The sequence below is a fragment of the Lagopus leucura genome, unplaced genomic scaffold, assembly GCF_019238085.1.
Source record: "Lagopus leucura isolate 7727_CA_CO unplaced genomic scaffold, USGS_WTPT01 Super-Scaffold_739, whole genome shotgun sequence".
NCBI lineage: Eukaryota > Metazoa > Chordata > Aves > Galliformes > Phasianidae > Lagopus > Lagopus leucura.
The window spans coordinates 13946169-14090347 of NW_024962255.1; the positions used below are offsets into that span (position 1 = coordinate 13946169).

Genomic DNA, 144179 nt, shown 5'->3' on the forward strand with positions numbered 1-144179 from the left:
ATAGAATTTTTACCTTTTCTTGTTAAACAAAATATTTTGTTACAAACCTGTTGAAGAGATAAGAGTATGTATATGTTCAAGAGATTCCTATGACATTTTCCCCAGGCTGTACTCCCCTAGACCAAGGGAAAAGTAGTTGTACAGAAGTATACTGTATACCCACCTCACCATCCAATAAAGATCAAGAGAACTTCAGTTTTGGAGAAGTTTCTTCAGCTGGCTACCTCAAAACACGTTGAGGCCACCTTGTGCTTGCTTAAGCACTAAAAAAGAAACTTCTCAAATGACATAGCTGTACAGTACCATATCATGTTGATTCTGGCAAACCTGTTGGTCTAATGCTACTAGATTTTTTTTTTTTTTTTCCAATTTCCTATGCTAGATTTAATATGAAAGTTGGAGAAAAAATTATCCTGCTTATCCTGTTTCTGAATTATTGAAAACTGTCACTGATTAAAAAAAATAAAACTGATATGTTTCCAGGTTCGTGTCCCAAATATATTAGTAATCACCACTGGGTAATTTTCCTATATGTTTTCAAGACTAAGACAATGAATTCAAAATTGGCTTGTTTAAATGTGCATTTTTATTTTTACCTTGAATTATAATCCTTTATTTCTGTGACTTCTTTAATTTGATTTAAAAAAATACGCACTACAGGATCCTTAGTTTTTAATCAGAATATATGTGTTTTTTTACATGTGAAAGAAAAATGCTCTGCTTTTGTTATGCTGTGCTTGGTTTCATACTGCCACTCCTCTCAGAGTGCTCAGTGACAAATTACTGTCCTTTGGCATTCTCTCTGTTGCAGACTTTGCACCAAATGAGACAGGGATCACACAGAGGTGATACTGTTTGATCTTGATCTTCTATCATCATCAAGACTGTCACCACGTCTGTGCACTAAACAGAGTGAATCAAGATTGCAGAGGCAACCTCTGTTCTGGCACTTCCTCATTTTTCCATGCCTGACTTAGCATGCTTAATGTTCTTTTCATTTACAGTCACTATAATTGTCATTGAGGTTCTGAGCCAGATACTTGGAGTACATCTATAACGCCCTTCTATCAGGGAGAAAACCCTAGCTCCAATCCTATGTGCATGTAGATGGGCTGATCTCTAAACTGTCTCCACAACCATCCTTTCCTATCTCCAGCCACAGGACACCCTAGTGCTCTGCATCTATATCATAATCAGTTAACCAATGCTTCATGCCTGGCAAGGCTTTCAGGTACACTGTAAAAGCAGTGTGTACCCAAGGTAATCAATTAATTGCTTAGTGGCAGATCCCCACGTTCCAGCAGCCTACTAGAGAACACCTAGAGGATGGTCATAACACCATGGTGGTGTCTGGTAATCCCAGCATCTTCAAGACGAAAAACTGGTTTGGCATAGAGGAGGTCTGCAGCATCAGATTTTTATCCCTGCGTTCTCTCTACCTGCTACAGGTTCCTAAGTTCATGCAGACCTTCATCTGCCCAAAACAAAGCTCCCACGCCAAGCTGCTTAACTTGAAGCACGCAAAAGAGTTAAACTGTTTTTATACACACTTCTGTAACGTAAGATACTTTCAGCATTTCAGGTAGAATAAAAGCGCTTAAGTTAGTTCACCAATTTGCATAAGTAAAGTAGCTTAAATTATATTAAAAAGGTATTATGACCAAAATGTTATTATTAGAAACCAACGCTTGGAAAACAATACCTACTGAAAAATGTTTTTGTCTACTTTTATAAATTATCCAAACGTTGCTCCTCATCCATTACTGACAGTAATACCTGAGTGATATGCATTATGCATTAAATATTTTTATAATCATTCAGAACTATTTGTACTAAACAGTGATAGCAGACATTCATTTAAGGTTTAGAAATGTTAAAGCTGATAGCATACCGTAGGTATCAGAATATCATACATTAGATTGTAGTAGATGTCTTCAGGCAATTTTATTTATGCGGAGTGGAAGGATGAAAACTAAACATTTTTAATACAAAAAAAAAAAAAAAAAATCTGCTCATGATTCGGCCTAAACTGATAAAAGTCAAGATGTTCATATCTGAACTTGTCACTAAAGGTGAACTAAAAAACCTTTAGTAGTAAAGGGCAAATCAAAAGCAGCAGGAAAAAAAAAAAAAAAAGCAGGCATAAAAATTTCCAATAACTTCACATTTAGGAAATGAAACATGCAGCCAGTAGCGACTATCTCCTTTGGCTGGAAGTCAAACAAACCTGTATTGACAATGTTACCACACGCTGGCTTTCAAGTAACCTGCATGAAGAATTAGTAGGCGTCTCTGTTATGGAAATCCAGTCACACAACTGGTATTTCTGCAGAATCAACAGAGATAATGTGAATGAACTGTTCTCTAATTATTCTGGCAAGGCAGGGAAGGACATTCTGCACTTCATTCTCTGGTGTCATCAGTCTGACGTCTTTATAACCATTAAATTAATTTTCTCTACCTCAGGAGTCTGTTTCGGTTCTTAATCTTGCAAGGATGAAATTCACCCTGCCTTACAAGGTCTGAGAAAGGTCCCAGTGCAACAGATCCACGTTGATACCCTAGTGTCTATGCTGAGGACAGGTAGTTGGATCAATCTGTGGAGACTGCATTATCCTTTTTTTTTTCCTCCCCCATTATATTCCACAAGAAAGAGTACCTAGGCCTTCTAGGAAGATATAGGAGTATTAGAGATAAACATTTGATCTGTCTGGAGATACATGCAGGCAAGATTGTGTAAAAGATACCAAACCACCTTTAAGCCAAACATTATTCCAAAGGGTAATACTTTTTTTACTTTTTTTTTTTTTTTTTTTTTTTTTTTTTCAATCTATATATTATAAACATAAATATAGCCAACCCAGGTTAGGATATCATGGCATCCCAAGTTACTGTTCACAGTAAAAATGTTATTGCTTTCATTACACCAGCATAAATATATAAATAAAACTACAATATTGCCACAGGAGAGAACCATATTTCCTTTCAGCACTCTTCTCCTTGGTTACACTAGATTGCACACCCAGAAGCCACCTGAACTAATCTTGTCCTTTACTACTGCAAGTAACTGGGATTTTTCACACCATCTGAATTACAAAAATTTAAAATATTGGCCCCCCCCAAAAAAATCAAGGTCAGCTAATTTTCATAACCACAGCTGAGCCTCAAGCCAACCATTTTTCATCATTCTTGTTCCACAAGCAATTTTAAGTGGTACCTTGAAAGAAGCAGATAGTTCTGGCCAATAATAGCTTCTACTTCCGCTGTAAAGAGCCTGTCAGAGATCCACAGTTGTTTATATGAATGCCGTAGTTATTAATATAGTCTTGAAAAAAATTCCGTCTACTCCTGCTAGCTTTCACAATGAAGGAAAAATGGCCTTGGATTCTTATTTTTTTCTCCTCTGGTTTAGTAATACAATTCATTATTAATGATAACAGACACGAATGGATGCTAATAGACCAGGGAAACTGAATCATCTCTGAGGTATTTTAAATTGGGTTATAATGTTTACTGTACTCCTTAGATGCCATAATTTGGGTCCAACCACTCTTCTTTCTCATTAACATACTTAGATATTAAAAACCTATACCATCTATAATAGCATCCTGCTTAAATTTTGTCTTCCCACTGAGATGGTGATAAAAATGTGGAAAAGAAACAATGGGAGATTACTGAACCAAAACAGCTGCTTACCACAGTCCAATTCTGTTCATGTAGTAGTTAATGAGGAAATGTTGCCTTTTAGTCCAAGGAGAGAAGAAGCAAGCCCTAACTGAAGTAGCCACAATGCTATTATATTATCTCTGTCTTAAAGCTAGCCAACCGAAGAATACTTTTACACAGTGTTAATAAATTACATTTCAAAAATGGTGTTTCACTAATTGATTTTACCCTTGTATATTAATAACATTCAAACAAGACCACCAAAGCTATATAATAATGCCATTTGTACCTCTGTCGTACTAACATGGGGATTGTTCGTGATTTCAAGGTCACAGGTTAAAAACAACAACACATTACATAAATCTAACAGAAAACCACAAGAACTCAAATATTACAGAAATGTGGGGCATTTAACACTCAAAGGACCAAAGACATGCCATCATCACACGCATATGTTGGTTATATTACATCATTCCATGAATTTGAAAAATCTAATGAAGGACTGACAAAACCTGGGAGGAGGTTTGTTTCTGGCCAGTGAGTAGCACAAAGCATGGCAGTGCTGCTGCAAGCCTCACATGAAATAACATTATTTAACTCTGACAAGAGAGCACAGCACTCTAAATGATCCCCTTGATTCGACCACTCTGTTACGCAGCTAGGCATGGCACATTACATTGCAGTATTTCTGTAGGGAATATGAAGTTAAGCTCTTAGCTTTGTTATGCCATGGTAATATGCTAAAGCATTTACTATTTTATCCTCATTAAAACTCCTAGTAATTGATAACTAAATAGCAGGAACTCCACTTTACAGATAAACAAAAAGCCACACAATAAAGCTGCACACTTAATGGTAAGCCTAGAATTGGAATGTAAGAGTTGCTAACTCTGTCTGGTCTCTGTTCTTCTGTGGCCACAATTTAATAAGTTTACTTGAACAGACCACTTATTTACTATAAGGACTTGTGACCTTGGCCAGGCTCCCATTGCCTTTAATCTCTGCTCCTGACACTAAAGGTACATTTATCAGAGCTGGGAGTACCTGAATGAAGCTGGTCAGGAAACAAACTCTTCACACTCCCATACTTCAACCGCGCTTTGTCATCCATCGAGCATTTGAACTTTCCACGAATGAAAAAGAAACAAGGAAAAGAGAAAAAAAATACATTTCAGACGGGAAATAAATGACTTGAAGGGTAACCCTCTGATCAGCAAAAGAAAACCAAAAATGACAATTAGATGAAGTGGGCTGTGGCCTTTGTGCTTTTTACTCCTAGTCTCCTTCAAATCCTTTAACTTTTGGGGGAACGAGCAGGTTTCACAAAGAGGGCTACTTCTAGTCCCCTTTTACAGCGCAAAGTTTGCTCACTCTCTCAGGCTTTGGCAATTTCTATAAAACTCATATTCCAAAAACCTGCCAGAGAAAATACAGTGTATGCAAAAACCACACAAATACACGGAACTTCAAAGAACAATTTGTCACAGCGCAGCCCTTCCTTGGGCAGTGAGAGCTCTGACCAAAAATAAAAGCTACAGACACTTGACTGCTGTCTCCTGACCTTTGCTTTTTCAAAATGTGGGAAACTTTGTAAGTGGATTTTGTAACATCATGGAAATCTTCATCCTTTAGACATTTTGCAGGCTTTTAAACTCATCTTTTGGCTAACTCATTTTGTCACATATTTCATAACATGCAGCATTGTTTTCTCCTTTTCCTTTTTTCTCCCTACCACCAGGTAAGCCACACAGCACAACAGCAAGCAAGGAGGTGAGATTCCAGTTGGAATGATGTAATGCTGAAAATTAAATTTACACACAACTGTTCAGAGTCTGGGTCACAGCTGGGTCACCTCTTCGAGTGGGAGGCAATCCAGCAAGGAGCACAGGATAATGATTTCTCTATGCCGAGGCCCATTTCATGAAATATAGCACAAGGCTCTACCTCGATATCTGAATCTAATCTGATTCAATGTGTGTAACTATCAGGACCAGTAAGGGGTTATATCATTTCGCTATATGCTGTGCTATGTCTCCTTTTCCTTCAAACCTACTCACATCCAGATACGAGCTTTCCAATATCTGAACTCTTACCCAGAGATAGTGGGCTAGATAAGGACTGGTTAGCTGGGGCTTTTTACTGAACATAGCACATTACTTAGAGATAAAGGAGGAAAGAAAGCCACACACGCCACCACCACCACCAACTCTAAAATACTTGCTTGTTTCTCAAACAAAGAGAGGGTTGTCCTGGGTCCTCCTGGGCAGCATCCTACAGCCAAGGCTATTCTTTCCCAGCCTTATTTGCCCAGAGCGCTTCCAAGTAAGGCTATCGCAGCCCTCCGCATCCCCAGAACGAGCTACCTATAACAGCCTCCAACTGGGCTCCTCCTGGAGGTGTTGAGAAGCACCTACACTTGGCCTTCAGCTCAGGCATGGGCTCATCAAAGCTTTTCAAGCTGCTGGGATAGGCTTTGCAGAACACCTGTAAGACAGAAGCGCAGACACGTCGGAAGGCGAATCACCCGAAGCCGCCCCCCCCCCCCCCCCCGCCCCTGCTCCGGCAGCACCCGTTCCTGGGCCCTCTCCCACCGCTCTGCAGCACGCGGGCTGACAGCCCCGACACCGGGAGAGCGGCTGTCAGGGCCGCTTTGCATGAGGCACACGCAGCTCCTGCCCTGCGAAGCCCTAATGTGTTGATTTACGGAGTCCTCTCGGCTGACATGGGAAAATGAGTCTGGTCATGGTTGATTTAACATTTTATGGGCAAAGAGTCAGCCTGCTATAGTAAGTTTGGACTGCCGCGAACATTTTACACGTTTACACGCGAGTCCACGGGAGAAAATATTCAAGCTACAAAGTGATGTTGATGCCGGCTTCGCTTGAGCTCCGTTGAAAACAACAGAGGTCCCAATGAAACACATGCAGAGGTGCTGCACGCCCCGGGACGACCGCTCAGGCTGAGCTGCGGGCTCCGGAGGGCGGACGCGGCTGAAGCCGGAGCAGCCCCGGCAGAGCGCAGCGGAGAGGCTGCGGCAGCACCCGCACGGAGACGGGGGGCCGCGGAGGCGCCTCCCGCTGCCAGGCGCTGCTCCCCCGTCCCCACGGCTCCCGGCCCGGCTGGGGGCGGGCGCAGGCGGCGGGCGGGGCGCGGGATTGAGGCCGGGGCTCCGCCCGCCCCGGCGGAAGTGGCGGCGGCCGCGGGGCTGCCCGGAGGCTCGGGGCGGCGGATCCACGCCGCGTCCCTTCCCCGTGCTGCCGGAGGAGGCTCCCCGGCCCCGCCATCAGGCACCTCTGGGGTCCCAGGCAGCATCGGCGGCCGCTCCCGCAAGACTGAGCGCTGTCAGCCGGGAAATGCGTCCTGCACATAACGCTCGGGGGGTGCACCCGTGGGTAGCTCCTCACCCGAAGTGGGGGGGAAGGGGGGAAGAAATGCGTGTGTCTGCGCGGGGTGCCAGTAGAAAGACGAGTGTTTCTTTCATTAACCTAGCAGTAATTGCCGAAAGACTCCCTCTTTGCCTGCCGCACCTAATCAAAAGCGAGAATCTGTATGTGGCACTGACAAAATCAGTAAAACTTCACCTTCGGCTTTATTGATCCGAGCAGACAGGCAGAGTTTTCTATGGTGTTCAATTTAGGGAATTAAAAAAAATCACTCTGCTAACAGCATTCGGTACATTTCTAACCCATATGTCACCTCGGTGCTTTAAATAATTATATTTGCATGCAGGGAGTGATTCATAAATATGTCAGGGTTGTGAAATATAGGCAGGCATTTCAAACTTTCTATTTAAAAAACATGAATTATGGCCACGAAAAATGTGTTCCCATTTAAGGGTGATACGAAGTATTTGGTGTCTAGTACGGAGGCCCATCCATCATATAGACAATAAAGAGAGTTTTTGCCTGACGTTGGAAATTTATGGTTGCCCTTCTCTGCCCTAATAACTCAAGCATTGTGTCAGCCCGTGACAGCCTTTGCAGAAAAACAGCAACCCTGTTATCAATCAAAAAGCCCTTTTACATTTTTAGCAAAACTCTGATCATCCAGACACCCTTTTAATGTATATATTACATCATTATAGATCATTCTGCACTTTTACTGCAACTCAACAAAATGATCCATCACTCCGGGACAGTCCTGATGAACGCTGATGTAAATTATTTGCACGTCGCTAGTACAGTACCAAATGAAAAATGTACTTTAGGTGGAATTAATTTTCAGGTGTAAAAAGCTAAAGATGAAAGCGGTTGGGATTAGAAGAGCCCTAAATGCATCATTAGGGATGACCGAAAACAAGCTAACAGTTATTAAAATTGAGATTATTTTAACCTTTTCGAATCGGGGATCTCGGCTGTTTTAAGAAGATGGCAAAGACGAACCCCTCGCTCTCTTCCCCCCGCCCCCGCCCGGCCGTGCCTATCTCGAGGATTTACTTCGAGGATTATCGTTCATTTGTCACTCGGGCTGTCGGATGAGGTTAATTATTGGGGTGCCCGTGCCTTTTCCAGCCACAGCCCTCCAACTTTGCGGCGCGCAGAAAAAGGCGCTGCTCCTAACGCCGCCGCATCTGGCCGATCTGCACAGTTTCCATAACAAAGTTGTCAATAAACACTCCGCACGTCTGGGAGCCTAGGGGAGGAAGCTCGGGATCGCCTCCACTGCGCGCTGCGCTCTGCGGCGCTGAGCCAACCGGCGCCGGGCGCTGCTCAGGTCAGCCTCTCCCGGAGCCCTGGCGTGGATGAGCACAAAGGCGTGCGGACGAGCTGTGGGACTCAAGGGTGAGCAAGAGCAAGGTGCCACAGAAGCTAAAGCTTCGTTCCCACAAGCCAGGCAGCGAGCGCCAGCTCAACTACACGTGCACGGATTAGGGAACGTGATCGCTCGCTTTCGGCTGCTGGTTTAAGTCGTAGCACATTGCACAACGTGAAATGCAACCGAGGATGTCGATGCGCCAGGCAGGAGCCGTGCCCTGCCCGTGCCGCGCCGCCGGAGCCGCCTGGCTGTGCTTTCACCCGCTCCCTCCAGAAAGTTCCCTCAGGGCGGGTTTGAAACGAGAGCTGTTCGCTCAGACAACACCTGGAACATAACAGAGGGCACTTCTGCAAAACACCCTTGGCGAAAGGGCTTCAGCACGGAGATTAAAACCTTCACACTCATACACGAAACTCCCAACATCAATAAAGGGATCTATCAAATGACTTAAAAGGAAAAGGGCTTTATTGGGTGTGTTCGTCGCTTCCTTCTCTCTTGACGTGACAAAGGGAAGAAAACCGGTCGAATTCCTTTGAAAGCATTTAAGAGAAGGTCCGCTTCCGGAAGGAAGAAGCAAACAAACAAACAGAAAAGCGATTTTCTGCTTGTTTTGCAAAAATATCATTGGGGGGGGGAGGGGGGGGGGGGAGAATCTTAGGCACTTAAACGTGACTGTTATTTTGAAGATGGCTCCAAATGTATCCCCGCTTATAAGACGATTACCTACGTGTCATGCAGAGCAAAACATATCTTCCTCATATGTATTAGGAAAGTAATTACAATCATAAGGGTAAATATTTTCAAGCGCTACGCAAACAGAGGAGAGGTTTGGAAATCCTCTTTTCTGTTGGCAGGCATTCAGGGCAGGGCTTTGACAACAAGAAATGCCCCGCGCCTCGGCTGGGTACCTGGGCTGATGTGTCAGCTGTTATCTGGGTGCCCCCATGCTCACCTGGGGGAAAAAAATAAAAATTGAAAGAAAAAATAAGAATAAAAACAGGCTGTCCTTCCCAAGTGTGTGAATTCGTGGTGCTGTGTTTCCAATACACCAGAATGTTCCTTATCAGAAGTATTATCAATTTTGAAAGGGGAAAAAAAATTATGGAAGGAGACGCATCATCCACAAAAAGCCATTGCAATGCACGGTACCTCTGTAGGAGCCGTGGGGCGGGTGGGGAAGCTCCAGCACTCCCAAAGCAAAGGAGACTGTCGCCCAGGACAGACAGGTAGCTGTGCTGTGCACAGAAATACAGCACAAGGACAACTCTGCAACCGAGTTTCTGTTAATTGAAAGCTGAACCTTGTTCACAAGCGATAGAAAGGAGAAGGGGGTGGAAAGGAAGACAAAAAAATTCTCAAGGGCCTGTAGGGCAGTGGCTGTTCAGTTTAGAAGACCGAACGCCCTTTCCCAGCGTGATGTGCAGAACCTGACGCTGAAATGGCAAGGGAGAGAGCCAGCAGGGCTGGTGTCGAGCTGCTGCAGTTCCCTCTCCCGGGGGAAGGCTCGCTCCGGGTTTTTGGGTGATCCCGACCAGGCTTTGCAGCTCGCCAGCCTGACCTGTCAAGCGGATTATTTTAGAGGGAGATTAATAGGGGAGGCGGGCTGCAATAATAATCGTTTTGTTTGATGTGACAACTTTGATAGGCGTTGATTTACTTACAAACTGATAGGCTTTTAATTGAGCGCCTCCATCCAGCTTGAGATGAAAGGAAAACCGCATTGAAAAGCTGCCCGAGTGCCCTCGAGCCTCAATACTGATTAGCCATCTCGACAGTGAATAGTTCAAGGCATTTTCAAACTTTTTTTCCTCTCTCGGTCTCGCTCTCTTCTCCTCAAATATCTGCCAGCCCACTCCTTTTTAAGAGAAAATAAATCATTTCCATTGTGTGCAAATAAAATCGACTTGACATGCTTGCCAATAGCTGGTAGGTAAAGGAAAGTGTGGACTGGCACTTGTTAATTAATTCCTCCTTTGCTCTCCTTTTTTTTTTTTTTTTTTTTTTTTTTTTTTTTTTTTTGTTACAATTTTCCTTTGTAAGAGCAGGAAGACGGGTTTCAACCCTCAGGTTTTTGTTGTTGTTGTTGTTTTATTATTATTTTTAAAGAAGAACAAAAGCTACAGCCACCCAAACTTCAACAAGACTACACAAGTAAGCACCAAGCAGCAACCCGGCTGCGCGGATTCATTAAACGAGGATCCCTCGCAAGGTAATGAGCAGGACGGAGCCCGAATTCCTCAGCCGGGAACGGAGAGAGCCGCCAAGCTCCGCAGTGCTCCGCAGCGCTCCGCGGGGCAGCCCGGCGGCGGGACTCCGCTTCTAGCCGCGCACTGCGCGCGTTTGGAGCAGGCAGAGCTGTCGCGGCTAAGAAAGGCTTTTAGGAGGCGAGGGGAGGGGATGGCTCGGCATTTGTTTGGTTTTTTATTATTATAAATATATATATTTTTTTACAACCTTCTACATAAAAAGTTTACAGTGCTGAGTGTGATTTAATCCTCATTTCAAAGGCTCGGCGGAAAAAAAAAAAAAAAAAAAAAAAAAAAAAAAAAGAAAAAAAGAAAAGCTGTTCTCTGAAGTTACTAATTAAAGTACCCTCCGACGCTTCTACCTCAGCCAGAGAGCTTCGGGTTCGCGCTGCTCCCCGCCCGTCCCTGCTCCCCTCGGTGCGCTGTGCCGTGCACACGGAGCGGGCATCGCCGTTGCCTCGAGTCCGAGGGCCCTCCCGAACTCCCCGCACCTCCGCCGGGCCGGTAGGGAAGGGAGAGGGAAGGGGGGCTGCCCGCAGCTGACTCTGCCTTAGGACAATTAATCTTTAAGCTTTCACCCTGGGAGGCAGGATAAATACAACGAGAAAACAGATAGGAGTCTCTCTGGTCCTGTAAGGAAAACAGCTGTTCCAAGCACTTTAATGCAAATGAACACAAATGAAGGTTTCAGCTTTTTTTTTTTTCCTTTTTTTTTTTTTTTTCTTTTTTTTTTTTTTTTTTTTTTTCCTTCCAGAGTTTTACTGCACTCCATTTATCAATTGGACTTGACAACAAAAGAAAGAACGGGGGGAAAACCTGGGGCAGATTCAAGTCACTTCCACTCTGTATGAAGGAAGGGGGAGTTCCTTACGGGCACGGTGCGGGCTGTCAGTCCCGCTGCAGCAGCAGCTTATGTGCGATGCTTCTCCCTCTGCCCCCCGATCCTTTAACTGTCACGGCCTCAGAAGAACACAGCGGGCACGGTGACATGGAAGCCCGGTTCTGCCTTGCACCGACATGTTCCGGCGACACGCTCCACGATTCCAGAGAACACACAGAAATTAAAAAGTTTGTTAAAATCATCTTTCTAGGAGGCGAGGGCAGTTCCGCGTATCGCCCCGTTCTATCCAACGTGCCAAAGAGCGCAGCGGTTCAATAAAAGCCACCCGAGATGCTGACCCGGCTGAGGGACCGACGGAGCACCACTCTGGGGGCGGGGAGGGCGTCGAAGAAAGGCGTCCCGTGGGGAGAGGGCCGCGGAGGGCTGCCCGGCACAGGGCCCGGCGTGGCGGTGAGGGGAAGGAGAAGGCGAAGGCGACGGACGGGGCTCGGCGGGGCCGAGAGCGAGCAGGGAAAGTGCTTCCCCACGCCCACTCCTCCACGAGCGGCGCCTGTTCTGGTCGGAGTCCAGGTCAGGAATTGGCCGCGACCCCTGAAGCACTTGCCTTGTTCTTCACTTGTCAAACGTGTTTTATCTCTAAGTGACCTTTTTGTTAATGTTGTAGATTGTGTGGGCCACCATGTCAGATCCGGAAACAAAAGTAAAAGATTGATTAACACGTTTTGCCTGTGGAAAAAAAAAAAAATGTTACGGGATGAGGAGGTGGGGAAGAGCGGGACGGGAAGTACAAAGGGGAGAGCAGCGGGCGGCGCGGAGAGCGTCAGAAGGGCCGCAAGCAAGGCTCACGCTGCGCACCCGGAACGGCGCAGGCGGCCCCCAGCGAGGCCGGGGCGCGGAGCCGCCCGCTCCCGGGTGCGTCGTCGGGGCCAAGACGGCCGCTGAGGAGTGGGAAGGGGAGAGCGGCCCCGCCGCCCGTTCCCGCAGAAAGACGAGTTCCGGCTCTACGCTGCGGAGCCGCTCGCTCTCTCTCTGTTTTCCTTCCTCCCTCTCTCTCCCCCTGGAGTCACACCAGGCTTGTAATCAGCAACAAAAGCTGACATAAATCAGGGCGGATTGGCAGGGCTGACAAGCCACTGACGGATGGCGGCGGGGAGCGCTGACAGCTGACGGCGGGGCGGGGACCCGCGCAGCGCGGCGCGGCGGGCGCTGCGTGACAGTGCGCGGCGACGCCGCCGCCGCCGCAGGCCGCGCCGCAGCGCCTCGGCTCCCGCGGGCAGGGCCGCCGCTCTGCAGGTTCTCGTCCGCGCCCGTCCCCGCGCAGTCGGCCGGGAGGGGCGGAAAGCGGCCCGCGCCCTTCCCCGGGGCCCGGCGGGGGCGGCGGAGCCGCGCCGGGGTGGGGAGTGGGGGCGAGGGCCGGGCCCGGGTGCGGCGCGGCGCGAACAGGCGGCGGAGGGCCGCGATCGGGCGGGCGCCGCGTCGAGGCCGTTCTCAGGGTCGGAGGGGCCCCGCGACAGCCTCCTTCCCGGCCGGCGACCGTCGGCCCGCGGCCGCCTTCGCCGCCGCCCGGGGAGCCGCGCTGGCCGCGGAGGAAGAAAAACGTTCGCGGCGCGTGATGTGAAACACAGAATTAACGCCCAGCCCGTCCTGGGAGCGCAAACAAGGAAGGAGGGGAGGGGAGAGGGGAGGCGGACGAGAAAGGGAAAAAAAAAAAAAAGAAAAAAGAGCGAGAGCCCATTAAAAACAGAGAAAAAAAGCCCCAGAAAAGGGAACGTCACATCCCCTTGACCCTCCAATCACCTCGGGGTCCCATTTGATTGGAAGGCGGCAAAGGCTTTAATCTCAGACTAATTCAGCTGCTTTTGAAGTGAGTTTCTCCGCCAGACCCCGGGCTGGATGGGCAGCGGCTCGCAGCACAACTGAGCGCGGAGCCGAGCGCTCCGCCCGCCCCGCGCCGCAGCCGGGAGCCGAGAGCGGCCGGGCACGGCGCAGCCGCCCGCGCCCCCCGCCCCTCGCAGCGCACGGATTACTCGGCTTTTTTTCCTCCTCTTTCTCTCCGGCCGGCTCCCCCTTCCCCCCCCCCCTCCCCACCCACGCCCTCCCCGCCAGCAAGAGCCGCGGGACATTTTATGTTTGTTTTCCTCCTCGGGGGGCGTGTGGATTTTTTCCCTTCTCGCCCGCAGAAAGCGAGCAAGCGTTTCCGAGTGCGAGCGGCGCGACTTGCCCCAGTTTTCATGCGAGGTTTTGGGTCATGATCACATCGCCCTCGCTTTCTGCTCTCAGAAGTAGTAAGCGCAGCAGCAGCCTGAGCGAGCCCGGAGGCAGCCCCCGCCGCAGCCGCAGCGCCGCCGACCTCAGTGCCGGGCCGACCGGGCACGCTGGGAGCCCCGGCAGCGCCGCCGTCAAGCCCTGCTTCCACGCCGTCCCCCCCTCGGACCCGCTGCGCCAAGCCAACCGCCTGCCCATCAAGGTGCTGAAAATGCTCACGGCGCGGACCGGCCACATCCTACACCCCGAGTACCTGCAGCCTCTCCCCTCCACGCCCGTCAGCCCCATCGAGGTAAGCAGCCCCGGCCCCTCCGTGCGCTGGTCGCCCCGCATGGCGGCTGCCCCGCGCCCGTTCCTCTCCGGGTCGCGGTCGCACCGGGAACGGGCGCCTTTGATCTTAGTGCGAGGAGCTGCGCGTGGTCTTCGTTTCCGTGTTTACTCGGCTGCCTGGCGATTCCTTTTTGAATAAACTTTCATTTTTGCTCTTTTTATCTTTTTTCTTTTACTCCTTTTGATTTTTTTTTTAACGTTTTATTATACATATGTGTATGTGTATACTTTTTTAATATTTATTTATTTATTTATTTATTTATTTTTGAGAGAGGAGCGGTGGGTGGAAGGAAGCGCCCCGCTCCGGGGTCACGATCCGGCCACGCTCGCAGCTGACGGGCGTTGCAGGGGGTGCTCAGGCACGGGCTCTGCGCGGCGCGGGGCGGTTATGGCGGCGCTCGGCCCTCCGCCTTCGCCGTCTTTTGGGGGCTTCGGGGCCCCGCTCTCCCTTTCTCCACGCTGTCGGGGCCCCTCGCTGTTTTAGGAAGCGAACCTCGAAATGGAGAGGGTGGTGAGAAGGGTGTGTCCGTGGGAATGAATGATTTCACTGAGGTCTCTGCGGAGCGAAAGCGCGGCTCTTCCCCGGAGCCCGGCTCGTCCGGGCTCTGATTATAAATAGCGGCCGTGGTCAGGGCGCAGAAATGCGGCAGCTGGCGCGGCCCAAGGGCTCCCTCACGCCGGAGGCGGGGGTCGGTGCGGGGTGGGCGCTGGGCAGCCGAGGGGGTGCTCGCACGGCTCCTGCGAGCCCAAGCCCTCTTTAAAGGCTTTGTGGAAAATGGTGCATGCAGGGGAGGGGGCTGTCAGGGTGATGAATGCGCACGAAATCGTTCATCGCTTCCAGGCTGGCCCCTGCAAAAACGTGCGGGACAAGAGACCTACTAGGTACGCTCCGGGCTTTTTGGTTTTTCTTTTTTTCTTTTTCTTTTTTTTTTTCTTTGATTGGACTCCCTCATTAAACCTCTGTTGTTGTGTGTCTAATTCCTGCAGCTGGATGCGAAGAAAAGCCCCCTGGCCCTTTTGGCACAAACTTGCTCGCAGATAGGAAAGCCGGACCCGTCCCCTTCCTCCAAACTCTCCTCGGTCACCTCCAATGGCTCCGGAGGCGACAAGGACTCCAAGTCGGGCCCCCTGAAGCTCAGCGACATCGGCGTGGAGGACAAGTCGAGCTTCAAGCCCTACTCCAAACCGGGCGCGGAGAAGAAGGAGCCGGGGGCGGCGGGCTGCGCGGGCACCCCCGCGGCGGGGGTCGCGGCCGGGGAGAAGTCGGGATTCCGGGTGCCGAGCGCCACCTGCCAGCCGTTCACCCCAAGGACAGGCAGCCCCAACTCCAGCGCCTCCGCCTGCTCGCCCGGGCTGCTGCCGACGGAGGGCAAAGGAGGGGAGGACAAGAAGGACTCGGAGAGCTGCGGCAAGAGCGGCGGCTCCGGCGCGGAGGGCGGCCCGGGCTCCGCTGGCATCGGCCACGGCCGGATTAGCGTGAGCTGTGCCGGGATTAACGTGGAGGTCAACCAGCACCAGGAGAGCGCGCCGGGCTCCAAGCCCATCGCCTCGGACTCCGCCTCCTCCTGCAGCAGCACCACCGCCACCTCCTCCGCCTCCGTGCTGGGCTCGGGCCTCGTGGCCCCCGTCTCCCCCTACAAGCCGGGCCAGACCGTCTTCCCGCTGCCTCCGGCGGGCATGAGCTACCCGGGGACGCTGGCCGGGGCGTACGCGGGCTACCCGCCGCAATTCCTGCCGCACGGCGTGGCCCTGGACCCCACCAAATCCTCCAGCCTGGTGGGGGCCCAGCTGGCGGCCGCGGGCAGCCTGGGCTGCAGCAAGCCGGCCGGCTCCAGCCCGCTGGCGGGCGCGTCGCCGCCGTCGGTGATGACGGCCAGCCTGTGCCGAGACCCGTACTGCCTGAGCTACCACTGCGCCAGCCACCTGGCCGGCGCAGCCGGCGCCTCCTGTGCCCACGACCAGGCCCTCAAGTCCGGATACCCCCTGGTGTACCCCACGCACCCCCTGCACGGCGTGCACTCCTCACTGACCGGCGCCACTCCTCCCTCGCTGGCCGGCCACCCCCTGTACCCCTACGGCTTCATGCTCCCCAACGACCCCCAGCCGCACATCTGCAACTGGGTGTCGGCCAACGGACCCTGCGACAAGCGCTTCGCCACCTCGGAGGAGCTGCTTAGCCACTTGCGGACCCATACTGCCTTCCCGGGCACCGATAAACTCCTCTCCAGCTACCCCAGCTCCTCGTCGCTGGCCAGCGCGGCGGCCGCGGCCATGGCGTGCCACATGCACATCCCCACCACGGGCGCCCCGGGCAGCCCGGGCACGCTGGCGCTGCGCAGCCCGCACCACGCTCTGGGACTCGGCAGCCGCTACCACCCGTACTCCAAGAGCCCGCTGCCCACCCCCGGCGCGCCCGTGCCCGTGCCCGCCGCCACGGGACCCTACTACTCCCCTTACGCACTGTACGGGCAGAGACTCACCACAGCCTCGGCGCTGGGCTACCAGTGAGCGGCGCGGGCGGGAGGGAGGGGGAGGGAGGGGGGGAGGGAGCCCTCCGAACTCGGTGGAAGTCGGCAAGGAAAAAAACAAAACAACAACAACCACAAAAAAAAAAAAAAAAAAAAAAAAAAAAAACCCACAAAACAGAAATGGGACTTTTTATACGATAGTGTTCATCTGAGGACTGGATCCGTGAGCACTGTATTTATTTATGTTAGCTTCAAGCGGGACAACGAATCATAAAGTGCATTACTTAACTGAGCTCAATAGGTAAAAGTGGAACACCCATTGTAGAATATAAATAAAAAGATAGAGGTCTTCTCTTTAATGTTACTTTAAAATTGCTATGATTGTATCGTACGTTCTTATTTAATGTCTCATTGAAACAACAAAAAAAATTTACATGCATGTTTGTTACTAAAAAAACAACTCGCAATTTGTCAGTTATAATTTCAAATTGCAATTATTTTTAAGGTGTATACCCTTGAAAGAGAATTGGTATTTTTTTGTATGTATTCTGGAAGAAAAACAAAAACAATTCTATTCCAAAAACCTCATTTGCCTTATTTTGTTCTTTAAAAGGAACACTTAACTATTTTTAATTTTTAAGTCCACCCTGTAACGAGGGTTAAGTAAGGTTTACGTCATGTACTAAAATAGACAATGTATCGCTTTAAAGATTAAAATTCCGTATATTTGATGTATTAAGAGGTTTTACCTTTTTTTTTTTTTTTTTTTTTTTTTTTCATACGCTTGGATTCTGTTATAAACCCGAGTAGGTCTTGGATAAAGGCGGTCGCTACTTTCTCCTTCAGCGTTTATTCAATTTTAATTAAAAATTATTAAAAAAAAAAAAAAAAGAAAGAAAGAAGGAAAAGTAAGTTTTTTTTTTTTTTTTTAATTATTATTATTATTGCAACCCCAGGGCTCTCTTTTAAAAAAAAAAAAAAAAAAAAAAAAAAAAAAAAAGACGAAAAGGTTTTGGTTTTTTTTTGTTTTTGTTTTTGTTTTTTTTTTTTTAAATCCTTCCCCCCCCTTCAGTAGAGCTGGTGGGCACGGATCGAGCAGGCTGAGGTTCGCTGCCATCTCTGCCCCTTTCCAGAGGAAAATGAACTTTTTTCTTTTCTTTTTTTTTTTTTTTTTCCCCCTCAAAAGAGCATTTTACTGTGAAAACCGTTTTCTTTTCGATGCGAGCTTCAATTAACAGGCGGCGTTCCTTCTTTAGGAAGAGACGCGGGGAAGGCAGCACTGTTGGTAAAAGAGTAAGAAGATTATCCGAAAGCTTTTTACAGTGTAACGCGTAACCATTCATCTCCTTTTCTAAGTGAGAAGTTCCAAAGTAATTGGGAAGCGCTATTTGATCTCACCCGGTTATTTTCAACTTCTTTCTTCAGTTTGTACCGCAGTGGAAAAAAAAAAAAAAAAAAAAAGAAGAAAAAAATAATAATAATAATAAAATTGGACTGCTCTGGGAGCTGCTTTTCTTTTAAGAAGAAGGGCCGGGGAGGAAGGATCCCAGCAAACCGCCCGCAGCCGGGAGCGATGCCGAGGGCCGCCCCGGCCGCGTTGCTGCCCGCCCGGCACAGCCCCGCCGCGGCCAGGAGCAGCCGCCGACACCGCGCCGCACGCGTTGCACCGCGCCGGTGGGAAGAGCGGCTCCGCGCCCGCGGACAGCCGGGTTCCGCGCCCTGCCCGCGGCCGGCCCGACGCATGGCGAGCGGCGGCCGGGCTCGGCGAGGAGTCGGCCTGCCTCCCTTCTCCCGCATCCCCGCGATACAATTACTGTTCAAAGTTTCCCGCGGTGCCCAGATGCTAATTAGTCTAATACATTTACTCCAGATAATTAGTACGAGTTAGCGTTAACGTGCAGAGCGGAGAGGAGCGGGCGGCTAACGAAGGGCCGTCGTTCTCCCGGCCCGGCTCGGGTCGGCCCGGCTCGGAGCGGGGCCACACAGGGCTCGGCGGGTGCTGAGCGGCTCTTTGGGAACGCTGCTCCGCCATCGGCACGGAGCGGCTCGGCGCTTTCACCAAGTGGTGGTTCCCTTCCCCCCACCCCCTTAAATGGGAAAAGGAGTAGCGCGTAGCGCCGGTTTGGGGAATGTAAAACGAGCTCTCGTTGTGAACTGATGAGTTCGGGGAAAGGAGAGAAGGGCAGCGCCGTTAGCCGCACCGAGCAAACTTCACTGATAAAACGCATCGGCCGCGAGTGGGGCCGAGAGGCGGCAGGAATCGGCGGGCAGCCGAGCGGCGCGGCACCAACCCAGCCCCAGCCCTGCCACAGCCCGGCTTCGGGCCCTCCGCCACCCGCGAGTCGGGGAAAGGGCCACTGCGGCTCTAGCGGGGCGTGCGAGCCCGGTGCCGTTACGGCGATCAAAAAGCACCGCCGCTTCTCCGCACGTACTCCACAATTAGAGATTTCTAACAGCTGCACCTCCGACTCCGCTCACTGCAATCCGTCAGCAGCCAGGTGTTGGGGTCTGTCGGAGGGAGAGCGGGGGAGTTCCGTGCGCCGGAGCCTTAATTGCAGCGCTGCGGCTCCCAGCTATGAAAGTTGTGCGCGAGGGGTTCTGATGCGAGTGATAAAATGAGCGCTTAACGTTATTATTGCCGTTCTGCTCAGATACTGTCAGCGACATTAATGACAAATGGAAACGGCTTATTTTATATGGAGAGCGGTGCTAAGGAGGGCTCTTTCCCCGGCTTGTTAAATATTTGACCTGGCAAGTGTCACGGAGGATTTTGATATTAATCTAGGAAATTCGCTATTTTTTCTAATGGAGATTGACTTATGGACATTAATGTTTTTAGGTAAAAGGGCCGCGTTTGTTATTTCGTTCTCCCGTTCCGACTAGCTGGATGGCTCGAGGAGCTGACAGCAGCCGCTGGTCCATGCCACCGAACTAAAGTAATTTCACAGTGAAAAACCAGCTCGGGAGGACAAGCAACAGAAGGGCAAAACCCATCACAACCCCAAACTCAGATCGATCTGACCGGAGTCAGGCATACATTAGTTTGAATTAAACAGTTTCATCTTCCTCACAAATCTTTTTTGAACACTAAAGATAAACTCATGTAATATTTAAATCAACTCCTGTCAGACGCTAAGTGCAACCGAAGAACCAAAATAAAAATTAATGACTTTCCCGGCGCTGTGCGAGGCTCGCTCTGGGTGCCGCTTCGACAAAATACTTCTGATAAGCGACGCTTAGAAAAGAAGGGTTCTGTTTATCTTATCTATGGGGAAATGTAATTAAGCTGGTTTTATGAAACAATAAAACACAGACTCCACAGACAGCAAAGGAGTTCCTGCAGTATATCTCGGCCTATATGGGCATATGTATCTTGGCTTGTGTGCGCAGGTCGATACCGAACACACACATACATGTTTGCCTTCCTCATTTCCAAGCAGTAAGCAGACGGTGGAGATGAGCACGGGGATGCCTCTGCGACGGGGGGGATTTACTCGGCGATAGGAGGCCCCGTTTTGTGGGATGGGGAAGTCGCTCCCCGCCACCTCCAAACCCGCCCTGAGTGCTGCGGCCCCGCTTCCCAGCGCCGGGACTTTGCTGAGCCGTGCAGGGTGTGAACGAGATGGCCCAGGCGAGCGCAGCCCGGAAAGGCCCAGGCTGGCCCGAACAGGAGCACACGTGCATTCCTGTTCTCGGAAATACAGACCAAATTCTACTCTTTTACATTTAGAAAAGACGGAGGGAAATACTGCCTTTCTTTTATACTATTGGCTTTCACTGCAGGCTTTCGGTAGGGCGCCTTTTGGTGTTGTTGTTTTGTTTTATTTTGTTTTTTCTTCCTAAAAAGAGCGAATCTGAAGTTGGAAAAGATCTGGAGACGGCATCACCAGCTCTCCGTTCCATCCGGGCCACAAGAATTGCCCCGTTCACTTCCAGCCCCGAGCTCACATGCTGCCCGACGGTCCCTCAGCCCCGGGAGGAGGTGGCGAATCCCCACTGGGGCTCTCCCACAACTCGCTTCTTGGCAGCTGGGGGCAGATTCCCTTTTCACATTAAAAAAATAAAAATAAAAATAAAATGTTGCGAAGAAGTATAAAGGCGTCAAAAGAAAAAAAGACAGATCCTAGCACCGAAAGCTCTCACCTCCGTGGAGGTACGCTGCTTAGGCAGCAGCGACGGGGCTGAAATTTGAGCGCGTTGCGCATTCGGGTTGTGCATAAACACGGAGAGGCCGTCCCGGTGCCGGCACTCCCAGCCGGGCCCGCCAGGTGCTGCAATACGGACCCCTCTGGCCGCGGACCGGGGAGAGACCGCTCGGCGCTGCGCGGGGTCCCTCCTGCCCTCATGTCTGAAATCCGTCCCCGCTCCCCCTCGCAGCTACCCCGCCTGTCCCCTGCGTGGAACAAAGCGAAGCCGTTCAGGCTTTGGATATTGCAAGAAGCCTTGTGTGTGTTTTATTATTATTATTATTTTTAAGTCTTCAGATGAATTAAAGACAACCTGACAATGCTGTCATCTGTCTTCAACGTCACATCAAGGCAAGCAGTAATGATAACAGAGCAGCAGAAGGACGCCTACTGAAACCTGGAGGATATATATACGCATACATACACACGCATATATATATATTCCTCAGAACAGTTCGAAAGAACAAAATTAGATCGCTGTTCTTAGGCCATCGCGGTGAGAACGTCCAACAACGATTTATATTTAAGCAACAGCCTCACATTTCCCTCTCTGCTCTGCGAGGTGCGTGCTTTTCGGTCCTCACCACCTCTGCGGGAGGAGGACGGGCGGCCGCACCTTCTGTTCCTCAACTACTACGACCAAATGGGAAACCGAACGCGCCGCCTTCCCCCTCCTTGCCCTCGGGCTCTCGCTTCGCCCAGCGGCCGCTCCCCCGAGATGAGGGGCCCCAAGCCCCCCGGGGCGGCGGCGTGCAGGAGGCGGCTCCCTTTGTCTGCGGCCCGGCGGGGCCGTGCCGGTAGCGGGACGGCCGTGGGGTCCCGCCCGCCAGGCGGCGCTGCCGGGCCCGCCCCCGCGGGGCGCTGCGGAGGAGCGCGCCCGCTCCGCTCAGGGCGCCGGGCGCGGCTCTCCCCCCGGCCAGGCCGAGCCCCGCGGCCCCGGGCAGAGCGGAGGAACCGGGAGGAGGCGGCCCGGCCATAGCGAGATTGCGGGGGCGGCAGGGATCGCGGGGCTCATCCGAAGGGAAGTATCGCGGCGTAAATGGATTTAGCGAGATGGAAGCAGATAGGCCGCACTAAGAGGTGCTCCCCCCCCCACAAGCGGCGGAAATGTGGCATTGGTGATTTTTTTTTTTTAAATCACTCTTGTAATCTCATTCAGTCTGAAGGGTAAATAAATTGCAGTTGTATGAAAAACAATTGGCGCTACATGTGTTCATAACAGATGGGATCTTATCACAGTTTAACTGTAATAAATTCTGACTTCTGGAAATTGTAATCTTTGCTCCACGGTAGATGTTGTCTCTTTTCTGCTGTAATAACAGCGCTGCAAACTTCTGCGAGCGAGCAGAAAAGTTTCGGCGCTGGCACAGCTCAGCAGCCCCGCATCCTGCGGCCGCCGCGCCGCCAGCGCTCTCCCAAAGTTTTGCTGAGAACGCCCTCGGAAATCAAAGGGAGAGAAAATGCTGGCGCCCAGGGAGGCGAACAGCTGATCCTGCCCCCGTCGGCGACGTTATTTACCAAGGCCAATGATCAAGGCCTTTAAAAGACACGCAGAGCGACGAAGAATGAGCTCTCTGTGTGGAGCAGCCCTGGCAAGTGACAGATCACGCTTCGCTTCGCGAGCGCAGAAAATGTCAGAGGAACGCAGCTCCCGAGGAAGCCGAGACCAAAGTTCAGATTAATCCCCCCGCGCTTCACATCACAAAATTAAAATATAAATTTGAATAACCGCCGAAAGAATAAAATTATAACAATAAATTGCCAAAATTCACCGAGGCTGGGGACTAATTATTCTCCCCATCTCAGCTTCCCACTGCTGTTTATCAAGTCGCAGGATAAATGCTTGTAAATCCATTCCATTTCCATAAATTCTCTCACCGCCTTCTTTTTGGCCAATGCTTTTGCAACATTAATTGATTTTATTGCACTTTCTGAAGTCACTGTATATTACGCTCAAGCAAGTTTGCTCTGAAAGCGTTGCTCTTTCCATCGTCGCATGAAAGCGAGGAAGGGGAATTACTGAAGCCACCACAGCCTCGAGTCTCCTTTTTTTCCCTGCTGTGATCTTGATGGCAAATGCGAACTGCAAATTACGAGTTTCTAATAATCCGCGCTGTTACAGAACACAGCCCCTGTATCGCCGGTGAGAAATTAGCACGAATCCCAGCAACGCGTTTCCCCATTGTTTCTAAACCGGGGGTGGGGTGGAGGGGTGAAACGCTACTGAGCGACCGAGATCAAACAGACCGAGGAACACTTATGGAGTGAGTCATTACCGCTACTGGACGGACAGCAGTTATTTTTAGGAAAGGATTTTCGATGTATAACTGCAAGTTTAATTCTCCTTAGAAGTACACAGGCTCCAGGTTGCACAAACCCTTCTCCCATTCCCTCTTAGTTTCTTTAGGAGTACTGCGCCCAACCAGCCTTCACCTGGGTCCACCAGGTGAAGGTCCACTTGCTCAATACCAGAGATCGCCCTGTGCTCCCCGGCTGCACCCCGCCCCGAGCCGAAGCCGCCCCGCAGCCCACACCGGGCAGCTCCAGCCCCGCGGCTCCGGCGCTGCCCACGGGCCGGACCCAGCTGGGCTGTGTCCGCCCTGCACAGATGCACTTGGAGGCATGGGGGTGATGAGAGAGCCTTGTTAAATGGATGGAGATAACTACTGGAGGTGACAGAAGACATATGCAGGTTTCAGGTAGGACAGCAGAACTGCCGGTAAATACGAACCTACCCTTCCCATTGCAGGTTCAGCGTTTGTGCCCCACCCTTGATTGTCCAGCCTTTCTTCCCTCTCACACTCGCTGCTACCCACTGACCGAGACGCTGAGCTGAAGTAGCAATCGGTTACCCGCCTGCAGCCCGGCCCCGAGGTTCCCAGCCCTGCCAGCCCCGGCCCAGCCCACTCCTTTTGCCGGGGCACTTGTCCACTCCCCCCTTCCCAGGGAGGAAGCCACTGGGGTGGCCCGGCCTTGAGGAAGTCACCTGGTGACCGTGTCATTACCAAAAGGCCTTGCCGTTTTTGGCAAGCCCAGCAGAACCAGGGATTCCCAACCGCTCAGTTCTTTCCAAGGCAAAGCCCCGTGGCTGAGAAAGCCTCTGGCACAGTGTATCCCACTGTCACAGCTTTAGAGGGATCCATTGAGCTGGGATTGGAACACACTGTGGAAGTGATTCCACTCCTGACACCCTGTCAGCCATCACAAGACACACATTTGCAGCTGCAATACAATGTGGTTTCACTCAGGTCAGTAATCTTAGGACCAAATTCTGAAACCGACATCCAGCTGACATTTGCAGGAAACCTATCTCCCGTCTTGTGCAGCTCAAAGTGCCTAATCCTTTCTGGAGGAGATGTTCTCTCCTACCAGCAAGGATGAACTGCCAACATCACCTGCTGCTTTTTCTCCATGCCTTAAGCACTCAATGCAGAACACATCAATTCTCAGATTTGGAAGTCTTAAGCCCACAGTTCTCGCTTATTAGGGCTCCTAATCACTGGGCTATTCTCATGCGGGAAAAATCCCCACCCCTCCTTTGAAGGCATTTCACTTTGCATAAAAATGCACTAGGCCGGGGGAAGGAGAAGGAAGGAACGAGACTATTAAATCTGCTGGTTGCGGAGCTTGCCAAAACCTGGAGCTCCGGTTTCCCAGTCAGCGCTCAGAAGGAGATTTAATCAGGTTCCCACCAAGTCTTCCTTCACCCAAGAGATAAACGTTCTACACGAAAAAGAGATAACACTTTCAACTTACCCTTTGCATCCTAGATGGTAATTACAGAATTGGATATTCGCCTATTCAGGTAAAACAGCGATGCAACACTGATCTGTACCCACTAACTTGTTAGATAAATAACAGAAACCTTCGAGTAATCCCTTCTTAAAGCAAGTCCGAGGCACCACTACATGTTAGGGGACAGCAACCTTTGCCTAGCAAGGCCTTATTAAAATTTTCACACCGCCTGCATTGATTACACAGCAAATAAAAGGGGTAATGAGGTTCTTGTAGAAGAATTGGCATTGCATGGTAATGCAGTTCTCCTTTTTGGTATTTGTCAATTTGCTTCATTCCATATAGAAGCACGAGAGATCATCCATCCCATCCTATTGCTGCTCACCCACACCAATGTTGCGCTCCACAAGGAGCCACCAACAGACAGGCAAAAGCAGTCAAAAATGTTAGTTATCCCAACTGGCATTTTTCTGATTTTTTTTTTTCTTTTTTCTGAGACTCCATTAAAAACAAAAAACAAAACAAAACAAACAACAAAAAACCCATAATAGTACAGCCATTTGCCACAACAAAATACTTCAGCCTATGACTCAAAAATGTTAAGATAAAATGTTAAGATTTTTTTTTTTTTTTTTTTTTTTTTTTTTTTTTTTTTTTGACATCCTTCTCCCTACCCTCCTAACTCCCCTGCCTTTGCAAGATTACAATTTCCTTAAATATATATTGCACCAGCAGGCTGGGGGAATATGTTCCAGATAAAACAGATGAGCAGAAATAAGTTCTTTTTCAGAAGGATCAGCTGCTAAATGCATTCCAATAGAGGTGTCAAAGAGATTTTATGAAGAGAACTAATCACATTTTTAATTATGGTCTTCATGCTGACTTTACAGAGTTAGGGTAAAAAGCTATTCTTGATCAAAAGCAGATATCCTACTTACATCAATGGGTTTATAAAAAAACTGAGAATGGAATTTAGACCAGATGGAGAAAATGAAAGAAAAGTTTATTAACTGTATCATTAGGTGGAGCAACAAATAGTTGTTGATGTATCTACAAATCAGGCACTGACAAATTTTGAACAAACTGACTACCAGGAGTGTCACCATCTTGTTCTAGAGTTAAATGAGTTGTGGATGTGTTAAAGCACGTCTTACCTCCTCAATTGACAGCACATTTTTTACACTATTTCCAAGCTGTTTGAGTTAGAAGGGTACAATTCCCCCTACATGTAGATATTCTCAAAGTATACATAATGCTGAATACCATTAGTGATAAATGTTACCAGTATAGCTTATCCCTATTAGAGAAGATACCTGTGTATCATTATAGCTGCCTATGTACCATATCACAGATAAAGGAATAAAAAAATAAAACTCTACAGAAGAAAATATTTACTCTTCTAACAAAAACAGTTAGGCTTGTATAAACACCATGTTCCACATGGTTAATTGTGCTTGCTGTTTAATGGGATCGTGTCACTTCACATTTATCCTTTTAAGCTGTTAAACATACACTTATGCTAAACTCAAAACCTGGTGTGAAACTCTCGTCAATCTGACATCAGAAAAAGTTTTCTAACAATTCTCCTGGGACAAAAAGATGATGATGATAATAATAATAACAAAAGAAAGTCCTAAACCTTATAAATTCAAGTTCTGTATTAATGAGAATTAAGTATGTTCTACACAGTTTTATTTTTCATGACAATTTGTGAAGGAACTTGGGATTTCCACGGAGGAAACTGTGGGAATTTTGCTTTTCCAGTTGTGACAAGAAGGTTCCAAAAATCTGAAGAGATCACCCAAGGTGGATCAGAAGTAAACAGGTAAAAAAAAATGACCTCAAACACACACACACACACGCTTTTAGATGGAAAGGAGAACACACAAGTGGGTTTTGGCCATTGTAACACATGTGCAGTCAACTTTGAGCTGATATCTCCCAAGGTAGTAAGAACACAGGGAATTTAATGGTCACAGCTGCCCCATCAGGCCTCTTTCAAAGTTTTTAGCTAAAAGATTGCTGCATTTCAGCAATGGTGAAATGTGTGCATTTTTAGCTTGTATGTATTATTTATACTAAGAAGACTTGACCAGGCACTCTTCCAAGAAAATAATGGAATAATAATTCTAAAAATAAACCACAACAAGAAGAATTAAAAATCCTTTAAATTAGGGAGCAAGTAATAAAGGGGGAAAAAAAAGAGAGACTTTATATGTAAAGAACAGCATAATAATAATTATTATTTTTTTAGTACAGAGCACCTTGAAAAATACCTACATCTGTTCTGATAGCTAATCAAACTGGCTGAAACAAATAACACTTTTAGGTTAGTATTTAGCCCAGTTTGTGTGTGGATGGATACAGTGACTCGTTTACACAGTGACTCATTTACACACTGACTTGAGAAGTAGCAGAACCAAGTGGTGAGTTTTATATATTCATCTTGAAAACAATCATTGCATAACCATGTTATTTCATCATCTATTAAATGTTAAACTCATTTGTGCAACATTACCCCAGTCTTTTTGTTGCAAACACTAAAGTGAGGACAGACGTATTTCTGTGAAGTCTCTTTTGATGTATTTTGTAATAGTTCAATTCTGGAAAGAAATGAATTGTGTGCTTTAGAACAGATAAAAAGAAACTACGCTCTCTACACCCCCATCACAAGCTCTCCTTAGGAATGTGAGTACATACAATTCTGGAAGTGTAATAATAATCATCTTGCTCATTACCTGGGACCTCCAGGGCTAAATCACAAACCTTTACACCTCAAGTTAAATACTGTATAGCTAGCAGCTGTAACATACTCATATCCGCTGTTGGCCAGATGCAGACATGGAATGGGAGGCAGAGCAGAGTGAACAGTGGGCTATATATGCATACCTACTCAAAAGCAAGTTAAAGATTGGCTAGAGACTAATCCATTTTATAGTCCAAGAAAATGATTTTCAGAGGAGCTGAAGTGCAGGTGCTATTTCTTTCTTTCTTTCTTTCTTTCTTTCTTTCTTTCTTTCTTTCTTTCTTTCTTTCTTTCTTTCTTTCTTTCTTTCTTTCTTTCTCTCTCTCTCTCTCTCTCTCTCTCTCTTTCTCTCTTGCTTGCTTTCTTGCTTGCTTTCTTGCTTGCTTTCTTGCTTGCTTTCTTTCTCTTGCTTTCTTTCTCTTCCTTTCTTCCTTTCTTCCTTTCTTCCTTTCTTCCTTTCTTTCAAGCTCAGCTTAACTCTAGTGGTAGTATTATCAGAGCTTCCTACAGTATAAGAAACCATGGAAAATATCTTAGATTCTGACATTCTTTGTGGCAGGACCCATTGTGTGCAACACGACATGGCTATTTTTTCCCCCTGGAGTAGTGGTGAAGGGCATTTGCTTATAGCTGCAAATCTAGACATAGATTGGACTACAGATCTTCCCACAACAGCAACATCCCATTATTTTTGGATGCAATGTTGAATGCACTTCATCAAACCCTCACTGAAACAAAAAGAGACAATAAGATGTTTAATATTCTATTACTAATATGTAATGAGAATATTAGAAGTAAGCCATTTGTAGAAGTTAGCTCTGGATCAAGTCAGACAAAACTGATTTACATTAAACAAAAGTAAGTCTTCAACTAAAAGTTTAAATTTCAGAAGGGCAAACTGATATGGTCAGGTCAGCTGGACTGAGGACCTAATGTACTGAGCATGGAGACTTGTTACTTAAAGCCAAGCATGTTAAGATGGCTAAGAGTCTTTATTGCAAGCACAGAGAAGAAATGAAAAGAAAAAGAAACCTGAAATATAACACAGACATAACTGGATGTACTATCACCGCAATAAACAGATTACATAAAAACAAAAATAATGTGTGAAAAATCCCTTTTCTTTGCTAATCAGTCCTTATCAAAGAAGCACGGAGGTAAAACAAGAACTGCCAGAAGAGAAGCTGTGTTAGGCTCTGCAAAAGATATTAAAATGGATAAAAATATTTTTCAGTTACATACATAAAATCAAAGAAAGAAAGGAATGTAGCAAAGATTAAGGATAATGCAGGCATGTTCCCAACCTCAAACTGATATGTTGCATTAATTTAAATACAGAGTATGAGGTGAAAGGTACGTAGCTAACAGGAATGATGTTAGAAAATGAAAATCAAGTGAAGTAGAAAGAAAATTACATCTGTTACAGCTCTGAATTCCAGGAGCCTGGTTAATCTTCACCACAGCTCAGAATTCTGGAATACGAGAGATCATATCAGTATCAGTATCAAGGACTATCTACCAAATTTAACCAGAACAAGACTGCCACAAAAAGAATGAACAAACTACTCTAAGGCGGGGGGAACAAAGCCTGAGATTTTTACGCTCATCGTTCTGATCCCAGTAATAGAAGGGGCAGTAAAGCAAATTGGTTTAAAATTCAGGAAGGAGTTATTCAAGGTGAATCCAAAGGACATTTTTAAGACACGGCCTGGGATTATACAAGGTGGATCACACTACACTAAAAAACCTTGATAAAAACAAAGCAAGTATTCTAAGCTAACATGGCTTACAGAAGTATCATTTCTCAGTATTAATAAGGCTCTTCTGAAATGCGGTATGATTATAGATCGCAGGTGTCAGGCAAGTGGAGTAACCTCCAACAGAGACATGGAAAATTAACAGCACTATGGAAAGCGCAGGGGAGAGCTCACCTGAAATACCACACACAGTCTACTTACCTGCATTCAGGAGAGATTAACTGGAAGTAGAGTAAGTAGAGCATTAGGACTACTAGGAAGATCAGTGCAATGGAAAGCTTATTTTATGAAATGAGATTAAACAAGCTTGATTTGTCTACTATAACAAAAGCTTAGAGGATAGGATTGCTGTCTAACGGTGTTACTTAAAATGCTAGGAGAAGAAAAGGAAGGACTATTTAAATTAAAAGAATTTTGGCACAAGACTAAGTGGATTTTAGCTGGCCATGAATAAAATAAGAGCAAAATCAGAAGAAGGTTTGTAACCAATGGAGCACTGCTGATGAGCTAGCACCATCCCATTGAAAAGTCTTGAAATGGGGGAGTTGGTAGACAGGGCCAAAATGCAGCATAAGTAACAGCGCTGTAAGAGAAGGAATGTGATTGGCATTAATGGTTAGACAAACATTAGACTTAAAAAGGATGTATTTTTCCTTCCAACTCTTTAAAATCCCAAACTTGTTTTTTTTAAACTAGAGGTAAATCACAAAACAACCAGTATAAGCCAACCACATCACAAGTAAAAACTTCCTTCTGATGAGAAAGGCGATCCCAACAAACCATTACTTTTTTTCCTTTGGAAAATGAATTATTAGCAAAACCCACAGAATCTTAAGTAGAACAAATCAACTTTTATATTTCTGAAGAGAAGAAGCCTGCCAAAGATAATTCCTCCTTAAAATGAAACACCATGTTGCAATGTACACAGACAGTGAACAACCAAAAAGGGTATTTTGATATCAGACATAAAATCTTCTGATTTAAAGGGAAACAGCTCTTTGTAAAGAAAATTCAAAAGAAAAGGGAATAACATTTGAACCAGAGAAGACTCAGGTAGATGGCAATTTGTGAAATAATTTTCTTTAGCATATACTTTAAAAAGGGACACTAGAGGAACAAAGAAATGGGTATTTTGTAATCTGAGTCAAGGTGCTGTCAGCATGACAGCCCTGAGGAAATCTCTAGATCTAAGCGTATCATTTACTGTCTTGTCCCCTTGCTACAGTCTGCTGAGAGATGGTGTGCTTACTAGGGTGAGGTGCTTTGGATTGTGCTGGTTCTGATCCCACATCTGCAAAGGAGAGACAATCAGGCCTTAGGAATGATCTTTTCCTAGGCAGCTTCTGCCTTGAATGCCTTGGAGCTGACACACTGCAAAATTTATACTGAGCTTGGGCAGGCAGTGACACAATTACAGACTGTTTCACTCCTAATTATATCTTTATTTTTATCATGTCATAGATCAGAACAACCAATGATTGCTAAGGCTGATAATACATGCTTAAAGAAAGAGCACATATCTGAAATGTACGAATTACCTTATTCATTAATGCTCTTTTGTAAATCTGGCATGACTTCCCAGGCAAGAAAACCAATTGGTCTGGTGCTTGCACATTTTTAAAAACTTTATCACTGAATACTTGCATAATGCCTGATACCTATAGTCTGTTGCGACTTCGAGCAGTGATGTGGGCTCATACCCACAGCATGACAACAGTCAGTGTGATAATATTACTGACCTCTTTGTTCAACCTGTTTGGGAAAGCACTGGGGCTAAAGGTGCAGGCAGATCAGTCTTCACGCACTCTTTGAGAATTGCTCTCTGACAACTTGCCAGGGCAAGTTCGTGTTAAACATGCCAGCACCACCAGCACTGCACAATTTCCTACAACAAGAAAGTAGCCATTTGGTAGTGGCAACTTTTAGGCTCAATTGGATTAACTGAATAAAAAAATACACTTGTTTGCTCAGAGAAAGATGCTAATCAGACCACCCGGTCTGTTCTTGAAGTGCCAAACTCTATATTGGAGAAGAATATTAAAGTGGGGGGTACAAAAACTACACAAAGTAGAAAAGGAATAGATTTAACTACATATGAACTACTACTGATATTTTAAATGACAGGCAGCAAGTCTTAGTTACATACATTCATTAGTTTTGTGTCTCACTTTAAATGCAAAAATTGCTATTTACTTTTTAAAAAATAACCACAGCTAAATTGGTAACAGAGATAAATGATAGAAATTAACAGTGGAAGTTCTGAAGCTTGGACATTATTTTTTTAAAGGCAGCAGTCATGAAAGGAAAAATACAAGTGACAAATGAAAATACTTAGACCACGTGAAGAAATGAAAAGCTTTATATTTAGAAGGGCTAACACTCTTTTAAATGAGGAAAAATGAACTAGTGCAAAGATTTATTTATTTCTTTTCCAAAAGAAAAACAGGTTTGTTTTTCTCTCATGAACTTTTATTTCAAGTTGGTGGAACATTGTCAGACAAACTCTCCCTCTTGGCTATTCAGCAAACAAGGAAAGAAAAAGGTCTTCCATTTCTGCTTCATACTTATTAATTTACTAACAACATTGAACACAAAATATGAAGGATATGCAGTTCATAAGGTCTTCAAAGGAAACAAAAAATAATAGGTTCACATGGTGGGGGAATTGTAAGACCCATGCTTATTCTACAAACAAAGGCGACCTTTTCATATCTATCAGCTGCGTTTGGGAACTTATAGACTTCCTGTAAATGTAAGCAGGGATAGACTGATGATTTATCTACACACAGAGTTGCGCTGATTTGACTGAAGGCTTGACTGAGCAGGGAATTTTTGAAGAATAAAGCAGCATTCTTACCGAATAACTTCTTGTGCAGACGTGCTTGTTCTAGAATACAAACTCGAGTAAGGTAATCATGTTCTGTGATAAGCTTGTATATGTAGAATATTTATGTAGTGCTGTTACCACTAAATTCCCACCCTGTCTCAAACAGAAATAATTTTCCAGTACAGTGGTATCTTAAATAGGGATTTTAAAAAACATTCAAAACTGTGGGAATTCCTTCAAGGAATTATATATGTATGTATATATATATGTATGTATATATACATATATGCATCTCTATTGAAATTAATTGGTCTTTGACTGAGAACAGATTTTAAATATATGAAATTACAGTAGCTTTCATGGAATTTTCTTACCAGATTTAATGCAATCAAAACTCTTACCTGATCTCAATCTGTATTTACGTGTGGCTTGAGCCCACGTCCTTTCATTCTGAGGATGTACAAACTCAACAGTCTCGCAGTGCCAGTTCCACAGTTCCCCAGGGTGAGGATTTTTGGCCCTTCGGTTTATTTATTCCCACATTCCTATACTGTGTAAGATATTACTTCTTCCAGCTGGCTGTTTATCAAGTCTCTGGTCATATGTCCCTATAAACTGATTGTCAGATGTAAGATCACATGTGAGTTCTGACCATCCTCTGGTATAAATTTTAAAAAAGTGCAATTTTGGCAAGAACATCCAAAACTGGGCTCTGTGAAAAAGCTTGTCCAAAAAGCTGCACAGAGGTGACAGAGCAAATGATCAGCCTTTAACTTGAGAAAACCAAAAATTTCAGTATCAAATACTGCATAATAAAGAGGCTAAAAGCGGTTCTAAAAATGATCTACTTCCTTCCTCTCTTGAAAGGACTAAGAATGTCCTACCTTCTGTTTCTTCATCCATAACTCAGCACACAGATTACAGTCTCACAAGGAAAGTCTTTAAAACATCACAATGTGAGTTTTGAGATGTAAGAAGAATGGTAAGAGGAAGAACTAGGGTATATTATGTTGCAAAGCGAAAAACAAAAACAAGATGACATCATAGGACTCTAAGATGGTATGACAGAACTCAATATTAAGAAAATGGTCTTAGACTCGATACCAAGGGTCTGCTCAAGCAAGAGGTAGAGAAGCCAATAAAGGCTTATAGTTGGTGAGAAGCTGTCATATTTACTATTATCCTAGGCCAAGTGCACTATACATGGGTTTTCCAGTGCATGACTCACAGAATCATTGTTTATGGATGATGTATCACACCATGAAATATCTTAAACTCTCTGAGGGGAAAAGGCACAGTACCTCCTCAGCACTACTCTTCTTCTATCATAATCTCTAACTCAACAAGTTAAAGTGAGCCAGGATGGCTTTAAAGTGAGGTAAATGTTTTTAAAGTTAGCTAATGATTTCTAGCTATACTAGAATTGATTACTAAATAAAGGAAAAAAAAAATCAAAGTGGATATTCTAGGAGACCTCTTGATGCTCTTTCACTGTATAGCATCTCCTATATTACTGCTATACTTCTAAATATAGTTTTACTATTACTAGTTTTATGTCATTATCATTCTGCATCACAGTAGATTAAACTAAGGGTTACATTAAGAAGCTCCCTTGCCATAACTGTATTGGGCCACTGGAATCTCCCTTTTCAGAAGGGAAAAATGAACATGTGGTTAGTAAAATACAGGCATGGCTTTAATTTTTCTCCGCTGCTAGTCATTAATGTTTGAGAAATTTCTTTACTGGAAAAACTCAAGACAGCTGAAGATTCTGTGGAGGTCAAGCATGGACTGTTTTACAGAGTACTCTCCTATAACTAATCTGCTAAGCAGATAGCAGGAATGGAAAATCCGTTTAGTACAGATGCTGTCCTGCAACAGAATTGCAAACCTTAGGCCTGTACAAAATAGGGATTAGCATCACTGTAGGAATGATGGAAGGAAACCTGTATCCAGGCTTCCCTAATCTGAAAAAATAGCAATGTGTCAGCCTTTTAGTCTGATCCCCTTGCGCCACAGTCAAGTCTGGCAATTTTTGGTTATAGGTGTATTAAATTTATAATTACTAGCCTGTTCATAAGTTAGTAAAATGGTCTTAAACGGCTTATAAATGAGTAAGATAAAATAAAGGCATATTAATTATATACAATATTCAACTTCTCGCATTGCAAGGTGCTTGGTGTGGAAGGAAAGCATTTTTTATTTTTGTCTTTCTAGGAGATAAAAAATATTAGTTCTTTCCTTGCTGTGGTAGGACCTTCTCCCTTAGATATGTCTGAGACAAATATCCGGATTGCTGTAGAGCTGATCCAACGCAGAACATTTTTCTTGGATGACCTGAGATGCATAAAGACCTGTATTGTAGATTAAACCAGCACCTCTTATTCTTGGAGGAAATGGAAAGGGTAAAAGAGAGGGAAGCAGTGAGAAAACAGGGATAGAAATATAGTCCTTTTTTCAGCCAGAAATGAAGGATCAGATATTAATATTCTTTTAACATGGACCTTTTCAATATTGTTATTTACTATTGGCAGCAGGAATTTCTGTAACATCTTTCATTAGTGTATTTGGTATTTGAGTGCTTTTAAAATTTGTTAAAAAATAGGTTTAATTGTAAAATACATTAAAATTCTTGGGTAAAAAGGAGGGGTTATACCAGAAACCTTTCATACTGTTCAAACCATTTAATAATATTAGGAAAAAAGCATCACTAAATAAACAGTACACAAAACCATCACACTCTGTTCTGACATTATAGCCAGCACAGCCCTAAAAAGATTGTATATCTCTTTTCTCAGTGACGGCAGATGCTTTCTTCCTGTTGGTACTAAGCGTTGAGCCTTTTCTCAGTGCTAATTTTCCCTCTGCTTCTAATTTTTATTTATACAGATGAAGCACATCAAAAGAACATGAAAATCACCAGGTACTTCAGCATCCTAACAGCATCACTGGCAGCACCATTTTTCCTTCATAGAAGCTTTCTCTGACTTCTCTTTGCCACAACCTCTCCATAGTTTTGATTCTGTAGCACAATGGAATGACAAGACACACTCTTAGTCGGCATCCTATCCAAAAAAGTAAAAATGTAGCCTAAGTATACTGCACATTCCCACTGTGTGTCAAATAAGTGCATCATAATAATGAAATAATACTTTTTAGGTACCATCTGCATAAGTGCTACTGATGAAGACAATGGAAAAGCAGATCCTCTGGGTCTGTGGGCAAGGACTGGGGGGAGGGAGAGGGGCAGGTGAAGCAGGTCAGGGTCATAAAAGCCTGTCAGAACCTCAAGGGCCTTCTGCTTCAAACTGACACCTCAACAGAGGTACTATCACTAACTCATGTCCTGTGGGCCATTCAAAACTCATTAGGTGTTAAGAACTTTTTTACCATCTGATGTACAAAGACTTCCTAGAGATGAAACTGTCATTCCAGAGTTGTCATATTCATTGGAAAAAGTGCTAGAGAACAGTTTTGAACTTTCATATATGCATTTTTTAATTTGACACACTACATCCACTCAAAACCAAGACTGTTTACCATTAAAGAGAAACAGAAAATGCAAATTGTTATTCTGTAGATGTGTAAATTTGAGCATGCCCAGAATTATCATTTTAAGAAAATTATCTGCAGTGTAGTTTCACTACAACAAAAAAACCCATCAAGTTCCAATCTAAAACTTTTTTATTCTTTTTGTATGGAACAAGTTTACTGACTGACATGCATGGGTAATTACCTCAAGATAATGATTACTCTTACTGCAGAAGTGTGTGGATTTTGTGCTACTCAGAGAGTCTTTGTTTGGACCTATTCTAAAGGTTCTTCACTAAAGGAAAATGGGAGCATATAACAGGTTTTCTGCTTACGGTGATTTTTAATACAGTTAATATTGGCTTATTTTGTGTAAATAAACAAGAGTTGAGAATTCTAAGGCTGAGTAGAGGTCAGACTTTACCATTTAGGGTCTGTTCCTAAAAGGCCTCTTCTCCCAAATAAGTACCACATACAGAATATAGAAAAATGCGTTTTAGTCAATTAAGTTTGTTTAAATGACATTATGGAGGATAAGGCCAAATTGTTTCAGAAAGTGTTATCCTAGTTTTTGGAGACCTTTTACTTAGGCAGCCAGCCAGAATCTATCACGAGGGCTTCACAACAATCAAGGCCTTGACAAGTTTTATGTCAAAAGAAAACCAGTTTGTCAATTAATGGTTAAAGGCTTCAAAACATCTTTTTGTTAGTATGACACTGATTCAAAAGATAAAAGGCAAATCTTTTCAATAGTTTTCTGTTCTTTTCTCCAGATCTTCTCAGGAGAAGGAATGACCAAAAAAAAAAAAAAATCCAACCACAAATCCTACTAGAATACATAATAGTTAACTAGAATACATAATAGTTAACTAGTAGCCAGCTGTTTAGAGTAACTCTTCCATCAGCAATTGGTACATTTCCTCTAAAACAGAAAGTTTCAATAGATTTTATGGTTTCAGACTTGAGTCTTTTCTTTAATTGAAAGTCTCCATTTAATTTTGAATGAAATAGTTTTTCTTTTATTGCATCCTGATACATGCCAACTTTGACAGAAAAAGCAAGCAACATAATGCTCATATGCCACATTAAGAGCCACACTCTGTTGTGGCTTTGCACTTCAGACACCCTAAATTCTACAAAAATCGTTCATTAAAAGGCTTTTCTACAGCAGTCTCTGTGCTAGAGGTAATGCAGTAATTGAAGGAGGCACAATTGCTTTTTGCAAATCCTATTTTGAACTCTGTGGAGGCAGAAAATAACAAATTGTCTGCCCCAATTTCTCTTCATGTTCTTTAGCTAGCTCAATCAAACATAGCTGCACTTAATGCAGAAGTTCTTCGATGAAATTCTGCGGCCATGGTAATACAGAAAATTGGACTGTAACATCATAGAGATTTTTCTTATCCCAAAACCCAACAAGACGTCTTTTGGGAATTTTTCTTTCTTCCAAAGACATATGGATGTGATTCCTAAAGCTGCACAGATTTCACTGCTGTAAGTGCCATCAAGCAGCCTTTATATATTGTAACAAGGTTCCCATTGGACATAATTTCAACATATGCACACGATATCTTACAGATTTTCTTTGCTTACAATTTTCACCCTTCTCAACAGCCATGTGGATTCACTTCTAGAACAGTCAAAGACTTAGAATGGACTGACTACTTGAGAATCTCTTAAAGAAATCTTGCTCCAGTACATGCTTACCCAACTCTGCTGACATCCACAAGCTTTGGGAAGAACGTAAAATTGGTTGCTGGAGGCAAATCTAGTGCTTTCTCCTGTGGCCTAGATTTTCAGAACACTCCTATTTGGGATAAGTTTTCAAATAGAAAACTGTGTTACTACGTTGCTGAACTCAGCTTTCTGTCAGGAAATCTGCAATCCAGCTTTTCATCAGTAGGCATGAACAGTGCTGTCTTCCACAATACCACAGCTTTGCATACAACTGCATGTAAGAAATACACCTAGGACATAGAACTCAGATCTTCAAGTGCATGCAGTGGTTGTAACATCTGCAGATCTTGCCTCAGATTTAAACAATATCTATTTAGATGCAGAAAAATCAAAAGCCGTGCAAGAAACATATTCTCCTGCCTCTTAAAACCAGACTGGAAAATTCTTTGGTCTAAAGCTGCCCAGAATGCTTCCACTCTAGACCACAACTTCTTCCTTTTTTCATTTTTCTTTTTCAGACTAGCTTTCTTCCTTCACCAGTGAACAGACCTACAGCTATGTCAACTCTCCTGTTGCAAAAACTTGGGTATATTTTCCCATATTCTGCTCAGTTTCAAATTCTGTCCATTAATTACAACTATCCAGATAATTTTAAACCTGTCTTTGTTACTTCGGTCTTTCCATCCTGTTTCTGCCAGAAGGCACCTGCACAGAAGATTGATGAAGCATCTCCCAGCAATTGTCAACCTCTTGAATGCATAAATCGTTCACTTAGGGCTTAATAATCAATTCACTTATATACTGATAGTAGCTGTATCAGTAAGGTAGACATGGGCATCACACACTGCCACCGTTTTCAAAAAAACAACCTCAAAACATCAGCCAAAGTTCATCAGCTGTATTCACATAGATTCCCTAAACCTCATCGTGTCTTAGGAAGGGTAAAGAATAGAGAGGTGATTGCTTGTAAGAGAACTAAAAAATTATATATTGTTAGTTGTCTTCTTTGTGTTAATGAGAATAGGGGTTAATCAAGTTTGTGGAGGTGGCTTCAGCTATTCAGGTTAAAGGTCTCTCCACAAAACTACCATTTCTCTATGAACCTGGCTAATAGCCTCTCCACCTCATAGTTCTAGGAAGGGATTTTCTTCTATGCATAAATTGCATTAAATTAACCATTACTGGCAGGTGGGTGATGAAAATATATATTTATAGGGAAGCCAGCAGTTGGGATTTTCAAGGACATTCTTATTTAGTTTCAATAGGAACATCACTGAAAGAATGTGCACTCTGATAAATCCGCATTTTCTTTTTGGCTAAAAACCAAATTGCTGTCAAAAGGTGCTGCTCATCAAGAAAGGAAGCCTTTGTTTTGTTAAATTTCTAAGTTATAAAACATCAAACTGTGGTAATAGCATTTCATCCAACTTAAGCAGAGTTGCAATATATTACTAAATGTTTCCCAAAGTAATGAAGACTCAAAGTGTGGTTTCTTCTTATTGCCTTTTGTTTCTGCCCCAGCTGTTTTTTATATATATATAGAGAGAGACAGATGGAGAGAGCTTTTCCCTTTATATGTGTGTGTGTGTATATATATATATATATATATATATATATGTATATATATACAAAAAAAAGAAAAGGAAATAAGAAGAAACCTACTCGTTCTGTTACTTTCAAGGATATTTTTTCCTTAATTTAAGTCTAGAACTGTTTGGAAAGCCAGAGAAAATGTTTATCACTGTTTTCTTTTAGTCAGTTGAAATGTTGCTAGAAATATCAATATTTCAACATGTAAATATTTTCATTAGCTTCATTAAAGTTAACAGGGACTGGCTCTGCAAAAAGTCAAAGGTGGGAGATCTATGCCCAGGAGCCACAATGCATTGGAAAACTAAATCATTTCAGTAAATCTGTCCCCAAAGCACCAGATAGAGCTGAATTGCAAGCATTACAGTTATTCTCTTTTTCCAAATCCTCAGCAAGAACATTTATGAAAGAATCTGCTTTCCAGAATGCATAATGCAATCAGCCATTAAAAATAAACAAGCAAGCAAGCAAAAAAACAGGCTTTTCAAAATGTCTCAGATTGGATGCCCAGAACAGCCAACTCATGAATCATCCATAAAAATCATAACTGTGGTCACTGCTGCAAAACATTTGGAAAAGCTGGAAAATTCTAGGATTGTCCTGAAATATTACAGTGCATGTATACAATTATGCACATGTGTGGTTCCTCTTGGGATTACCAGTTTCATCAGCTGAAAAAGTTCTGGGGTGGAGAGTTGAGTTTCAATAGGTAAAAGCTAAGGACTGAAAAAAAAATAAAATAAAAAATCATGAATCCAATATTAACTAATGAACTTTTGAACATATTCTAATCCAGCTGAACTCACACATACAGTAAGTTGAGATTTTTCCTCTAAATCCATTGGGAACTAGCTTGGGGATATTAGAAGTAAAAGTAGTAATAGAAATTCCACCCTGTAATATTTGCATCTTAAGCTAATTATTTAAGCATGCTCTTCGAATTTATAAATATTTTCATTAAAATTAAGTATGTGAACCAAGACTTAATCAACTCTAGTTATCAGATTCAGACAGTGGCAAGCCACAAGCTCTAAAAAGCCCCATTTAACTGATAAACGCAATTTATTTATTTTTTTGTTTAATTTCTACAATAGAACAGTAATATCAATTTATGCAAAACGTTAAGAAAACCACCGAACAGAAACAAAAAGTCACCCTTCCTCCTAGGCCGAGAGCTTGGCCCCAGTCCTCTCACTGAGTCTGCAAGTATGGTTTCACAGCTACTTCTAATTTGCACGGTGAGAGAGCTCAGTGTGCCCTTTTGTACACAAAATTTTAGCAGACAGCAATCTCGGATGGCTGATTACAACCCTCCTTCTCTCCTTCCTTTTTAACTGGGTCTATAATGAAAACGTTGACATGGCCTTAACTATGACAACATTAGCATTTGCCATTATAATTAACAGATTCTTTTTTTTTTTCCTTTGTGATTTACATTCATATACTCTTCCCAGCGCAGCCGTTACAGATGGTATGTCGTGTAACACGTACTATCCCGAAAGAACAAATGCATTCTTTTTAGAGTATGCCCCTGATAAATTTTATTTAAATGTGAAAAGTAATAAGCAGAAAATGTAGTTTGCTTACAAGTTTCCTTTATGGTTGTTTGACTGTCACTTTTCTGCAGATTTATGATAATCATTTTTGCAACAAAAACGTTTACTTCACTGTCTAAATAATAAGGTAATTTGTTACAGCTAATTACTCAAGTGCTGATCTTCTACATTTCTGCAGCAGTATGTTCTAGAATATCTTGCTAATGTATTCCCAATCACATATTTGTTAAGGAATGCATGGTCCATGCAAAACTGAAATGCTAAAATACATAGCTGCAATCTTAAACAATGATTTATTGTGACATGGGATGTGGGACATTTCCACAGCTTTTGTGATTGCAGTAATGAAGCTGTAAACCAAATAGCATGAAATGAAGCAAGGCCTTACAATTTAATCAGCTCGTAAACAGATCTACTGCATCAAGCAAATGACATTATTATCCATCTGAAGTAAATCATGCTAATCTCAGGAGATAAAATCAATATCATTAATGGTCACATGTCATATTCATCAACACTAAACCATCCCTTTTGACAGATTAATCCTAACTACAGCTCCCACGATGTATGGTAATAGGGCTTGTAGCATACATTTCATTCAGCAGTAAGGCTAACCAGCACTCTTAGTCTGCTATTACAAATAATTTTTTTAATGGATTTACATATTTTAAAAGGCATTTAAGGTGAGGTACTATTAAAAATCTTGTCACTATCACATATTTCTTCCTCCTGTTCTCAGCCTGTATTAATAGAAACTAGAAACTACATGCTGTATGCCATATAAATGCTTTCTTTAGCATGCTGTTAGTGGTAATTAAAGATTTCTGCCTGTGTTTTTCATTCAGCAATGAAAGTACACGTCCTTTTTTTTTTTTTTGTAAGGTTTAAAGAACTATTGATAGTATTATTCTAGTATCTCATTTGTAGTGTAGTAGTGCATTGTGCCCCTGGTCATGGATCAGGGCTCCACTGAGCCAAGCAGGATCTCAAAGACTTCATTATCCATTATCTCGTAATTAATACAACATGAAAAACAAGGTGCACTTATGATTTTCACTCTTCATTGCAGTTTATTGTATCCGGCAGAATGGTTGTGTTTTTCTGCTCAGACTCCAGCTCCTGTGTATTGCCTATTCGTTCCAAACACAATATATATTTATTTATCATGAGGCTGACCCTGTATGAATGCTTTTGAAAAGTGTCCACTATTCAAAGTGTCACTTTCCTTGAACAGGCACTGAATTATATTGACAGGCACATTATCAAGGGCTGCTGACTGACAGAATGAATGACTGCGGCTACATGCAGCATTGCCAGTCATTGACTGAGTGGGTGCAAAAATTATCTACAACCTTTGTAGATCTAAAGGAGCCTGAACTAAGGCTAGAAAAGAAGATATATGCAAGTGATTTACTAGCGCAGCATTTATCAACTTAGTACAAACATCTCAACTATTATCCAAACTACTTCACTAATGTAGTAATTCATTAATGGTTTATTCTCTCTTCTGAAACTGTTTTTTTAACATTCCTTTTATGCAATTATTAGTGTCATGTTATTTAATATGTGTTTATATTTCACCAGGGAAATGTTTGGGGTAATAATTTTAAAAGTAACCACCGCCTCTTGCATTTTTTTTAAGTCAGCATCGGTTAAGATGCATCTCAGTAAGATAATAAGGGCAAGGAAAAAAGAGTATTAGAGTGCCTGTGTCTGACACATGGCAGTCAGTAAGTCTGGAAAGAGAAGGCAGAAGTGCTTCCTGGCCTGAGCTAGGACTTTAGAAAAACACTAAACTAACCACAAAAACATTTCATTTATTTGCCAAAATAATTTATCAGCTAGACTTATTTTTGATTGACATAATGGCAACTCGAAGAAGTAGACCACAAAGATCGACTTTTTGTAAAATCACATCTATTGACTAGAGTAAAAAATGTTAATGAAATGTTTCAGTAAGTGCATTAAATTCAAAACCTCAAAGTACTAATGTCAAATTTACTGGAATCCACTGACCTTTTGAAGAGCTTTTAAAGATTTTATGACTTGGATTGCCACATTACTTAACAAGAAACTTTAAGAATCTGCTGTTTTTATCTACACTGTGTTTGTGACCTTGGAGTTGTGTAGACTTTGCCTGTTCTGTCCATATCCTTTTTACTCTCAATACTACAATACTTGAAGCTCTCTATAACAGGCTTCTTAACCTGTTGGTTAAGAACCCGTTGGTTCAACCTGAAGGTTGAAGACTTCTATAGAGCTAATCAGGGATGGTCATTAGAGGGCTATAAGAGTCACTGATGAGGAACAATAACAACAAAAAATCTTCTTTCTCTTAGAATTTTGGGCTGTTGCATGTCTTAGTGAGGTCATGGTGTCATTGAGTGACACCTTCTCCAAATCCAAGTCCTACTGCCTCCTAAAAGTATCTGCTTTTACAGAGGCTTACTGACAAAGAAAGCAATATGTCCATGAAAGGGTATGCTTTAAGAAGACAAAAGGAACAAACCTGGTTCTCAAACTCAACAAGCAGAACTGGCAAAAACAATATATGTATCAGTACTGTTAGCATAGCTATGATGGAACTGGGTAGAGGAAAGTAACGATCTCTCATACAGTTGAGATACCAAAATTTCTCTGTGTAGGCTGAGTAAGAAATGGGCAAAAATAATTAAAAAATAATTAAAATAAAATTAACAAAAAGGTAAAAAAGGTAAAGATTGGTTTGTCTCACCTTTTATCTGCAAAGAAACAAGTAAACAAAATCATACTATTATCTGTCCAGACACACATGAGAAATCTGAGGAAAGACAATGTATCACTTTACTACAACACAATTTAAAAATTTGATAATAGTTAACACCTGATACCTTTTTAACATCTAAATATTACTTTTTGTATGAATTGTTAGAGAAAATTTCATGGAAATCACAACCTCACTGAGGATATGGTCACATATCAAGATAGATGCTTATCCATGGGCTTACAGACCATTAAGTGCTATTTTACTGCTCACCTAAGTCACCTTTTGGACGTTATATGGCTTAAATACTTCAGAACAGTCCCTAGGTCTTACCAGGCAGCACACCCAGGCTGTTGGTCAGTGTCTCAGTGCTTTGCTCCAGTAGCACATAGTACTACAAATGTTGTTATCCACATGTACATTTCAAAGGGAAATTACACAGAAATATATTTTTCCTCTCATTGAAATGACTAAAAATATCAAAAGTGGTAGATTAGATATAATATAGCAGGAAAAAAAACACAGAAGGAATAACTCTAATAACTCACTTTGTCTCTTATGCCTGCTGTATGTAAATGGGTTAGGAGAAGAAGAGCCTAAAAAGGATCAAGATCCTCCCAGGGGACTAACTGATATTTAAGAGTAAAATGACACATTATTATTATTATTATTTGTTCCTTCCAGAGTGCAGGTTCTAATCAATAGCTGGTAAAAAATCTCTCAGTTTTTGCATACGGTCTGTGGCAGCAGGACTCACACAGAAGCCATTATGTACTAAAATACCACATCATCTGTAATTTATTTTAGCTGAAGACTTATTATAAATACAATTAACTAATGATAACATGACAGAGAACTAGTTATTCTATTTGTTCTCCTTTTGACATACAGCTGTAATAGGAAGCCCTGTTTGTTTTTAATAAGGCATGATAATATTCTATCAGTTGAACTCATACAGATAACTGGTTTGATCTCAAAATGATAAAATGTGTCAAGATATAAAGATCATTTCATTCGTTAAAAATAAAAAGACGACATGACTTAAAATACTGCATTCTACTTCCACGCAGACGATTCCTACAATCAATCATCCAAAATAAACTATATTATTTAGAAGCTACTTGAAAAGAGAAAAGCTGAAAACCTCTTTTGAAAACCTGTAAAAATGTTTAATAATAGAAAGTATCTTAATTTTTATATGCTTTTTGCTATTTTATATTCACTGCAACTTTATATATCAATGTACTAAGAAAGATACTGCAAAACAAAGTTTTAATGCTAGTAACATCGCTAGTTACATGTTCGTAATTTATCTGAAGAAATGTACAAGTGATTACTGAGGAAATGACTGTTACATAACTGAGAACAATAAAGGCAACTTGCAGATGCAGGGCATCCAACACTGATGTCATAGAATCAGCACACCTCAGGCTGCTAAGAATAACAATATGGCCTGGGTTGGAAAGGACCACAATGATCATCGAGTTTCAACCCCCCTGCTACGTGCAGTCACCAACCAGCAGACCAGGCTGCCCAGAGCCACATCCAGCCTGGCCTTGAATGCCTCCAGGGATGGGGCATCCACAACCTCCTTGGGCAACCTGTTCCAGTGTGTCACCATCTTTTGTGTGAAAATCTTCCTTCTAATATCTAACCTAAACTTCTCCTGTTTCAGTTTAAAACCATTCCCCCTTGTCCCATCACCATCTGCCCTTGTAAACAGTCGTTCTCCCTCCTGTTTATATGCTCCCTTCAAGTATTGGAGGGTCACAGTGAGGCTCCCCAGAACCTTCTCTTTTCCAAGCTAAACAAGCCCAGTTCCCTCAACTTTTCTTCATACTTACAAGGCTGGGTCCTCCTGCGTGTAAATTTATACCAAATGATATTCAAAACAACATACAGTAGAGTCATTTTATTATTTTGCCACCACTGTACACTGGTGAAATACTGGTAGAATATGCAGTGCTGGAAATTCAGGCCCTGTGTTTCTCACCTGTATGTTGTCAGACTGAATTCGGCTCAAGTTTGTAATGACTATTGAAAAGAATTGTTATATTTGCTAGTGTGGAAGAAGTCGTTGGCTATTGCATCGTAGCTGTAAGGTTATATTTGAAATCCAGAATGCCTTTACAAGTCAACCTAAAAGATATAGGGCGAAGCAATAATTGGACTACACAAAGAGTTCATGTTCATTACCAAAAAGCACTCAGAAGCGATGGGAATTAATATAAGATATGTGGAGTTCATTCTGTAACACTGAAAAGGAAGCAGTGAAATGTGCCTCAAACTTATACATGGAGTGAGTTCAGTAAAGGCACCAATGCAGCAGAGGCCTTCTTAACATAGCTAAAAACTAGTAGCTGACTTTACTTTTTGCCATTTGGCATGTAAAGCATAGTAGGTTTTTGAACCTGTGCAGGAAAAACTGGTGCTTGCTTTGTGATTTACATCACTTCTTCACATCAGCCTTACCCGGGGAATATTTTACAATGCCACTGTTTGAATCACCTAGAAGAAAAACTTAATGTTGCAGCCTCTTTAACCTTTGTTTGTATTTCAGCTGACTACAAAGCCTCTAATTTAGAGAAACAAAAATTATTATGCACAGTAGCAAAGGGAGGAGTAACAGATCTGCAAACACACATCTAAGAAAACGAGAAAACACAGAGGATCTCCTAAACACATAAAATATACATAGCTTGTCAGTGAGCAAAATTAGCCTCTCCCATTTTCTCATCTACAAACTTAACAGCAACATAAACACGAATTTCCATATATAGTCTTCCAGCTTTTTTTTTATTTTAAATGTTGCAAAAAGAGAGAAATCCAGTCTGAACAGAAAATACACCTCTGATAAACATATGTTATAACAATATGTACAACCACACAAAAGTTTGTTATTGCACTCTTGGCTTGAAAGAGTTTCCATTGTCCCACAAAGTAGCAGGAGATTCACCATGCAAGCACAGGGAATTTTGATTTTTTTGAAATTTTGTTCTAGAAAAAGAATTACAGGCCTACCTATGCTCTTTTTTTTTTCTTCTTTTTTTTCCCCCTTCCTTCCAAATATCATTTATGAAGACTGAGTAGAAAAATCAGCTTACAGTTACAGCTGCAAATACACAGAAGACCAAAGCACATGCATGATAGACCATTTCTTAGCTGTTGAGGGTGGAGTTGGAAACACTAGAAACACTTTTAACACAGTTTGGATTATAAAGGAACACATTTAACTTAGAAGGACTGATTGGCTTCAATGGATGAGCCACAGCTGTCTTAAAAACATTTCAGCGTTCAGATAGGAAATTCCCAAGGTCTTCATTTTATTGTGAAGTTCTACTCTGAAAAGCAATCATCAAAGCAACAGCTTTGTCCTCAAATACACTGTATTTATGTGTGTAATGCACGCTCCTTTTAGTAGCTCAGTTCACTTTCAGTTACATATAATACTCAGAGGGAGCTTGAGTATTCAGCCTCTGAGATTGTGACTGCATTCTTAAGTGAATTCCAGTGGTAAGATCAGATAGCATCTGCCCTTTATGAATCAACACAGTGTGGGTGCTGGGAAGGGAAGGGTAGTGCTTTATTCCCATTTACTTTTGCATGGGAATAATCATAAGCTACCTAGAGACCAAAATCACTTCCTTCTAACTTCGCCTGCAGCAGTTAACACAGTAGTGAGGGCTTGTCAATCTTTCAACCAATCTAGCAAGTAGGCAAACACAAAAGTGTTAATTCAGTCAGCAACAACTGAGCTCTTAGGAATCCTTGGGAATCAGTGCCTAAGCCACTGGGCTTTACTTTTCACGGGCTTTACTTTTCATGAAGTTCCTGCAATAGCACAAGGCCTCTGCTTCTCTTCCCATCCCCACCAAGAAGGCACAGCATGTGGGATCATCCAGCCTACGGCCCAACCAGAAGTCTGGTTTGACTTGCAGATGCAAGTACGTTTATCTTGGGCTGTCATACAGAGAAGTCTTTCTCTCATAAAAGGAAAATATGTTGTCTAAAACATGTAGTGAAGTCCACAAGGCTGTTTTCAGTGTCATTTGGTTGAAAGAAAGAAAAAAGCCTTCAAGGATAGCATATGAGTCATGGGATTGGGTTTCCAGAGGGCTCTTTGGGATTCTTTTAGACCAAGAGTTTTCTAACACTGTCAGAGCAGGGGCTGTGTGAAACTCAGCAATTTTGACTGTCATGCTATTTTTCAGTTCCAGCTTTCATCACTTTGTGCCTTTTGGGTCTAACTCTGCCTCTACTTAAGTGGTTGTCAATGTAGAATAAATCACATGAAGAACACTTAGGCCTTGCTCTTTGCCCAGCCCACATAATAGAGGAAGGAGCTAAATCTTTAAAATAAAGGGGTATGCTCTACTTTTCAGTGTGGCTATTGAAATCTTGGAGACTAATTGATAAGCTGAAGTTGAGAAATAGTTGCTTTCTTTAGCATGTACTCCATTAATATGTCTGAGGGCTTGCAGTTCTCTGCTGCTTTTTAGAAAGGCAAGAAAAAAATCAGCTGTGACTTTTGAGCACAATGCATGAGTAGAAGAGAGCAGAAATGAATGTATTGCACAATGCATGAGTAGCTTCAGAACAAATTAATATATTGTGATGGGTTTAGAGGACAGAGGGGTCCAGAGCTGGACCTGGAACAGTCAAATCAGTGATTTCCAGCTTTCAGTAGTGCAGCCAATGATTCTTGAATTCCAGCCTCTGCAGCCGTGTATTGTCATTCGATTTTTTGTCAGACGCAAACTACTGCAGACATTCCTTCTATAAGTGACACATGCTAAAAGACACTGCGAATAGCTAACAAACGGGAAATTTAACTACTGCTTCTTTACATTTTAGGGCAGGAGATGAAGTGGGCTCTTGAGGTATGGTTTTAAAGAAGAATAAAGTAGGGGCCTGATACAGACAGACTTTTGCACAGGAAGCTCATGCAAGTCTGAGGACTTTACAGAGGAGGCTGCTTCACAGTAGGAAAAGCTTATTTTGTTATTGTTAGCAGCCTGAGGTGTGCTGATTATTTTACTCCTGGTGTTTTGCCATCTCTTTTAGCATGCATTGCCACAAAATGACTCACGAGAAGGGGTTTTTGAATGGAGCTCAGTCATTTTGGCACAGATTCCAACTCTGATCATAGGGAAACCATTTACTTTTCCAATTACGTGGTCAAGGCACAACCCCAAGTACTGCAGAGCCTTCTCTTCCCATATTAACCTAGCAGGAATGGCCAACTAATAAACAGAAGAAAGTAAGTGTTTGGTGAATATTATAGTCAGAAACTGTACACAAAAGTCTTCAGGCAGTCAATTTCCCCTCATTATTTGCGTGCTATTCTTGAAGGATCTTCACAGAGTCAGCTTTCAGAAACGTATTTCAATAGCAATACTACAGATATAAGAATTAGAATTTCTTTCTTCAATAGTTAAAGTTAGAAGTGCCATGTGACTGACTTGTCAGCTTCAGTCCTTCATCTGGTGAGGGTTCTCTAGTGGAAAGCAATCTGGTGTAAAGTTAAGCTAGACTGTAGCTAGACAAATCTCATCAAAGCACAAACCTTGAGCAAATGTAAGGCTTCACTGTCACCTACACACTTGTTCTGTCTATCTTATCCACACAATGGACTGTTGACCGTGATCTCTTCTCCCCTGCGAGAACTAAGACCAATCCCTTTGCACTGAACTTCAAAACACATTTTCCCCTCTTTTTTTTCTTAATTCCGTGCTCTCTCTGATCATAAGAATTCTCTCAGTAACTCTTATTCAACACTGGAGTGTTTAACAGATCCTCACATCAGTTACTGTTTACAGTACTGTAGTCCTCAGTTGGACAGCACTGGGCTGATGCCCCAGTCATTGAAGTCAGAAAAGATTTCATCACAGACTCTAATGAGCACAGGATGAGGCCCACACAACAGATTTTGTATTATATCCAGGTGCATTTATATGTAAAAGGTTTTTTTTGGTTAATATAAATGACAGTATCCAATGGGCGTATTCTAACTCTGCTCTGTGCAAAAAGCTTTTTCATTTGCTAAACTTTTGGTTCAAGTACACAAAATGAAGTAGGATAGTTAAAAACACACACGTTCTATACCTGATGATTTACCATATTTTATTTACGTTACTCTATAATGATTAGATGTAATATTGTCTGCTCCTGTCACTCTCTGCAACGTGTTTGATGATTCAGGGAATAAATAAAAGCCAGGGTTAGCAAATAAATGAGAGCAGAATTGGCAGAACACCAAGTCTGCTTTATTTGACTGAGAGAGAGATGTGTTACATGGCCTGTTTGTTTAAATTAAGCCAAGAGCTGAGATACACCAGGTGTTGTAGACCATGGAGTAGAGCCCTTAAAGTGTTTGCAAAAACCAGATTTCTGTTTACTAGTTTGCTAGAATACAAAGCCAGAGAATTTAAACTGAAAAGTTTAAGCAATGGAACTCTGTGCTATTATTTTCCTATCATTTTTATTAATTAAAGTAACAGCACTACACACAACAGCGTCTATCCAGTCTCTGTGTTTCTGCTTCTGTGGGAGAGCCTACAGTATACATAATTATGTCAAATTACTTAAATGACTATACTAGTGATTGTGAAACACCATACAACAGCTCTTTACTACAAATGAAACAATGCTATCTTCATTTAATTGAACTTCTCTTAAGTTCAGTAAACAGGTCTGAGAGATCTACTCTGTCAATGCTCCCCCAACAACCTCTTCCATCAGAGGTGGCAAAGATGGTGGGTTAAAACATGAAAATCCTGAGCTATTTTTTTTTTTTAATGGGTGTGAAAGTACACAGCTTCAGTGCCACAGAAAAACCTTAGTTAAAAAGGACCTAGCACAAATGATATGTAAAGATGTGAACTGGTACTTATAGACCATACTGAGATTGTGTTTGCACATTCATTGCAGTGGTGGCTGTGTCACCAGCTGTTTGTGCTGCTTTCTATAGCGCCCTGCAGAGCCAGCAGAACGGGTCAGATGAGTGATCCTCACCCACTTCATTGCAAAGTCAGCCAAGGCTGCATAACCTAGCATAGAAGACCGTTTGAAGTAATCCACTTAACTTTGCACTGCTGTGGGGGCAATAACCTTTGGCAGTGGAAGAGGTGAAAACAGCAGGAGTTTTGTCTTAAACTAGTAAAGCAATTTCTGCAGCGAATGTCAGACTGCAGCCTGCATCAGGTTCAAAACTGGCAGAGAGGTGGGGGTGGAAAGAGATAAAGAAGGTGTGTGGAGGGAAGGAAGGATGGGGTGGGCGAGGGAGAGGAGAGAGAAAAGGGAGAGGGGGAGAAACAAACAGAGAGAGGGAGACTACTATTTTCCTCTATGATCTGCTACCAGCCCTCTGAGCAAAACATATCTGTCCAACAATATAAAGGCTAATGCATGTGAGGCTACTTTAAGTTTCACCCAGTCATTTATTTGTTTTAGTGATTTTCTTCTCTGCCTTGAATAGAAAAAATTACTTTTTAAAAACCAACTGCGGCAGCGCTGACATGAGTTATCTTCCAACCAAAGTACATTGCCTAGGATTCAGTTATCTCTGAGGCTGTCTTTTTCTCTGTATCTTCTAGTGGTTATAACTTACAACTGCCTGGAGTGCTTTTATTGTCTGGTTCAAACATCTTGATGGACAAAACATTCCTACTGACTTTCTCTGGAAATCTCTCTCTCCCTCTTGAACCCTGCCAAAGCCTGAATTTCTGCATGCACAGAACACACTGGAAGTAAAGTCTGCTTAATCTCACTTTGCGTTTAGCAAAAGGATATTGGGATAGTCCTAGAAAAATGCTGAGAAATGTGTGTTGAGCTAATGCAGAATATGATAATGCCATACATATGTGGAAGCATATACTTGTGTGCATTGCTTAGGGTGGCTGAGTTGGGGTAAATAAAGAAGGAGATCCCTACAATAAATTCCTAATGCCAGCAAAGTCAGAGGTGAAACTGCAAATGGCTTCAGTGAAAGTAGCATTTTGTCTGTCTCCTTTTTTTTTTTTTTTTTTGTATCTCTATAATTTGCTAATGGTAGCATTTCTGTATGTGATCAGTTCTCTGTCCATGTAAGAGACATGGAGATTAGTGCTATACAAAGTAATAAACACATTTCTTAATCTAACTTTCACCAAAAGTTTCCTGACAAGACAGTAAAAAATCCACTCATTCTCCATTAATACAAGCACAAGCATTAAAATACAGGATGAATTATATGTACAAAAGTATGGCTTATGTCACTGCCAAAGTTCTTTAAAACCATTATTAATGGTCTTATGAGCAAAATAGACTCGATGGGTCTGATCTGGCAATGTGTTTCTCCATTTGTATGTCAGTGCAACTTCATTGATTTTCATGCTATTACAGCAGTGTAAAAATGAAATAACACAGCGTTGAAACAAACCTATTCAAAGACAGACTGATGGTCCTGTTCAGAAATCAGATGAATTAAGGAAAGCAAAATACTGAGAGGAGGTGATGTTCCAGCTGTGCTGTAGTGGGAGGAAGGATCACACAGTATAACAAATAAGCTGGTTCCAATGATAAAACACACGTTTCACAGTGGAGAAATGATGTGAAATGTCAGGACTATATACGATTTGTTTAAAAGCCTCACCACTGTCTAAAAATAGCCTCAAGATTGTGTTTATCTTCTTTGAGAAATATGCTGATCTTCAATTCTACATCTCTATTTCTTTATAGAATAAAGTTTGCTAAGTATGGGTTGCACAGCAAGTAAGATTTGTTGCTTTGGGACTTGGGACAAAATCTAATTTTAGTAGGCTCTATGTTCCTGCTTATAGTGGTGAGGCAGAATATCAAATGAGCTGTTTAGTTGTGTTAGCCACATGTTTGCACTGGTTACAAGGTTCATTTTCATAACTCTTTAAATGACTGGCCTTCACCCTAACATGAAAGCAAACCTTATTCCATTAAGCCCTCAGTTCATCCAAGTTACAAAAAAAATGCGCCCTCTGTATATTCTGAAGTTTAGTTCACATTAGCCAGCTGCTTGGTTAGGGTAATTTAAAACAAAAAGAGCCAATTGCTTCTCTCTAAATAGGTGTGATGGGCAACAATATGTTGTGGGCTCTAACTACGTTAGATCACTTTAAGACATAAGTCTCAAACATGAGAAAAACGTATGTGATAAAATAAGACCAATGTTGTTTTTGACCTAGTTTGAACAAAGGTGCAGAAAATCAATGAGCTGCAGAGCAGGAGCAGCCTAAATGCTTTGTTAGCCTTTTACTACAACGTTACATATTACATGCAAATAATGGCACAAATTTAATGCTACTGTTCATGTCAGGTGATTTCTTTGAATCTATATTTTATATTTTACAGATCTCGAACAGTAACATTTTTCTTTTTAGTGCAAAGTTGCTCAAGGTTCAGTGGAGACTCTTTTAAATTGCTGCTTTCAGAAAAACAACAATGTAAAATGACATTATGATGTATAGCACCCTTCTGAAGATTTGAACCAGTGCAGCAGGAAGCCACTAAAACCTCTGGGAATGAAGCAATCTCCAAAGCTCTATTGTCCAATTGTCCTAACTGGATCATTTTTAATTAGTTGCAATTAATTTCAAGTGACAGCACACTGAAATATCAAATCAGAAATCACAGAAAAACACACTGGAATTTAGAAATTATCATTGTTAGATAGCTTCTCTCATACAGAAGAGAAACAGATCTGAATATTACCTGTCTTAATCTCCGTAATTTTTTTTAAATTTCTTTTTATCATAAAGATAAGACACGCAGTGATGCTTCCAAGGCAGTGACAGAGCTTCAGCACTCAGCCAGCTGACACACATCAGGCTAAAATTAGTCCATAGCCTTTTTCTGTTGGAGAGATTAATATCTATCAGTTCTAATGGTTGTTCTGTTATGGCTAAAATGGTTTAGGGTTCTGGAGACAATGTAACAGGCTACAAATTATCTACATTTTTGTCCTGTCCCAATGGGATGGTTATTCCTGCAGGAGGCTCAAATGTTGAAAGACAGTCCTTATCAGCAGATTTCAAAAGAACCCAAGATTTACCCTCCTGTGAAGGCATGTTGGAAATCCTGCCTTTGTTGGTGCTAAATGCATCCAAATGGAGAGATTTTGCTACCAAGACATGAAACTACCTACTACCACTCAAGCCTCCAGGCAATGCTAGCCTTGCAGCAGTTGCCCTATCACTGCCTGCCCTTAGGTGGGTAACCTTTACCTATTTAGCAAAACTTGAGGTGAGGAACTTCTGGATCTTTCTGATCCGTGCAGACTGCACTCGAGAGTTCACACAGAGGTTTGCCGTATCCTAAGGCTAGAAGAAATACATACCAGAGAATGGCTGCCTTTCCTTCAGTGTGTCCTTTGCTAGGATCAATTGGCAGCAGCGTGCCTTACAGATACAGACAGAAGTGCTATAGATCAAATGTATCATACCAGCAATAGGTCACTGAATTTAGAATACTGAATTATGCTGTTAAGTGTTTCGATTTTGTAGATATTGTCAGGCCATATCTATGACAAATTAAAATGCTACATCATCTAATCTTGACACCACTAGAGACAAAATATGTCTATGAGGTTAAATGGGGCCAAATTTTCAATAAAGTTATTTTTATGACAAGATACACCTCTTGCAATTCATAGTGCAAACAAATGTTCTCAAATGAACTTAATGAGAATGAAAGAAGCTAAATCACCATCTGCAGAAACTCAAATCCTTGACTGACAACACAATAGACTGAAGAAGACAGAACACTAAGTATTCTGTGTGCCACTGTGCTTTCATTGTAGCCAGATGGGAAAAAATATTCTGAGGAGATGGTGTGTGTCCATTTAGTTTTTACTAATTGAACTGAATTTGCCTGAAGAAAATCAGGTGGTATTGAGAGGTACTCTCGTCCCCTTCTCTGTCAGCTCCTCTGCACACAAACCAAGACAAGTAACTTGCTTCACAAAACATTTTTCAGATGATACCTACTGATACATTCAAACCAGTTACATATAGCAGAGAGGTTGTGCAATTTGGTCCTTAGGTATCCTCTCTTACAAACACCAAGTTATTCCATCTCTATGATTAGCAATTTCACGTATTTTTACTTGCCAGATTTTTACTGTTTGAGAATTTAATAATGAAGATGACGGAGTTAGATGGACTAGGAAATACCTGAAATAGAAACAATACTTTTCTGAGCACCAACATAGGCGGGTCAGTCAAGACATATTTTTCAGGAAAATGCATCAGGACGAGGTATACTTCCATTAATCAAACAATACAAAATAGGAACCTGTGTAATTCTCAAAAAGAAACTTGCCCTCCCTCAAACAAAGACTCTGTTACTCAATCGTGTTTTTATAGTGGGAATGTTTAATTAGTCTTAGAAATTCAAGAAATCTAATTATTTTACTATTTTATACTGGCAAAATGATAACTAAAAATATAACGACTTCCATAAAGATCAACTAATCTATTTAAAACACTTTACCATCTTAATTGAAAATGTCCATATTTGTTCATGTAACAAAGGCAAAGTGTTTGGAATGATTGAATAAAGTTAGCTCATACATTTATAAAATATGATTTACTCAAAGAAGCTCAATGTTTCTGCCTTATGTCAGGGCCCCCGAAGATCAAGTTTATTTTATTACAGCATCTTGCTCCTCCACCTGCAATCAGAACTTCCACCAGGACAGCTGCAGTCTCCTGGGATCTTACGTTTGGATTGGGCAAGACTAGCAAACAATATAGTGAAAAATAAAAGCACAGCAAAGAGAAGCCGCAGTACAGAAAGCCCAAGAAAAGTCAGGGTTTGAATTCAAATAAAATTCTGACATCTTGATACCCTAATCCAGGCTCCTCATTACCAGACAAGTTGATGTTTAATGAGAAATTAGAGAGATTTGGACGAGGTTCTTTCTTACAGCACAACCTATCTACTTTCTGCCTCATCAAAACATGAAAAATGATTTATTTTCTTTCTTTTAATACATTCAAGGTCCTTTTTTTCCCTTAGAGGGATAGAATCTATCCATAGCTGAGAACGAACACAAACTGCAATAAGACTGAGATCTATCTGCTGATAGAACATAACATACACATTCATAGCAAGACATGGAGGGGGAAAAAACCCGCTGAACTATTTCTTTTTTGTAATGTACATGCTTTTCTTATTACACAGTAGATTGACCAAAAATAACAGATGTGTTAGTAGCAAAGATAAGATAACCTGCCCATATTTCTAAGTGCAGGCTAGTGCAAGGTGTGTTTTGTGTGTGTTTTTCCTGCTATTTAGTTACTTGACTTAATTACCAACATTCAAAATAATAACATGACCTTTGATGCTGTTCACTATATTCAGGAGCATCTATTTTTGTTTGTAAAATATCACACCATAAATGGCACTGTCTTTTAGCAGAGTGTGACAGGAGCTTAATTCCTGGTGCCTATGAATCAGGTCAGGAGTTCTGTCGATGACAGTGGGTAAGAGATTTACAGTAGACCAGACAAACTATAAAAACCTATGGTAGGTATTATGAGTTATCAAGATGTGCTGAGCTGGCACACACTGCTGAGTCTGTGGTCAGCATTATCCAGAGGGAAGCTATAGCACCACAGCTGCACGGCTTTCTATTACTACCAGTTAGCATCAGAGCACATATCAGTAATGGAAAGACCTTAAAAAGGTTTGAAGGCAGGAGGATAAAGAAGGGAAATCAGGAGGAAAATGCATGACAAACAGTAATGTCTCCAGGACTGGCAACTCGTAAATCCAAAGGTAGCTAGCAAACAAACTGTACGTTCAGCACTTTAACAAAACCATTCAAGGAAATAATGTCAACTTCAAATTGAAAGCCTTCTATTCCCTTGTTCTAGGAGGAAGCGTGAGGAAAGCAATAACAGCGGGAGGCTGCAGTTTTTCATGCAGTGATTCTTTCTTCATTGCACATATTATCAACTGTTTACCTGCAATGAAGGAATGGGCCAGAAAGATCTGCTCTATCATCCTTTTCTTTGAACTCTGTTTATTCCTTTCTGGATCATTAATATATATATAAATGTATTGCTTATTGATTGTTGGTATGTTTGCATCTGTAAAAGCAGAGAGGTACATTACCTCTTCTAAATCACCGACCCTTCACAGACTAAAGTGGAGTTATTCTGATTCATACAGCTGAAGATTAAGTCAAAGTTTTTCTTTCTCCAGATTGATTAGATATCCCAAATGAGAGTCAGTTTGAGAACTGAGGTATGTTTAACAATGATTTGCCATGCTTCCTGCAGTTTTCAGTCTTTTTCATTGCAATACAAATGCCATTTACTAACATCTTTTATATTCAGTTACTTCACTTTTCCCTTAGTTGCTGGCACTTTAGGACAGATTAAGAAAGTCATGGCTACTGTGACAACTTCTGCATTTCTCTGGATGCTCTCCTCTGCACATAATTTAGAATAGAAATGAGAATCTGAGGATATGGCATTTATTCCAGTTGTCTGTTGGTCACTGCAGCTGTCAGTCTGAGGCAGCAGTATTCTGTTTTTCTTTCAGTAGATAGGACAGGGAAGTTGGTAGTTCTGAAAAAGGTACAGAAAGTCACAGCACCATACGGGTTTTGCCAGAGGAAAATAAAAATGTAGTCATACTTCTTTAGAACACAGAGAACATCCACCCATTCAGCAACTATCTCCAGGAACTTCTCCCCAACCCGTCCAAATTCCATTTTATCTGAATTGATGTTGGTCCAACTTGCCTATTAGTCTCCCATGTGATCTAATTCTACAAAAGCAAAGAGATTAAACCTTTTGGAATGACAGGAGAGAGACAGCTGAGTGCCATCTGCACATTAAGAAGTCCACTTATTGTCTCAAATGTCCTTACATACATATCAAATAAAAGGCTTGGCCAGAATGGCATCCTGTAGAGTTTCCCATAACAAAGAGTCTACTAAAAGAATCATCCTGTAACATTCTTTAAGATTTATTGAAAGGAAAATAACTGATTCAGCAAAGATCAACCATATCATTTTTACCAGAAACCCAGACCAGCCAAAAACATCTTGTAATTAGTTGCACAAAAATTAATTGAAAGATACAACCCATATGCATTTAGGTCTGAACTGAACAAAGTATACATAACTTTCTGAAATAAATAAATGAACTGTATGCACTTAAGTCTTGCAGCCAAAGCCCTTCTTCCCCAGTTTCCAAGTTTGATCTCTTTTGGGGTTAGGACAAGATGTTACTCATTGCAAGAGATGGATTTTTGAAACCAGTTCTGATGAGATACTAGCGGTAACCAATGCCTTACCTGTCTACAGAAAAGTGCTGGAAACTCAGACAGTGAACCACTGAGGAAGCAACTATCTTTTTGTCTACAGAACAAAGTAATTGAGAGGTATCTCCAAATTTCATGTATAGGAAGAAAATTATATAAAAAAAACCACCACTAGCGATAAATGTCTCCTCTATAAACACTCCTACTTTCACAGAATCTGCCTGTTAAAACTGAAAATCTGTGAAGTACATTGAAAATTATGTACCACATGGAAAAGTGGACTGTCTACATGTCTGCAAGCAAGCTGCTCACTGACCTACCAGCAGTGATTCCAGTATCCAGGAACTTATTAGTAGAAGCCAGCCATGTAGCAAGTGGTTTTATTTACCACTTCCCAAATTTTTCAACATGCAGGAGCTCCATGAACTCAATGGTTACTAAACCAAAGACTGTCTCAAACACAGACGTTCCACGAACATTTTTTTCCCCCAGGTTAACAGTGATGCTACAGTGATTAACGTACTGGGCTGTGGCCAAGTCAGCACTCACTGTACTGAAAAGCAAGGTTGATCATCTGTGCTCACAGATGATCTTTACTGGCTATGAATAGATAATAGGTTACTATTCTTAGAATGAGCTATGCCGTAAGAACTGAAGTACTTTTTGTGGATAGTGTAAGCAGAAAAGTTCAGTAAGCCATCCTTCTTTTAGAATTTCCTGTTTTCAAGCTATGAATGTGTGTTAGACAGATGTTTTCTCACATGAAGAAAGACTCTGTTTTAGGATACAATAAATCCTATAACAGGAATATGATTTCTTTAAGTTTGAATAACTCATTTATATTGTTAACCTGAAAGGCATTATAGTACATGGCAGAAAAGGAAGGTAACACAATATCAACAGCACAACAATTGTTTTAGACTACTAGTCATGGCAGTAAGTGAAGCAAAATGCGTTTTCATTTAATGCAGGATTTTAAAAATCATTACTTACCAAAGTCATTACAGTTAGTAAGGCTGAAAGAAGAGACTTAAAACACTAAAGTTTGGTGACAGCACACGAGTGAGGAAGCAGGAGAGACGTGAATTTTAACACTAGGAAATTCCAAGCTGGCTGGGAAATAGAAGTAGGCTCTATACACAAGTCATTGGTAATAGTTTAAATCTGAAAAATTTACTATGCCATTTTGCACATCTTATTAGATTCTACAGTGGTCTAACAGAGGCCCCCTTACAAGAAACATATATTTTTTTCCCCACTGGGATGTCCCTTTCATGCCTTCTGTGCCAGAAAACCTGACCAGTTTTCTCTGCTCAGAAGGGCAGGTGGAAGATAAGATCCAGAAGATGGGACTGTGGGAGGAATACAGGTCAGAGAAGGTTATAGCTGTGGTTCATGTCTTGGAAATTGAGCCTAGTACTGGATTTCATGTCTTTTCCTGTGAAACACTGTTTGTGTCTAACTTGTTTCTGAAGACTAATATATGCAGAGAATAACAGCTCTTCTTCACCAGCTACTTACTCATTAATTTAAGTGCTAGAAGTCTGTGCTTTGATCTAATAGTCTAAAATGCGTTGAGGACAATCTAGCAGTTATGCTATAAGCAATGTTTGTTTTAAATGTGGAACAACACAAAGAGTCATCTTTTTAGTCTTTCCAAGTCTGCCAATCAAGACTTAAGTGATGAGAATGAAACTGACCACATAACTTTATTTTGGTTCCTTTGCACATACAGCCCCAAAGCATTCTATTTGTTCCATAAAACTACTGCCTTATTCAGACTACACTTTGGGTGCTGCTCGGCATGTGCCCAGGACAGCACAGTCAATGAAGCTGGTACATGGATTGCATATCTGCTCCACTAACTAAAACGCATGGAAGAAGCAGATATAGTTAAAACTACTGAATGCAAATGAAAAGAATTTGTGCTTATCTCTCTTCATTCTTCCCAAGAATTTTATATGATGCTGAACAAACCACTTCAAGGATTTAGAAGGGGTCTCTAGCTATATATTCCTTAAGCAAGCATCAAGCAATCTACATGAAACACTGAGGCCAGCTGCAACGGCCAATTGACACCGTACTTGGTATTGACTGGAACCTCACTTTGAACTTAATAAAATTTTTATAAGAAGCTAAATACTGAGGGAAATCAAACCTGTAGATGTCTCAACATAGACACCTCATACAATTCTGGCTTTCTTTTTATTTGTGCAAGAACCGTGTGTGAAAATGGTGATTTAGTGAAATTTTTGAAACCAAGTATGTCACCATATGCTGAACACAAAGTTAGAGAAGTAAACGAATGTCTTTCTTACTGGGTGAGGCAGGAACCTGATGGAAATAACATGGGATTACATTAAGGACTTAGGACTTATAGTTTTAGGTTGTTGAGGAAGTGAAGAGGAGCATTTTAGATTGCTCAGGTTGCCCGATAAGCAGTAGAGTTAGGAAAACAATGCCTAGGGAGAACACCTCTAGAGAGAAGTGCACAAAAGTGCTCAGGAGGTCAGAGCTCCCAACCAATCGGTGTGATTAAGGTGTGTAACCACTAAACTCTGGAACAGAAACAATAATCAGCTTTTTGTGGGATAGATATTTTGTGACTCTCAAGGGGTTATAGCAAACACACAGGCAGTGGCTGCAACTGGCTGCCATGCTAGGAAGGGTTTGTGGTGAGGAGTAGAACAGGTCTGGGCTCTCCTCAGAGCTCTGCTATCAGGTATTGCTGATATAACTGCAAACCAGCAGAAAGGAAAACAGGAACACAGGCAGAAGCCAGCATGAATACTCTTGCCAATAGAGAAGTGTTACTCATATGGCAGGAGAAACAGCAAGAAATTGGCCTACTTTATAGATGGAAACTGAAGATCTTTATTCTTCCCTACAACAGCTGTCTGGCAGACAGAGACACTTCAGCAGCTCCCAAGCACAAAGACACCACGCTGTGCATTCACCAAAACTCAAGCTGTGGAGAGGCAGGCTTAGCTACAGCTTGTATGAGACCTAAGTCACAAATCTGACCAGGCAGAAGAAGGGGTATTTACAATTCATTTGAAATAGGTTTTTATACAAAATGCCATAAAGCACTGTGCAGATTCACACTGCTCAATGTACCAGAGTTAGTAGAGGTTTGTAAGGTTGCAGTCCCATTGTGATCATTAGAGATAACCTGGCATTTTGAAAAAGACTAACAAACGTGATTCTATACCACCCATCAAAAAGCTTTGGCATTTAGATGGTTAATATCCCTTCTGATTAATTAAACATTGTAGTAATTTCCATACCACGTCCCCAAATATGCATGCCTGGTCCTATTACATTTTACTTCAGGTTTTAGAGTTTTCAATAAAAATACTATTTTTGTAATGTAGGACACGTATGTTAATAATGTTCTTATGGTAGGGTAAAGATTAACATTTTACACAGGCTTTTGGAAGTTTGTAAAGACTTCCCTTTAAAACTGCTAATCTAAATAAATCTACTGGTATCTATCCTTACTGTTAACGTTGGTGTTCCCCACATCAGATGTCTGATACGTGTAATGTGTGCAAACAGCAACATAAGAACTGCTATGTTGTTAGAGAAGTGTTAAAAACATTTGCATCAAAGGAAATACTGGAAAAAAGAACACGGTCTGGATTATCTCTTTGTCATCTCATTTTCAGGTCAGTGTTAGGTGCACTGTATTTGCTACTTTTTGAGGGCCTATGCCTTTACTTACAAAAAGACAATGTAAGTCTGCTATTCAACATTCATTTCTCACTCATTTTTATAATCTCTTTATCAAAAGATATCAGAAAATCGTGGTTTCCCTTCTGTGTTTCCATATTCTCCATCACTGGGACTTTTAAACAAACTGCACTTTCTCTTGTGATATGGTAGAAAAAAAGGAAAAAAAAAATATATTTTCACTTTGGCCCATCTGCTGTGTTAATTACAGCTGTTTGCAAAGCATTGTCTTATGACCAGCATTTTAGTATCTTTGAAACTTTATGAATTTCTATATAAGTGAGCTTTTGGATAGTCTGTCAGTAAATGCACTGGCACTTTGAAAGTATTTTAATCTTGAATGTGCTGATTATATATCTGGTGCTTTCCATTACGTAATTACAAACAGCTTCTCTTCAAATAGATACAGAATTCCTTCATCCCAGAAGAGCCACCCCTAGCTGGAAATACCAGCAGCTGGTTTTCAATTTGAAAGGACATTGCAAAACCATTTTGGTCAAAATATGAAATTGCAGCAGTCTTTTGAAACTACTTGGTAAATTCAAATGGGCTTAATGCCATATCGCCAAACTGGAACTCAGCACAGTGTGACAAATAGCACAGTCTTGTCAAAATACTCAGCTGGTGTAAGTCACCGTCACTCCACTATTTTCAAAATAGCAATGCTGATTTACATCACACGATGAACTGGACGTTCTGCCTCAATTTAGGATCATTAGAAAGTTGGCACATCCAACAGTACAGACATCCCCTTTTACATTTCTGGGACACTGGCTCCAGGAGATGCCATCCTCCTGCACCACAAGGCTCCTCCTCAGATTTCTTCCCTGATGTCTGTCATCCAAATATTGATCCACTGCTCAGGCCATAAAGTCTGACAGGATTGCAACTTTTGCTGGTATGACAGGATGGTTTAATCACATTACATTTTATAAGCTCCAGCAACATTAACTATACATTTTCCAGACAAGTTTACAAAATTCAAAGTTGTCTCTTAAGAATAAAGGGACAACTTATTCCTTCCAACTTCCTTCTCTTTCTCAAAAAAAAAAAAAAAAAAAAAAAAAGGTAGATAAGAAAAATTCAATAGCTTTATCAGAGGCAAGTGAAATCTATTATATGAGAAGGACCTGAGAGGCTTGGGATTGTAGACTCTATTGATATATGTCTTCCAGTAGCTTAAGTAAAATGTTATTTTGTATCTGCCATAAAGCATAAGAAAATATTGATGGCTTTTTTTAAGCTTGATGTCAGTGGGCTATAATCAGAAAAGGAGAGAAGAGAATAAAGCGTGGAGAATCTTTCTTCCCTCACTGAAGGGAACTTACATACCTCTATTTTTAGAGATGAAAATCTAATGTAATGCTTATTTGGTTAACCAGGCTTCAGCTTGTGGTTTGGTTTAAATATTTTTCATTCACTTTATTCTTTCAGGGGTTGTCTGTGTGACTGTAATTTCTTTTGAAGGGACAAATTGGTGAGCACAACTATTAGCTGGGTGACATCAAAGAGCATTAATCTTTTGTTCTATAGCAAGGCCAAGACCACATTAGTGCATTTCACCCAGTCATTATTAAGACTGTAGCCCAAGGGTGTAATAAATGTTTTATGGCATGCAAACCAAGGTAATGGAATGCAAATTCCATAATACATCCATACATTTATTTTCTAATAGAGTAAATGATGATGTATTTTATCTAAGAAGAGCTGCTGAACAACAGCACAAGTTCAGAGATTCAGAATTGAAGATAAGTATAGCCCTGACTTGATTTGGGACAGCCATGTGAAACAAGAGTAATAAGAAGTCTATTCTCTTAGAAATTAACCAGTAAAATAGTTTTAAGAGCAAACACTTTCATCTTATCCTTTAATGTAAATCTCTTTTTGGGAAGGTGGATGTGGTTATCTTACATTTTTATTTCTAATTACATTTCCCTCTTTGAATACTAATGGATTATTTTGCTTATATTTGCCTTTGAAATACATAAGAATATTAATATGTGAGATTTTAATAGGTATCAGGAAAGGCGTTTTCCCAGCAGAATTTAAGTTATGCTTTATTACACTGTATTCAGAATCTGATAGATCAGGAATTATTCCTCAGGTACTGCAGTTTAAGTAACCTAAATAATTATATAAATACATGTCAGTGTTCTTGCTACTTTAACCTGTCAAACTCCACTGTAAAGGCTCTGGTAATCATAGTGCTGGCTGACTGGATTAGTGTGTGAAACGTCTGTAAGCCATTTTATCTGCCCCTAAGAAATGTTTTCATTTCATTCTTACCTTATTTCCTGATAACGCACAGTGCTTTTGATCCCACCTAATAGACAGTTTAATGTTCATTCATTGCTGTGTTTCCCAGAAAGAAATACAGTAACCGAGAGTAAATTGTATTACAGAGTATAACACAAGTACACACTCAGGACTGATAAGTAAGTTCAAGGATGATAGAAACGCTCATAACTAACTAAGGAGAATGGACAGAGAAAGTTTCTTAGTGACTGCTGGACACCATGGTTTGTCTGCATCATATGCAGCCACAACAATGCAGTAACCTACCGCAGGAAAGCAAAACCACTCAAATTCTCCTCTCTCAAACTTTATTCCCCAAGGCCACATCTTTCTCATTCCATTCATAAGGCGAAAGCTTTGTCTACGCAGCATAAAAGTTAACGACAAGGACATCAAAGTATTCTAGCCCATCACATCATTTTTCACTGGAGCAAGCTGTCTCACTGACCTTGGGCACACTACTTGCAGGACCTGGTTCTGAGTCGCATTCCTAACTGAAAACATTTATAGTCCGATCTAAAGCATACAGAAAAGATTGGAGAGATTCCCACCGATCCTGCTGGTCTTTGTATTAGGTCTTTTATGGAAACATAGAATTTAATGTGTCTCTGGTCATGTTTTCTATCCTTGAGAATAAGTTTAGAAGAGAATAACTCATTAGGACAAGTTCATCCCCAAATTCACTGGAGCTACCTATAGCTAAACCTGGCATCTGGGAGTCTCAGTGTCTGGAAGCAGTCACTTTACATGTCAGTACTCCTAATGGCCAGGGCATGCAAGAGCTGCTTTTGTGGTGACTGAGTATTTCCAGGTGAGGGGAAAGGTATTCTGCCAAAGGGGAAGAAAGAGAACATCAGTTTAAAGGGATCCTTGAGTAACACTAGTTCTGATTGAGAAAGCACAATTAGCTGCTGCACTGTGGTTCCTGCTGTGGGTGACAGGATCTCACAGAGGTGGTAGCACTCTTATTTAGGCTTTATGGCCCAGAAGTTCGAGTGTGGGGTGATGAAAACAAAGACAGGCAAAACCAGACAGAAAATATTCTGAACAAAGCAAACCATTGCACTTAATTTCAATAGAACAACAGGGGAAAAACCTGCTGTTCAGACACACAGCCTGGGGTGTTGCTGAAATATGACTCTTTTAGCACACTAGGCATTCAGACTTATTACTTTCCAGTAGAGAAGAAAGCCAAAATGAGGAAGAAAAGGCATGCACTATAGTACATATCTCTTACCTAATTGTGATAAATACACCCCAGAAAGAAGACATGCAGTTGTACTTAACTCTGGGAAGTGCAGGAAGGAAAGAATATATTTCTTCTCACAAAGATAAAATATACCATACCCACTAGTTGCCAACCATGATAGCAGCCACTGAACCAACCCAGTACTACTTTAATGTTTCTTTATGAGTTTAGTAAACAAAAAAACCCTCTTAAATTATGCTTGGGTCTTATCTCTGAGGCCAAATCTCAAGGCTGGTAAGCTAGGAGATTACCTGGAGTACCTGACTGCTAGGAACTGCTGCCTGCTCACTGCTCCTACAGCGCTTGTGCAGGCTGGGGTTCTAAGCAATGCGGTGGTTCTTACAGGATTACTTCACATAGCTTTCACTGAGCATCAGGGGCTACCAAACATTTCTGACTGCAATGACACCTACGACTTGGCACAATTTTTATTCTACTTGACACTTCAGTTAAAAGGCCTATCTGTGATATGAATCACAAAATTATGCAGAGTAATTGCTCAATATTCCAAAACTACAAATGCTAATATAGATGCTCTACTTTATGTAACTGAGCAGCAACTTTGGCTTTACTTTTCCTGAGAACAGGACAAAAACACAACACTTAGACATATTTCATGAGCATTAGTAGGCTGAATTTTGGCTAGAAAATTCCATAATTTCAGTAGCGAGAAGGATAAAAGCTATAATAGAAAATAACGTAAAATAAATATTCAAATTGAACAATTAAAATAGTCTTTGGCACAATGTAAGCACTCTTTATTGCAACAGAGGATTTACTGAACATCTGATGCAGGATGCCTTTGAAGACAGATGCTAAAAATTGCTTAAATTTACTGTTGATCTTTGTAAGACTTTTAAAAATAATTGTTGTAAAACACAATGCTAACCTAGCTGCTATGTACTTGTTTACCATATAAATTAACCGAATGGTAGAATCTCACTGGTCTATCAATGAAAAAAGTCCATTTTTATTTCTTTTGAATAGAGTGTTTTACTTAAAAACATGAAGCAGATTGAAACAATCTCTATTGCCTTAGGGTTTTTTACTTGTAACAAAGGGGAAAAAAAAGTGAAAGTTCGGGCAATACTAAAAAAAAAAATTGAGAACTCTCCTCCCAACTTTTCCTGGGTTTTACTAACTAAGAAATTCAAATGCAATCACCTCAAGAAGTCCTTTAGTTTATTTGTATTTTACCAGGGTATTTCGCTAGCAGACATTGACTACATTAATCATTACTTCATCAGCTTGTTCTAATGACAGCTAGCATTAACCTCTGCTAAGTGACATGCTAAACGTGCATTTTTCTAAGTGTTAAGACTGAAATGTAGTTCACTTGTTGGATCATCCTCCCCCTTTTATTCTAGGGATGAGAGCTCTTTCATTTTCTATTTCCTTATGAATAATTAAAGTGAACTTTTTTAAAGTTAATATTTAATTCTTAAGCAGATATTAAAGAGCTTAAGAGGTAAAATGAAAATGTACAGAAGTTTATGCATTTCTCCAGATGACAGGAAGTTTATTCCATTTTACACTTGAAACCTATAAAGGTTAATTAACTTCAGTACGCCATTATTGCAAACATTTCCAGTTTACTTTAGATCATTTTTACTGGTAGTACGGATCCTGGAAAAAAGCAAGGTACTTATGAATAACCTACAACACACATCTTACACACTCACAGCAATAGTTTATAAAGAAGTCTACATGCACACATTTGTGCTACCCCAAGATGTAGGTTAAGATCTGAAAAATCAGCTATAAGCTTGGGAGAAAGAAAAACAGTTCAGCGGTTTCTGTTCCAAGATGTCTCCAGTTAGCCAACCAGAATCATTAATTAATTATTAAAATCAGAGCAACTCCCTAAAATTTTGAACCGGTTTCCAGTGAAATAAATAATAACATCCTCTTGCTGTTGTAGTTCGAAATAAGGCTCCCTGGAACTAGCCTTCCTCCCCCAGTTCATTCAGAAACAGAGATGTAAGCTTAGCCAAATCCTTCTCTCATTTGCCACCACAAACAATCCACAGTTTATTAGGATAGTAGCATTTACTCGTATTGCATATAGCTGTGAAACTAGAGGCAATAACAATCAACAGTGTTTTTCCATATGCTGTACCACTTCCATTTCCCCCACACTCCTCCCAGCACAGGATAGCCAGCACAGTTGTTGAGGTGGTAATGTTAAGCCAGAACAGTGAAATGACACCACACTAAGGAAGGACACTGTTACTAATGGAAAATCAGTAGGGTGGAGCTGTTATTTTTACTGGTTTATTGAAGAAAGTGAATTAATTTGTATTCACAGTGAAATGACATGGCAGAATTTATTGGTGTTAGGATCTTAGAAGAAAAAACATTATGGCAAAGAACTATATAAAAAAAAGAACTATACTGTTTAGAATTACTTTATGCATTGATTTATTCATTTGTTAACAGTATGAATATGCTTAAAATACTAATGAATTGTTCTGAGTCAGGTTCTTTCTATCAGCTTGAATATATAGAAACATACAAAGGTGGAATGGGAATGACATCTTTTACAGTTTCCCTTTCAGCTAATTGCTTGCCTGTAAAATGAAGACACCAATGAGTCTACGCAAAGGCCTTTTATACAGTGGTGTATTAAAAGACAGGAAGTGATACAGAACATTCTGTGATTCAGTATATATGACAGAGAAATTCAAGTGGTTCCAAACATTTTAAATGCTTTCATTTTGCCAGATTTCTCTCGTGGCTGGTTAGGAATTTTTTTTTTTTTTTTTTTTTTTTTTTACAGACTTGCTTACAGCCTTGGGATTTTTTCTTAAAAATTTTGTTTTATCTTCATAGTCATCTATTCATGAAAAGACTAAACCAGAAATTACAGTTACAATTTAAAATCTGTCTGGTAGAATAGCCTGTTGTGGACAGTCGTAGCTCACCTTTCAATTGTATCACTGAAAGTAAGAAGGTTAAGATCTATTTTTCAAGCCAATTAATTTCTCTGTACCGAAAGAGCTGCCCTTCCACATTTAAGCAACAATTGAATGATCAGACTTAGATATTTAGCAGAGATACAAAAAAGAAACAAGGGGAAAGGGAATGCAGGAGAGCATAGAGTGATTTTGTTATCTGTAGCATCAGTTTCCTGGTGCACTGTACAAGTCCGTGATTACAGTAAATCATCAATGAAGTCGTCAACAATATGATAAGGATGGGCAAAAAAAAAAGAGAAAGTTCTTGGATTGGCAGGTCACCATTTGTTACAAATGCTATCTGAGATGTTCTAGCAGTGATAGTAAACCTATATTTTACTCATTTACTTGACTGAGAGCGTAAGTCACCAGATCACAAGGTGTGAATCCCATTAGCTTGACAACTTTGTGATGTTTCTGAATATATTCTGGATTACCAGTCCCAAGCACTTGAATCTCAAAGATCCTCATGTAATATTGGTGGGTGGGAAAAACAAAAAACAAGCCAGGACAACAACATAAAAACAAAGAACCAAATCAAATTAGGCAAACCCTCATTCCTGATGCCATTACCTCCAGAAGAATTGTGTGCTTTCAGCTGGTAGTTTTCAAAGTTTTCAATACTTTCTATAATTGGAAGGCTGTGGCTTGACCACAGACAAGAGAAAAATTCTATCAATCATTCTATGATTCTATCACCCTGTACACATCTCCTTGTTATATACGTATCTTCAAATAACCAGCATCATAGGCAAGCTTCTTTGGGGTACCAAAATATTTGTACTCATTCATTTCTAGCTACAGTGCACTAAGGCACTGCCCTGACAAATACAGGTCAAACCTCAATCATTAGCCAAATCTCAAACAATAATGCTCTCTGAGGTGTTTCCCTGGGAACTGAGAAGTTATGCCTAATGGGAATTGAGTTAGAGTGTTTGACTAGGGAGTTTCTAAGGAAAGTGCATGCTATAGCAAGAAGAGATTAAAGCGATTAATTCAGCATGATTTTTCCCTTCTGAACCACGAATAAAAAAGCAATAAATGTGCCTATTAAATTAACTACTACCTCTTAGAGAGATGCTGTCTTGTATGGCTGACATTCTGATAAATGTGAGCACTGCAAATTCCACTGTGCTTCTCCAAGAAGTTCGGAGCAAATTCCAGTCTGAGGAACTACACTGCATGTACCCTAAACTCCACTTCAAATTTCAGATGAAAAAAAAATGACACTTAATACAGTGAGCATTTAAAGGCTAACTGGCTCACTAGGGACTGCATTTTGTCATTACTGCAAGAAATGATTCACTCATACTCTTATCCTGGAAACAACTGTTCATGGCAGGACTTTAATCTGTCCTACTGTCCTATGATGTGCATACATCACAAAATTAAGGAGTATTATCTCAGTGAAGTCAGCTGATGGCTCAGGTCCTACCTTGCAAATGATTTTCCAGTATTTCCACATGCTGGGTATACAACAGATGAAATAGGCCTTTAAAACTTGCTTCATTTTCCCTGAATCCATTGAGATTGCGCGGTGGCTTTACAGGAACAGGGTATTTAAGCACTCAGAGGACAACAATGAGAAGAGAGTCCTCATGGTTCGAAAATGCTGTCAGTACATCTTTGTTTCACATACTGATTCCAGCATCTGCTTTCCATTAATAACCATAGGGGGTAAAAAAAGACCCAGGATTTTTACTAGCACAAAAACTGCTTAATACTAAGCATGCAATTGCCATGGAAATTGGTGCATCAGCATCCTCTAGGAGAATCTGGAAACGAACCTAACAAGCTGTAACACCAATGCAATTGCTTTGCAAAGAAAGGCTGTGTGGTTAGATAAATGTGGGTAGCACTGCCTTCTCTCATTTTTTCCACTCTCCAGTGTATATTTGTTGCCATTCTTTATTTGCAGCAAGTTTCTGTTTGGAGTGGCTGATCAAATTAACTATATCTGCTCATTTTAAAGGCAACATTTGAAAGGTTTCTTAAACCTGAATCTTCATTTGGGTGAAGGTCACTATCCTTCTTTATAGCCATTTCTTGGTAAGACTAAACCTATAGAATTGATTTGTTTCTGAGCATATTTGCTCTGAAAATATTTTGTAGTCCATATAAAAGTATTTTCTCCTACAGAGAAAACAGGAATTGCCAAGATGGAAATAGTCTACTGCAGCATGTATAGGAAACACTGCTTGCAAACAATGAGAGGAAAGGTTAATTTAAAAATGTGTCCCCAGTCATAAGCATGAACTTGTTTCTTCAGATGTGTAGTAGGTCTCAGAAACTTTATTATTTTGGCTTTACATTACACGTTCTTATAAATTTACACTTCAGATTTAGCATTTCTAAATTTTGCAGTATCAGTGACCCACAGTCACCAACTGTCCTCCAATCTCACATCTCAGATGTCTTTATGTCATGACTGTTCTCAAGTGATAAATATTTATAGTTAGCTGCAGATGTTGTTTCATTTGCAAAAGAAAGATTTACAAGTAAGGAGAAACTGGAAAAAAAAATGAATATTAATAAACTGCACATGAAGAGAAAATGAGAAATACTATATGGCTCAAATCCACGAGAAGAGCAGGGCATCAATTTGTAATGGGCAAATAATTCATAACAAGCAACACATTCAATATATTTCCTCTCTTTTTTATTCTAGCAAATTGCACATCAGCAGATAGTGATTTTCTTTAATTTACTCGTAATTCACATTTTCCAACTAAGTACTTTCTGCAAAAAGTTATTGGTCTTAGATAGTTTGTTGCAAAGTATTCCATGGTAAAAGCCAAAACTTGGGTTTGGGCAATTTTGATTGGGCATTAATTAAGTTTTTGTCCCCTTATTCAAAAGTAACTCTTAAGATTCAATTTTCTGATCTAAATTTTCACATGTACTGATTTCTTCTTCACTTTCAAGGAACACTTTCAATGTCAGATTAAAATACTCTGCTCCTAAAAACTCTCACTAGAAAGTGCACTGCCTTGAGCAAGTCTAGAAGATAACTAGAAAAGTAGCAATAAAAAACCACAAGCAAACTGAACTGTCTAAAAAAAAAAAATGAAATTGATACTCAGCTGTGAATCACAGTAGCCTTTAAGTACGCAGTGAAGTAGCATTTATCAGAGCTTCAAGACAGGTTTGAGTCAATGCATTCAATAGCTTACTACATTAGCTAGTAACAAAGTAAGGACAGAAAAAAGTCTAGTCCATTCCTCTATATTTGAGTGAAAAAACGTATTACCAGTGGATATAATGTTTGCTTTTGTATTTTTCTTTCCACTATTATGGATCATTCTGGCTTTTTTTGCACTGATATGGCCCACCTGGGGTAATCCAATAAATACACAAAACATCAGAGCCACACTGGAAATACAGAACTAAGAGAAAGACTAGAACTTCTACAGATACAGGAAAGTAAAAGGCAGTATCTTAATGTGAAGGAGATCCAGCTTTTTGAGGACTAATATAAACTTAATTTTGATGAAATCCACCCTAAGCCATTCCATGATTCTGTGAAAAGCTCTGTCATATTCACTTTCCCTATTCACTAAGAGAACTATGAGGCAGGATGACTGCAATGACAATTTCAGATACGCACTTTGCACTAGGCTCATCTTTGGAACGCTAACTCTGAAGATTCTGCAAGAAACAGGATACCATAACTCTATATTCTCAACCTGTGGCATCCTGAGTAAAGCCTCTGAGATGAGAACAATAGTCTTTCGCAAAATTGAAAAGCTGTTTGACAGCCCAAAGCTGAACATAATACTCAGCTCATGACCTTGTAAGAGCTGAGCACAAGGGGACCATCACTTCCCTTCTCCTGCTGGCAACAGTGTTTCTTATACAAGCCAGGATGCCATTGGCCTTCTTGGCCACTTGGGCACACTGCTGGCTCATGTTCAGCTGACCATGGACCCAGGTCCTTTTCCTCTGCACAGCTTTCCAGTCACTCTACCATCAGCCTGTAGTGCTGCCTGGGGTTGTTGAGACCAGGCACTTGGTCTTGTTGAACTTCATCCCACTGGCCTCAGCCCAACAATGTAATCTCTCCAGATCCTTCTAAAGGGCCCTCCTACCTCATGCAAATCAACACCTCCTCCCACCTTGGTGTCATCTGCTAATTTACTGATTGTGCACTCAATTCCCTCATCCAGATCATCAATAAAGATATTAAACAGGACAGGTGCCAATATAGATCTCTGGGGAACATCATTTCTGCAGTTATACATATACATATCTATACACATACACACACACACACACACACGTAGATATGTATTCTAACTGCAGAACACTTTAACTGATGCAGCATTCACGTATTCCTAAGTGTTGGAGAACTGTTTAATTTTACAAAGTAAAGAGGAGGCAATTTTTAGCTCTTGAAGGGAAGTTTTTCTTGATGAAGTGGGCTAAAGAGAAAGAGCCTGGAGTTTTCCAGGCAGTGCTAGAGGAACTAATGTGCAATGACATCAGCCTGGCTCCAGCTATAAGCATCACGCATACATCTCTACACTCATGTGCAATACTGCTGAGAGGGCACTCTACAGCATGACACAATTGTCTACCAAATGCATTTATCTATAGAGTTGCAGTTTCATTTTTAAATTAAGAGTTATTGTTTAGATGGGCAACAAGAGATGTGCATGCCTTCAATATATACATATCACAGAGGTCTGCATTAAAGATCATGCAAGCTCTGACATGCTCGGGTGGAGGCTCATGAATACATTGGATACAAAACCTCAGTCTTAATTACAGCGTGTGTGAAAGATTGGTATCAAAATTCAACAGCTGTGTCATTTATTAATATGTTCTTAGTAAAGGCTCGGTGACTCAGATCTATTTTGTTATCTGCAGTTCTTTACTTTTGGTTAACGTGCATTCTGTTGAACTCATGAGTATGTTTCCAGTATGCTCTCAAGGACTGCGAAAGTACTCTCAGCCAGAGAAATCAATGTTGCTACCTCCAGACCCCGATATGAGGTATTTTCTTTGTGTACTGAAAGATTCTTATCTCAGGGATGTTCTGTTCAGAATTCTGGTTTAGACCTCACAGGACCTCATCAAGTACGTTCAAACTGTCACTAACCTCACTGGCAGGCATCCTAACATCTCTCACCCATAGCCTGCAGGTGTTATGAATCATATGAACTTATTCAAAAAGTTAAAAGTCTGTGGGAATTTCCCCAGGAATGCAGAATGTACGCAGATTCACTATGAACACTGCAATGCTATCAAAACCACTTGGAAATCTTTGGAAAGAGAAAGTAAAAATGAATAGTTGTGTGTTGTTGTTTTTTGTTTGTTTTTAAATACACCTACAGCAATGTCATTTGTCCAACACTCCACATACTTTTATATGTATGCTCAGCACAATACATTATTGTTTTGTCCTTCATTTCTTTTCCAGACTGACCACGTGGTGACAAAACAGAAGGATAAGAGGATGGCCACTTGGAAAAGAGTGAGTAAATTCAAAAATACTTTAACTCAAATTTTATGAAAATACTAAATATAATATTGAAGAATGAAATTTTTCCTACAGTTCTGTTGGCAAAAATGATTATTCTGCCCACAGACAAGGAACAACATTTTTCCCTTGGATCTCATGGCTGGGAGTAACATACTCCATGCTGCAGCAAAAGAGCAGTGGGTTTTGGAGGGAGACTGTGAAATGCAAATAGAAAACTAGGATGAAGGAAGATCTAAGGATCTTAGCAGAAAAAACTACGTTGCTCCCTTCCCTTTCCCTTCCACCACTTCCCTAAACTGCCTTTTACCCTCATCCCCTAAATTATTTTGCTAGGATTTGATTTTGTAGGGCTTTATGATACAATACAAGTGCATGTAGGGATAACCTGGGCTCTGATCTCTCTGATGAAGGGGATCTTCCAGCCTACAGCACTCAACATCAACTCTTCACTAAGATTTCCCTTCATTTTAGGATACTGGCTAAAGTTAGCTCTTGGTTCCAAAAACTATGCAGCATTAATAGGGTACAATCAACACAAATACATAAATAAATAAATAAATAAATAAATAAATAAATAAAATTAAGAGACTACCTTGTACTCATCATGTCAATGATACTTTGGCTAAACTCCCACGCCATTTACAGAGGAAACACTTGAATCACGTGAAAGTCTGGACTGATTCTTCTTTCATGTTTTGTTTCTGCTCCACGGCTTGATTTTTGCAACATGCCTTTCAAGGTAAGGTAAACTATTCAGATTCAGTCTTCTTGAGTTATCGTCAACACCTTTACTACTTGTAGTTTGTCGTTCACTCCAGCACACTTTCTTACAGGTGAGTTAGTATAACATGATGTTATATTTCAAAGACAGTTTCAAGGAACAGTGGAAAGAGAGCAAAAATGTCAAACAAGATTTTATATTATGTTTTTGACCTATCATGGAGTATGTAGTCAGGTTGCTAGTTTACATCTAGAGCTAAACTAATGCAGTTCACTCAGTCTGGTGGACTATTTGGATTACCATTTTTAACAACTTTTTTTGTTTTGTTTATTGAAATCACCTCCAAAATGATCGATGTAATTTTTCCATGTTTAAGTGTTTAATGAATAAATTAAATTCCCCACACATCAAGTCCTATTGCTTAAGAAATCTCAGAGTACTGCTGGAAAAAATCCTTCTTGGATGGGAGGATGAAACTCTCCCAGTTCTTTACCCTGTGGGCACAATGCTTTGAACTGGACAACTTTAGATGTTTAATGGAATTTCTCCTATTTATCAAGGCTAAATCTAGCTCTACAAAAAAAGAAAGTAGGCAGTTGCTTACGAGCAATGCTCTTCACCTTTAAAGCCTAGTCAAGACGTCATGATGTCGTTCAAACAAGACTTCACACACACTGCAAGTTACACAAAAGGACAGAAGCCAGGAGTAAATAAAAGAAAAGCAATGTTCAAAAAGACACAAAATTGGAGCCCAAGGATATTGTTTTCTATATTCTAATATTTAAAATAGCAAACTTAACTTTTATATAAATGTGAGTTTTTTCTGGTGAGAAACAAGCTGAATGTGGCCTATGTATAGAGTTGAACAATCAACAATCTGAATATTTAAAGGTGCCTTTTCACCAAAAAAAATACAACTTTAAAGGGCAAGTTTATAATTTTACATATAAAAAAGATGGTTTTATGGTCAATTCTGTAAGAACAAACACTAATTATTGAGTTATTTAGTAAATAATAAGTATAACATCAGACTGGTGATTGCTGTCAATGAATAATGAGCTGCTGCTCCTTGCGTATTTATTATTAGATTTCTGTGCTCATCAGAAGTTGAGAGTAGCTTTGTTCACCACATATATCTTCATATTGCAATCAATATAATGGTACACTTTTCATAGACATCATGCTTTAATATTAATTTGTTCTTATTTATACACCACGGAAAGACAGAGAACATCTTCATTTCTATGATAAAGCCTTCATTCAAAATAAAGTATGGTTATATCATCACTGGGGTTAAGAAGACTTTATGTTTACTACTCAAAAGATTAATGGGTCACTCAAGCATTTACATTCTCATACATTTTTATGACAGTACTATGAAGTAAATTTGATGTATGTTCAGAAGAGAATGATAGGTTTAAATGTCTAACAGCTGCTCTTTTGAATTTCAGCAATGTTTTAAGTGTTGCTACCATTTAGCACTTCCACTGTTCACTGCAATTTACTGTTCGCCTGCATTAGTTATTTGTATTTGCACAGGAAGACAAAAGGGAAAGAATTAGGTGCAGAGTAGGAACAGTTTTACTTCCTTTAAGTCACCTGAATCTAATCAATCTTATGGTAGGCAATGCTGAGAAAGAAAACAAACCCCCCTCACACAACTCCCTCTCCCCTCCCCCCACTTTTCAGAGCATGTATTGAAAGATTTTTACAAAAATGCATCTTATGTACAAAAACTGTGTGTGTAAATACACACCCTTTGCTGGATCTGGTTTGAAAATTATTCCATGTTTTGTAAGGCATTGGATATCTTATCTATTGCAAAACCAGTTTTGATGAGTAAACAACCTGGAGGGGGGCTGATTTCAGCAAAACAGGCCATTGAAATGGCATGGGGTTGGGAGTGGCAGCAGCAGCAGGAAGTTCTGGTCTTTTAGCTCCAATCAACTGTAACAACTTCAAATGCTGTTGCACTCTTTTCCTATGTGAAGTACACAACACTAAATGTAATGCACTTGGTACACTTCACTTAAGACATGACTATTTAACACAGCAGGGGAACACGGTTCTGTAATCACCCCCTACCACGAGCCAGAGCCAACACAGAGGCAATTAAATGAGAAAGATCAGAATGTCACTATAGGCAAGAACAAGCTGTGTTAGGAGACAGGGTAGTCACCAGGGACCACACAGATCTGCTTTCACATGCCTTTGCAGCTCCTCATAGCATCAGTTGTTTCAAGAATACCGGTGGACTACAGCAGCCCTCACAGTGTATCTAGCAGGAGAGGGTACAGCAGGGAGCTATGGTGCTTTGTGAAGCCCTTCTCTAGCACAGTCTGTGCTGCATACAGAGCCTCAGTTCTATGATGAAGGAGCATGTGTGTGACCACACATTCCCATTTGTCCCCATTTTGAAGAGGGCTTAGTTCACCCCTGAGTCAGGGTTTCACAACTGCCTCATTATGTGAATGAGCAAAAAGACGACTACACTGAATTCCAAAAGCAGCCAATAAATCTTTCAGAAGCTTAATTTTATTTTAGGAACGGTGCCTCAGGCAAGACTTGTGTGGCTTAGAAAGGAAAATGTTTAAAACATTTGCAAAAGTTCTGTAAACCTGGTTTGCCCAGTTTCTGCTGTGTTACGCTGCTCTGAAGAAACTCAAAGCTTAATGGCTCCATCAAATTGGGAAATAGAAAGCATACCTTGTCACTTGCAAGAGACACAGGCTGTTGTTAACTCTAGGGTTATCATTGCAATATATTTATTTCATAGTCAACTTCATGACTGTCTGGAGAAACATAATGTGGAATTCAGTAAAAGAGGCACTCTGTTACAGCTCTAAAGTTACAAGGCAGAGCTTTATCACCCATCCTACCATTGCTTTCTGGCCATGCAGAACAGACAACATAATCCCAGTAAATATCAGCTGTGCATTTTACTGGGTTGGTTTTAAACTTTATAAAAAAATATCTTCACGATTCCTAGCCACATTACTCACTGACATCCTGTAGTCTTTGAAAAGCCTCAAGAAACCCAGCTGTAACAATTAGCCTCAGTCTCTGGCACCACTCAGTCCCCCCTTCCACCCAGTTCCTTCCCTTCCTCCGGACACCTACAAACCAAAAGTCCACAACTTCAGGAATCTTATGCCTTCTGCAGAGGAAATCTGTGACTAAATATTGCATCCCAGTCTAAGGCAATTTCCTGTATGGGAAATAAGGTTGCTAGCTCCACAGCACATCTTGCTACCTGAGAGATGCTAGAATTAAAGGGGGAAGGGTACAATCAGCGATTATTTTTCATAATATGGAAACTGAAGGGTGTATGTGTTGATGGAGAACAGTTATATTTATCATTCTTTCAATGATGTGCATCTGAGAAGACTCTCGGCCCTCCTACATTTAGCAGCCATCCAAAATCTATGAAGTTTGAAGAAAAGAACAAAAGATGAAAACGTCTTGTGAACTTTTTGACGCCTTAGAGAAGTGAGGCCAGCTGACTCAGGCATGCAGAGAGAAGTAACTCAGAACTACAAAACAGAAGTAACACAATAGAGCCGCCCATCCTTAATCTGGATGCTAGCTAAGCAATGCTTTGAAATCATCCACAGACTGTAGAAAGACAAAAGAAGCAGTTTATACACATCCAGTATAGATAAGCTACTTCTTAATACATTTTATGTAAAGCATATAAAAAATTGATCATTCAAGTTATCAGTCAATTTATTTAAACTCATTGTACCTTGTTTTTCCTATGCCTGAGATTTTTCTGTATACTTAGCAAGGCTCATAATAGAATTCTACTTTTCTTGTATATCAATGAATGATTTTAAGTCATCTGGATTGAAGGAGATGTGTCAGCAGAATCACAAATTCTACAATTAATTAGTGTGCGGCAACATGTCTAAGAAATAATCCAACAGAAAACTGGGGTATTTGAACTTAGAGAAGTTGGTAAAAATGCTCAAATCAAACGTTTTTTCTACAAGTATTTTTCAGAAGAGAGAGTTTTCATAATTAACTATTAAATATTTGTAAATGAAGTTGGCACAAAGTTACAATACTGGGTGACTTTTGAACAAAAAAATATTCTCAAGTTCATGGTTGAACAACTTCATTTCCATTCTCCAATACCATTTTTTAATTTTTTTTTCCTATTTAAGTCCTTGTTACACAGATAGCTTTTTCCTCAATGAATATTTTCAATATTTTAAGAAATCTCTTTGTCAATTTATGGTATTTTTATTCCTATTCAGTAAATCAGAAACACTCTCTTATTATTATAATGATATTGCTTAGCATTATTTTCTTCTACACATAGATTAGTTGCCTGATTTCTCCAAACATACTTAATTATGACTAATAAAAAACAGATAAATAAGTGCAGATACACAAATTAGGACAAATATAATGTTATTAATGCTGCTTTAATTTATACTCAAAGGAAAACTTACAGCAAGGTATAAATTTACTTGCTGAAGAAAATAAATGAAAAGATAATTAAACTCTAATTAAAATAGCCCTCTGATGTACAGCTGCAAGGATGAGCAATTCTGGCTAAAGCGTCATTAACTATGTACGTTAGCATTTGTTTGTGCTTACAGCTAGGCATGAATTTATTTGGGGAAAGAAAAAAATGATTTTATTTCAGCATCCAAGCACATACTTAGTCCCCCTAAAGACGGTGTATTTAAGTTGCTCAATAGCAATGGGTAATCCATATGCTTAAGATTAAGCCTGAATGAGCACTTCATTGAATTCAAGTTGAAACGGCACTTATAGTCACAGGCTTCATTGTGTGTCTGTTCTAACAGGAAAAAAGGGTACTGAACCAAAGCACATCATCTTTCGTGACTATGCATCAGGAATACACTTTGTGTCAGTCCTTTAATTCCTAGACAAAGCACAGGAGGATTCAGTCCTGAGGAGCAAGCATACGGAGTAAGATTCTGACAGGATCAACAGGCAGGTAGTTAGAAGCAGATGTGTGCTCACGTTGCACCGAGAAAGATAGTCTCAACACTGCATGCAGGCATACAGGTAGTGCCTGAAACTGATATCATACAATGCACACCTGCAGAAATTCTCTGTCTGCGAGTGCATACAACAGCTAAAATAGCTTGCCAATTGCCTAGGTAAAACAGATTTACAAATGGAATGCACATTTGCATATATGCAAGATAAAAAATAGTGTAATACAATTTTTGAGTCACGTAATGAGTCATGGAAGAATCATGAGTGAAAAGTAGGAGTCCTCTACAAGTGCATCCAAATAAGCACACACACAAATCTCTCTCATCTACTTGATACGAAGCTGAACAAATAGGATTGCATATCTGTGTTCACTTTGATGTCCTCAGAAGCCAAAGACAGTCCTTATATTCTACAGCACCTAGGCTAGACTAAGAGCTTAGCTGCAGATCTCCATTAACCCGCAAACATGTAACTGCAGTACTGTGTTTCACAGCACCCTAAATTTGCAAAGACAACTGATAAATTAAGAAACAGCCTCTATAAGCATAGGAGGAATCAGTGAGTAAACATACCATTTTTGAACCCCACAAAGTGGGGAAGAGTATATTTCCAAAATAAACAAACAAAAAAAAATCATTAGTTTATACATCCAAAGCAATCTATTGCTAACTTCTAGTCGCTGGACTGTGATCTTGGTTCTAAGGGAGCTGTAACTATTTTCTGACTTGCTCTGAAGCTTCTGCCACTTTTTGCAACAGCAAATTGAAGACAAAATGGAACTAAATTCCAGTAAGTCAAAATGATTTGGTTTTACACTCACTTTCCCTAGGCTGAGATGATGCAAAGATACTGAGCATTCAAGAATTGTTCTCTAATTTCTGCATTAGTCTGAACGGTCACTATAGAAATAGAAAAGAAAGCAGTTTGAGTTCCAAAGAACTCCACAGCATCAACAGCTATTTATATGCATGTTTACCCCACTAGCTACGTAAAATGTTTTCAGTCAAAATAAGAAAAGATGGCATTCCTTTTGGTTTTCTTCTTCTCTCACCTTATTGATTGTTTGACCTGCCTTTGGACTAGCAAGACCCCACTTGAAGTTTTTCACCTTGGGAAAAGCCTTTCCTCTGTAGTTTATGGAAGAAACATTATGGGGCAAAATACAAAGCACTCTAGACTTGAGACCAGCTCTCACGCTGTGGTCAGCATTAAAGGCTGGGTTATACAGCTACAAAACTTACAAACAAAGAGGCATCTCTGACTGTCTTGAATTAATTCTTATGAAACAAGAAAAATCTATGTTATAGTCCTTTTCTGAAAGGGCCTCACAGGAAAGGAATAATTATGGAGGTCTCTAGACAAAGTACTTTTAAAAGTCCTATTGTACTTGCATTGAAGTGAATGGTAAAAACTCTGCTGACTTCAGGAGCATAACACTTCACATTTGTAACCAACATATAACTGAAGGAAGTTATACAATATAATTGATGCAATTTTTCCTTTTGAATTAATCTCATGGAATTAAATCTGTCCACACTGTATTTTCAGGAAAGTTTTCTGCAGTTAGCTCTTCCTGCTGTAGTATATATTGTTCAATTTCTATTCTAATTAGCATCCAAAAGGTCTAGGCTCCACCCAAACATTTAATTGTTTCAAGCAGTGAAGATTTCAGCACCCGCCAACACTGCTTTATACTCTTCTCCCTGTTGTTAAGGGTATTCCAACTTACACAGCTAGTGCTTTAAGATCATAGCTTAAGAAAGCTGTTCTGAACACACATGCTGTGAAATAGCAAAAGGCACAGGCAGAGCTAAGACACAGAATGGGGAGCAGATGCATCAAGTACTTGATGAGATGCACTTGATGAGAAAGGGCCAGCTGAGTGGTGCCACAGCTCTCTGGCCCCTGCCATTTATGTCTTACACAGCTATTTTGCTGAGCTGACTCCAGCAGTACACCTGGCCATAAAAGAAATGAACCTGAGCAGCCTCCATGCAGAATTTCATGCCAGGAGAGGGAAAGGCCATGGCAGGCAGCACTATGCAACACTGTGCTTCCAGGGAGGGCTAGGCTGCACCACATCTGTCATGGCTCCTCTCACAACCCTGCCTCTACAAGGGGAGCATGGCTCAGCATGCTTGGCAAGCCATGCCTTTCTTGACCTGTCCCGGGAAGCAGGGGGAATCTGGGGCTTACATTTTGATTTTAAGTTTTATACATCTCATTCCCAACAGACAAAAGCTTTTTCTGCTAGTTTCCTTAAGGAAAAAATATAAAGAAAGGAGAGAGCAGACAAATATTTCTAGAATTATTTGTTAATATTATTTTGGCAGTTGTACACGTACTACTCTCTTGCTGTGACCATAATCGAAGCCTAATGTTGCTCCCAAGGAATTCTGTGGCACTATTCCCACCGACTGTAGTGCAAGCAGATTGGGGGCCTTTGTTTGGTCAAAGCTGTTCCAGATGGAGTCCAGAGGATTCCCACCCGACATTCAAGTTCTAAAGAATGACTCTGCCCTTCTCTTCCAGAAGTAATTTTCTGTCTCTAACTACAACTGAACTGTTGGGACCAATAGTGGAAGTGACCCACTGCGCAGCCTGATCCGCTGGGAGAAAGGAGCATTAGGTGCGTACCTGCCTGATCAGTGCTAAGATTCCGTGTTTGTCTAATGTCTGAAGTTATGTTTATCTAAAGAGTGTCAGATAGTTACAGGAATGCAATTGCTCCTGGGGCAGAAATGCACAAATGGTACAGATTTTGAAGAACGACAGCTACCTAGACAGCTTCTCACAGAATGCTGAAATCCCAGCACTGGTTTGTCTACACACACACAACCACACCAGAAACATAAAGCAGAAAAAAGGTGAGCTGTCCTAACAGGGAGTCTGAAATTCACAGAAGGGAAAAGTTGTTAGCTTTCTAGTGAGGTTCCCTTGGGATCTTAGTGATGGAAAAAGGAGTTAGAAACTTAAATTTGCATTTTACTCTATAAAGTACAAAAAGTAGCCCAGCAGTAGTTTTGTTCCAATGAAAGTGGACCTAGTTCATAGAGAACAGACATGGAGAAACTCCAAGTTTTTTGGTATTTTTAAGAAAGCATAAAAATATCACTGTTCTCCTGTGAAAACTTAGGCTGCTATCATGATTATATATAACCTTTGAAGCAAAACTTTCCCTCCCTTGACTTTGCTAATCACTCACTGCTGACCTATTGCTCTAATCCTGTAAGCAAACTAATGCTTGTTCATGCAAGTAGGACTGCAGCTTTAGGCCAGCAGAAAAGGAAAGTGCTGTCTACCAAGTTACCAAAGTACTCAGCTTGATTTTTTTACCCTCCATTCTTGTTTTGATAATACCACAAAAAGTTGACAAGCTCTCCATTCAGATGAGAAGAGTCACCAAATCATACGCCAAGTCCCCACATACCTCCTGACATCCCTGTGACTGGTGAGGCCACTTAACAGTTTTTCCAGTGCACTCTCACTCAATAAGTTCAACTATAGGAAATTAAACTTCGTGCTCCCTTATATTACGTGGCTGAACCTATGCAGGCTAAAAGCCAGGCACCCTGCTTAGCACTGTAGGTTGAAACACAACACCAGCAAGAGCACAGGGACAAAAGGCACCTGCATGCTTAGATGGAAGTTGTTTGTGTTCTCAAGTGGGATGGGTGCCATTACAGCACACAGATACCTTTGGTACACACTGTAATAGCCAGCTTAAGAATTTGCTTCATAAATCAAGGTTTCCTTGTCTTTCTGGTCAATTTAGCTACAGAAACCAGATAGACTTCCAACACAAAAGGACATACAAACACTCAGTAAACATTTTCTGAGACCTATTATGCTGAAACACAACTTTTGTCAAGTTTCATGAAGGCATGGATTGCAAAACAAGGGGGCTTACAAAGAAAATTATTTAGGCACCTCTGTAACAGATCTAACATTCTTGTATGTTGAATCAACAGAGAAAAACAGGACTTCTGACAAATTGTCTTGCTTTTCCCTCTGCACAATTATTATATGGTTTTACCTTTTTAAAACAATTGTAGATTGTACCTATTTGCCAGAGGTATTTCACTGGCTTTGTCACATTACACCAGAGAATAAATGCAAGTTTACAAAAGTTATCAGAAAACAGGAATGGGAGGGTGGGGAACAACATTTTATTTATTTTAACATTTCCCTTCACTGAAACAAGCTCATTTCTTATTGGCCTGAGAAACGCTGATTTAAGCAAACAGACAAAACCAAGCAACGCTATTTTTCTGTAATGTTTTTCAGCAAATAGCTTTCTTTTGACTTTTACCAGGCACTGAACTGGGCTTTGAGGTTCTGTTAATACAAGTGAAATCAGTGATTGTCTCCAGGATGACATACTAATGAAACAGACTTTGTAACCAAGAGGCAGAAATAACTAGAATGCTTTATAGGCTTCTGAAACCTGTCCAACAGTTTTTTCTCTGCTACATTTCAATCTGATGAAGGAAAGTCAAGGAGCAGAAAAGGCACACATGATAAGATATGGGATGCTTTGCGTTCAGCAGACAAATTTGTATGACATTTTCTCCCTTTCGTTTTCTCAGCGAGTGAATGAAAGCTTGCACATGTTTGTCAGACTGGCCCTCCACTAAATGTCTCTTCATGGAAATAAGGGGATATTTATGCACAGTGACTAATGAATGGATGCATTCCAGCATCTGCTATTGTGTATTTCCTGTAAAGTCATTTATTATTCTATCTAACAAACACAGTGTTCTTGGGTTGATGCTTAAGATTAATGAGGCATTTTCTCCTATTCAAGAAACAAATTCAGAAGACACATTTTCTCCCATTCAGCTGTGCTGATAGTTTAATTAATGCCATTAATACATATAAGCCACCAAAAACTGTTTTATGTAACACTGAGAAAAATTGGCAAAGCAGGGAAATTTCAGAGATGAAGCTACAGCATAACATTTTCCTTTGTTTCAAGGTAGTAAAGGATTGTCCAGACAGAAGGGTGATCTTAAGGGCTGTACAAGTTATTAATAAGAAAAGATGCAATGAGCTGAGGTAATGACAGAATATTAGTCTTAACTATCTGTTTGTGTGGGCTTAGTCAAACTCTTAATATCATTTCATTACAAGTGGGTTTTTTTGTTTGTTTTTGGTTGTTGTTGCTGTTGTTTTTGTATGGATGCATGTCATACTTTTCCACCTTATAATGCAAAGAGAGGAAAAGAAAGAAAATACTTCCTCATTGGAATGTATGAGTTAATACAATAGATCATTACCAGTACTGTGGTTTAAAGATATACTGGAGGAACTTTATAAAATATGTACCATTGCATTTATAAGACAGGAGACTGTAATGGCACTTTCAGTGCTCCTAAGGATGTTTTGCTGAAGTTTCTGCATGGGGAGATTTTTTGTTAAGGATATACGAGCACTTTTTGCCTAATTGCCAGCCTCATCCAGGCCAGTACAGAAAGCTCATACAGGAGGGTTGCTGGATGCACATTCCAAGAACTAAGAACTCAAAAGCAAGGAGTGACTATAAGTGTGTTTAAGGTGGGGATGCACCATAAAGGTGTTTAGCACTGTTTCCCAGCTTTCCTCAAGCAGCAAAAAATGCACCAGAACAAAGGCATACCATTTGGGCACCAAACTCCAGGCTTTCTCACCCTGAAGTCATATCTATAATTATCATTTCAACCATACTTTTATGATAAGGATAATCTCCACCCTGCAGTGATCCAAAGCGATTATCTCATGATCCCTGCTCTCTCCTAAATCCTAGAATAAGTGGAAGATGTTAAACAGCTTTTAGACAGTATTCTTAATTAATTAGAACAATGATCCAAAGACAAAATCCATCAGTGATGCAGACCTACACATACAACATACATACACATTACAGATATAGATGGCTGCCTGCTGAGCTTCTAGAGACAGAGCGCTGTCTTCATTTGTTTTAGCTTCCTAATTAAAATCGTTCTTTCTTCACTTTCACCATCTTTATCTCAAAGACTGATTACAGGAGGAGGGAAAATTAATTAATTAATCCCCTCCCTCTCACTCCAGGCCAAACAGGCTTTCAACATGAGTTGTCTCTCCAAAGGAGAAATAGGCAAACTGGAGCTCTGTACGGAGGAGCAATAGATCACTGTGTGTCCAGGCTGCTAGTAGTGCTGTGCAGAGCTCTCTCACCACATAGCTCTGCTGCTCTAGCTAACACCTGCTAAAAGCAATCACTTGTGTGCAGTGGGTGACTCCAGGCATAGGGATGGGTGCAAAGTTTGGTACTGTACTTGCTGGAACAAGTTGCTCTTGGACTTTGACTGAGTAGAGAAAGACCATTAAGGTGTTCTGCGTGTTGCTGTAATATATAATAAGGTCCATATAGGCCAATATGTATCCAGGGAGATACACTTATGCCTTCAAGACATCTTAAACCTGTGCTAAAAAGAAATACTTCTGCTTACACTGAAAATTCATTGATTAATAAAAGGAGTCTGTGTAAGCATCTTATAAAATTACTTTCTCACTCTCCCAGCCAGCAGCTCTAAATGGCTGTAAAGCTAATAATTTTCTCAGCCTAAAACAATAATGCTATCCACTGGTGTAGGGACATGCTGTGGACAATGGACCTGCCATAGATGTGCTTCAAGCATATGGATATCAGTCACACCACACACACACAAAAAGACAGAGTAAGAAAGACACAAGAAACAGCATTTCCTTCATAGAAAATGAAAGTATAGAATACTTTCATATAGAAATATGCATATTTTTCATATAGAAATATGCATATTTTTCATATAGAAATATAGAATAGAAAATAGAAAATTCCCAGTGCTTAGCCTGTGGCTGTTAGCATTAGATTTCAAGACACAGTGTACTAAACTGTATTAGGCATGTGAAAGGACTTTCATTCCTCATTAGCTGTGCATAAGAAAGGATTGTAACTTTTAAAAAGAACTAAGCAGCTTTGTAAAAAAACTCAAACTTCCCCTTAACAAAAATCATACTTGTTAAACTTTTTTTTTTTTTTTATTCCCAGCTGAACTATGCTTCAACTCAAAGCAAATAAAGTCATCACTTGACTTCATTCTGTTAGAGGACAGCATTCAAAAAAAAAAAAAAAAAAAGTCCAATGGGTCCTTGAACAGTGGTCCCTTGTCTGTCACATCAAGACACGGCTTATACTTCACACACTATTGACCACAAAAGGCAGTCTTGCGACTTCTGAATACCTAATACATACACACACACACACGCAAAAAAAAAAAAGCAAAAAAAAATTAAGTAAACTTTTCTTGAAATGTCGAGGATGGGGGTTGACTGCTCTCATCTGCTATGATTAATGACTTGCGGCCTTATTGTGTAGAGGCTGCTAATTAGCTTCAGGCCGATTAAGGCTGCAGAATACAAAATTCAACTTGATAAACCTGGATGGCACCAGTCCCCACCCCAAGCAATCCTGATGCAGAAACTCTAGCATCTTGTTTCTTGAGAAACACACCAAACACTGTTAGTAGGATCTAACCAAATCTCAAGCAACTCTGGATTTCAGCTTCACCAAACTACAAGCTTGAGCTGTACAGTGTAATAATTATTTTTCAGACCTATCCAAGTTTCCCAGTTTTTGTCTAAAACTGACTTGACACACTAACAATTCTTTTTCAAGCTCCATCCCAGGTTTAGTCTAAAAGCAAAACAAAATAGCTTGTGGGTACTTTTAATCTTCTGTTATCTGTATGTTAATAAGAGGCAGTTAATTATAGTGTTTGTAAGTAATTGTTCAGTCTTCTTAGGTGCACTTCAGAATGCTTCAAAAAGAACAAATACACACACACACACAAAAAAAAAACCTAACAACAAAAAAGCAAAAAAGTAGTAATTTCTCCATTGTTACAGCCTTTCGACCACCTGCTTTACTGAAACTTTTGTTTGGTAAAAGCTTCTTGCTGTAGCTATTCAGAACCAGAGGTGAGCATGAAAAGTTTCATTCCCTTCTGCCCTCCTTCTCGACCACCCCCCACCCAGCATCAGATTAAATCTCCTTGTTAAACTGACCCTCTCATGGAAAAGTGTTACCTTCTGCTAGCACATGAAGGCTGCAAAAATACTTACACCAGATTTTTAACACTAATTTTATCAAACTGATGCACTACAGCATAAGGCTGATTAGCTTAATAACAGATTACTTGTCCTCTGGGCACCAGCAACCAAAATTAAAAACTTTAGCAGCTCTTATAACAATGTAATGCACTAATATGAGTCTTCTTTTTCAGAGACCTATGGCTGCAAGGGAGAGGAAAACAACCTACGTTTTGCAGAACATGTCTGAAGAGGGAATGGATGAACTGAAACACTTTTCCCCCTACTGATTAGTATCTACACAGATAAAGAGATCATATAAAAATCAGCATACAAAGGATAAACTAGCAGGATTACTTTGGTGGCATTGTTTTTAATTTCTATTACATATACATGTCTGAACAACTCCAAAGTGTTAGCTATCACAATTTAAGAGGCTTCCTGTCATGCTCTGCATTTCCCAGAAAGCCATTCCTTTGTGTCCCTCAGTCAGCAGTGGCACAAATTACTCACTCATGCTCCTTTAAACCCACAGAGCACCTGGGCATCCATTGCACCAAATACTGTGTGTCATGTAATGAAAAGATGGCCACACTTCAAAGGAGCAAGTTCCAGTATTTGTTAAAACATTTCTATACAGATTAATACTCAAATATTTGAAGCGAGCCTTGCCAGGGGAAGTTTCCAGGAACGGTGCTAAATTTATGATGAATGGCAACAGATGGTCATTGGAAATAGTAACTTAAGGAAACATGAGATGACTATGATAGGCAATGCAAGCAGAAGGACATCATTCACAGCCTCTGTCAAGTCCCCAACAAGAAGCCTAACTATATGCCTATCTTGAAGCATTCGAGCAATCCCTTTGATGTCAGTAGTAATCAGGTTTTTAAGTTCCTTCTGTGTCTATAGGTTTATTTTCGCTTTAACTGTAAAGCTTATACACTATGTGGTATAAACACTAATAGTACAAATTCAGCACTGCTGTAAAGCGGCACAGTTCCTCTGACATCAATTGATCAATGTCTTACTCTAGACCTGGTATTTAACTTTATGTTCATAAGCATTTTCTAGGCCGTACACTGTTTCTCTTGCCTTGTTTTGCTTTCAGCAAAGCTCTTTTTTAGTACAACAATTCACCATCTTTCTAGTCAGACTTTGTTTATAAAACCTTTATTGTTCAGGAACAATACAGTTGTGACCTGTCAGAATGAAGGGCTGCAATTGGGGCTCTCTCCATACTTTCTCAGGACATGCTTTGGATTAGAGTGAATGCAACACACAGCCCTATTGATGTCAGCCAGGAGGGAAAAAAATAGATCCCCCAATAAATCTAAACATAAATCTTTTTGCTCTATCTCACCATCTGTATGAAGTAACCTAAAGCACAAAATTAATAAGTAGAGCAAGTATCCCCAGCTCTACAAGGCTGAAATACTGCTTGCCATTGTATTTGGTTTATACTTAGTTGGTTTGAAGGAATTTATAGGCATAAAATGCAGCAGGTGGAAACATAGCATGGACTGACTCTAATGTCATGAATATGGTCAGTCTTGTGTGTCAGTTCCCTCTGACCTCTTCTGAATTTCTTCAGGAGGATTTTGTGGCTTCTTCTTGTTTCTTAATTTAAGATCTCTTAGGGCAAGCGTTTCAATGAACTTTCATGGGGGAAGCGATTTTTGAAACTTCTTCTGTACTCTGAATAATAACTCATGCACTCAGACTTAATTAAAGGACACATCAAAAACATTGTCCTAATACTTGAGTGGCATGTGGGGCCTTAACTGGTAGCAAGCAACTCAGTTTTTCTGAAATCAACAAGCTGTGCTAGCTTACACTAGCTATGGAACTGCCCTTCTGCCTTAGTTTGGCCCTTTAGTATTAGACAATGTTCTATAAAGGGCAGTATTAATTTTTTATGCAAGTGTAAGTCACAGCTGTTGCATTTTCTTCCTAGTCTGTAGGCACCTTTAAACCCCTGTTAATTTTCAGTATTTTTCAAAGCTGCTCTCACAGATGCATATGTAATTAAGAGAGAGGAGTAGATCATAAGCAGCATTATCTCCTTTTCCTTTCCTTACTGTCAGTGTTGTAGTGCAAGTTCCTCAGGGCACAGCACACACAGTTTTGTGTCTATGATTCCACACACAGATGTGATCCTGATTGTATCAGATGTTCTACCAACTAAAATGAACTATATGTAGTAATGTAATACAACTGACACTACTAATATTAATTTTCGTTGCCTTTCTTCTTTAATTCATTAGATTATTGAATTCCCCCTATAACCCCAGTGCTTCATTTTCTATGCCTTCTTCGCATGCTTAGGATTGCTACAGCTACTTTCAAGACACTAAGCCGAAAACATTTTAATTACAAAAGACCAGAAGCTTTCACGACTGTCTAGATGTACCCTAGTTACTAACAGAGTAGATAAAATCTTTATTGTGTTAATGTGGGGGAAGAAACAAGTAGATAAGCCAGTAAAAAAAAAATACTAGGAGAATGAAACATCAACTAACCCTGGGACATACAGCATCACATGATGAAATGTAAACCTTTTACCAATAGAAATTTGTTCAATGAAAATAATTTCCTGAATTCACTGAACTACAGCACAGAATAATTAGTGCTGAGTATATACTTAAATACAATAATTCGTTCAGTTATTTTGACAGTATTTAGAGTTGTAATGAGATAAACAAAAGCACACAGCTTTAATGCCTTCGGAATCTGAATAGCAAGGGTCAAAGAAATAGAAAAAAACAATTTCTGAAGTTCTAAATAGTTTAATTTTAACTTTTTTACTGCATAAAATATGTCTGCAAACAAGCTTTTCTCTCCTCTGTGCATTATGGAAAAATCCTGTGGAGTTGTTTATATTAGCATCGATACATTGATAAAAAATTAATTGCAATAGCAGTCCATATCACAAGTTTTACCAGCATCTGTACACATTCCCACACCATACATGTATGTAGTGACACACACTCACACATTCCCCTTTCCCACAGGCCTTGACTAAAGTAATGTTGCTATGAAAAACTAATGAAACTTTTTATAATTTATTAGCTGGCTACAGAGTTAAAATATAATCCACACCAAGTATTTGGGCAAGGAACTAAGGCCCCATAATGCAGAAAGGAAGGCCTTAGATCGTTTAAAACCCAGTTCTGCCTCAAGGCAGATAAAAAAACTTCTATTGGACCCAGAACTTAGATGACCTTCAGAGCTCGTCTAACAGATGAATCCTGGGAATAAAGTATTTTAGTGAAGCTGAATAGTACAACAGTACAACCACTAATATGACAGAGCAATTACATGAACAAACTAAGCATTTTGCAGTGAAACAGCCACAATTTACTTTTTTTTAATGCTCTTTTGAGAAGGCACATTCTGCCATTCTGTTTTGGAGGTAAAGCTACATCTCTTAAATACAACTTCCTCTAGTCTTTGGTCGATGGTGCTAGCCCTCACTCAATTTACCATGGTTCTTCAACATACTTAAGAACAGGAAGGAAGATGGCCAAAGAACAGAGAACTTGCTTCATAACAGTGCACAGAAAGGGTTTTCCATAGCTTCAGTGTTGCTCAAATAGCAACATCTTAGTGTATTCTAGATGATTAATACAGTATGTGCTTTCAACATAAGTTTAAATTACCGCTCAAGAAAGAAGAAAAAAAAAAAAAACAACAAGGAAAGCACTAAAGCAAGCAAACAAATGGAACCTCCAACCTGGTTGCTTAAACACACACTTCCATGCAGCAGCTACCTTTCTGTCCAGTGTCAGTACAGCTTCAACAGCACGACAGATTTCCAACTTGTGAGACTTTCAAACACTACTGCAGTGAGCAACAACAGCAGAAATCCAGCTTCAGTGAAATCATTTCTAAATTTGAATCACCACTTACGTTTTCATAGTTTTCGCTCCACTCTGACAGCAGGATTTTTCTGTCTTCCATTTGAGCAGAGCATATTCAAGTGCTTTGCAGCAAGTAGATACTGTTCAAGATGTGGAAAAAAAATATCAAAATTAATATTTAATTATTGCTAAAGACTCCATCTTAATCACTTTCTGCTAGAGGGAAAACATCACTGTAACTGCATCAAAATAGAAGGCATGACAATAGCTGATTTTGTAAAATAACTGTTCTGCTGAATTAAGGCATATTCATCACATAACCTCCTATAGTAAAATTAAGTTACTACTTTGAAAATATTTCGATGCAAAATAATTAGGTAATATTATTAAAGTTGCACAGTTATTGGTAATATGACTTATTAACATCTGATCAGTGTTCTCAAATCTCTATCAACCAGCTACAGATACCTGTTCAATGGCTAACCACTCCTCATGATGTAGAATTTCAACATAAAAAGATGGTAGCAATAAAACAGAGCTGCTTCTAATACATATGATAGACATAACAGACCAGACTAGGAGATGAAGTAAGTCTGGGAATCCACTGCTGGGATTCTTTCCTTCCTCCAGGACTTGTGAAGATAAAAAGGAATATCCATCCAGCAACTTCAACAAAATACTCGTTGTTTTCCATTAGGAAAATAAGGAAATTAATTGAAAAAGTTAAAAAAAAAATCTAAAAAGAACTCTTAATAATGCTCCTCTTCCCATCCCAAGTAGCCAAACCTACTCACAACAGGCACAGCCTACTCATTCATTAGTACAAAGGTTATTCAGGAATTCAAAGAAGAAGGTGTAAAATTTTGTTTACATATATTTTTAAATCCCACTTCTAGTAGAAGTAGAATAACTATGCTTTGTTCTGGCACAAAACACTTTTTGAGAAACCATAAAGCAATCCTACCATCCATAGACAATGTCTTTGGCTTCTCAATGTTAAGAAAAATGCTTTGCTAATCCACTTCATAGCATTCACAGTTTGTGACTGGCCTGCCTGTGACAGCTGACAGTCATCACCAAATGAATGCAGATGTTCTCTTTAGCTCCATCATCTATTTTGGCCATGAACTGGATGCTGATTGTTAGGGCATGGGAATGGTAGCAACAGCTTACAGCTGTCGTTACTCCCATCAGCAAGTACCTACAGGGTACTTTAAGGACAGCTGTGGTTCCATAGGAGACGATAAGAAGTGCTTAGAGGTACAGTTTGGTTCAGTACTCCCATTTCTACTAATGTATTGGATGCAAAGTTAATTTTGGCAAAGGAAAAGTGAAAATGCTTATCTCTGCACAAGAAACTCTGTGTCTTAAGCACAGCAATCAGGTGCTAAGATGTCAGAAACAGTAACCCAAGAGATCCCAGGGCTCAGAGGTGCTACAGGAGGCAAATGAAGGAGGGGAAGTAGAGTACAGACTTGGGAAACTGAAGATGTATGGCAACAGGCCAAAAAAGTACATTTGGGTTATGCACCTGTTTGACAAATGAAAATACCCAAGAACAGATTGTCTGGGTATTGTGTAGTAGTTGTCATCACTGGATGTCCACAAGGTAGTAGTAGGGATGAACAGGTTAGCATCAGATTAGCAACAGTGAGACCATCATAACCTATAGACAACTGTGAGGCAATATTGGTTTTTAGACCAATTTAATACAGTAGGTGTAAGGGGACAGGAAAGGAAAGGAGGGTTTAGAGCATACAAACTCTTGTTTGATGACAAAAATAACATAAACAACAGTAGCAGGGTAAAACCTGCCTTCTTGGCTTTTTAGTTGTGATGCAGAAAAACATTGTAGAAATACATTTTTATTACACAATACAAACCACCTGTCCCAAGCTAGGTCATAACGGATCAAAGGACAACCAGAGCTTTTCTTTCCACTTAGCAATTAGGAAATTAAGTTGACTTCAATTGCTTGTTTTGTACTACAAACCTGCCCAGAACAAAAACATTTAGTGTATTTTAGATGCTTTATAAAAATTAGTGCCCTGGGATGTGAGGGGAAATCACCAGTACTTAAAGTTGATAATTGAATTTATTAATTATAGTGAAAATAATATACCATTCTGCAAGCAAGTCATCGTAATGTTTAATAATTAATTGTAATTTCCCATAATAAATACTAATTAATTCATTTACAAAGTAGTGTAGCTTTATGTTTATTCACTTTTCTATGAAATATTTGTATTTGTGTTATGTCAACAATTTAATATGCTAAAGTCATTTAAAAATATTTATATTAGTTTCAACACTTCTTAATAAAAAGCAGTTGTTTCACATAAATACCAAAGCAATCTTCACAGAACATCTGTGTCCACAGCAAGCATTCAGGCCTGGCTTGTGAGTCCTTTTACCATCTGCGAGTCTGCCTGCTGACAGTGCACTCGCCAGATTAATATCCCAAAGAGCAGACTGAGCAGGCAAGTGGGACCTTACCCCCCACCTGGGGTTTACTGGCATTCAGCCTGTCTCTCTCCAGAGCCCAACATGTCTATGAGGAAGAGATTCAGTCACTCCTCAGAGAGTAGAGCCTCTCCCTAGCCCTGAAATACCAAGTTAAGCAGCTCCGAATAACTTCTCCACCCCCATACGGTTTCCTACCTTTCTTGAAGTCTTTGTCCATATATTATTTCTACTGCATCATCTTCTATGCATTCCTCTTCCCACACAAACTCTGCTAGGACTGCAAATATTTATGTCAGCTTTTTCTGCTCAGCTGTTTGATTCTTGCATGAAGGTTTGAAGCCTACATTAACCTCCATCATGCCACACAGGAAGTGTAACTCCCAGTCATGCTTTGGAGAGTCTTTGCAAGAGTAGAGACAATAACTGTGGCAGTGCCCTCAACAGAGAAGGGGAAAGCCATGGCAAGTAGCTCCTGCAGGGTGAGGTAACAATTGGCCCAAGGCTAATGACAAGAACAGATGTTTGCCGCTCCACTTACTATGTTGTGTGGAAGACCGCCCCGTATAAGAAACACGAACTTGCAACCTCTGGCTGTAGGTTCAGTGTGCTAATGTGATTACCACCATTCCACCTAGTGCTTGGGACTGAATCAGAATTGAACTTGGTGTTGTAGTCATGGGAAATCACATCTTTTACAGAACTAGCATAGGTGATGGTGAGACATGTGGTAAACAGACCATATTGATGTTTTCTCCTTATAAACCCGCTCCACCTGCACCCCAATCACTGCTCCTATGGTCTCCTCAGAAGGCCCAGACCACACCTGTACTGCACAGTGGACTGGATCCCCTTGGTTTCACCATGATTATGACCAGTTCACACTTCCTGGATGGTACTTTCACCTGTTTCATCTCCCAGCTGCTAATCCTCCTGACTTACATCATCAGCACTAAAGCCTTAAAGCAAACAGGAGGGGGATTCACACTGTCCTTCTAAGGTTTATGAATGCTGATATGTTCTTTCTGTTCCTCTGAACATGAAATCCTAGTATACCCAGTATCTGCCTTCTCAGGCGCTTCCATATCTTTTGTTTGTAGTGGTATCTAGTCACAGCCTTATACAAAAACTTCTAGAACCACTTTTACTCTTTTGTCAGTGTTTGGTGTTAGGCAGTCAAGAACCGCCCTATTGGCACTCTTGCTCTGATCTCCTTGGCTTGTCTCCAGATAGAGCCTGGATCTCAGAACACAGCTGTCTCACTGGGACAGAACATCACAAGATGATCATCCTCCAAAAAGGAAAAATCAAAAACTAAAATGGAGGACCAAAGTCCTGCCTTGTATCCTTGAATGATCTGTTATAGCCTATTGTGTGCCTCAAGCTTTTAAGATCTTAACTTGTAGGACTAGGCTCTAGGGAAGTTATGCTCAGAAATACTATCAGAGGTCTTTCTCAGCCATATGTCTGCAAGCTCTAGATTCCATGAACTCAGCAGTTTCCAAGCAAAAAAAAATCAACCCTGAACCCTTAGCAGTGTCCATGGCTTCCTCTTAGTCCTTGAAACTACCACTTTTTAAAGCAGGAGGAACGTGGGCGCTGGTAAACCCACAATAAAGATCTTTCCAAGTAGAAAGTCTCATTCTTTATTTCCTCGTCTTACTGAGAAGTATCCTTCCTTCAGGCAGGCTGTAGTGTCCCTTGCGTGGCAGCAGCATTCCTACGTATGTGAAGAAGCCTTGAACAGTCTTGCTGTGTGGTATGTAGTAGTCCAGTGGTATTATGGTAGTCCAGGCACTGCTACCCTGACTTGTGGGATAGCATGGAGACACAAGGAGTTGGCAAGAGCTGGAACTATTCACCTCAAGTGTGACAGGAACTGGATGCTATCCTAGTGCTTTGCCCACTGTTTTAAAAAGGCAGGTCTTGACACCTTCACCCAGGCAGCATCAGCAGTTGCAAACTCTGCCTCTCAAGGTACTTCTCAAGGTTCTGCAATTCAGCTGTCACAAAAGGGAGGAAGCTGTTCCCAAGCAGCTCAGACTGGGGGCAAATTTTTAGAGATGTAAATCTGCCGTTCTGCTCACACCTTTGCTGCAAATGTGAATCTGCAGTATGAGGCTAAGATCTGGATTTTGGCTGACTCTACTAGACACAGAGCTCCTGTGGTCTGTGCTGAGAGAGAAACACATAAGGAGTAAAAGGATTAGATTGTATTGTAGGTTCAGAGCCAGGCTTGGTAGAGTGTTAATCTCCGACAGTATGGTTGCCAAAGTCACTTCTTAATCCAGCAGTGCAAGAGAGACAGCCTCTGTCTTAGGACCTGGGGCTAACTTATTTGATGTTACACTACAAGTAGAGCAGGTGCTGGGTTTGCAATGTATATTTGATGTCTAGTGTTGAAAAGTGAATTGATTGAAATGCTGTCAGGCTGCATTTTGAATGATTGCACTACTAATGTCACCTACAGGCATCTTGATGGACATTTTGTCTTACACAGAATACAGTAGGCTGGAAATCATCATTTGCAAATCATCACCTTTGAAAGTACAACTACGAATTCAACTGAAAAACAGAATTGGAAACATGTTGGAGAAACATTAACCTGAGGAAGTGAGCAAATCAGAAACACCAAATATTTAGGCTCATGGATTTCTCATTATGGGAATTTTCAGCCTACTGTATTTCTTTTGGGGTGTTGCATTTCAAAAAACATATTTTGCTTGATAATATACTTCTGCTACAGGAATTCTAATCAGGTTGTCTTCTAACTTTTTGCTGGCATTCACCAACATGACACGACTGGGTTTTGTTCATTTATGAAAAAAATTCTACAAAATCTGTTACAGTGAATGAACATGAAAAAATTAGTAAAATTAGTAGTAAAACACTAGCATTTTTTTGAAAGGATACGGGGACTTAGCTAAATAATTGTCATTGAGATTAACAGGAAGTTGGTGTTTAAATCCAATAGCTGATCATATAAATCACAGTTCTGACCTATTTTTCCTTGCCCTTGACACCATTCTGAGTTAGTCTTTTATTAACGTTCATGTCACAGGATAGAGGCATATATGGTTTCCCTATTTCCGGTGGCTATTATTTTTGTTAAAAGTAGAATTCTGTGATTAATTTGACATCAATATGGAGATTAAATTTAGCAACATGGTAAAATCATTTGCTATTAGGTGTTCTCAAACCCAACACCCCAGAAAGAGGAAGAGGCAGGACTAACGAAATGCCAATATTTCACCACTGTCATCTCCTATTGTCAGCTTATATTAGCTAGTTACTAGTAGTACTGAACCCTTTCTTCAAGTCTCCATCTGTCAAATTTTAGGAGATTTTGGATATTTTTACCATGAATATATGCTTCTGAAAATCAATAACAACAACAGAATCTGAGATACAAGCTAAATGTCTAACTGTTTCATTTAGAAGTACTGTTTTCTCACATGTCAGGGTATTTATATATATCCCCAAAGTAATTAGGCTTTCCTTGAGAATTACAGAACACAGTGTCTCATACTGAAGGAAATTTCAAGTTCTGTATAAATTTGGCAGTGCACCAGGGAAACTCTAGCCCTTCCACTAACAAACGGGGACAGGGAGGCCATTTTGATCTGCACAAATCCACAGAGCAGGTGAAATGAGTTCTGTACCTAAATAAAATTAAAAAAAAAAAAAATTCCATGTTGAAGCAGCCACTGCTTACACAGGTGCAAAAAACAAACAGAATCATCATGGGACTTATCCCCAGTCACTTGCCAGCCCACGCTCACAGGCCTGAGAGGAAATTATCAACTTTGCTGCAAGAGCCCTGAGCAGAGTTGTATAGCACTTGTGGTAGTGCTGACTACAAACAGTGAGAAGTTCAAGCAGATCCCGTTTCTCTTGAGCAGGGAACTTGTAAGGGGGCTGCAAGAGGCCAGATTCTGAAAAAAGAAAGGCTGGCTGGAAGCTCTTCAGCTGCACAGCGTGCTCAGTGATGTTGAATCCTGAAAAAGGGCCCCTGCCAGGGGTGCAGCAAGAGCAAGGCTTCTCCAAAGGAAGAAGAAGCCAGGAAATGAGAGTAACCCATGTGCAGCCCTACATCATCTGAATGGATCTGGACTGGTTGTTGTGAGGGTTCCATTGATAAGTCTCAGACAAGGGTACATGTAGTCAAGCATAGGATCCACCCAAGAACCCTAACCAGAGGAAAGGGTAGAAGATGTCACACAAGCCCAAGGTCCATTTAGGACACAGGGCAGAAGGCAAAGTTATCTTGAAGGTGAGATATGCAATCCACCCAAAAAAGCAGTCAGCAAGACAGGACAGCGAGAAGATGGCACAGGAACACCAGTAACCTGGTTTAGAGACCAGTTGGATTCCTGAGACTTAGCTGAAATGAGACTCCTGGACATGCGGGCAAGGTGATGGTCCCAAGTGAGCCTCTTCAAGGTCATTTAGGCCAGTCAGGGTCCTGACACAACTTAACCCATACCTTGGAAGAAAATTAGAGTCTGAAGCCCTATTTATGCAAGAGATGGTGGCGATTACTGAAGACCTGTGTTTTACCTTTCAATAAAAATATTCACCCACTCTTACACTGGTTAGCTTCCTGCCTAAAGGAGATTAGATATTCTTCAGTATCTGGCATCCCTTCCCACACAGGCACATGTTGGGGCAAAAGTAGTTTTGCTCAGGGGGTGTGGGGTAGTTTCTCCTCTTACTTGTCTACTGGTTAAACTGAAAAAAAAATAAAGCAGTCTTAGGAAGTAAGGTTTAAATATGTAAATATATATACAAAATGAACAACAACAAAAAATATCTAAGTTTTACTTTTTTTTTTTTTTTTTGTCACTTGCACCAAATGAAGGCTTAAACTGTTAGCTTCTATTAAAAATTAGGTAAAAGCTTTTCATGAGTAAATGGTAGGCTTTTTAGCTTTTGTGTCAGTGTAAATGTAAACAAAATTAATGGCTCCTAAAGGAATCTTTCAATATTGAGAAATTAGCTGGCTGCCTGATTACTGAGCATTTGTATGCACATTCTTTTCTTTCACTGGTCTGCTCTTTCAACATCAGGAATGGTAACACTCTGGGAACTGTTTACCTAAGATCAGCGTGGTTCAAGTGTTACTTAGGATCTCAGTCAGGATTTCTTGGTTTTTAAATGTTTAGTCCTTGGGGGGAAGTGAAAATGACAGCAGGAAGAACCTGGAGGTATTAAGCACTGCTGAAGCTGGCACTTGATGACAGGAGGGGAATGAACACACCAGGCACTACATTTTATGATATAGCAAACAGGGAAGTTTGTATTAGATTGTATCAACTCTTGCTGCGCCTTGAGCACATCTGAGAGGAAAGACACAAACTGATGAAAGTTATGAGGTACAAAAGCGAGAAAAGCATATGGAGAATGGGAAGTTGGGAGTATGTGTAAAATATAAATAAACATTTTGAAAAAAGAAACTTGTCATCCCTCTCATGAAAACTATTTAAGAGGTGGTTCTGTTGTGCTCCTTCCTTCCTCTCTTGCTCCCAGCCCCACCAAGGGCAGTTACTTTGCCCAGGTAGGAATGGCTTTGGTGTCCAAAGAAAAGAGCCCCAAGTTGAGGTAGTCAACCAAGAAGGGTGCATGAAGCTAGTTTGCAAGAGCCTTCTACTGAGGGCCTAGGACTTTAAAGGGAATTCATCACGTAGGTAAGGCAATCTTCTCATTAAAAATGCTGGAAACTACAGATTCTTGTTTTCAGAAAGTAAACATCAGACTGATGCAAAACCTGGGAATAGTGATTTGAAACATGAGCGTAAGTACCCCAGTTCTGAGCACTCATGTGGCACTTTGATGTGTGCAAACTGATAAACATCTTGCTGAATCTGCCGTAGGTCACCATTTTCCAAACCTGAGTGGAGGTTCCCTGTGGTCAATGTCCTGCCCTCCTGGATAGTGTTACTGAGTGCAGACAGCAGGCTTTAATTTCCCAGTCACATCACTTGCCATCGGTCAAAGTTACAGCAGAGTAGCTGTTCCATCACAGAACAGAAAGGCTGTAACACACTCTTCCAGGAGGACAAGTGCTTTACGAGGGTTGAGGATAGCTACAGCAGTCATCCATCCATCCCTGTGTTTGGAAACAAGTTGGAATAGTAAAGATTCAACAACAAAAGGCAGTTTGCTCTCCCTTTCAGATGTTTGACCCTCTTCCCCACTGGGTCAAAGTCCTCTCTCAATGCAGCAGTCATCCTCAGGAAATCCTACCAGAGAAAGAGCAAAGTCTATCTTTCCCATGTTACTTTCATGATAAAAGTGTAAAGTTGTGACACTCTGAGAGCAGACCATGAATTCCATAGGCCAAACTAAACTTAAACACTGCAGGAATTCAAGGTCCTTGACATTTTCACAGAAAGCAAAACTGTGAGACTGAGGAAAACAAGCTAACGGCTAAGTTATGTCTACCAGCTCCTAAGAAGGATCAGTTCAAATAAGGAACTGCAGTCACAATTTCCTGCTTGATTGTCACTTTCTTCCAGTGAAGAAATAGTCTGCTACTGGCTCTTGTCAGGAACAAATTATTTTCCCTTCAATGCCAGCTCAGCTCCACATACCCTGTATAGTGGAGAAGCAACACTGCAAGAAGCCAGTTTTCCCCAGAGGATATGAACCACATAGACTGGTAATCTGCACAGATGATATAAAAGGGCAACAGTACTCTACACTGCTCGAAGTAAATAAAGAGAAAGAGGGAGTTTATTCCTAAATGAACTGGAAAAATTTGTCATGCAACTATTTTTTCATAGGAACTCTCACTGATGAAAAATCTGAATCCCTTGGGAGCAGCTTTAAGGATTTTTAAAACAGAGTCTAAATCCAACCATAACAGAAATGTGGTAAAAGTGCCTTGGTAGTTCAGCTTCTATTTTTGGTCAGATCCAATCAGTACAAATACAAAAAATACTTTTTGTAATTAACATTAATTATAAATAAAAATGTATTGAGCCATCTTAATTTGAACCTTCGAATTTGTTTGCTTTCAGCATGGGCAATATACACAAGAAAAACAGGCATTCTGTTCAGAACATCCTCATCTTATCCTTCCAAAACACTTTATGCGTATAAAAATAAGGAAAAATTGTCAAGAGCAAGGATCCAAACTGCGAGGTACTCATACTGGAGGGCTGTTTGGAGTTTATTCTATGACACAATCCCGAAGTCCTTATTCAACAGCAACATCAGCTGTAGTTTTACTGAGGAGGGACTGCCTTAGGGAGTTCAGGACTTAAACCTGAAGAAACAATTTTAATAAATTGAGAACAAAGTCATTAAAGCAATGATGTAAAGCTTTAAATTCATTCAATTATCAAAGAGATAATTCTCTTCAAACTTAAATATCCTAGTTACTTGATTCAGAGATGCATTTTGGTGCTTTACTTTTCTTTGTTGGGATTTCTTCAGCCTAACTAGCTTACAACACACTTACAACATTTAGTAAGTCCAGATTTGGACAACTCTTCCTTGCTTACTCAAGTTTCTGGACGTACTTTTTCCTAGGCAAAGAGCAACTTGATCCACACATCCTGTTGATTCTTTCAATGTCTAAAATTTGGCCTGTGCACATACGCTTCCTCTACCTGTTGGTGCTCTCCCTGACGGAACGGGCTGCAAGCACTCACGCACATTCTGGATGCAACAACCTCCCAGCTGTCGCTTTTTTGAAGGAGATTTTTACCTCGTACTTTATGTTCAGGGAAGAAATCCCAGACCGCTCTCACATTCAGCACACATGACAAGTATTACTTTGTTCAGCTAAATGCTTAAAATGATAACAGGGTTTCTGAGCACAAGTGGCGGCATCCATCCTAGTGTATGATTATCCACACCCATGACTCTGGCAAGCCCAGACGTGGTAGAAATGCCATGACAGTCACAGGACTGCACAGTTGGAAAGGTTAATGAGAATCCCCCAGCCTCTCACTCCTCTATTCCTTCATTCTTATGTTCCCGTGAGGATCTCCTGGGACACCCCTGTGAGAATAACATTTGTCAGAAAGCGGAAGGTAACCCAATGGGAAACATCAGTGAACCTGTGTTTACTTTATTTAGAAATGACACCCCATCCCTGTCCCCTGGGGCAAAACTTCTTTTCGAGACATGACCTCAGAGATGTGCTACACGCACCCTGCACAATTTATCACCATGCTGCCTATAATTAGGTTTGTTAACATACAGCCTAGTGCAGTCTTGTTGACTGGGAACTTAATCAAGTTACTATTGAGTTCTTGTATGCATTGCTTCGGGTGACTGTTTTACTTGTAGAATTATAGCTGCGACCAACGTGAGGAAATTAGCTCTGGACACAAGTTTTTTACTTTTTTCCCCCTACATGTGAAAATATTTAGCAAACAGTGACAATGATGGAAAACAGTAGGAAACAAAATGTTCTACATTAGTATAAAACATGAAAAATGCAGCAAGGACCCTCAGTGGTACAACATGTGTTATGCTGGCTGGCAGTCCATTAGGCTTGATAGACATTTCACTTACCTAAGTCAAATATAACAGTCTAGTATTCATTAATATAAGAAGGGGGTTGTGGAATCAAGCCTACCATCTGGTTAGAACGACAGAATAATCTACAACTCATGATTAGGTCTAAGGAGTGGAATTTCACTTTAATCTTTTTCATTGCTCGAAATTTCCATCTGCGCAGTACGGCACATCATTTTTCTTCAAGACAAATGTGCTGTTTTTCATGTTCCAAAATTAGATCAGAAGAAAACGATTAATCATGTCATGGCCTGGGAAAGGAAACAAAGCCCTGATATTTCTCTCTCTCCCCCTCTCTCTCACTAGCTCTGGCTGTTCGCAAGGTCTTTTCTTTCCCTGCCTTGATTTTCATCACAACTTTCAGAGATTCACATTGCGTTAGGCTAGAAATGTTCAGGAAACGGGAATCTGAAATAAAGACGTGGCTTTCATTTGCATAGCCATTTTTATTTTTCCCTTGCATCTCCCTCCCCCCAGTTTGCCACTTCATCTTTTCCTCATCTCTCCTTCCCTCCTCTCTCTCCACCCCCTACCATGTGCCCCCTGGCACAGGACGACAGATGGTGACCTGTTTGCATGTGACACCGTAACTGAATCTAAACTCAAGGAAACAAGTCACTGGGCTGCAAATTAGTGAGACCACACAACTGTCAGGTGGCAGTCCCCTTTGACAGTTGTAGGCCATTATAGGAACATTGATGTTTTCACAGTGTGACAAAAAGGAATCCTTTTTGCAGCAGACCTGTCTGTCAGCTGGCTCTCAAGTCATAACAAATCCCTGGCACTCAGCTGAGGCTGAACATTCGCAGCGTCAGGAGGATGATAAATGACCTGCAGGGCTTTGAAGTGCCTTGGCAGTTCAGATGGGTCCGCAGTGCTGACAGAGAAATATACACAACAGCGTAACCAATAATGAGAACATTAAACATTCCTGCTTTGTGACAGGCTGACAGAAAAACCAAGCCTCACATCAATCATCTTTGGAGATATAACCTTGACAATTAGCCCCCTCTCTGATACTCAGAGTAACCTTTTTTTTTCTTTTTTTTTCTTTCCCCCCCCCCCCCCCCCCCCTTCTTTTTTTTTTTTTTTCTTTTTTTTTTTTCCCCTTCTTTTGCCTGGCTAATCTTCCCAGGTTTTTATTTCTGGTTTGGCAGAAAGGGAAAAAAAAGTGTATGGAAGGCAAAAATACAGAAGAAAAAGAAAACAAAAAACAAAACCAACCACCTACATCAAAAAAGATCTTTTCCTTTTCCTCCATGCAAAAATAAAATATGCCAGGACAAAGTTTATTTGATGGACTTCCACCTATTTCCCTTTAGGAGAAAGGAATATATTTTTTGCCCTATCTACAAAAGCATCTGTCACTACAAATACTCTTGGTAGAATTCTGTTTACGTTTTATGCTTATTTTGTTCCTTAGGTTTTTCCTTCCCCAACTCATATTCATATCAGTGCATTCTGTTGTCAAGGATCTTTTTCACTTGTAAGAGTGAGATGATTAAGCATGAGACCATCCCCTTGTTATGGTATTCTAGGATCATTCAATAAAACAGATAGGATCTCTTTTCTTTCCATAACCTGTGCTTTCTTCTTTTAGTATGTTCCTGTGCCTTGGTCTGCCATTTCTTAAATTCTTTTATGGGGCAAAAATAATCTTAAAAGGACAAATGAAAGGTACAGATAATCCTCCTGAAAACTAAACACCCCTCTGGAATAATTCTCACAGCAGTATGGCGATGCATTCTAATCTTGAGGATGCTCTCTCTCTCCACTCATGGGCAATTCCCCTTGCTTGTTGCTCAGCTTGGAATTGGCAAGAATTTATCCCAGTACACGACTCCTTGCCACGGCTCTCCTGATGGCTTAGGGCTTTATGGGGTTGGGTCAATAGGCATGGTCTGTTTTCTATGAGGTGAATTAGGCTCCTGGGCACTTTCTGTTCTTCTTCCCTCTGGGTTTGAGTCTCCCAAGTCATTACTTGGAGCCCCACACAGAAGATTCAAAGGAGCGTGTGCATCCTTGTGAAGTAGCCTCAGACACAAGTGAGGTTGCAAATGGTGTTTATTGCAGTGGTTTAATCTGGAGGAATGCTAATAATCTGAAAAGACCTTCTGTCACTGAAATTAGTAGCAAATTGTCTGAGGTGTGCCATGTTCAGGTCTTTGTCTCCATATTCCCTAAGGTAGATCTGCTTTACTTATGCAATGACAAATATGCACTGTTGTTCTCAAGCACAGCACAGCTCAAATGCTTTGATGTGAAGTTAGGGCAGCAAAACAGATTTACACACAACCAAGCACTTGTAAATTAAAAAAAGCTGGGTTTCTAACCCTGAGGTAAAGCCTGTTCCCAAGGCTGATTTTCCTACACATACTTTAAGGTCCCTCTGCAGTGTTACCATAGGGAAAAGACGGTGAAAAGTTGACAGAACCTAGTCCTTCAATGCAGTGATAGGAGAGCCAGCTACAGACCCAAACAACAGTGCTGGAATAATGCATTCCAGAATCTGTCAGCTGACTCCTGCTGCTGTCAAACTATGTCCTGTGCACGTGGCCACAGCTGCTGAATTCACTGTTAGGTCAACGTGAAGGAGAAAAGAAAGGTATTAGAAAGATGATCAACAGCAAGTAGGAAACACTGTTCAGCAATTACATGGCCTCATTTGCACTCTGATTATGTTATTCTGATGAAGAGTTAAGCAGTGACGTGCCAGTTTCATAAAAATAGCAGCAGAAGATCAGTCTCTGCAGGACTGTGAGGAGACATTTCACTTTCAAACAAGTTCTTTTTAAGAGACCAGTTTGGCAGTGTCATAAAAGAAAATTTCTCTTTGCCCCTGCTATACTTGCCTAGTGGCTACCGACTGACTTCCTTACAGCACACCAATAGTATTATGTGTTAACACATTGTGTAGACTACCTGGAGGGACTGGAGTCAGACACTGTGAGTAGGCTCTGCAAAACCCAAAGGCAGTCATGCTTGCTTGGCGTGAGCTGAGGCTGGTTTCTTGCAACAGAGGGACATCACTCAAACTCTGGCTTCTTCGCTGAGAGAATCCTAAGTTAATTCACACCACTGATTTCCCTACGTTGCATTCCCCAACTCATTAAAAATACTGCTTTGCTTATTGTGAGTCTATCTTGCATCTGGAGATCTTTTCTCACCACAGTGGCCAGCACAAAGGCAAGGGCACTCCCAGCTGTCCCTCCTACAGATAGGAGCACAAATAGGGAGTTAGAATCCATGTGACACTTGCAGAGCTACAGTCTTGTCACAGTCAGGCTCTCATAAAAGTGGGTATGATTTTCAACCATGATCACTGAAGGCTCAGCAAGTATCTTTCCACTTTTCCACCCTACTCCAGAATGATGCTTTATGGCCTCCTATAGCATCACCAGTAACTGTGTTTGGTTACTGGGTGCTGGGGACTGAATCTATAAAGCATCTTGGGAAGACATGCCTTCAGATTTCCCAGCAGCTTTCTCCCACATTTCTGCAGAAGAGGGCAGACTGCTTTCAGTACCTCTTACTGAAGAAAAGGATGAAAACATTCTCCTTTGCCTTCTTAACTAGGCAAGGAGTCCTTGTTTTTTGCAGCTACTATTACAGAGTTTATGTTGTGGAATACTATGACTTTAGGAGTTGATGGATGCATTCAGATCCCATCCCAACAAGACTGTCAGTGGGCAGAGCAGATGGCTTATGCCATACTGAGAAAAAGACTGCATTAGATTGCAACCATCTTTTTGCTCTCTTATGATCGTGTGGAATGACTGCACAAACACTGGCATACTCAAAGATCTGAGCAGCCCTAAAAGCAGACTGAGGCATAAGCCAGTCAGTTATCACAAAGGCTGTGGAAAGGAAGAACCTAGAGAAAGTATTTGGCTCCTCTGTTAGATCAGGAAGCCATCATTTGTATTGTCTGTTGGTAAAATCTTTAAGAGCCAATTTACACTGGATTTATATGATACTAATCAGATCTCCTGGACCCCATCATTCTCACTTTGACATTTTATTTGGTGTATAGCCCCAAGTTAATCACCACTCCCTGCCTCAGTTTCCTCACAGACAGGAATGGATGAATTCAAATTATGCTCACCTGAGAGGTGTGCTGTAAAATTTAATTAAGCCCTGAAAAGCACTTTGCAATTGTGAGATGAAAAAGTGCCCTTAAAGGCTTGTAGTATTATATTTCACTAAGACTCAGAAATATTTTGGATGGAGTTAAAGAGAGAAAATAAAAGGGGAATAAATCATAAACACTGCAGTATAAATGCTGCCTACCCCTTCTTATCTGTAACTCACAAAGCATATAGATTACATCTAAATAATCCTTTGTATGAAAAACCGTCCATACATTTGCACACAAGATGTAAGGACAATGCTAGTTTTATATGAAAGAAAATATACATGTTTCCTTGCATACCCTCAGTGAAGTTAAAAGGGTTAATAAAATATAAGTTGAGATCAAAAGAAATCTGAGGTGACATTTTGGCCTTGAGGCCTTCTCCTGGCTGTGGGAAAACAGAACGAGGCTGCTCGGTAACCTACAAGCTGAAGTACAATTAGTTGTGTTTTCAGACTGTGTATTTTTGTAGGTTAAATCTGCAGAGATATGAGCATATGCAATGAAAGCGCTGTGAATTTAGTTTTTCCAGTGGAGAATTACTAACGCTGTTAAACATGAATTCAACCTGAGAAAATTGAAAGTTATGTAATTAGAAGATTACACCCGCCCAGATCAGAACAAGATAAAATATTAAAATCATCATCATAAAACGCACTCAGAAGGGAAGGGCTTGGTGAACGGGCGTGCAGCTGCAGTGTCATGCACACATCCTGAGGACAACTGGAGGCACTTGGCCTTTCATCTTTTGCTGTAGACCTCCCCAGGACCTATGCATTACAGCACGATGAGCCACACACTCTATCAAACCCTGTTATTTACATAACACATGGCAGGGAGTGGTTATGGAATAAATCAATACTTTGTGATATTTGTTACAAGCCACATGGCACAGCTGAGCATTTCTAAGGCCTTACCCAAGGTCTGGCTTAAAGGGAGCTTGTTACAGCTATATTAAAATTGCCTAATAAGTGAAGTTCCCAGACAACTGCATTGAGCCATTTCTTTTTCACTGGACTGTAGCCTAGTGAGGGCACGCCATTCATTTACAGATGGGGTCCTGTTCTGTCCTTCTCCAACACACACACTTTCCATGTGAACTGTAAGCCGACCTCCTTTCCCTTCTGTTCCCCCTCCAATAAACCTGATTCCTAAGTACAGCTTCATGCTTGCTCAGCGCTCTGCACCTGGTTCATAATTAGGCCCAATAAAGTACCTAAAATATGAAGCAAAAGTAATTGAAAAATATGATCCTGGGGATATAGCTTTTGCATTATTGGAAAAAGCAATCTAAAATCCACATAACAAAAATTCCTCTCTGAATGCAAGATATAGCTTGTATTGTGTAAGAACAAACAAAGAAACAAAAAACAACCCAACAAACAGTAAGAAAAATCTATCGTTCTGTTCTTTCATACATAACAAGGATCTAGGCAATCAGAGGCATAAGAACGATCAATAAAATCATACCTACATGTCAGCCCAGTTAGGAGTCCCCACCAAAGTCAACGAGAGAATGAAATAATCTTCACAAACCACGAGCTTACAAGAAGCAGTAACAGGTTGCATAAGGAACTTCCAGGAAAAAAAACAACAAAACATTTTCTTACTAATCTCTGAGGATAAATTTATAAAAATTGAATTTATGTACGATATTTACATGTTAGTAAATCATTTAATGAAAAGTCATCTGAAATATTTAACTATGTTTATTTAGATGCGACTGGAAAACTGGGTCTAAAAACTTTAAAAATTCAGCCTTTCCTTTATTCTGTTTCTCAGAGTTCATACATTAGTCATCTGCTGCCTCAGCTGTATCAACGTATCTTTTTTTTTTGTCTCACATCTTTCTTATTCCTTTGTTTCAATGGCCATTTCAAATATTTTTCTCTTTTCACGCTCTTCCTTCTCAGCTCCTTGATTTCCAGTTATTATAAATCAAGTTCAAAACACCATTTTACGGCACTGCGAAACACTGCCCTTGGACTTCTTTCTTTATTACTTCTTTCACTAGTCCCACTCATTAAAAGAAATATCAGGCTTGTTTAGACTGAGTTTTCTTTTCCTACTGTAGTCTTTATTTTTCACCTATGTCACAAAGTATGTTTATGACAGCTTTGAATTCACGTTTGCTAGAGGCTTTCCACAAAAACTCAGATGTTCAGTTGTACAACCATGGCTCTGCTGAGAAAGCTTTTCATAGCAAAGAAAGCATAAATTGATGCCACCCATTTTTCGCAAGTGGTCTTACGCACATCCATAGTGTCACAGAAACTAAACATATAACACTTCCCCAACAGTCCTATACTATATGCTTTGAGGGTACTGTTCCTTGGGAAATTTGTGAGTGAAACTCAGGCATTTGTTATATTTCAGTAATATTTTAAAACCACTGATCAGGTAATATGAAGAGCTGAGACAATAATTAAATTTGCAGACTATATGAAATTAGGATGTGTTGCAAACATACCTGAAGACAGAGAAATAATACAGAGGACCTAGGAAAGCTTAGAAATAAGAGCAGGAAATAAATGAAATTCATCCAGGAAACATGCAAAGGTACAGTGCATCTGGGGGAAATATTTCAAAATTAAATACCAAAAGTAATCCGATCTTGTGGTTCAAGGTGTAAACTGATTGCCACAGCTGAAATAATCCTCTCAACCCTCCTACTCAGCAACATATAACTGGCAAGGTAGGCTACAGAGGGTTTTGAAAGATCAGGCACAAGTTATTTTTGGACGCAGGATGCTAAACAGGAGGCCTGTCTCTTACAGAAAATCTTCCGCAACATCTATATTCAGGGAATAGCCAGATCCATTCAGAGAACATTTGCATTCTTAGGAAGCAAAATATTTCCTTACTCCCCATTCACACCCAACAGTTACTTTCATCTGCCTGCTCTTATGCTTACTGACAATTCAGCACAGACGAGCTTTGCAGTGACATGGTGGCATTGGCACTAGCGGGCTAGAACAAGTCAACAAGAGCAGGGGATGGGGAGACCAGGCTGGTGAGAGGGTGAATTATAAGAGCTCTTAGCATTCACAACCTCAGAGAAACTGCCTCAGAGAAAGCTTCTCTTCACTTTCAGTGGCCACAGGGACCGGTATACCAGAAAAGGAGTAATGTTGTCAGAAACACAGAACCAGATCCTCAGTTGATGTCAGTCAGGGTTTTTCTGCTGATTTCAAAGAGAATAGCAAATTTAATGCGAGTCTGTAGCAAAATAGGATATTGAAATGCTTCAGTGCAGCTTTATTTCATCCTCAGGCTCATCACAATGGGGAACTAGAGGAGAGGTGAAGCACTGATTAAACCACAGCAAATATATCACAAAGCTTTGGCCCTTGAATGCCGTCAACACATAGAGAAGCTGGAAAGGGTCGAATGGAAATCAATAGCAATGAAGGATTTCAGACAGATGACTTCAAAAAAGTCACTATTTTCCTCTGTTACACATAAAACAAAAACCAAGAAACATCATTAAAATAAATAAATTAACAATGTTCCTATAGAAAATCAGTCTCTTCCACTGCTTCACAGCAAAACCTAGGAATTAGCTCCCAACTACATATTTAAATAAACACATATATCCTTACACATTCCCTACCCTTTTCTTCCTAGATAAACAATCTGAATAGAAATGAAATGAGACACTGAGATGAGTCATTGGTTTCACCACTCATTCAGATCTGTTCAATGTCCAGCCTCCACCTCCCCACCATGCTCAGTTGATTCAATTTATTATGAAATTCCAGAGGTGCGAACGGCTGGACAATCACTTAAGGAGTCTTTGCAGTTGGATTACCTCCTGTCACTGAGGCTGTGGAATGGTTGCACACAAGCCAAGAGCAGGATTTAACAGCAATTACACTGGGATTGAGTATCTCTTCAAAAAGATTTGCTGTACCTTAAACAAGAAACCACAATTCTTTTTCACAAGAATTTTTGAGTCAAGTTTACAGTTTGTGTCAAGCTAAGTTGACAGCCTGTTATTCCATCTGATCAGACTGAAGCAAGTAGCCTACTGTGGTGCAGCTATTCTTAAAAAGTTCTATTGACACATATGAAACTTCCAGATCTACTCTGATCTCATGGAAATTAATTTTCTGATGATATTTCAGATAGCAAATGGAAGGAAACAGAAAGGAAAAAACAAAGCTTCTAAATAATCTCATTGTAGCTGTTACTAGTTTTTCACACTAGAGAGGACTGGAAGCTCCAGGGAGAATTTCTCAATGGGACTGAAAGGATCTTACAAAGACTACTAACATACAGGTAGTATGTGGGTAAGGGTGGGCTCTGATTAAGATCTTAGGTGAGTTGGTCTGTTCCTAACTGTGCCACAGATGTCCTGCACAAACCCAAAGAAATCACTTTGTGTATACCTTAATTCCAGGTCTGTAAAGCTAGTAATTCCTCAGCCCTATCTATTCATGCTTCAAGTTACATATGTAGGCAGTGCATCTCACAGCAGCAGACATGTTGTTAACAGAGGAGAGAAAGGATTTCCAAAGCAGATAATGCCATTACAGGCAACCAGTGCTGTCACGTCTCATTATACATGTATGTCTACAAAATCTTCAACCAGAAGATGGAGAATATCTGTGTTTAGCAACCTGTTGACCAACAATTCATTAAGAATCACTTTGGGTGGGCTGAACTTGCATTCAATCATCAAAACCTGTGAGGAGGTTGTGGGTATTATGTACCATTATACATAGTTGAATAGCTTCAGCTCTCTTTGGCATCTAGGTTTTCCAGCAGTCAAGAACCTCTACAAGCTCTTTATTATAACAAAGTTGAGCATGAAGATGGAAATGAAATTGTGATATAATAGAGGGTGGTGTCTGATACTATCAGGACTTTTAATATTAGTCTCATTGCTGCAGGGTCTGAGCACTTCCATCTCCAGTTTGGTCCTGGCATCATCCAACTGTCTGATAAAGAGACCTGTAGGCAAAGTTGTGGTCATGAAACCTAAGATGAGCAGATCTTCTATCTGTATAATGAGCTAATTAAAAATTAACTTAGACATAGTCTGTATAAAAGTGCTGAAGCATATGATGTGGGGTATAATCCTATGCTGGATTTGACAATCCACAACTGCTACTGCATATTTGGAGTCTTTGAACAGAATTACACTCTCCTTCTGCCAGACATCAGTGAGAATTTACCTCACTGAGCACTTGAGGATCTGGCTCCAGATTGCAGACTGAATAGTTGATTGGACCATGTGATGATGTGCAGAAATAAGAGCTCACATCCAGAGGTCGTATTGCTGTGTTTGCACAACCATGCTGTTTCTCAGACTGAGCAGTATTCTGCAAAATGAGCGTGGATAAGTCTGCTGTCTTTCTCACCATTCCTAGTTCCAGACCATTCATGCTGAGCCAGCCTGGGTGTCTCAGTACTTACAGTGTTGATATATTCATAAATAGGCTGAAAATATCTGTATCAGCAATAAGCACAAAAGGTATTTTGCCTGCAAGGCACAGAGGCCTCTGGGAAGCACATGGAAAGCTGAAGGCAAGCTCTGATTGCATTCCTCTGCCAAAGAGTCTCAATTGCAGTACATACACAAATGAATTGTCTGGAGAAGAAAAAGAAGAAATCATCGTGGTAGGAGTGCACCAAAGAAGTCGTGCAAGTGAAACAAAGAGCTCCTAAGATTATCAGTCTTTTTGGACAATCACCTACTGCAAGCCATACCCCAATTCAGGTGATAATTTCTCTGCTGCAGATACACAGGGACAAGTGAATTCTTCAATATCTGATCCTAATAGACAGGCCAAAGCTATGATATAATATTATGGCACTGCTTGAAGAATTAACTAGAGGTGTTACACTGCTTTTATGTTTCTTAACAAGATACTGAAATAGTATACATTAGGCATATGCTGTAATGGACTTGTTAAAATAAAATAGTGTTTTGGTTCAAGTGAGAACAACTGGATAGTTGCCTTGGCTTGGAGACTGAAAGCCATATAAATATGAGAATAGATATTTGAAGCAAGATAGAATATACTTGCTCAATGTAATAATTAATTTTTGAATCTAAAAACAAACACTATAACTGATGTTTCATTAAACACAGGTAAATCAGCAATTTGTTTACTGTATTAGTAAATGAAACACTTCTTGCTCAATAAGCAGGTTAATTAATCATGTAGAAATATATCCTACAGACACTAATTAGGTAAGAATTACATATGGCCACACTTACTTTCTTGGTGTTACTAACTACAGAATCAGTATGACTCTTGACAGGAATAGCCTCAAACACTCTGAGCAGAACAGTAATCATGTTAAACAACCACCTACATCTTTCATACTCAGGAAGCTTTCTCAAACAGCTCAAACACGTTTGGCCTTTACTGACCATCGTGAGTCTGTCAGCATTCCCAAAGCAGGAAAGACACAGAGGCACCAGCACGTTCTGTACGTTCTAGTTGAGGAGCCCAGGGATGGTAACTCTGATTTCTTTTGGACAAAGAGAATCAAAACAACAGATACCATAGCCTGGCTGAGATGCACAATATTATTTTGAGGAGAAGCCTTCCATTACTGACTTAAAGACTCACTAATGTGGAATCAGCATGAAAGAAACCACTGTTTAATTCACTGATTCTAGCCAGCTACTGCGTATTGCTCCTTGGAATCTAATGGAAGTTCACAAAGCAGCTAGCTTTTCCCACAAAAGGTCATGACTGTTTCGTCAGCAGCACTGTCAGCAATCTACCTTTGTGCTACCTACAATGACTTTTTGAAAAAAATTTTAGCTTGAGTTATATGTTTTTTCTTTTTCAAGTCCTCTTACATATATAGAGGGAAGATGAAAATACAAATCATTAGCTACAGCCCTCTGTTCCAATGCTGCCTTTCATGAGGCTACAGTTTATCTGCACAAGATGCTGTTAAAGACTTCATTATGAAATGAAGAACAAACAACCTAAAGAGCTAAATAACACTGCAAACCTTAGCAGCTTTTGCTCTATGCACATAGTGAATCTCCTCGACCTTGCTTGCTCTGGCATAAAACAGAATGACATGCAGATGATTAATTAGAAAAATGACCACTATAAGAAATATACAGAGCAGAATATATATAAGAAGAAACTGAATAAAATATTCCTCCTCACCCCTTCCCCACATACGTATGCCAAAGGTTTGGTGATTCCTGACAATGATAATAACACTTACCAGACAAGATCTGTTTGATGCCTTTCCTGATGAGGCTGGCCAAATTCATAATGATTCTCTGTTACAAAAGGGAAGAGAAACAATATGCTTAGTGGGAGCCCAGAAATATAAGTTCAAAAAGAAAAAAATCATCTTGGTCAGAAGAAGGAAGCGATTCCATCATGTCCTCCCCCTTCTTGTACTTCACACAAAAGACCCTTACTGTCCTGATTTTTCCTTATCACATGTATCCTTCCTGACCATTTTATACACAGAATTTTTACTTCAAATGCTTTTAAGACCTGAGCAAATTTTCACACAACATCAAGTAATTTTCTGGGAGCTCTTTGGGTTAGCCCTGCAGTCCACCTGTTGAACCCAGAGGCTTAGAGCAAGGAGGAAACATGAGCTGTGGCTCACATAGGCTTGCTTCCCACAGAGAACGAGCAGAACAACGTTCCTGAGACACTTTAACCTACTCATGTCCTTGAATTGTTTTGAAGATCCCTAATTCAACAGCAACAAATGGAATTTTCCCTATATTCTTCTTTTTCAGCTTTATTTGAAAGGGAAGAGTAAAACTATCTCATGAGTGACGGCATTTAGAGATTTTTAAAACATTTAGTATTTTCTGGTGAGTTGGGTTGGGTTTTTTTTTCGCATTAATTAGGTAGCAGCTGAATCGTGTATAGCGTCCATGCAACAAAGGTGAGGGCTTTGAGGTAGAACTTGACTTAAGACTTTGATATTCATATCTTTCTCAGACTCTGCTGACGTTGCCTCTCAGCCACACCTATTTCCTAATGAAACCTGTTTAGAAATACTCCTTCAGCATACCTTTTCATAACATCCCTATGTATGCTGGATCAAAAGCACACAGTGCCAATGATAGACTCAGTTTCTGTTTGCAGCTGCATCAATCAGGCTCACTGGGAACATAAAACAGCACCAGTGTTTGCACAGAAGACGTAACTGTTCAATTGGATGGGATTAAAAATAAAAAAAAAAAAAAAAAAAGGTGCCTTTTTTAATGCTAATTGCTTGCATGCATTTCTATATATATAATTTCAACTGCTGAAGAAGCCACCTAACAAACTGGGGCCTAAACAGAAAGAATACAGATGTACAGTAAGGATATTCTTTGATGGTCAGCTTCATCTAGCTGAACTGTGAAAAGCTATTGGAATGGAAAGATTCCTATCTTTTCCACCCTTCCTCCATCTCCCCTGCCTCTCCTCCACAGGATGTGGCAAAAAGCAAAGCTCCACACTTCAGCTGTGTGCCACATCCTCTCCCTGTGCAGCTGCTTGCACAGCTGGATGGTGCTGCTGCTGCTGAGATAGGGCAAGGACAGGGTACAGACACTTACCCTTTCAGCACCTTTCACTGGTGTAGAAAAACAGTCACTGGCTGGTACAAAACTGTCCCTCAGGTATCACCCATTTTTGGCCATAAAAAGAAGCAAAAAGCCAATTTGTTTCCATGTTATTTGCTGCACAAGAACAAATTACATTACTGATAATTTGTAAGTATTTGAGGTATACCTACCTTAGTGATAAGGTTCTTGCTAGTACAAAAGGCAACAGATAAGTCAGACAAATGGTTTTTTTTTTCAAGAAATGAGACAATAAGTGGGAAAATTAAATGAAATAAATTTGAAGAGCAGGTTTTGCAGACAGAGAACTGTAAGGCTTGAACATTCATTTTTCATTACTTTCTCATCTTCTCAGAGAATACTACTTCCAAAACAATATTTAATTTTGGTGTAATGCTAATTAGTATTACATGAAAAGCTGGCTTAGGAGACAGATCTAAACCAAATGCTTAAACAGGCAATACACTAGTGGCTTCAGCAGGATTTGGATTAAGTCTTTAACATTTGTTTGTTCCTGCTTTGCATCTCTCATTCTGCTAATTCCAGAGGGAAGACTGCAGACAAACACTAAGAAGTGTAAAAAGAAAAATCTATGGAACTGCAGAATTGAGAGTGCTAAACTAACTTTTTTTAGAAGCCGAAATACTTATTATTGAGGGAAAAGACTAATTAAAACCCTTTTTCAAGAAAGAATTAAATTATAGGAGGAAAAGGGACAGCTTCCTCTGTAGCAGTTAGCACTATTCATTATAAGTGCCAAGATATCAGATGAGATAGATCACCACTCTGGTTCAGGATGGCGACTTCTATCTAATTCACTGCCCTACCCATCAAAGCTCCAGCAAGGAACTCTTGATCCTGCAAAAGAGAGGGAGGCAGGCACCAGCGCTGCTCTGCAATAGGATATACAGAGGCAGTTCCTACCACTGTAAGGAGCTGCATGGATATGTATTTCCAAGAAGGGTGAGGTGAGAGCTCTTGAAATGTAGTTACAGGAAGTTTAAGTTAGCAAGTTTGGAAATTTAGGAAAGACGTTGCAAATAACCCAAGGTTTACACGGCAGTTCCAGAACCTGTGTGAATCTGCACTCAGCTAAGGGATCTTGCCAATACAAAACAGATAAGCTCCTTCTTGTTTGCAATACTCCGAATCTTGTTATCTGAACTACCTGGATCTCCACCAGCTTTCTAGTGCTTCCTCCAGGCCAAGGAGATTGTGAAAGCAGTTCCTGCAAGGCACTCAGCCATCCTCAGCATGAAGAAAAATAAAATCCCATCTGATCACAAAAACCGATCCTCCATTTTCACACAGGAAAAGAAATTGTAAGAATAAGGAACTTCTTCCCCTTCTTTCCCACCCCCGCCCTCTGAGTGCTGATAGAAGTGAAGATGAGGCCTGGATGCACCCAGCAGATGCCTAGAGGCACTAGAGCTGCACCGAGCCCCTCCCAATGCCACACTGCAGTTCAAAGCTGTGAGGATGGAAGAACTCCCACCACGCTGCACTGCAGCTCCCAACCTGAAAGCTGTGCGCCTGGCAGCATTCTCTCTGCTCAGCATGTCTGCGTATCTTCTACCAGCACAGTCGCATACTGCTCCTGGTGCACACACACAAGTAGCAGCTCCGTGCCTCCTGCCCACAGTACCTCCAGGTGCAGGTGCCAGCTGAAGCTCTGTTTGCTGAGCTTTGCTGAATGCTTCTGCCCCGGCTCCCCCTTTCCACATGCTTACCCTGGTGGCTGCCTTTGTACACAACATCCACATTTGGGAAGAAGCTCATTTCTCAACAATACAGGGTCTCAGGTACCTGGACAATTAGTTTAGCCACTACATTAATAACAGGAAAAGATTGCTCAAATTGCCTGTCTGTTACAGAAGGTTAGGCAGGTCTCAAATTCTGCCTAGAGAGATCAATTTTATGTCAGGACTAACAGTGAGAGGGTTCAGACCAGGAGTTCTAGGCTTCTGCTAACACATCTTCAGGAGAACTATCACAGATCTTTAACCCTACTGCTTTCTAAACACGTAGCTCTGGTGTGCACTGAAGGGCTGAGAAGAAAAAGACAAGAACAGATTTTTTCATTCTTTCTTATGGCTCTTCCTGTTTTCATGACGGCGTATTCAGTGGATTGCCTTTCCACAAGCAAACAACTGGAAACAAGCTCACCCCAAATATATGTTCTCTCATGTTTCAAGCACTTGCTCTCTGTTCTTGCTGAATGTTTAGTTACAGCATGAAAAATGGATATGTGGGATGAAGACATTTCCCCTTTGACTAGCACACTTGCAAAAGGTATGTCAAGGATCTGAGGCAAGGGGTATGGGCAAGCTTTCAAGAAAGTTTTTCCCCCCTTCTCCTTTGCTTGCTTATTGGAAGAGCAATAAATATCAAGCAGACAGGCCCTTCTCACAGTTACAAAGCCTACCTGTAACTGAGCTGGATAATTAGCAGCCTTGAAGATGATATATGACTTTCATTACCCTTTGGGACTGGAGACTAAATGAGGACAGAGCTAATTGCCGTGCAAAGCAGTTTGGCATGAATGAGAAAAATGCAGGCGCTGTCTCCTGCCAAAAAAGGGCCCTATTGCTGCTCTGATCTCATGGCTGGTTTTTGCCGCAGGAGTTCACTTGGTGTCCATAAATCATGGTCTGCTTACAGCTGAAACTGCACTGAGTCATCAACATGCAATAAGCTGAGTGACAGATTCCAGCCTGACTACATTAGAACTTCAAACTTAGTCCTCCCCCCCAACACTGCCTGTACTTAACAGAAAATTAAACCCAGACTACACAGACATGAAGGCTGTGAGAAACACAAGGCTTATTTACTTGACAATAGTTTTTTAAGACTAATGTTTCCAAGAAATAGCATCATGTGTTCTGAAAGGGAGAGGGCCACAAGTACTGAATTTATAAAATGACCCGCTTGCTATAGCATTCAGTTTGTCCTTCCTCATATAATTGCTGATTAAAATATATTACCCTCCTTTAATGATCTAAAGTGGCACTTTGTCATTTGAGTTCTCATGGAGACAGATTTAGTCAGCTATCTGAGAAAATATTTTGCTCTTCTTTAAAAGTAGGCCAGGAGAATCTGAAACCTGAATGCAAATCTGTTTTCAAAGTGACCTGGGGCACATTATCCTCTGTACTGTGCCCTTAAGAAATGTGGGCTTCCGGGGAATCTAAACCATCAGTGTAAAAGACAGTCCTTGAAGATACTCTTTTCCTCTCTCATTCTGTTTCTCAGAAGATTTTTTGCTTTTCCCTAACGGTACCTTAGATCTATTCTTTTTTAATGGGAGAGATTGTGCTGAATTTGCAATATGGTACCCTGTCAGATCCCAATCAATTAGCCCACATCAGCTCAGTATAAGGCAGATACCAATTTAACTCACAGAGCTAAGCCTTCTGATTTTCTCTGAGGGCAGTCACATAATTCATTCTTTGTAGTGCCAAATTATATTTGACATTTAATTTAAAACTCAAGGTACCATAATGCAAAATCTCACTAAAAATAATGGTGATAAAGCAGAGGAACATTTCATTTGACAGTGAGGATTTTTTCAGCTTATTTATGCACCCAAACTTTCCCTGCCCCCCACCTCTCAGAGCCACTGAACTCACCGCTGCTGGCTGCCCAGGAACTTGCAGCTGGCGTTGGCCTCCACAGGTGCTCGCCTACTGGAAAGTGGCACTCAGAGGTGAAGCAGGAAGGCAGCCTGGTGCTCACCTCCTACAGTGCAAGCAATCCTCTCCATGAAATTATGTGAGCTCAAAGACAGTTCGTGTATTATTGCAGCTATTGCTAGTAGAAAGCACTCTATCAGTAGAGTGGTAGAGTTAACTGCAGTGGTTGTGTTCCCCGGCTTGGACAAGGGGCAGTCAGCCTGAAAAGGCTATTTTTACTTTCGAAGATCCAGTATGAGAAATTACCAATTTAATCGCATCATTCACATTCTCTGTCATGCAGCAGTTCCTCTCACAGCTACCTGGAACAATGGAAGTCTTTGGTTCATGAGGCACGTACTGGTTCTGATAATACAAATTTTGCATAGATATTAATAAAATAAACCGAGTTCTCCACCTTTCTCAAAATAACATGTAACATGCTGCAAAACCATCTAACCATGGTCTCAGTCAATGCTTTCAAAGAATGAAGAGTTAAACTCTTTCTAATATGAGCACTACTTCACAAAAAAAAAAAATACGCAGCTGTGTCTGTCAAGGTGAGTTGTTGGCAAGGACAATTTCTGCCGGTAGTGTGCACAATGCTAAGAGGCTGGTCACTTGCTGGGCTCATCCAGACCATCTCCATGAGAAGAGAAAGTAATGGATAACAGTAGTCTCTGCTTTCTTGAAACAATACCACATAGCAACACGCAAAATATGTTGGTAGCACAATCCTTCTGAAAGTGACTCAACTCCTGTCCTGCTGAAAAAGTTACTACTTTGCAATAAAAAGCAGCAAATGTTTAATGTTCTCATCCTTTATAAACAAGATTAGCTGTTGGGGAAAAAAATCATCACTGGTCCCAACACGCTTCTCAACTTAAGATGGATGAGTAGAATTCTGGGATGTTAGGTCTTCCCATGGATTTCAATCCCTTATTAAGATGAATACTGACCACGGCTGAACTCTGGTATTTTGGGAGTCAGTCTGGAGGCCCCAGGTTAGGGATTCTTGCTTTATTTCACATTTGCATGTAGGTGCATGCATGTACTACTGGGAGTCAAGTTCAAAATCTTCCTCATTTGCCCCAGTGAACAGATCCATTTCTTTTAGTATGTGTTATACTATCCACAGTTATTTTACAGGATATGCAGGGTACTCTCTGGTGTACAAAATGTGAACAAAAAACAAAATGCTTTTGTATACCAGAGAGAGTATATTATCAACATTCCTGGAAATGAAAGAAGCTGTATTTGATGGCGCAGTGTGTCTATGTGGTAGGTTTAAATTAGTAAAACAACTGTGATAGCATTACACTGCTGTAGATTTTTCTACATTCCACAAAATTTCACTGTGAAATCCAAAACACAAACCCCAAAACTTCTGCAAAAGCAATGCTTCAACGTTATATAAAACAGAGGGCTCCTTTCTTTGCTTTGTATCCTATAACTCGGATATTTGAGACTTCCTGAGCTGAGGCTGTATCAAGACCTTTGTTTTGAATTGTAAGGTTTCTGTTTTGCAGTTACAAGGACACGCTTACCCTTCAAAAGTCTTGATAATTGCTTTTAAAATCTAATTATATCTTGGCTTTTGTGGCATCCTGTGGCAATGAGTTCCACAGTTCACGTTGCCTATTTGCATCAGTAAGTTTTTACTGTTGCACAGACAGAAGCTTTGAAAAATAATGAGTAGTTCGAAGCAACACTAATAGAGACACAGAAAGTAAATTTGCAGATGGCACAAAAAAAAAAAAAAAAAAAAAAAAAAAAAAGTTTAAATGGAAGTGAAGGGATAAATGCATCAACTGAGATTTTAGACCCTCAAGTACCTAGGCCAGTTCAAAGTGCTGAGAACTTCAGCACTTCCACTAAAATAATATATAAATGTAGAAAAAAGTACAACATTTAAATGTGTCTCCTTTTTGAAGGCCTTATCCTTAAACTCTTCTTATATATTTGGCTTATAATTATGCTTTATGAGGGTTGTATCAAATATTGGGAATTGACTCAGAGTTCTTACATTAAGTAAGGAAGCTGCTATTTAATTACACAGTGTGAAAACATCAGCAACAAACCCATTTTATAAATACAATCGTGGTGGGAAGCCATAAGGACTGGAATGCAGAGTGAGGATACAAATGGCATTTATACAGTCTAATTTCTACAGAAAATTTACTTCAATTTACAGTGATGTAAAGGAGCTCAGAAATTACTTGTTTACCCCTCATTTAAAATACTGCCAGACAAATGGATTATGGTTTTTGAATCCTTTATGATTTGGGATTCTAAAATTAATAGCAGAGACACATTTGTCACCATCCTTAATCACAGATATTTGTGCAAAGATTTCAGCAAGCTCTGTTGCTGCTCTGATTTAAATTTCCTTTAAATCCTGGGCAGCTCTGTTGTGGAATTTAAACTTCCACAGAATTCAAGCCTGTCTGACTGCAATTCAGGGTCATTATCATACCCACATTGAGAGACACCTTCCAGCACACCATAGAACAATTTGAATTTACTGGTCAATGCCTGTCCATCCAGTCTGAAGAAATGTAACATCTTGCATTCCATCATCACTGATTAAAATATTTCTGGAATTCCAGGTTAGTTAGCACCACAATATTCCATGTCCTGTAGAAAGCACAACTTGCTTCTCAAATAGGACAGCAGAGGCTGCTGCTGCATCCACATGTAATAAAAAGAAATCTAGCCAAAAACAGTAATGTATGAGTTGGCAGGTAAAAAAAAAAAACAACAACAGAAGTATTTATCTATCTACATATCTCACTTTGTAATTTAGGAAATAAGTGTTTTACCCAAGATTGCCAAGACTAGGAAAAATAAGGACAAAAAGTGAATCCAGATTTCTTCAGACTCATTATGGAACCTGTATCACAAAATGATTTTGCTCAGTAAATAGCAACCACAACCTGGCCAGCAGGCTTTGGAGATCAGCAGGAAGAACTCCTGCTATTTTCACAGATTTTGATCAGTCTACTGGGTTTTTCAAAGGAAACCTGCAGCTAGAAAAAAGGTTGTCACTGAGGCACTACCACAGCAAACTAGATATTTTGGTTTTAGGGCGTCTCTAACTCAGTGGCCATGAATAATATAATATTCATGGAGTCCCATCTGGTGTTCAGTTCTGTGTATAAAATACTTCACATTGTTGGTCCAATAATTTTGACTAAAACTGGTAAAGTGCAATACAGGCTCTTGAAAACAGTGGTGGAATAAAAAAATAACAAATTGAATAAAGGAGAAAAAATAAGCTTGCTTTAGTCTGAAGGGAATAAAATTGAAGCCTGTTAACCTTACACATAAGTTCCACACCATTGCTTTTTAAAATCAGTTGAAAATCATTTAAAATCAAATTGATTTTGGCTTTTACATTCAGATGCACTTCATCCTTTCACTTATTTGTCTATACAAGTAATGTCTTCAGCCAACCTGTGTTTAAAATGGGTTGAAAATCAGTTTGTATGTTCACATGCTTATTGGAATTTTCTCATTTCCATTTCACTCAGAGCCAATCACAATCAGATTAACTTGCTGGGGAATATGTCAAGAGACTGATTTCATGGGTGTTTTAGCAAAGAAATGGCTCCTAATGCAGTGAAACGTTTTTTGCTTATAGCACGTTGTCTATTGCCCATTTGTGTCAATAAGTGGGAAGATGGATAATCAGAACTGTTCTTATTTATTCTGAAAAGCTCTCTTCTCCATCATGTATAGACTCATATCAATCATGAAAGAGCTGTAAAATCACAGGAAAATATTTCGTAGCTTACATCTGCTTCTTTCCATTACCAAGATCTGGAATATCTGCAGCCCTCGATATATGGAGTGGTAGGGTAAGCTCCTGTACAGGTCACTCCTCTGTTCACCAGCTGCCATCCAACTGCAGATCGTTTGGACTGGATATCTGCTATGTGAACTGACATTTAGTCATCCAGTCTGAAAGCAAGTGAGCTGGAATGAGGCAACATAATGCACTATCAGGGCTGTAATAGGTTGTAGAACACCTGCCATTGACTTGGATAGAAAGGATAAAACCCTCTGAATTGCCTTGTTTTCTACATTCTCTTCCCCATGCCCCTCAAATATCTACTTGTACTTTATTTGTCACTGGTGCTTTAAGGAGGGAGGAATGGCATAACAGGAGAACAAGAAAATGTGAAGCAGATGCCCAGGCTCTATTACTGACTCTGCTGGTGACTGGGTAAGCTGTTTATAGCATTGTATCATGTTCATTGATTTAGATGGCTCAGTTTTAGATTTCCAAACTGAGAAGATGTACGTGAGTCAGTACTTCAGCACTTATTCTCTTCAAAAAAGAGTTAGAATGAGTCTGCAATAAGGTGGTAAACATCTCAAGCTGTGCATTAAACATTCACAATTAAATGGTATCAGGAAAATATTTACTATAAACTCACAGTGAGTCAATTTACTTGCTTGCAAATGAAGAATTAAAAATGCATCACAAGGAGAGATGCTGTGGGTTCAAATAACGTTTTAAAGGCAAATTGCAAATGAGAAGCTAAAAATCCACAAGCAATTATTACATTTCAGAGGTGATGGGTAGGAGGAACGGAATGGGAGGTTATATAATCTGATAATTTCAAGGATCTGAATGAGACTATTTAACTATTTATCAGTGAAAAGAAGTCCAAAAGGATCACTGCAAATGAGGAATGGAAAGACAACATAGAAACTGACTTGTGCAGGCTGACATTCTGCTTCAAAGAGTATTAGCACTAGAGAGTAGTTACAAAACTGTAAGTCTTAAAAAACAAGTCTGATTTAATAAATATTTACTAAATTGTATAAGAATTGCCTGGCATCAGGCTATAAATATTCAATTCCAATGTAAATATTAAAAGATGATAGCTTTTCAAATAATCAATTTAAGATTATAAGAATTTTTGGACTGAACATGAAAAATAGAAAAAAAAATCCCAGAAAGTCAAACAAAAGCCCTGACAGTTAGATTCCAAAAGAACAATCCACTCCAAGTTCCTTTCATGTGCCAACAACTATTATTTATATTGTTTATGCGCTTTCATCATGACAGCCCTAACATTGAGCAGAGCAGATAGAGTCTAACAGTTACCACATTAGAAAAAAGAGCTCTCAGAAGGTAAATAAAGTGAAGTGAGGCTGTATTTTTGGATCTGGGGAGATGTAAGACCATTCCAATACTGTTTATATTGATTATTTTATACTGTTTAATGAATTTCAGTACTCTCTCTGCACAATAAATATTGGCTCAATAAATAGAGTCTGCATTTAAAGGAACCATCCTATTAAAACTAGTTTAGTTTGTGCTTGAAGAATCAGAACAGTTCCATGCTTGTTTTTTGATTTTACTTGAAAGCTCCCCCCCTGTTAGTATGACATTTTTTTCTGAGACAAAGCTTAACCATAGCGTCTTTCCCCTTTAAAAGGTAATGACACCATCTAAGCAAAAATAACAGTAGGGGAAAAAAAGACCGCCATTGCAGCAAACTGTGGTATTAATGAAATTCTGTTTGTATTAAAATTTTCTTTCAACCCCAGTCTTCCTGTTCATGGGGATAGTGTCAACCTGTCAAGCATTTAATCAAGAGTAGTTCATTGATGCTTCCATTTTGTCAAAAAGCCTCACCTAGGTGACTTCAAGGGGAGACAGCAGGTCTGACTCTTCCTCAACATGTAAGATTGCATTTTTCAATCTTCACCCCCAACTTCTAATGTTTAGTGTATGTGTGTGAATAAAGACAATAGGTTTGTAGCTTTTATTATTATCATTACAGCAAATCTATGATTAGTGTTGATTTTGATTGAAGTTGTGGAGCTAGGAGAATAAAGAATAATTCCGTATATGAAAAAGTACTTTCTTAATTTTTAGGTTGGTGAAAAGAGGCTCATTAGAGAGCCAAAATCTATGCATTCAGAAAGCCTCTCACACAACAGCAACTTTAGCTAAAATTTCACAATATGCTATCATAATTCAGTCTAGAACATTCCTAGAAGTGATTTCACTCAGCAGTTGTATTTAAAGATATGCTGATACTAATTATGATATTAATTAATATCAAACTAAGGAATCCTCTCTATTGCATGCAGCTCAAATTCAGGTCCAGATACTGGCCTCCTACTGTGACTACTTTACTGTAATCAGCTAGAATGAAATGGGCAAAAAGTCATTTTAACCTAGTAACTGTACATGCTCTGTGAGGAGAATGCTGAATTTGGAAAAAAAAATAGCAAAAACAAACCAAAAAACAAAAAGTATGTTGCAACTTTAGAATGCCTTCCTTTACAACATATTGCTTACTAAACCACTACCCGCAAACTTCTAAGAAAACTGATGTTGGGAACAATTCGCCCAGATCCCCAGAAATGGAAATGACTTTTTGGGGACTTTATGAAGGTAGTGACAACTAAGAGCAGCCTTAAGACAGCTCAGATTTCCGTCTCAATATTGGCCTGTTATGAGGTTAGCCCAGCGTGAAAGTCAGGACAATTTTCAAACCCTAAGCTACAGACAAGAAAATTCCCAAGGAAAGCTCTAGTCCTCCTAGCTTCTGAGTCTTGCAAGAATTTGAATTGCTATTATAGAGTTTTTACTTCTACAGTTTCTACCATAAGCAGGAACAAAGCACCTTTTTGCTTTCACTGTAATGCCCAATATTTATCAATTAGATGTACAGTGAAATGAATTTTGAACTTAAAATACAGTGTTTCTTTCCTGTCCAGGGAGTGAAGTCAGGGAGAATTATGGTATCCTGAAGATGTGGTTTAAGGAACTTCTTGGGTTTTAATTAAGTTTGCAAAAACTTATTAATGGACAATGTACCACATAATCCATCTAAATAATTTACTCTTAACTGTTCTGCAAAAAAAGCAAGATTCTCATCCAGTTTCTTGCATTTTTTTTTTTAAACATATCATGTATAATTAGAAGATGACTATATGGATCATTTATAAAGTCAAAAAACAAGACCAAAACTCTAGTAATGTGAAATGACCAACTAATTAAAACACTGGTTTAAATTATGTTCCTAGGTATTACTAGCTCTTTCCAAAGGGGGTTGGATAACTGTACTATTTATTCAGCCCCAAAGACCAATTCATTCTTGCAAACATATTGCACTTTTAAAATGTAGCAAGTTTTAAATCATCCAAGCTTATTGTTTTAACTTCCAGCATTTCATTATTCTACTTAATGGTTTGCACATTGTTTTACACAAGGAGAATAAAGTTTTATTGTGAGACGTCAACAAATAAAATCATGTCCCATTTACTTCCAAAGGAGATACGGAGTGATGGGACAGGAGACCTGAACTACAGGGATATTTTACCTATAGACAGGGAAAGCTCAAGGCTGATCAGAATATGTTTAATCGGGAATATATGTGCTCAGTGTGTTAGCAACAGATACACATCTGAATCCACCCCTCAAGATTAGATTGGTGGAATTATAAAGAAAGTAGGTTGGCCCAATTTTTCTCTCATTGGAGTCAACTGGAATGCTTAATGGCTTTAACTGAGCCTAAAGTCCTTAATTTAGACCTTATGACATCTGCACTGGACCAGGGTTTGTGGCTGGGGATCACAGTATTATGAAACACATTCAGGAGGTAAAGTACTAAAAGCAACAGGGCCAGTAGGTCTCTCAAAATTTAGCAGAACTGAAGCTAGTGCCCGCAATAGCTGACAAAGCTTTCATCTTTGTCCAGGGAACCTCAGCTGGGAGAGCTTGGAGGTCAAGAGCCACACAAGAATATTTTATTTCATGATGTCTAGTACTGCAGGTGCCACTGACTAGTGAGGTGGAAACACCAGGGCCTACAATGACCTACAGTGAAAACATTCTGATGGATTGTCCCTGCAAAGTGCAGATATTTGCCTTTAGCATTAGGAACTCCACTAGGAATTTAAAAAAAATATATGTCAAATTGTTCTTGTGGGTGTAACACAAAAAGTGCTTTTTCACAAGAAAAGTTCTACCTAATAGCTCCAACAAAGTATATCTAAGGTAACAGAGGCACTGTATCTGCAAAACTTTTTAAGAATGGGTACTTCCCAGGTGCCCTCAGTTGCTCCTGCTCTACTTGCCTTGACCTGTTGCATCGTGTTATGTGATATCAAACTGCCATCGTGTTCCATTTTAGAAGTGATTACACTTCATTGGTGGGCAAAGTTGCTGCTTGCTGAGTGTTTGTGAGGTTTGATTAATTAGCGCTTATGAAGTGCTTTGAAATTCTTGCATGAATAATGTTACAGAAACACTGAATACTGCTGCTGTTATACAGGCAGGTACATGATTAAAGATTTGATGTTGCAAGGTGTGGTGGGGCCTTACCTTCTCTTTGGGAAAATGTTCTAGTTTCCTCCACTTTCCCTCTGGCAAACTAGTTCAGTTTTCCAACCAAACCAAAACACTTCAATCTTTCTAATGTAGGGAAAAATAATAAAAAAAAGATTAGATGAAGGGTATTTCTCAGAACTTCTTACTTGTCTAGGATATTGCACCTCTAGGTGGTCTGATAAACTTCAAGGGCACCCTGGTGATTAAGTTCATTCTCAGACTCAGTCTTCTTCAAGTTTTTTTTTTTTTTTTTTTGAATCAAATACAGTTCTTTTAATTACTTTCTCCTCTGGGTATTTTACATAGACACCTGATTGCCTGTTAAAGCATCTTCCTAAAGCATCTTTATCTGTGATATCCTCTCCTGGGCTGGAGAGACCCACCTGTCTCCCCCCAATCTCTCCTGCCCAGAGGGAGCTGTTACACATTGTATCCCTTTCCATCATCTCTGACTGTGAACCTGACAGCTCCCATCTGCTCTGGGAATTACAGCTCCCCACAAGCAATTCATTCTTGGCCAAAGCAGGAAGCTGCAGGGCTGGGCCCACAGCTGGCCTTAAAAAGCCCAAGCTGAAGATAATTATTACACAGACTTACCCATTTCAGTATTTCTCCAACTTGCTCTCTGCTGCCGCTCTTGGCTGCAGCCATTACCAAGCTGTTGTGGCCCTTCAAGAGCAATGTTACAGAAGCAAAGGATAGGATTCCTCTGCCCACGCTCGATGCCCAGTGCCATTTGAGAGGCCCTAAGGTATCCAAGACATCTGCATGGAAATAGCAGGTATGACGCAGGACCTAAGACAGACTGACACTCCACCAGGGTGGCAAACAGATGCCAGGCAGGCTTCACTGTACTAGGAAAAAACAACTTTGGATACCAGTGCTGAAGCAAACAAGTTCTCCCCACACTGTTTAACTTCCCTGATTTCCTTTATTATTGAGGGCCTTTCAGAGGATCACTTGTGTTGATCTTCTGTGTTGATCACACACTTCACATCCTTCTTGTCTTGGCTGCATTAGTCTAACAGACTTTAATTGCCTGCTGCTACATTTGATTCCAGTCGCTGCACGGTGTCTTAAGTTTCACTGTTCCTGCTTGTTCTACCCATCTCATGTCCTGCACTCAATGACTTCTTCTGTGCTGTTACCTCTCCTAATAACTTTAGGGTTATTATGGTATCTACAGTAGCCTCTGAGGATCAGGCTGTCGGTGGTTGCTTCATTTCCTAATAGCTGTAAAAAAAAAAAAAAAAAAAGATATCAATAATGTTTGCTCCAGACATCAGCAGACATGCTGTCCCTAGACTCCAAGACCTGTATCCAAGCACATGTCACTGTCTGAAGCACGGGAGTATTTAGCATTTATGAGGTTCAAAATAACCAAGCCAACTCCCCTTCTTATCTGTCTAACACTACCACAGTTTTTTCAGCTGACTCTAATACCGATGCCATCTGTCTATGCTCTGTATTTTCAGGGACGTAAATCTTGGACTTGAGTTTTAAATTGCCCTAAAATATTCAAATTCCTAAACAAGGGGTATGAGGACCTTCTCACTTGGTCCCAGGGAGTAAAGCATGTTATAACTCAAAGCCTGTGCCTTCAGTTTTCTGATCACTGTTCTTGCCTGTGCATCTTCCAGAAACTGGATTAGTAATCTACCGTGGCCATAAAGTTTCTTTCATTAGAAATGAACCACTCTGTTCTGACCTTTTCACAGAGCTGGACTGGAATTTCATGAGGCATTTCTTGTCAATCACTATATTCTTTTCACAGCTTGCACTGTTCCGTGTATGACTGCAACTGGGTGTTCTTGCCTGGCCTGCAGATACATTTCCTGGCTCATCTCAGGCATGTCTCTATCCCCAGGTGTGAAATATGTATCCACTACATGATCTCAGCTCTTAAATCTCCTGGGATTATCATTTAGTTCCACTTAAAACAAAATCCATGCAGTTCTTCACTCACTTCCTAGAGGGGCTGGGAGAAGGCACAAGCTTTTGTGGTGCTTGCTCCTCACTCTCTGAAGGGCCATCAGTTGCAAATTGCTTTACTGTCTGTCACACACCACGCTGTTCTGTTGGACATCCTTAAATTGCTCTATCTGAAAGAGAAAAGTTGGTGGTAACTTTCAGCCTCATCTCCCTGTTCTTCATACATCAGTGAATCCTCCAGTCTGCATATTAACACCAGAGATGTTTGTCCCCTTCCTCCAGCACCATCAGCTTCAGATTCTCTGCAGACTTGTAATGCCTGCTCCACACACCACCACCTTCTCAAAACGCCCGTTTTTCTCAGCTTTGAGCATTTGCACAAGATCATGCTCTCAGCAGTATTTCCTTAGAGGACTTTGCCAGTCCTGTACACATGCAATGTATTAAAAAGTACTGAACATCCTAACCATACCTTGGCTCTGGGGCACTTTCAGCCTAATGGTAAAACTCCAGCATCCACCTAGAAGAATCATCACAGATAAACATCATGTCCTTTAATTACCTATTATTTGACATCTCTTTCCCACAATACAGATGTCCCCAGTTACAGCATTAGTGGCTACAGGCCCAGTACTCAGGTAACATTTAACATCCCAGTTTCAGGGCTGACATTGTCAGGCAGCTGAACAACTCTTCCTCTTCCGCATGCTACAGTAAACAATTCCCTGATTTCCTGCTTAAGTCTTTAATCAACTACCCATCATGATGGGATAAATCCACAGAAAATAATCCGTGTACAAAAGACACAAAAGGGAGCAGACAGAATGAAGGTACATACCCAACCCAAGCCAGGTGATTACTCCAACTCTGCCAATTAAATTCACATTGTCATTTTGCTAGTTTAACAGTAAGTATCTATTTTGCATTCAGTTCTTTGATTCCGAGCAGATGTATTCATTCTTACTTTTTAAACTATGTCACCTTTCCTTCAACGTGGGCTTAGGTTAATAAACCATACATCAAGCATTACTTAAAAGCTGGCTTCGTAGAATGATAACTGATGAGGGAATTGCTTTTAATTACTGTACAAGTGAGTAGATAAAAATCGCAGCCCTAATAATCAGCTCCAGAAACTGACAGCAGCAAAGTGTCACATTTCAAATGTGGATTATTTTTTCTTTCAGCATTCAGCTACAGAAGGCAAATGTTAGTGGTTGGATCATCTTCTGTAAGCAAGCCAAAGTTATATGTAACATTTTTGGATGCTAGCAGGACATAGTTCTGGCAAAACAGAAATAAGGGTAACATTAAAGATTAGTGCAAGCTTGGAAAGGAAGAAAAGTGCTTTTCTCAATCCAGATTTTAGGAAGAACGATCATCTCACCTACATCTGCTGCTAAAACTTTTAAAGTCCAAGGGCAGTGAAAACAAACAACTTACTTGCTCAGCTATCAAGTCAGAGAGAGCATGAGGCTTCCCAGATTGCCTTCAAAACCAGCAGCATTTGGCCCATTACCATCCACACCAGGCTAATGTATTTTTAATAGTTCACCTCCTAAAGAGATACTGCAGGCCATGAGATGCAAATGAGCCAGCCAGAACTGACTGAGTTTGTGCTATGAGAAATTTCAGGGGAGGATGAAATAAATGAATGTAGGATTACAAACTGGGTTTGGTGCTCTAGTGAGAGGAGAAAAATGTGCTCACGAAGCCCAGTAAAACTTTCTTTTCCTGGTTTATTAGGTGTTTGCAAAGAAGTCTCAGTTGCAAAGTATGACATGTTCTTTTTCTGAAGACTCATCTACAGCACAGAGACTCTGATAAATAACTGCTTTCTTTCGTAGCCAAGTATGCAGCGTATGGGAAGCTGAGGCTTGCATTATGGCTTTGCTAAAACATTAGACGCATGAAAGCTGCCATGTGAACTCCATTTTGAATGTATTTCAATGCAGGTTTTAACAATAGGAAAAATAAACACTTAGCAGCTCAGGAAACCAGAATCTAAAATACTGTAGACATGGTTTGTTTATTTGTTGCTTTCCTGCTATAGATCAGCCTGTCAGGATACCGCCTTTATGTAAATATTTAAAATCTACAACAAAACAATTCGGATAGGAAAAAAAACAAAACAAAACAAAACAAAAAAACTCTGAAAAGGAGAGAAGAAAAGGAGGATGCAGAGTTTTTTTATTAAAAAAACACAGATGTGGCTCTCTTTGGATCTATTAAGTGTATTCTTTGTTGAAAAAGAGAAATACTCTGATTGTAAAGGTGCTATATGTAGTGAACGGTACTTAGCTCCTTGAAACCACATGTTCGATAGATTCAAAGTTACCATATTCCTTTTTTTTATTGTTTTTTTTTTTTCTTTTTTTTATATGAGGCAATAATTTTAGCTCTCAAAAGTCCACATGAAAAACTGAAAATCCAGGATTTAAAAACTAAAGAAGTTCAGAATAGTAGTCATCTGGAAGTCTCTTCTTTTCATGTCGGTAAAGTATAATGTTACTTCACGCCATTTGGCTGCAAATGTAAATTACACCTTTTTTCAGTTGTTAGGACAGGATAGAAAACCACATAATTCTAATGAGTCATAAATGTTTCACCATTTTTTTTCTTCATTTAATTCATATGGTGCCAACACCTGTGAAAACAATCAGCATCATAGCTGTGTGCTCTACTTAAATTTGCTTTAGGGTATGCTTGAGTAAAAGCTTTTATATCTCATGTCTCTACATTATTAACAACATGATGCCCTGAATCATTCTATAATTTAAGTATGCTCATTTCATTCTCAGCTATTTTATTAGGACTAGAAAAGATGCTCAAAGACTCTGACAGTCTTAAAACAGACACAGACACACATAACTAGGCTTGATCCTTACTGTAACAAAATATCTATAACAAGATCTTCACATTATTTTTTATGTGCTTTGGCAGTTTTGCACCTTGAATTACAAATCTAAACTGTTAGTACAAGAGCCATATTACAAAGCTTTCTCCTAAAAGGCTTTGCAACCATTGCTCTAAGGTGAGTTCATTTCATGAGAGCAACATCTGCACTGAACTGAATTTTAAGCTATTGCCGAAGGAAAACATCTTGTTTTCCCATGGGAACAGAGCAATGGTTTGATACTGGAGTTCTGGAGTCACTAGATGGTGATGGAGGGGTATACACATTGGTAACACTTCAGTGTTGCTTTTGTCATAACTGGGCAATGGGGGGTTATGTTAGTAAATAGTGGAGGCAGACCAGCTAAAGATTTTCATGAATACTAAGAGTGAAATTTACGAACACACTTCACTGTTTAAAGAATCAATGTAGTGACTAGAACAGAAAAGAGTGTCAATCCTATTGACTTTCAGTGAAAGTCAGCTCTCCAACCATCTTAGGAATCCTTGCTAACCCCATTTGTCATCCACGTAGCCTTAAACAACTTCAAACTGAACAACTTGCAAAGGGCTTTTACCTACCATTTTATAATAAACATAAAGGTACTGAGCTCTTCAAGCATTTCAATTAGATTGTGGCTCAATCATCCTCTACAAAATTCTCCTATAACCATACAGCTTAAGAAAAATAGATGAGTGAGCATAGTATGTTAAGCTGGAAGGTGTAGAGACCATGATCTGTCCCAAAGAGATCCTTTCCCAAAACATGTCCAGAGAGTACATTCCGGTCTTGTAGTTTATTATGAGTAACCATCCAAGGTCAATTTGTGATCAGGAAGCAGGCCAAGGCTTAGCTGATAAGTGCTCCAAGCAAACTGTTTGGAGTTGTGATTCACTGCAATAACTTCCACTGTAATCTAGAGGTGGAAACATACTCCATGCAGTTTAGATGAGCTAGCTCACATGCTGAGAGCACTACTGCCTACAGAATTTTGGGTGAGGACTTAGAATGTCACAACTTAACAACATGTCAACCAGGATAGATAGATTAAAGCTTGTGAACAGCAGCCTTCTCTGCAAAGAAGCTTGATCCTGTCTGCATACATGAGGACAACTGAAGGGCTCAGCTAATTGCTCCCTGCTATAACTACTTCAACACCACACACCACCACCAGTCTGGGCAACTTGTTCCAGCGCCTCACCACCCTTATAATAAAAAACATTTTTCTTCTATCCAATCTAAATCTCCCTTCTTTTAGTTTGAAAACATTTCTCCTTGTCCTATCACAACACATCCCGCTAAAGAGTCTGTCCTCTCCTTTCTTATAGGCCCTCTTTAGATACTGAAAGGCAGCTATCAGGTCTCCCCAGAGCCTCTTCCAGGCTTTCAGCTCTCAGCCCCAGCTCTCTCAGCCTGTTCTGTAGGGGAGGCGTTCCATCCCTTGGATTATTTTTGTGGCCCTCCTCCGGATGCACTCCCACAGGTCTATGTCACTTCTGTACTGAGGACGCCATATCTGGACACAGTACTCCACGTGAGGTCTCACCATTGCAGAGTATAGGGGCAGGATCACCTCTCTTACCCTGCAAGCCATGCTTCTTTTGATCTGACCCAGAATATGGTTTGCTTTCTCAGCTATAAGGGTACATTGCTAAACTCACATGCAGCTTGCCGTCCATCAGTACCCCCAAGTCCTTTTTGGCAGGATATGTTCTATCCCTTCATCTCTCATCCTGTATTGATAGTGGGTGTTGCTATGACCCAGGTGCAAGACCTTGTACTTGCCTTTATTGAACCTTATGAAGTTCTCAAGCTTGTCTAGGTCTCTCAGGATGGCATCCCATTCCTCAGATGTGTCAACTGCAAGTTTGGTGTCATCTGCAAATTTTCTGAGGAGGGCACTCAATCCCAATGTCGATGAAGATGTTAAAGAGCATCAGTCCTATTAATGACCCCTGAGGGACACTACTTGTCACTGGTCTCTGCCCAGACACTGACCCATTGACTGCCGTTCTCTGGGCACCATCTTGCAGATAGTTCCTTGTCCATTGAACAGTCCACCCACCAAATCCATACCTTTCAAATCTAAGGAGGATGTTGTAGGGGACTTTGTCAAAGGCCTTACCGAAGTCCAGATAGATGACATCAGTGGCTCTTCCTTTGTCCATTGATGCAGTTATACCATCATAGAAGTCCACTAGGTTGGACTAGGCATGGCCTAAATCAGGCAGAACTTGCCATTAGTGAAGCTACGCTGGTTGTCTCATACCACCTCCTTCTCTTCCACAGGACTTACCATAGCTTCCAGGAGGATCTGCTCCATGATCTTCCCTGTACTGGGATGAGGCTAACAGGTCCCTAGATCATTTTATTCAGTCTTCTTAAAAATGGGTGCAACATTGCCTTTTTTCCAGTCCACAGGGACTTCAGCTGTCTGCTGAGACTTTTCAAATTTCATCCAGAGTGGCTTGGTGACTACATCAGCCAATGCCCTGTAGACTCTGGGATGCATCTCATCAGGTCCCATAGAATTCTGGATGTTCATATTCTTCAAATGGTCACAAACCTGATCTTCACTTACAGTGAGAGGGATTGCATTGTCCAGTTTCACCTCTTTCTAACCTTATTCCTTTTGGTCTTCCAGATATCATTTTGAAAGCTCAAACATAAATCCATGCAATCTAGACAAAAATGATCTTCACCTTTATTGGAAAGAGGCTATCCTAGAAGAATTCATTCAGGAAGCCATTCAACATAGCGCTGTGCTTGTTTTACATTCTTCAATTCTCAGTAGTTTATTCAGTTGAACATCTGTTTGATTTGAATTTCTGCTAAGATGTTTAAAAAATAAAATTAAAAATTTCACTAACATCATTCTCTGCATTTTTGAAGACATCCAGACTTCCTGATCACTACATTGTCCATGATAAGCACCATTTTCTATGGTGCTATACATTCATTTTTAACTTTGAAATGGACCAACAAGGGATCAATTTTTCTGGCTGAAAATAAACTTAATTAAATGAATTAAAATGCAAAAGCTATCTGAAGCTACGGGGTGCTGAAGCAAGGGACAGAACAGAATGAGCTTTCTTTCTGAATATAATTTCGGTTCCTGAAATGCACTGGTAAAAATTGAAATTTTACTTATGGTGAAACTCATTTTCTTGACTCTACACAGCAAATCTTTCTTAGTTTCAATTCTTCCACTGTAAAGGCAGCTTCTGTGCTAGGAACTTTAGGAGGGCAGTCCTGAAATGTTATTAATGAGAACTTACTGTACGCTTCATATTTGATGTAGGTGCACTCTGCCTCCTAATGGAAGTCGCATGTGTTTTTCCCCTAAGTATGCACTAGTAAGTAATGACCCATCATCAAGCACTGACTGATGACAATTGATCATATAGTCATCTACAGCAGTAAAAAAATTAGAGTAATCTCTCAAGAGAATAATCAGAGAACAATTTTCCAGGGCCACTACTACAAAGAGGCTTGCTGAAGAAGAAAACAGACTTAAGACTTCACTCTAGATTTTCTTTTCTCTCCCGGTTTTCATTTCATATACAAGGTTTACATTTGTTTTTAAAAAATTTTATGAGGCAGACTGAAATGTTAAGGGGATTAAGGAATGGGAGACAGACTCTTTCACCTCCAAGCCTTCAGTTCAAATCCGGCTTGGGTTAGTAATGAACAAGAAGTATTTACCATTGCTGCTCAGTGTCTATGCAAAATGGATTGGTGGTTCTGGCTCAGTTCCCAGCAATAAATGTGCATGCCACAACTGGCAACTCCGTTGCCACTCTCAGCAGACAGAGCCAAGAATTAAATGAAGCATGGGAAGCAGAGTTACCTCTCCTCCACTACTGGCCAGGGTGGAGGCATGTTGGCAGGAGAGGCCTTCTCTGCTGCTGCCTAAACTGGGTTGTGCCATGGATTAGCACAAAGACATCAGTATCATGGACTGTCAAACTAACACCTTTTTCAGGAAGTTAAGTTACTAATTTTCTGGGGGAAAAAAAAATAATAATAATTTAGATGTTTCTTAGTGTGATATAGATTGGTGATTCAGAACAGACTATTCTTCCTTACGTGAAAGTGTAGATTAACCTGCCATTGTAAAGAGATTGAAACTTGATGTAAATGCAATATATTCCCACTACATAAGGCTTCTTTGTCCTGCCAAGGGCATGGCCCTAGGACAGAAAAAAATCAGAGCTTTTTTCTTTCCAGCAATCACATGACAGATCGTTTCTCAGGCTAGGATACTTTGACTCATTGACACCACAAGCCACTAGACCAGGAAGTTTGTTTTTCCTTTTACCATAAGCTTAGAGTAATTCCACTGAAATAAATGGAGTCAACCACCCACACAGAAAAGCTTAAAAGGGAGCAGAACATGCCCTATTCTTTGTAAGGCCAGTACTGGAATGAAAATGTGACTGGTACTGTTAGCACTGAAATTGTAAAATGCCACTGTGCTGCTGTTCTGAGGCGATCAGCACTATCAAAGGAAGGGCACCAAATATCCATATATAAATGGTGACAGCAAGCAAGGAGTGCAGCCTAGGCCCTTAGCCTTGAAGTGAGTTAACCACTGAAAAATACTAGATTAAAAACACATTTATTTTTTTTTTTTCTAAAAATAGCAAGATGGTTTGAGAAAATAATTATTTCAGTCCATGCAGCTAGATAAATTCATGGTGATCCTCATTAAATTTTTCCTAGGATATTCACTGTGGACCCTAAAATTTCCATGGATTTCAACACTTTATTTACCCATATTTTATTACCACTGTAAACATAATTATCACAGCATCTTCATGCTGAAATTGATAGATTTTGTTACTTGCTTGTCAAGATGCTCATATTCACTGTACTCAGTCATCACACCGACCCAGAGACTGATGACTGTGCTAGTCTATTAATAAAAGTCTATTACAGTACGTTGATGCTACTCCTCTCAAACATTATTAATGCAAGCCCTGCAGTAAGAGACATATTTTTAACTTGCAACAACACAACGAGGCCTATTTCATTACTATGATTAACCCTTGTACATCTTATTCAGACTGTCCATTCTTAACCATGAAGAACAATCAGAAAGTCTTTTCACTTGTTAGTTTTCGTTGTCCTAAGAAGGCATTGATCACACAGCCTGTTTTCAAAAGCAATTGGTGATTTTCAGTACCTATGCTTAAGGCTAATTAAACTTTGACAATATAAAGTGCAGATGATATTATGAAATGCTGAGTAGTCACATTTTGAAAATAAAAAGATTATAAGTTAGCAATTCAAGAACAGAAAGACCCAAAACTAGTCACTGATTATTAAAATCTTGTGTTAAAGTTCAACTGGCAGGAGCCAATGCATGAGAGCTATTTCTCTGAATAGTATGAGATAGAGCAAAAACCAAAAAACATTTTGAACATTGCTCAAATTCCTAAAAGCAATATGCTTGTGGCTGTGTATTTTTTAGATGGTCCTCTAGGGCAAACTTTTTGCCTTCTTTCACTGGAGTTTTAGTCTGATTCAAAGCCATTCACATCAAAATGTGTTGATGCTGCTGAAGTAACCAAGTTATTAATAGCTGAGACACATTTGATTCTTCAGAGATCTGGAAAAAAAAACCAACAACAAAAAAATACCCAGCCTGCAAGTGAGGTAGACAACAAATGGGTAAATTTTGGTAAATTTAAATAGTAAAACCAACTAACTTATTTTGCAAGCAGCACTTGAAAAAGTCTGTAGTGACAGAAATGGCATAGTGACTTAATTAATCATAGTTTTAGAAGACCACTCCTGAAAATGACAAATCTTCTGACTCAGACCGTCAAAATGCTTACAAAGCATTTAACTTCAAGCATGGGAGCAATGCCTTAAAGTTTTCTTTGATGATACTCACTTGTAGCAGTCCTGCATAAACTTAATGGTTTCACCGAGTATGAACAACCTTATAAAAAACCTACAAGGTAACTTATACATCAGCCTTTTCATTTGGATAACAACTCTCATTTTCCAGAAAATCTAAGTTCAACAATCACAACAAGGATTATGAAGCTTAGATTCTCAGCTTGCAGAAACCACTGGTCCTCGACTGACTGTAACAGAGCCCACAGCTCATTGAAGTCACAGCCTTGGGACCCTAAACATTGCTGTTAGTCCTAAGCTTTCAAAGACTGATGACTTGGAGCTGAATCAAAAAGGTCATGCTGGATTTAGTGGAACCGGTTTAAGGAGTTACCTTTCCCAGCTGTCTGCAGCTGTCCCTCACCAGCTGAAACAGAGCCACTGGAAAACAATATGGCTCAACCCTCATCAATACAGCTCACAGCCAGTACATTAATTTAACTGAAAACAGCCAACAAACTGTGACAGTTGATAAACTGGCACTTGTCCACACATCCTGCCTCTGCTAATAAGGTGGAAACCTCTGGTAAAGTGGCATGGATGGAGGGTACTCTTTCCTCCAACTCAACAAAGACCAATAGCATTTGTTTTCCAGGGTCCTGATGTTGTTCAGAGTGGAACTATACACTGAAAGAAGAAACTGCATTTAACATTTTTTGAGGGAATGCAGAGGGAGTATTTTCTACATTTCGTGAGGCAGTGAATGGGAAAGAAGTGGTATATATACAGTACTCGTTGTAATTTTAATTCACATTGCCCATTCTCAGTGAATAAATCTTGTTAAACCTTATCCTCTCAGAGACCATCTGGATGAAAACCATTCAGGAAACATCACCATTGGTACAAGAAGTTAAATCTCACCATAAATCTCAGCATGTCAAAGCCAAGCATGCATGCCTTAAAGAAACTCTGCAGCTGTGACTTGCTCAGAGCTGTAGACACGTATGTACAAACGGTGACTCCCAAGAAACAAATTGTTATGTTTCAGTAACTCTTAAAAACAAATGAAAGCAAATTCAAGGATTTTCTCATTTTCAGATGTCTTTTACTTCTTCTTCTTTTTTTTTTTTTTTTATGTAAAGGAAATGAAATCCTTTAATAAAATCCACGTAAAATTTACTAGCTTGTTGGAATGGTGCAGTCTCAAATGATCCCCACCCTTGTCCTTATCTTTCTCTGATTACTTGTCCTTCTCTTCCAAAGTACACTTGCTAATGTGGCAAACTACGCTCACAATTGGAAATCATGATTACTTTGCTCTGTAATCTGATTGCCTGTATAGTTAGACACCTGCCTTCCTGGCAAATTTCTTTATGGTAACGGTATGAGCAGGCTGGCCTTTTAAATGCCATATACAGTCAAACAGCTTTGATGTCAGCTCAGTGAGAACACAACTCTTATCCAACAGCAGATATTTTTCCCTTTCTCCACCCCTAAGCCTAGTATAATTGTTTTTACAGAAAAGGCTCTCACATTTGATTAACCAATTAAAAAATTTGAAAAAACACAAAGCAAGACTTGCAAGTCAGTCCATCCAGTATGTGAAAAACTGGAAGAACTAGGAGACCTAATCTGTGCTCAATATTTCGACCAAGAAGATTACAGGGACAAATGCAGATCTAGTAAAACAAAAAGGTGAAACAAAAATTCATGTCTTTTTCAATCACTTATTTCCCTAAAGGAAAAAAATCTAAGATGTTTGGAAAATGACTGAAATAATTCATATTTGGTAATTAAAAAAAAAAAAAAAAGATTTCTAAAAAATTCAAAAGAAGCTTGTTTGGAAATATTTTTCAAGAAATACATCTTTATGCACATTACAGGAAGATCATTATGTTTTCATTAAAGAAATGAGTTTTATTTAACTGAAACAGAATTTTGTTCCATTTTCTGAATTCTGAAAAAAAATAATTCATGTCAACTGCAGATCAACCCAAAATTATTGTTATACATACATATTTATTGTTAGAACTGACAGATAACAATCATCCACTTTTGCATAACAGAAGTAACTCAGGAGCCTGGGAATCGATTGCTTAGACATGCTAACAGATTTCGAAGAAAGTCTCATTGCCCCAAGAAATATTTGAGATATATCAACATACCACAGTTGACGAGTGGAATTTTCTCCAGTAGCTGTAAAAGTTTCTTGATGATTCAGCTGAGATCACTACCCCTCACTCCTGAATTAAGTATAGGCGATCCTGGCTTATTTCTGCGAGAAACTTCAGTTCTGTGAAGCCACAAATCACCACCACAAAGAATTTAGCTGCCATCACAAAGCAGATTTGGCTCTCGTTTGCTAACTCAGGTTCTGGCTTGACCACCTATAGAAGAGAAGAGATCGATTATCCTTGGCAGTAATAGGTGCTACCCAGAACAGCAAAGACTGCACTGGCAGCTCACTGTGATTGAAAGCAATCCATCCTTTCCTCAGAAGTGCAGAGATATTTGCTAAGAACTATCAGCCTCCCACTAGTGTTGTCTGGACCCCAGCAGATGAGCTACCATACATGGTTGCCTACAAACTGTAGATTGAGCTAATCATATCCCCTGTAAAGGAAACATTTGCTAGCAAGCATGAAAGATGACCAGCAATGCTTTGGTGCCATGCAAGGTGGGGAGCTGAGGAAGGGGTACTGGTTTAGACTGATCCCACAGCCAACAGACAGGGACACACAAGCTGACCTGCATGTTGGAGGTGCGTATCACTTTCCAGCATCAGCAGCAGAGCCTTGGGCAATTGGGCATCAGGTGCCTCAGTAATGTGCTTACAGTCAGGTTGCTGGAATCCAGGAGCAACTGTAGTGAACCTAAACTGTTTCATCCCATAGCTGCATCTTATAAAACAAATGGCATATACTTATGTTTTGGTGGAAGTGATAACAGTATAAAAGTTAGAATGTTGGATCTAAAGCTGGGATACTATTATTGTTGCAGAAATCTGGATGGTTTGCTGTGTCTTTCAACTTCACTCCTATAGCTATACAATGCTACACAACTGAACAGGTCATGTGAAATTATTTTCACTTTCCATGGAAGCTTCTCTCAGAGTTAGCCACTACTGGAAGCAAGATAGCAAATCTGCTAGGCCAGTTTGCACCTATACAGTAAATCAGTCGGTCCTTTGGCAAATAGTGCATATACTGATTTTTCAATGCACAGTACAAGGAAAGGATGACTCAAACTGAGTTTCACAGGTGAAATTCAGATGAATTCAGATACATTCAAGCCCTCTCAATATTCCCATATGCTTGACTCAAGTTCAAACATTTAATTGTCAACTCTAAACAAAAGCTTCCAATGAAGAAACAGAGGAGAGGATTGTGAACTCTGCTTTCCTGCACTACAGACTTGAGCACTGTTGTTGCTTTATATATATATATACACACACACACATATATATATAATCTGTCATTTGTACTTTTTCATACTAAAGGTGACAGTCTAATTCACGTATGACCAACACCCATAAATCATGTTGGGGGGAGGAAATATTCATAAATCCATATCAAACAGCACCCAAATTATGACAAATGACATGGCAGTCATAAAATTGCACAAGCACAACTCACCAAGTCATTAATTTCATGGCCGTGGAAAATAAACAGACACATTTTTTTCGCAGCCCTAATAAATTTTAAAAAACTCAAAGAATGGTCCATCTGCTTCGAATAATTTTTAATTTCCTATTCTGTCTCGTTCCCATTAGCTATTCCACTGAGATATTTGCTAAATTCTTTCATTTGCCTCCTCCCATCTGTATTCAATTACTCTATTCCCAAATAGAGTTAGTTTTTCTTTCTCCTAAGCACAGTACAAAATATCCCCACCTGTACCTTAAAGCAAATGTTATGTGTGTTTTATTATCTGTTAGACTCTATGAGTCATTCTAACTCGATTGCCTGTGCTGAAAGACTTGGAGGGCAATCTGATTTTGATGTTTTCTGGCTTTGGTGAAAAACACCTGCCTGATTCTCATAGCTAATCTATTAACTTGGTAAATGCCTCAACAGATGTTCTAGAATCAGCTAGGGATCAGGGTCTGTCCTCGTGACAGCGTCCGCTTGTAAGCTTGAAATATTTAAATGTTCAGAGATCAGAGGCCAATGATGTGTTTTGGGTACAAGCTTTCACTAAATCATATTTTTTCAGGCAGTCCCTGGAGTGCAATCCACATACAATAAGTGGCTGGAGCGTTCTGACTGAGCAGGCCAACAATATAGGCCTCCTTGAACTTTGAAGGGACATGAATTTCAAGGCAGGATTGGCTTCTTTTAATGAAAAATGGAACAAATTTTTGACTGCAGTGAAGTCGTTCCCTTTTAAGCTACACGTTTTTTTCCAGTTCCTTTCCTTTCTTCCTAATGAAACCCATTAAGAAAGTATAAACCTTGGCTTTGCGACCTGTCTTTCCAAGGATAACTTAATGTCTCTGAGGAACCTGTTCTAAGCTGTCATCCTCTGTTTGGGTCAACACTGCTCTGCATGATTCACTTACTGTGTGCCTGATGCTCCACCTTGTTATGCTGGTTTTAAGCCAGGGCTGTTCTACTGACTTAAAACCATTCCACTCTATAGCAGCCTCTCAGACTCCACAGACTGGCTAGGACTGCTGGACCAGACCAATCCCTTGAGAAGGCTTTATTTCTCCATTGGAAGGGTGGGATAGATGCATGACATCAGTGTCAAGGCCACATGAATTCTCATTTTGCAGGTCAAGGCAGTTTTCTAATCAAGTAGTACCATCAGAGAAGCACAGTGGGAACACAAAGACTCAGAACATGGCAATAGCTGTCCCCTCTGCTTTCCAAAGTAGTGCCTTGTCAATCAAAGCTGGATCTGAAAGGCTAAAAGAATTTCTAAGTTTTGTGAGATTCTGTACAATCTTGTTTCTTGTAAGAAGTGCTGAGATTAGTTAGAAAATGCTCCAGCATAATTAATTTGAAATGGCTGCAAGTTTCCCTGCAAAAATTTCCTCAGTGAGATCACATGAACATCAGAACAATTAGGACAATTAGAACAATCAGAACATCTTCCTCTGATCTTCGCTTACCATTCGACTCTGATCACTTTGCTTGCCCTTCATTTACCTCCACTGCTTCATCTGCTAAATCAGCTTTATCATCGCAAACTTACTTCACTGTTTTGAAGCTTAATTAGTTAATGTTTGTAAAGTGTTTTGAGATCAATACAGTATTATTACTAATGTATTCAAAATCTCATCGCTGCTGCTATTTGCTCTTGGATGCTTGACAAGGCAGCTCACTGTTCCACATCTTCAGTGATCCTCAGAAGCAGCTTTGCTGTTAGAGCTCTCATATGAGCGATCAGCAGATGGAGTTGGAGGAGTGAAAAGAAAAATGACTGATTCATATGGTTATTGCTATTACACATTCTGCTGTCTCAAAGACAAAACAGAAAGCATGAAGAGAAGGTTAATAACAATTACTTAAGCATTTAAAGGAAAATACTGAAAGCACAGTGAACAACATGTTGTCTCTGAACTTACTGTGGAAGTGCAGCCACTTGTATTAGACTTCAAGTCTTCTTCTGACAGGCATTGGAGAAAGAATCCAAATGTGAGACAAAAATTCGTTAGAAAAGAAAGGATCATGGGAAATGGAGCTCCCATCTGGACCATTGGTAAGAACCTCAGTACCTTCACTAAGAAGAAAAAGGAGATATTTCTGTCAGTAAGCAAGCGTGGAGGAATTGATCATAGCTCACCAAGTGAGAATGGTTTCTTCTTTTGTTTTACAGGCTATATCTCTAATGAAATGCAAATTCTCTCCTGTCTCTGAGGGACTAAATAATGGAACTGGCTACTGGAAAGATGTGATAAAGTTTGACTTTAAAGAACAATTTCTGCAGAATATTCTTTATTGACAGATGTGTTCATAGACATTTTCAAAGTGGTATGCTTTTAACATATATGTTTTTATTCAAGTACTGAGATATGTGCTGGCCCTGACCTACCGACACAAATGAGGACTTGACCTGAAAAACTAGCTACGGACTGTGCTTGCAAGAAAAACACTCAGGATGAAGGTGAGCTAACAGAATTTGACTTTAAGACACATATTCCTATTCACATAGAAAATCTGACACCAGAGATAGCAGTAGTTTGATCAGTACATGTTCCAGAGGAATTAAACATGGCAAATAAAAACTTAAAAAAAAAAAAAAAATTATTACCTGGTGCAAAACTCAAAATTATCCCTGGACTCAAGCACATTTGCATACTTACAGTCCTCTTCTGCAAAGACTAGGTTTTGATTTAGGCCTCTTTCTTACACAGCATATTTTAAAACATCTTTATCCGTATTCTACACATTTTTTCTTTAGTAAGCACTTGGAAAAGGCTATCTTCAGGAATGAGAAAGGGAATATAACACATTTTTCAGACTAGATGCAGCTCCATTGGCACAAGCTGTGTTACATTTGTAGATCCTTTAGTACAAATAGGGATACACAACTTGTAAATAGAGATTAATTAAATAAGATGTTATTATAGATGTCCACAGCAGAGGGTGCTAAGATTAAAGAGAACTGACCATAGAGTTAAGATCTGGGGCAAAGGGAGCAGACTCACAGCAAGTAGTAAATGGAAGTTTGTTCATTAGTCACACTGTAAAGGCATCATATGATTCTTCCTTAATGCTGTGTATGTTGCTTTTTTTCTTCAATTCAGGCTTTTCTAAGAAAGGAGGCACAACACCACAGCAGAAAAAATGACCCTTGGTTTCTTGCATCAATAACATTTTCTCAAAAATTAGATTGAGCACACATACTTCTAAGAACAAACTATATCAAACAAATAAGACAACAACTAGTGCTCTCCTACACTATGTCTTTTTTTTTAACCCCAGAATTCTTTTAATCAGTCTTGAGAAGATACATTTGTCTCATGCCAAAACCAACCTAAATTAAGAAAGAGCAGCAAATTCAGAAATACTTCTGCCAATGAAACTGGCTGTTACTTAAATGAAATTGAAGTATCTTACTGATAGCTTAGATTCCATTGTGTTTCAGTGAAAACACATCCTTAAGTTTAGTGTTGCATAAAAACATTATTACATTAAGCTTGTTATTTGAAAACAGACAAACTGTTTCAGAAATATTCTGCTACCAGAGATATGTTTGGCTTC

The 144179-nt window shown here is 40.3% G+C and overlaps 1 protein-coding gene and 1 long non-coding RNA gene across 2 annotated transcripts; one reads left to right on the plus strand and one right to left on the minus strand.

Annotated features, from left to right (window-relative positions):
- Positions 1-13601: 13601 nt before the first annotated feature.
- Positions 13602-16611, plus strand: ZNF503 (zinc finger protein 503). Its single transcript, XM_042863045.1, has 2 exons — positions 13602-14065; positions 15091-16611. The coding sequence occupies exons 1-2, from the start codon at positions 13757-13759 to the stop codon at positions 16609-16611; spliced, it is 1830 nt and encodes a 609-aa protein (XP_042718979.1). The 5' UTR covers positions 13602-13756.
- An 11071-nt stretch (positions 16612-27682) lies between these two features.
- Positions 27683-112958, minus strand: LOC122175390. Its single transcript, XR_006177398.1, has 3 exons — positions 112910-112958; positions 90626-90716; positions 27683-27743 (listed from the first exon to the last, which is right to left on the minus strand). It is a non-coding gene; the product is annotated as an uncharacterized LOC122175390 (long non-coding RNA).
- Positions 112959-144179: the final 31221 nt, after the last annotated feature.

What these genes read in the sequence shown, in the direction of transcription:
- ZNF503 (XM_042863045.1), top strand. Translation starts at nt 13,757, where the DNA reads ATGATCACATCGCCCTCGCTTTCTGCTCTCAGAAGTAGTAAGCGCAGC. An exon ending in CGCCCGTCAGCCCCATCGAG is followed by an intron (nt 14,066 to 15,090) that starts GTAAGCAGCCCC and finishes TAATTCCTGCAG; the next exon opens with CTGGATGCGAAGAAAAGCCC.